Source organism: Triticum urartu, chromosome 1A (genome assembly GCF_056163025.1).
Source record: "Triticum urartu cultivar PI428250 chromosome 1A, HENAU_Tu73, whole genome shotgun sequence".
Classification (NCBI taxonomy): domain Eukaryota; kingdom Viridiplantae; phylum Streptophyta; class Magnoliopsida; order Poales; family Poaceae; genus Triticum; species Triticum urartu.
The window spans coordinates 249,448,680-249,592,858 of record NC_141873.1 but is presented as its reverse complement, the minus strand read 5'-3'; the positions used below and the strand labels follow the sequence as shown (position 1 = coordinate 249,592,858).

The window sequence follows — 144,179 nt, the reverse complement described above, 5'->3', positions numbered from 1 at the left end:
CTAGTTCAATCTCGTTACCGGCAAGTCTCTTTACTTGTTCCGTAATGCATCATCCCGCAACTAACTCATTAGTCACAATGCTTGCAAGGCTTATAGTGATGTGCATTACTGGGAGGGCCCAGAGATACCTCTCTGACAATCGTAGTGACACATCCTAATCTCGATCTATGCCAACTCAACAAGTACCATCGGAGACACCTGTAGAGCACCTTTATAATCACCCAGTTATGCTGTGACATTTGGTAGCACACAAAGTGTTCCTCCGGTATTCGGGAGTTGCATAATCTCATAGTCGTAGGAACATGTATAAGTCATGAAGAAAGCAATAGCAACAAACTAAACGATCATCGTGCTAAGCTAACGGATGGGTCAAGTCAATCACATCATTCTATAATGATGTGATCCCGTTAATCAAATGACAACTCATGTCTATGGTTTAGGAAACATAACCATCATTGATTCAACGATCTAGTCAAGTCGAGGCAAACTAGTGACACTCTGTTTGTCTATGTATTCATACATGTACTAAGTTTCCGGTTAACACAATTCTAGCATGAATAATAAACATTTATCATGATATAAGGAAATATAAATAACAACTTTATTATTGCCTCTAGGGCATATTTCCTTCAATGTTTGCCTATAAGATGCCTATGCATAGGAAGTATGTTATACTTAGATGTGTTTTTCACATGCTATATGATGCTCTCTTTGTGTTTCAATTGCTATGTTTCATGTGAGCATCATTAAAATTATCAATGCCTAGCTAGGGGCGTTAAACGATAGCGCTTGTTGGGAGGCAACCCAATTTTATTTTTGTTTCTTGTTTTTTGTTCCTGTTTAGTAATAAATAATTCATCTAGCTTCTGTTTATATGTGTTTTTATGTTTTTAATTAGTGTTTGTGCCAAGTAGAACCTTTGGGAAGACTTGGGGGAAGTCTTTGCGATCTTGCTGTAAAAAACAGAAACTTTAGCGCTCACGAAATTTGCTTCCGTTTTTTACTGGAGAGTGCGATTAGATTGATTCTTTATGAAGATGATTAATAGACAAATTACTAAAGTCCAGCAATTTATTTCATAATTTTTGGGGTTACATAAGTATTCGAAACCTACATATTACTACAGATTGTTCTGTTTTTGACAGATTCTGTTTGTCATGTGTTGTTTGCTTATTTTGATGAATCTATGGCTAGTATCGGGGGGTATGAACCATAGAGAAGTTGGAATACACTAGGTTTAACACCAATATAAATAAATAATGAGTTCATTACAGTACCTTGAAGCGGTGATTTGTTTTCTTATATTGACGGAGCTCATGAGATTTTATGTTGAGTTTTGTGTTGTGAAGTTTTCAAGTTTTGGGTAAAGATTTGATGGATTTTGGAATAAGGAGTGGCAAGAGCCTAAGATTGGGGATTCCCAGGGCACTCCAGGGTAAAATTAAAGGACAACCAAAAGCCTAAGCTTGGGGATGCCCCGGAAGGCATCCCCTCTTTCGTCTCCGTCCATCGGTAACTTTACTTGAGGCTATATATTTATTCACCACATCATATGTGTTTTGCTTGGAGCATCTTGTATGATTTGAGTCTTTGCTTTTTAGTTTACCACAATCATACTTTTTGTACACACCTTTTGGAGAGACACACATAAATCGGAATTTATTAGAATACTCTATGTGCTTCACTTATATCTTTTGAGCTAGATAATTTTGCTCTAGTGCTTCACTTATATCTTTAAGAGCACGGTGGTGGTTTTATTTTATAGAAATTATTGATCTCTCATGCTTAACTTATATTATTTTGAGAGTATTTAGAACAGCATGGTAATTTTCTTTTGCTATAAAATTAGTCCTAATATGATAGGCATCCAAGATGGGTATAATAAAACTTTCATAAAAAGTGCATTGAATACTATGAGAAGTTTGATACTAGATGATTGTTTTGAGATATGAAGATGGTGATATTAGAGTCATGTGAGTTGAGTAGTTGTGAATTTGAGAAATACTTGTTCTAAAGTTTGTGATTCCCCTAGCATGCACGTATGGTGAACCGTTATGTGATGAAGTCGGAGCATGATTTATTTATTGATTGTCCTCCTTATGAGTGGCGGTCGGGTACGAGCGATGGTATTTTCCTACCAATCTATCCCCCTAGGATCATGCACATAGTAATTTGTTTCGATAACTAATAGATTCTTGCAATAAGTATGTGAGTTCTTTATGACTAATGTTGAGTCCATGGATTACACGCACCCTCACCCTTCCACCATTGCTAGCCTCTCTAGTACCGCGCAACTTTCACCGGTACCATACACCCACCATATACCTTCCTCAAAACTGCCACCATACCTACCTATTATGGCATTTTCGTAGCCATTCCGAGATATATTGCCATGCAACTTTCCACTGTTTCATTTATTATGACACGCTTCATCATTGTCATATTGCTTTGCATGATCATGTAGTTGACATCGTATTTGTGGAAAATCCACCTTTATAATTCTTTCATACATGTCACTCTTGATTCATTGCATATCCCGGTACACCGCCGAAGGCATTCACATAGAGTCATATGTTGATCTAGTATCGAGTTGTAATTTTTGAGTTGTAAGTAAATAGAAGTGTGATGATCATCATCATTAGAGCATTGTCCCAAGTGAGGAAAGGATGATGGAGACTATGATTCCCCCACAAGTCGTGATGAGACTCCGGATGAAAAAAAGAAGAGAAAAGAGGCCAAAAAAAGGAGGAAAAGGCCCAAATGAAAAAAGAGAGAAAAAGAGAGAAGGGACAATGTTACTATCCTTTTACCACACTTGTGCTTCAAAGTAGCACCATGATCTTCATGATAGAGAGTCTCTTATGTTATCACTTTCATATACTAGTGGGAATTTTACGTTATTGAACTTGGCTTGTATATTCCAATGACGGGCTTCCTCAAAATGCCCTAGGTCTTCGTGAGCAAGCGAGTTGGATGCACACCCACTTAGTTTCTTTTGTTGATCTTTCATACACTTATACCTCTAGTTCATCCGTTGCATGGCAATCCCTACTCACTCACATTGATATCTATTGATGGGCATCTCCATAGCCTGTTGATATGCCTAGTTGATGTGAGACTATCTTCTCCTTTTTGTCTTCTCCACAACCACCATTCTATTCCACCCATAGTGATATATCCATGGCTCACGCTCATATATTGCGTGAACATTGAAAAAGTTTGAGAACATCAAAAGTATGAAACAATTGCTTGGCTTGTCAACGGGGTTGTGCATGATTTTAATATTTTGTGTGGTGAAGATAGAGCATAGCCAGACTATATGATTTTGTAGGGATAACTTTCTTTGGCCATGTTATTTTGAGAAGACATGATTGCTTTGTTAGTATGCTTGAAGTATTATTATTTTTATGTCAATATTAAAATTTTGTCTTCAATCTTTCGGATTTGAACATTCATGCCACAATAAAGAAAATTACATTGAGAATTATGCTAGGTAGCATTCCACATCAAAAATTCTGTTTTTATCATTTACCTACTCGAGGACGAGCAGGAATTAAGCTTGGGGATGCTTGATACGTCTCCAACGTATCTATATTTTTTGATTGTTGCATGCTATTATATTATCTATTTTGGATGTTTAATGGGCTTTTGATATACCTTTTTATATTATTTTTGGGACTAACCTACTAACCAAAGGCCCAGTGCAAATTGCTGTTTTTTTGCCTATTTCAGTGTTTCACAGAAAAGGAATATCAAATGGAAAGAAACCTTTGGGAGAGTTATTTTCGGAACAAATGTGATCCAGGAGACTTGGAGTGGACGTCAAGAAAGAAGCGAGGAGGCCACGAGGCAAGAGGGCGCGCCTGCCACCCTCGTGGGCCCCTCGCAGCTCCACCGACCTACTTCTTCCTCCTATATATATCCATATACCCTGAAAAAATCCAGGAGCACCATGAAACCCTATTTCCACTGCCGCAACCTTCTATACGCATGAGATCCCATCTTGGGGCCTTTTCCGGCGCTCCGCCGGAGGGGGAATCGATCACGGAGGGCTTCTACATCAACACCATAGCTTATTCGATGATGTGTGAGTAGTTTACCACAGACCTTCGGGTCCATAGTTATTAGCTAGATGGCTTCTTCTCTCTCTTTGGATCTCAATACAAAGTTCTCCTCGATTCTCTTGGAGATCTATTCGATGTAATTCTTTTTTCGGTGTGTTTGTCGAGATCCGATGAATTGTGGGTTTATGATCAAGATTATCTATGAACAATATTTGATTCTTCTCTGAATTATTTTATGCATGATTTAATATCTTTGCAACTCTCTCTGAATTATCTGTTTGGTTTGGCGTACTAGATTGATATTTCTTGCAATGGAGAAGTGCTTAGCTTTGGGTTCAATCTTCCGGTGTCCTTTCCTAGTGATAGCAGGGGAATCAAGGCACGTATTGTATTGTTGTCATCGAGGATAAAAAGATGGGGTTTATATCATATTTCTTGAGTTTATCCCTCTACATCATGTCATCTTGCCTAATGCATTACTCTATTCTTATGAACTTAATGCTCTAGATGCATGCTGGATAGCGGTCGATGTGCGGAGTAATAGTAGTAGAAGCAGAATCGTTTCGGTCTACTTTTCGCGTACATGATGCCTATATACATGATCGTGCCTAGATATTCTTATAACTATGCGCTTTTCTATCAATTACTCGACAGTAATTTGTTCACCCACTGTAGAATTTGCTATCTTGAGAGAAGCCACTAGTGAAACCTATGGCCCCCGAGTCTATCTTCCATCATATTATTTTCCAATCAACTTGCTATTTCTACCATTGTTTATTTTGCAATCTTTATTTTCCAATCTATACAACAAAAATACCAAAAATATTTATCTTATTATCTCTATCAGATCTCACTTTCATAAGTGACCGTGAAGGGATTGACAACCCCTTTATTGCATTGGTTGCGAGGTTCTTGTTTGTTTGTGCAGGTACGATGGACTTGCGTGTAATCTCCTACTGGATTGATACCTTGTTCTCAAAAGCTGAGGGAAATACTTACGCTACTTTGCTGCATCACCCTTTCCTCTTCAAGGGAAAACGAACGCATGCTCAAGAGGTAGCACACCTCCATGATGCCCAAAGGCCGCGAGAGTCACCGCCACCACACGTGACGGCAGACACAGCCAGGACCGAGCACCACCATATCCAATCTGGGGTCAAGAGCCTTAGGCCGCAGCGGCTGTCTAGGCTGCACCACTAGATGGGGACAGGCCCTCCAACCTGCCGCAAAGCGAGCCGCCGCCAGAGCTTCGAAGCGCCGCGCCACAAAGCCCACCGGTAGTTACTAAGCCACCATGAGGAAGAAGGGAAGCCGTGCAGGGGAGAAGCCCCGCCACCGCAGGCACTGCCTGGGCTTTGCCCAGCGGTGGCTCTCGACGGCGGCGAGGGCGAGGGGAGGGTGGAGGAAGGCCGGCGGCGGGGACGGCTAGGGTTCCTCCGTGTCGCCTTAAAGAGGGACGCAGGGGACGGGTCTAAGGAAAGACTTACCTAGTTTTTTAGTTTATAGGAGATGGTGTCCTCCTAATTTGGGGTAAGTTGAATTTGGCTAATCCAAGCCCACAAACTGCTAAATTTGCCCAATTTAGTCATGTTGTGGTGCATCCTTCGGATCCAGTTTTCCACATTCAGCTCAACATGCCCCGTCCTATGTTTCTTAGATGATCTTACATGGCATCAGAGTTAGTGCCTTAAAGATACCCTTGCCACTCCAATTGTCCTGCCTGAAGAGCGTTACGGGGCCAGAGTAAATGTCTTTGCAACACTGACTTGTTTATGGAGTTAAAGTTTAGAGGAAGGGGGACTATCTAAAAAGTCTACATACAGAAACGAACTGGCGGTCGCTCGTACGCCTGCACACAACGTGTTAGGGTTTCTCGAGCCCCCTGCCGGCGCAGCCGCCGGTCTACCTTGTCTCCCATGGTCTTAGGGTTGCGGAGGCGCAGTGGATCCCGACCCTTGCCGGTGGGAGGGCCTCCTTTTTTATGTTTTTGTGTTTTGTTAGGGTTTGTGTCCTGCTTAGAGATGCGAGGCAGCAGTGACTCTCTGTAGGTGGAATAAGGTCTTCCCCGCCTAGCCCCAGTTATGATGGTGTTTCTAGCATTGTCAGAGGGCGTGTGAAGATTTACTTTGAACTTTGACATTTTGCCACTCATTACAATGTAATTGATCTGGTGCCACTTCTTAATTTCCACTTTGATCTTTTGCTACACTAGTACAACGAGGTGCTAAACAAACGGTTTTTAACCCCTTTCCGCGACGGCATTTGGAATCGTCGCCAAGTGAGTGTGGGCGATAGGGGGTCCTTCCCACGACCCAGAAACCGTCGGGGATATGCCCTCCTGGCACACATGCTCGGCAAAATGAGGTCGTGTGTGATCGGTGAGTAGTCAAATACAGAAATACGTACAGTAGTGCTCAAAAATACAATTATACACGCACAATCATTTCCGATCGTAAGTACACCCCACACAGTCAACCAGCGCTAAACGTTTCCGTTCGTATATACATCCCACACAGTCGCTCCAAGGAAAATGTTTCTGTTCGCAAGTACATCACACACAATTTTCCCGGTTAAATCGTTTGTGATAGTGTTTCCATTGCACACGGTATTAACAATTTTATCGTTTGTGTCAGTGTCAAAACCGGCAGATCTCAGGTAGGGGGTCCTGAACTGTGCGTCTAAGGCGGATGGTAACGGGAGGCAGGGGACACGATGTTTATCCGAGTTCGGGCCCTCTTGATGGAGGTAATACCCTACGTCCTGCTTGATTGTTCTTGATGATATGAGTATTACAAGAGTTGATCTACCACGAGATCGTAGAGGCTAAACCCTAGAAGCTAGCCTATGGTATGATTGTTGTTGTCCTACGGACCAAACCCTCCGGTTTATATAGATACCAGAGGGGGATAGGGTTACACAGAGTTGGTTACAAGGGAGGAGATCCACATATCCGTATTGCCAAGCTTGCCTTCCACGCCAAGGAAAGTCCCATCCGGACACAGGACAAAGTCTTCAATCTTGTATCTTCATAGTCCAACAGTCCGGCCAAAGGATATAGTCCGGCTGTCCGGAGACCCCCTAATCCAGGACTCCCTCAGTAGCCCCTGAACCAGGCTTCAATGACGATGAGTCCGGCGTGCAGATTTGTCTTCCGCATTGCAAGGCGGGTTCCTCCTCCGAATACTCCATAGAAGATTGTGAACACAAGTATAGTGTCCGGCTCTGCAAAACAAGTTCCACATACCACCGTAGAGAGAATAATATTTCCACAAATCTAATATGCTGACACGTTTTGACAGCATGACATCATGTCATGGCTCGGCCATTATTTGAACCATTTTTCTCAACCAGCACCGCACATATCGCGAGGCGGTTTTCTTGACACGTCTTGTCAAAGCAGAGATCGTGTCCCCTTATTACGGGATTCTCATCAATACAGACGTGGGTAACCCAACCGCGCCATCAATTACGGCGCTTGGGGAATAAGCGATTTTACCAGGCAAGTGGGGAGGTGCATCGCCTCTTCCGCCCTTATAAAGGGACAAGGATTCACCCTTTTTACCCATGCCTTCTTCCTCCTTGCTTACCCATTCTCGCACACTCGAGCTCCAGCGCCCAAGTTCGCGTCTTTCTTCTCAAACCACTCCAAGCATGTCCGGAGCGGAAGGCAAGTGGATGGTCTCCTCCGTCATGGAGGAGAACATCACAAAGTTACGGGAAGCCGAATATCTGGCCGCGGATATCGCGCACCGGCTGCCAGATGCAAGGCAAATCATCCCTACGCCCGAAACCCATGAGAGGGTAGTTTTTCTTACCCACTCTGTCCGCGGACTGGGATTTCCCCTCCACCCGTTTGTCCGCGGGCTCATGTTCTACTACGGGCTGGATTTTCATGATCTGGCCCCCAATTTAATCCTCAACATCTCGGCATTTATCGTCGTGTGCGAGGCCTTCCTCCGCATCATGCCCCATTTCGGCATGTGGCTGAAGACCTTCAATGTTAAACCGAAGGTGGTGGTCGGCCAGCAAGCAGAGTGTGGAGGCGCCATGGTGAGAAAAATGCCTAACGTCACCTGGCTCGAAGGCTCCTATGTGGAGACTATAAAGGGGTGGCAATCGGGGTGGTTCTACATCACCGAGCCACGCGACACCAACTGGGTGGCGGCCCCCAAATTTCAATCCGGAATCCCCACGCGGCTCACTTCATGGAAAGAGAAGGGCCTGTCCTGGGGTTCCCCGGTAGAGCTGACCGAACTCCAGACCTACATCAGGAACATGGTGAGCAAGAAAATCAAGCTCGTTAATGTGGTCCAGGTCATGCTCTTCCGCCGGATTCTCCCGTGTCAACGACGGGCATTCAATTTGTGGGAGTTCGACCCGGCCAAGCACCAGACGCTGCGAGAGCTCTATGACACGACGCACAAGGACATCTGGAGGGTGCTGTTCAAGGGCGCCAAGGTACCTCCTTCCCTCACCGAAGACCGCGGACTCAGCGCAAAGCGCCATGCCAATCTGGTAAGTTTTTATATCTCACAGGGTATTTATTTGTCCCAGTTAAATCATGTGCGGGATCTAAGCTTCCATGTCATTAACAGGACTGGATAAAGACAGCGGAGCAGCTCGATTGCCCAGCCCCCCTGCATGAAGATCCTGCAGATGCTCTCCTAACGGAGATGCTGGCTCCGGCACCTTATGAGGTGCGGGTGAAGAAGACCAAGAAGTAGGCCACAGGGACCCGAGAGGGTCTTCGGTGCAAGGTTGTATCGGACTCATCGTCTGATGACTCCCACGCGCACTCCTCCCACGAAAACGAGGAGGAAAGTTCTCCCCCCAGCCGGGGGAGACAAGAAAAGGAAGGCCGACCCAATCGGGGAGGCTGAAGGGTCCAACAAGGGAAGAACCCTCCCTCCGGACTGCTCCACGACGGCTGCCTACAGCAGCGACGAGTGGTTACCCAGGGAGAAGCCCCTGGCGAAGTCTTAAGTATCCGGACACCATAGTAATTCATGGTATGTTTTATTGCACTATTTCTCATTACGCCACATATGATTATGCAGTCCGTCCCGAGCCCATCTCGACGTATCTACGTCGGACGGCTCATTAGACTCGTCGGATATGAATAGCGATTCACCTCCGGCCGCCTCCACCCCTTTCCCTACGGACAACGTCGAGGTGTTTTCCCGAAAGGCACTGAGCCGAGGGGAGGTAGTCCTGGGGGCGCGTCGAGGCGACCTTCCGGACCCTAGGCGCAAAGGGAGCAAGACTCCCGCGGGCTCCAAGTTCAGCCCCCAGCCGAATACTGCCCCGGAACCTTCGATGGTTCCGGACTCCGACAGGTGATCCCCCATTAAGGTGGGCAAGACGCCCGTGCCGGTGTCCTCTGTCCATCCAGAGGCACCGGACAACTTGCTGGAAGCGCTTCGGGGCGCTTCCATCGACGAAGAGCACCGCACTATCATGAGTGCAGTGATCGAGAAAGTTCAGTCCGCCAAAAACGGACTGACCAAAGCTTGCGCTAGCCTCCTAACAGGCTTTGAGGTAAGCAATCAAAATATAAGAAAATATTACCGCATAGACAGTAGCCCTGATGCTCTGTTCGGCGTTCGTGAAAAAAGGCCGAATAGAGGATCAAATAATGACTCAGGAGTCTAATCTGAATATGTCTATGTGCATATGCAGGCTTCCCTGCTAGCCGCTGCCGCACATACTGCGGAGGTCGCTGCACTGAAGCAGGACCATGAGCGGTCCGAGGACGAGCTCGGCCTTACCAAGAGGCAGCTCGAGGAGAGCAAAGGTAAGCAATACCTTGTCTATATATTTAAAAAGAATTCGGGTGTAAAGTAATAGGATCATCATGAATTTGCCAGGGGCCACGACCGAAGTGGCGACCTTGAAGAAGGCGCTGTCCGAGGCCGAAGACAAAGCGGCCAAGGAGCGCATTGAGCAGGAAAAGCAAGAAGCCCGAGTAGGCGAGGTGTAGCAAGAGCTCAAGGCTCTCGCCAAAAAACACGAGTCCTTGGAGCTTGACTCTAAGACGCGAGAGTCCGAGCTTGCGAAGGCGCTCGAAAGTGCCTGGAGCGCCAAGGCTGAAGCCCACAAGGCCCTCCAGGAGATTGATGCGGTGAAGAGGATAGCAGCGGGTAAGGCATTCATTATGCAAAACAAGCATGTCAAGGAAACTTTCCTTTTACTTACCCAAGTTCGGAGCTCTCCAGGAGCGTTTGCAGATCTTCCCCGCAGTGTACTGGATGCCGCGGAGTTTTACCGAGCTGAGGAGGGGAGCTCGATGGAAAAGTTGTTCTGGTCTCAGTATACTGGGACCGAACACCCAATGCCCTTGAGTGGCCAGCTGAAGCAATTAGTCGAGCTTCACAAGGCGGCCGAACAAGCCATGAAGGGCCTTATAGTCCGGATGTGGCCTGGCAAGCCCCTGCCCGATAGCTACTTCGGTCCGGTGAGGCGACTTGTGGATGCCTGCCCACGGCTTGAAGTCATAAAGTGGTCCGTCTGCATCGAGGGTGCGCGCAGGGCTTTTGCCCGGGCGAAGGTGCACTGGGCGAAGCTAGACGCCGTGAAGCTGGTGAAGAAGGGGCCGCCGGAGGGCAAGGAGCATCGCTGCCCCGAAATGTATTATGACAGTGTCCTGAAGGGTTCCCGCCTTGTGGCGGATGAATGTGCCAGAGATGTAATTTTTGAATGAACATGATCATGTGATCCTGTAATGTGAAACGAGTTCATTTGCGCTATGCAACGCTTTTTTAATTTAAAATATTACCTTCTGTGCGGCCGTTTACAAAATCTGAGAGTTGGCCAGTCGTCGGCTTCTGCCCCCATGTAACTAGTACTGGGGTGTTCGGGATAAATCTGAGCACTCTTTATCCCAATTTTGGGTCCTTCGAGGGAGGTGTTCAGCACAACGAACCAGGCAATCATATTATAAGGCTTTATCACTCTCACTTAGCCATAGAAGTATATAATATTAAATTTTGGCAAAGCCCCTAGTATTGGGAAGGCTGAATTTGGGGTGCTATACACGCCTAAGTCGAGCAAGGCCGACTCCTCGCCCGAAGCGGAAAAAGTCTTTAAGGACTTGAGACCTCTCGAACAGCGACCAGCTCTCGCCTTATCATGACAGTTAGTTTTCAGCTTTCTCTACTGAGGTGCTCGTCTGGAAGAACCGGGACACAATCGCAGTAGTTCTCCCAGCGCTACCTTAGCCGATATAGCAGAACATAAGGTACCAAAGCATGGGAGCCGGGCAAACCCAACTATTGACCCAAGACATGATTCGGAGCTAATGCATATAATGCTATAAGTTCGGGGTGCCGCACTGTCAAAAGTGTTCAGACTTCTCACACCGTATTATGGGGTAAACGAAAGCCCCTGGCGTACTGACTGTACCAAAATGTACGGGTGCAAGTTGTTGTAAATGAACATATAAGAAAAAAGGATGAATAATGCAATAATAGACTAATTCTATGCATTGTTATTTAAATAGTACGTCGAAGCGTACTGATACAAGTAGTGCAATATGTAAAAAATAGGACTATTTGATATGTCCTATCCAAGGGCAAGCTGCGTACGGATAGTAAAAAGCGGGTATATCGATTATTACTAGAGACCACCTGGGGTTTCCCGTGTACATCTTAGCTTCTTGCCTCCTTGGTTGTTCCTTCCCGTAATGTGTCCGACAATCGTACTGCCGGAAAGCGCTTCCTGAGAGTAAGGTCCTGAAAGAGAAAAAATGATAAAGGTATACAGCCCCTAGCGCGGTTAAGCCGCATTGCGGGACGTGCCCTGATCGTGCCCCCGCCTATGTCCATGGTATTTTCAGTGTGTAATTATGTACGCGCGGCACGGATTTTGTCGCTTGACTAGGACTGGGACAGGGGCCGAATTGCCAGGCGAGCTCTGAACATGCCAGGCGATCCTGTTGCAGTTTACTCTGGACTCGCTTGAAGGTGTCCGGGGGCTGTATCACCGAATTAGTGGTTTGCCTTAAAAGGCTGCTTTGTGCTTCTGCTGCGAGGGCCGCAGTGTGCTCTTCTGTGCGGAGCGAGCGTTCTGTGTTACCATTGACTGTTATGACCCCCCCAGGTCCTGGCATCTTGAGCTTGAGGTATGCGTAATGCGGTACCACATTGAATTTTGCAAATGCGGTTCGCCCGAGCAGTGCGTGATAGCCACTGCGAAACGGGACGATATCGAAGATTAGCTCCTTGCTTTGGAAGTTGTCCAGAGATCCGAAGACCACTTCCAGTGTGATTGAGCCCGTGCAATGGGCCTCTACACCTGGGATGACACCCTTAAAGGCGGTTTTGGAGGGTTTGATCCTCGAGGGATCTATACCCATTTTGCGCACTGTATCCTGATAGAGCAGGTTCAGGCTGCTGCCCCATCCATAAGGACTCGAGTGAGGTGAAATCCGTCGATGATGGGGTCTAGGACTAGTGCGGCGGATCCGCCATGGCGGATACTAGTGGGGTGGTCCCTGCGATCGAAGGTGATCGGACAAGCGGGCCATGGGTTGAACTTTGTGGCGACGGGCTCCATCACGTTGACGTCCCTTAGTGCACGCTTTCGTTCCCTCTTGGGAATGTGGGTTGCGTATATCATGTTCACCATCTTCACTTGTGGGGGGAACCTCTTCTGTCCTCCCGTGTTCGGCGGCCGGGGCTCCTCATCATCATCACTATGCAGCCCCTTGTCCTTGTTTTCGGCATTTAACTTGCCGGCCTGCTTGAACACCCAGCATTCTCTGTTGGTGTGATTGGCTGGCTTATCGGGGGTGCCGTGGATTTGGCATGAGCGATCAAGTATGTGATCCAAACTGGATGGGCTCGGAGTACTTCTTTTGAATGGATTTTTCTGCTGACTGGATCTAGAGCCTCTGAATCCGGCATTGAATGTCGTATCATCAGTGTTATCACCGTTGTTGTGGCGCTTTTGTCTGTTGCGATGTGGTCTGCCATTGGCATCTTTGGTATCCGGAGTGCCCGGATTCCTTGATGTGTTGTTACTGCGAGCCAGCCAGCTATCCTCGCCCGCGGAGAAGCGGGTCATGAGTGTCGTGAGGGCTGCCATAGACTTTGGCTTCTCCTGGCCAAGGTGTCAGGCAAGCCACTCGTCACGGATGTTATGCTTGAATGCCGCTAAGGCCTCTGCATCCAGACAGTCGACAATTTGATTTTTCTTAGTTAGGAACCGTGTCCACAATTGCCTGGCCGATTCCCCTGGCTGCTGAGTTATATAGCTCAAGTCATCAGCATCCGGTGGTCGCATATAAGTGCCCTGGAAGTTTTCAAGGAATGCGTCTTCCAAATCCCCCCAACTGCCGATGGAGTCTGCTGGCAAGCTATTCAGCCAATGCTGAGATGGTCCTTTGAGTTTTAGTGGGAGGTACTTGATGGCATGTAGATCATCACCGCGAGCCATGTGGATGTGAAGGAGGAAATCCTCAATCCATACAGCGGGATCTGTTGTACCATCATACGATTTGATATTTACGGGTTTAAAACCCTCTGGGAATTCGTGATCCATAACTTCATCAGTGAAGCATAGGAGGTGTGCGGCGCCTCTGTGCCGGGCTATATCACGACGCAGTTCATATGAGTCTTGTCTGCTGTATTCGGCCCGGACGGATTTACTTTTAGTGTATCCGGCGCGACGGTCATCGTCCCGCGTTGGGCGCGCCCCCGTGACCCATATATTGACCTTGCATGTTTTGCCCTGCTGTCCAATATGTCTCGCAGGTCCCGTGTGTTGCCCCGGGCCTTGGTATTTTTGATTGAGTGGCGGCGGGGTGCAGGCTGAACTTCAGGCTGAAACGCTTCTCTGGCTCGGCCACGCGGTGGCTGGTCAGCCGCATCGTACTCTGGTGATGGAGGTTTCAATGCTTCCTCCTCGAAGTGAGGTAGCAACCTGCGTTTTGGGTAACTCTTGGAGGGGCGTTCGAGTTCGTATTCCTCGGCCGCAAGGACTTCGGTCCGTCTGTCTGCTAGCAAGTCTTGATCAGCTTGAAGCTGTTGTTGCTTTTTCTTCAGGCTATTTGATGTGGCCATAAGCCGGCGCTTGAAGCACTCCTGCTCGACGGGATCCTCAGGCACGATAAATTCTTCGTCGCTGAGGCTCACCTCGTCTTCGGAGAGAGGCATGTAATTGTCCTCCTTCGATTCTCCATCTGCCGCTTACTCTGGAGGGCTAGCTTGTTCACCCTCCCGCTCTACATCGTGTTGGAGGGGATTGTGGTTGTCTTCGGCACTATCCGGAGTGTTATTGTCTCTTGTGCCGGTATCACTACTTTTGCTGTGGCGGGACTTAGAGCGGCGTCGCTGATGTTGGCACTTGGGTTGCTTTTTGCAGGGGTCATCCTCCGCTGTATCGTCGCCATTGCCTTCTTTGGGGGTGTCCACCATGTATATGTCATATGATGAGGTGGTGGTCCAGCGCCCTGTGGGCGGTGGTTCCTATTCGTCTCCTGCATCATCGTCCATACTATCGATGTCTTCGGAGTCGAAGTCGAGCATATCGGTTAAACCGTCGACAGTGGCTACTAAGTGGGTGGTGGGTGGGCAGCGAATTTCTTCGTCCTCCGCATCCCATTCTAGCCGGACATAGTTCGGCCAAGGTTCTCCTGACAGGGAGAGAGACCTTAATGAGTTTAGAAAATTGCCGAAAGGCGAGTGCTGAAAGATATCCGCGGAGGTGAACTCCATGATCAGTGCCCAGTCGGATTCGATAGGCACGGATGCAGGCGACTCGGAGTCCGTGGCCGGAGACGAATCCAGTGGTTCGTGACACGGCTCTCGTAAGGGGTGAAGTCAGTATCCGGCTCCATCACCACTGAGAGTGCGGCCTCCATGGCGGGGTCTATCCCTCCATCCTCGGATGGCGCGATTTGCTCCGGATTGAAGGCCGGAGTATTTGCAAATGCGATCTCCTGAACACTGTCCGACGGCGGAGTTACGTCATGCCCGTTGTGATTGTGCGGCGCACCTGACATGGGCTTGAATCCGTCGGAGATCGATTCTCCGCGGATGTCGGTAGTGTAGTTTAAGTTTCCAAACCTGACCTGATGGCCAGGGGCGTAGCTCTTGATCTGCTCCAGATGGCCAAGCGAATTGGCCCGTAGTGCAAAGCCGCCGAATACGAAGATCTGTCCGGGCAGGAAAACCTCACCCTGGACCGCATCGTTACCGATGATCGAAGGGGCCATTGAGCCTTATGGTGAGGGCACAGTGGAACTCTCAATGAAAGCACCAATGTCGGTGTCAAAACCGGCAGATCTCTGGTAGGGGGTCCCGAACTATGCGTCTAAGGCGGATGGTAACAGGAGGCAGGGGACACGATGTTTACCCAGGTTCAGGCCCTCTTGATGGAGGTAATACCCTACGTCCTGCTTGATTGTTCCTGATGATATGAGTATTACAAGAGTTGATCTACCACGAGATCGTAGAGGCCAAACCCTAGAAGCTAGCCTATGGTATGATTGTTGTTGTCCTGTGGACCAAACCCTCTGGTTTATATAGACACCGGAGGGGGCTAGGATTACACAGAGTCGGTTACAAGGGAGGAGATCCACATATCCGTATTGCCAAGCTTGTCTTCCACGCCAAGGAAAGTCCCATCCAGACACGGGACGAAGTCTTCAATCTTGTATCTTCATAGTCCAATAGTCCGGCCAAAGGATATAGTCCGGCTGTTCGGAGACCCCCTAATCCAAGACTCCCTCAGTTTGCGTTATTGAATTCAGCACACACACGGTGCCTAGAAGAAACTGTGTGTCAAGGGCTGTCCATCACACATAGTTTTTATGTGGTAAACATTTGCGCCAGGTGGCCTAACACAAAAAGTTTTCAAGAGGATGTCGTGTATGATTGTTCATTAATCTAACATGGTTTATTCCTAGAAACTGTGTGCGTTATTGAATGCATCACACACGGTGTTTTCTCAATAACCATTTGCAATAGAAAAACCCATTTAGCAGGCTAATTATCCTATTGTTCATAATCCATTTATTAATCTAATTGACATTTCATATTAAGCACACAATATATTTCATTTTCATAACTGAAATACATCAGATTACAACATCATATAGCTTCAGCACTTAGTTACCCCATTATACAACTACACTAGGACCAAGTTTCACATGCAACATCTATAACCTTTCGAAATTAGCATCATAGACGGTACATAGACAGATGTATCTCATCTAGAAAACTGCTGAAGCAGAAGGAGAATATTTAGCCCTCATTGATGTTGAAGGTCTTTGTAACTTTAGGCCAGTGTCTGTGGATGATTGACCGTCCATCCTTCTGTGACGCCCCGAGACCGATGCGCCAGGTGTCTTCCAGTTATTTGCTCTTGTTGCCATGTCATTCGCTTGCGTGTTGCATCTTGTCATGTCATCATGTGCATTGCATCCTCATGTTTTTAAAACTTGCATCCGTCCGGGTTCCTCCCGTTCCGTCCGTTGTCCGTTCTGAGCCCAGAAACACTCGCACGCGCCCGCGACACATCCGAAATAGTAATTTTTTTAAGTGACCGGAAAATGTTCTCGGAATGGGATGAGATTTGGCGTGCGGTCTTGTTATGTTGTAGGTAGACCGTCTACCAAGTTTCATCGCATTCGTAATCCGTTTGAGGCCCCAACGGATAACTATAGCGGCAGTATAGTCGGTCTAACGTCGGACGTTTTCGGTCTCCAGAAACAGTCGTCGGGTCTCTCTATTCTCTTCTCTCAGCCCAAGGCTTTCCGCACAACCAATTACCACTCACTGTCAGGCCCAACTTAACCTCTCTCATCAGCCCGTGGCCCTCCTCGCGCGCGCGTCTGAAAGCTGTCCCGGACCCAACCAGGACAGTCGTCACTGTTGGATCCAGATCATCCCCAAACATCCCAAAAACATCTCCATTTTCTTGTTTATACTCACCTAGTCTATTTTTCTCAACCGCCCGATTTTGATCGGAGGATCCGAACCAACCAACGGAGCAACTCCTCCGCGGAGGCAGCATCTGCTGCGACCTCAAATCCAGCGGCAACAGTACATGAACTTCCTCCCAATTTTGCCTTCTTCAATCTTGCCTTTTTCTGACCTTCTTGCTTCGTGCAGATGAACTTCGTGCCCTCTGCAAGACATGGATTGCCATCGAATTCCTCTCATACCTCCACGACGAATTGTTCTCAAGGTGGCCTATCAGCTGCTGGAAAAAGGTTGGCCGACCTTCTAGCCAGGGTATGGTTGAACTTCTTCCTTCCTTCGGTTTGTTATTTGCTTACAGCTATGTGAAGTTTAGGTGGTGTGTGAGCATCAGTCCAGGCTACAAAAGCTTTTCTAAAATCTGCCTGCCTGCTTACAACCATGTGAACTTCTGGTAGTGTATGAGCCTCAGTCCAAGCTACAAAACAGCATTGTAAAATCTGCCTGCCTGCTTACAGGCATGTGAAGTTCAGGTAGTATGTGAGCCTCAGTCCAGGCTACAAACACTATAAAATCTGCCTGCATTCACATTCACATGTGCAAAAGCCATGTGAAGTTCAACTAGTAAGTGTGCTAGAGTTCAGGTTGGTATGTGTCTAGTTCTGTGCAAAAAATAAATAAAAGGAAAATAGAACATGCATGTGATATGACATGAAGGTCAGGTTGGTATGCACTAGCAGTCCAACCATTCAAAAACTCATGAAGGTTCAGGTTTTTAACTATAGACAGTATTTCCCCTTTGCAAAACAAGTTCAGGTTGTGGAGAGTGCTCAGTTCAGGTACATATAAGTAATCAAATATTGTAGAATTAAAAAACATGATGTGAAGTTCATTCTGTGAAGGGTGCTCAGTTTAGGTACAAAGGCATTGGCAGGTGCTCAACTCAGTGCATAGTGTGATGGCTCTCACCACTTTTATATGAGAAGTTCAGGCTGTGAATAATGCTAAGTTTAGTTACAAAGGTATAGGCAGATATAACTTGTGTGCTAATAGACATTTTTTCTTTTATGTCAGCAAGACGAGAGACGCATGAAGAAGCTTAGAAGTTCCCAGCAGTAAGTACACAATCCAAAGCCTGTATGCGTTGCACCACCCCCTCAATGGGTCACACCTCAAACGCACCAACAGCATTACCAACCTGCTCCAGACCAAAAATGGATGACACCCGAAACACACGGATACTTCCAAGATGCTCGGTCACAGCCCTATCCGCACAGGTTTGCGCCTCCACCTAATTGGGTGACGCCGGAAATCCCCCGCGGATTCTTTGTATCCACCAGCAGACTCCCAAGCACGCCGATGGAGGAGGGGGTTATCTCAAGTCCTGCATGTAACTCTGGAGGTTATCCTGGTGTGCCTCATCAATGCCAAAGCGAAGCAACTAAACCGGATCCTAGGACAAATCCAGCAGCAACACACGCACGGAGGAGAGTGATCTGCACACTACCACCGTTTGATCCTGCTGTTGTTGCTACAAGTCAGAATTCTACGGGGCATAAGGTAGATGGATTGCTTCACAAAACAAAAGACCAAACCAAGACCAGGATAGCAATACCTCCACAACCACCTCAAGCAAAAAGGACGCAAACAAGAGAGAGGCCATCTTCAGCCCTCCTTCCTCCTCGTGATCCATTGCTGCATCCTGCTATGATTACTCTGCCATGCCCCATCCCAGAGGGACAGCAGCCGACACCGGCGGAGTTGTGATCATACATGCACCTAAGTGAAACAAAAAATATTTATATACGCATCTTGTATTATCTGCACATTTTCTGCTCCCTCCAGGATAACAAGTTCATAAACTGCATTTTAAGGTGTTGTTTGGATTATTATTTTTTCTTTTTCTGCAGACGCCAGATCTACCGGATTATCTAATACCAAGACTAAAGATGCGATACAAAGATGTAGAGAAAGCAAGGGAATTTTATAACAGATACGCCAGACACGCTGGTTTTGGACTCAGGAAGACGGGTGGAAATGACAACCACAAGTATTTTGTTTGCGCCTTCCAAGGGATACACACATCTTCTGTTTCAGAGGCCAACAGGAAGCGAAACAAAACATCGCAAAGGACGGGCTGCAATGCAATAATGAGGGTGAAGGTGCAGGAGGATGGCACATGCGTGGCAGTGGACATTGAGTACAATCATAATCACGAGCTCATGCAAACTGATGACATGTTGGTATTTTTGCAGTCACACAAGAATTATGACCCCACTATTTTGGAGTATGTAAAGCTCCTACAGTACCATGATGTCAAGCACACAACAATCATGTCCATGCTATCTGAAAATGAAGATGGAAGCTACTTCCTAAGCATGACCGGACGAGACCTGCTAAACCAGTAAGTATTCAAACACCCACATACTGCAATATAAAATAGCATCCTAGCTCACAACGCTTTGCTAGCAAAAAATAAACAAATGCATGTTTGCATGTGATTTGCAGGAAAGCCATGAATGCAAGGAAAGATGATTTGGATGATGTATTGAAACTTGTTTCATTCTTCAAAGACATGAAGGCAATAAATGATGAGTTTTTCTATGACATCCAAGTGGACAAGGACAAGTCAATTAAAAAAATTTCTGGTCCAATGCAAGCTGCCGAGGAGCCTATCAAGACTTCGGCGATTGCGTAACATTGGACACGACTTACAAGACCAACAGATTTCATATGCCCCTGGGAGTGTTTGTTGGAACAAACCATCACTTGCAGTCAACGATATTTGTTGTTGCCCTGATAAGAGACGAAGATGCAAAGTCATTCAAGTGGCTGTTCGATACATTTCTATGGTGCATGAACAACAAGCACCCAACTTGCATTCTAACAGGTGAGTTCAAAAAAAACTCCTCAAGTTTCATCATCTTTTCAGTCTATGGGTCTGTGTTGGTTGGGTACATTGGTTTTGTCTGAAAATAATGTAAAGAATGCAGTTCAACCACTATAAGCACAGAAGTCCAACTAGCAGTACAAGAAAGCAAAATTATCTGTCACATGTTTAGAAAAAAATTAGTTATGAATGTGAAGTTCAAATACATGAATCATAGAAGTTCAAGGACAAATATGTAAGATAAATATATGTAGCATGTTCAGAAAAATATAGTTATTTACGTGAAGTTCAAGCACTGCCACCGCAGAAGTTCAACAACAATGCTTTAAGAAAAATTTTGATTGCGACAATACTAGTTTGTCCTACTACTAACTATGAAGTTCAAGCACTGATACCAAAGAAGTTCAGCAACGCTGCTGTAAAGAAAAAAATACATGTGACATTCTTAGATACCATACTGCCAAGATGTGTAGTTCAAGTATTTGTACAACATAAGTTCACCATCAGTACAAAAAAAGAATCAAGTTTCATTTTTTTAATTCATGCAGACCAATGCCCATCGATGGCGAAAGCTATACCACAATCATTTCAAACACCGTCCACAAGCTATGCCGTTGGCACATCATGAAGAAGTACAGGGAAAACCCCGCGTTGGTGTACAAAAAGTATAAAACATTCAAAGAGGAGTTCACAGCTATATTAAACTGGCCGCTGATGCCAACGGAGTTTGAAGATGCCTGGGCTAAACTCATGCACAACTACAACCTGGAGAACGACCAGATGATGATGCAGCTCTGGAGTGATAGGAAGATGTGGATTTCAGCATATTACAAGAACATTTTCTATGCTAGAATGACTTCCACACAACGAAGCGAGAGCATGAACCACGTGCTAAAGAAAGGGTTTGTCAAGGGGACCCAGAACCTACACAAGTTTGATAGGCGGGTCAATGCTTGCATACAAACTCGGATGCAGAAGGAGAACGAGCAAACAATGACCAGCATGGTATGATGACAAGTACAAAACACCCCCATCATGTTCTGTTTTACCTTCAACATGTGCACTTTGAATTTTAAAAAATGAAACCCATGACTCTGCACACAGAAGAAGGGGGAGGGAGGCGGAAGCGAGAGCACACAGAAGAAACAGGCAGGCCTCGACAGATCTGGCGAAACTAGAAGCAAGCATTAGGAGGGGGGCAGCACTTGTACCTCTCTAGACGACTCCCGCACGCACGAATCCGCGTCCGTTCTTCCACTCCCCATGACGCCACGCGCACCTTGCAACCGCGCAGGTAGTTGCGGCACTCGCTTCAGAGCAGAAGAGAGCGGGATGGGCGAGAGAGAGCGGGGCGTGGGGGAGAAATAGGAGCGGGGGCGTGCACCGGTTACTCCAGCACGAGGGCAGGGGACAGGGGCAGAGAAATTGGGGGGAGTTGGATGAGAGGAAGGCAGCGGAGCGACGGAGAGGGGTGAGAGAGCGAGCGACAAGGAGAGAGGAGTTTTCTGACAGGTGGTCGCGAGGGAGATGGTCACTTAATGCCTCTCTGTCGTGGGACTTGCAGCGCCACTGAATTTACACTTTTACCCCCCAACAGCTAAAATAGTAAATACATGTGTAGATAAATAAATGCACCATTTGAATGCATCTATTATAATGAGATAAGATCACAAAACAGCACAACTGATATCCTCAAAACCAAAAATAGATGGCAAATACAGTACTAAAGGAAGAAACATACATACATAAATATGCCCCTAAAAAAACAAGAGAAAAGAAGTTCAAAAAATAAAGAATAGAAGTTCAAGTACCCTAATAAAAGAAGTAAAGGAATAAGAATAAATAAACCATAAAGAAACAAAAAGAAGAAGTTCAACTACAAAATCAGATGAAGTTCACCCTAAACCCTAATAACCCTAAGATAGATAGTGGGGTCACGGATGTGACGGACTCGCCTCCGCATGCGACGACGTGGCACACCGCGTCGTCGCCTGCTCTGGCTCGTTCCTGTCTCGGCCTCGCAGGGGGAGGGGAGGGGGGTCCCTCCCCCCTCCCCCCCTGCTCGGCCTCGCGCTACCGCATTGTTGCGCGCTAGGATTTGACAGGACGCAATGCGGTTATTCTGTTTCCACCCCCACCGCACGCACCCTAAACCCTAAAAACCCTCAGATAGATAGTGGGGTCACGGATGTGACGGACTCGCCTCCGCATGCGACGACGCGGCACGCCGCGTCGTCGCCTGCTCCGGCTCGTTCCTGTCTCGGCCTCGCAGGGGGAGGGGAGGGGGGTCCCGACCCCCCTCCCCCCTGCTCGGCCTCGCGCTACCGCATTGCTGCGCACTAGGATTTGACAGGACCCAATGCGGTTATTCTATTTCCAACCCCACCGCACGCACCATAAACCCTAAAAACCCTAAGATAGATAGTGGGGTCACGGATGTGACGGACTCGCCTCCGCATGCGACGACGCAGCACGCCGCGTCGCCGCCTGCTCCGGCTCGTTCCTGTCTCGGCCTCGCAGGACGCAATGCGGTTATTCTGTTTCCACCCCCACTGCACGCACCCTAAACCCTAAAAACCCTAAGATAGATAGTGGGGTCATGGATGTGATGGACTCGCCTCCGCATGCGACGACATGGCACGCCGCGTCGTCGCCTGCTCCGGCTCGTTCCTGTCTCGGCCTCGCAGGGGGAGGGGAGGGGGTCCCGACCCCCCTCCCCCCCGGCTCGGCCTCGCGCTACCGCATTGCTGCACGCTAGGATTTGACAGGACGCAATGCGGTTATTCTGTTTCCACCCCCACCGCACACACCCTAAACCCTAAAAACCCGAAGATAGATAGTGGGTTCACGGATGTGACAGACTCGCCTCTGCATGCGACGAAGCGGCACGCCGCGTCGTCGCCTGCTCCGGCTCGTTCCTGTCTCGGCCCATACTTGGGCTAATCCCATGATTTCTCATGAGACAAAAGTCTAAAAAGAACATCTGGAGAATTAAAAATTACAAAGAAAAACAAACAAACAAAATATAGAGCATCATGCACCTTCGCCTTCCAATGTGGAGTGCAAATATCCAAAACCAGAAGTTCAACCATTAATAAAAAAGAAGTCCAGATCCTACTGAAGATAGTGCTTGTGATCCAGCTCCACACTTACACACTAGTTACAAAAAATTGCAGAAGAAATCTACTAAGGGTTTTTGATTTCTGGAGTGTAATTTGTCCTGGAATATCAATGTCAAAAAGATGAACCTGCATTCAAGAAAATTTTTGCTGTGACATAAAAAACCAAGAGAGAAGCACCTGAGGAATAATAATGTTTAGTGTTGAAGAAAAAAAATGCACAAGGCATAAGTTAACTAATAAAATGTTCTAAATAAAGGTAAGTTCAAGTTGTAAAAACACAGAAGTTCGGCGTTTGGAAAAACATCAAATGAACATGTAGAAAAGACAAATTACACAGAAGCAAAAATCTTGTAAGTTCACGTTAAACACAAACTGAAGTTCTACCACTGTTTGAAGTATGCAAACGTGTTACAAAAAAATAAGTAAGGTATGCATGCATATTTGGGAATAATCCCATAGTTGCCACGGAACAAACTAAAACGCAAATTAGAAAATTGAAAATTACAAAAAAAACAAAAAAAAATAGAGCGTGATGTTGCACCACCTTGCAATGTGGAAATCAGGAAGTTCAATCACTGGTAGCATAGAAGTCCAATTACTACCACAGAATGTGGATGATCCAAAAAACTAGCCCCGAAGATAGAATAAATATAAAAAGGATGATTTGTGTATCTATGGACCACCTCCACATTTACGTATATGAGTACTCTGAAAAACAAAAAGAACGTACACAAAATTTTTATAACAACACCAATCGAACAGATCGTATTGCAGCATCAACCAAAAAACATGCATTAAAACGAGGGAAGTTCAAGCACAAAAGGTGCAGAAGTCCAACTCTGTAACACAGACAGTAGAATCACTGAAAAAACACATTATCGAATTTGCTTTTCAGATTTAATCACTTGGGTGACTACACCTTCTCAGGTCGTGACCTCGAACGATATCCTAGTGCGCCCTGACATCAAAACGATAAATCAACCAAGCTGCCTCATTGAAGAACCGAAAACCAGCACGGGCAGACACGAGATCCAATCGCCCGATTTCAGCGGTGTATTCGCCTTCCTAATGGAATTAACAACGCATGAACGGTCCAATCTCACTACCGCAATCAAATCTTCCCTCTATACTCAAATAAAGATAACAAATCTACAGAAGCGGCGAAACCACTCCCGCGGACGAAGAACACAGAGCCTCAAATCAAATTCGTTGAAATTAACAACAAATTGCCCACGAAACTCGTACTTAAACCAAATTACCATCATGTTAGAGGTTCCAGAACATCCACTGAATGCATTAAACTTATAAACATACACGAGTTCATCCGCCCTGAGAGTGAATCCGCCAAAATGCAAAATTACGAATCAAAACGAGCATTTAGATGCAGGTATGAGTATCTGGATTACAGCCACATCCCACACAACACTACCGACCAGAATAATTCGTGGGGGAAGCCACGGTTGCGAAGATAGCCCGAAGTTCGGGTTCGTACAGAGGGAAGTTCAGGTGCGTTACTCAGGCAGTTCAGGTTGTGATCAGAATAGTGTTTATGTGTGTGTGTGTAGGGCTGGACTATTCTGTTACTAGTAACAAAATATTATTCTATTACCCCTCGGCCCTATATAGCGCGCACGACACAGCTACAGCTTCCTGAATCCAGCCCACCAGCTAGATCCCGCACAACACACTAACCCCCTCCCCCCCAAACCACACACTTCCCGATCCCATCTTGCCGCCGCCCCATGCCTCGCCGCCGTGCGCCACCACCTCTTGCTCCACCGCCGCGCGCCACCACCCCTTCAGTTACCGCCGCGCGCCAGCATCCCTCGCCCCACCGCTGTGCGCCACCACCCCTCGCCCTGCGGCCACGCGCCACCACCCTTCGCCCCGCCGTCGGGAGCCACCACCCCTCGCCCCATCGCCGCACGCCGGTAGCCCCCTTCCCATGGAGAACTATACCTCAACCACCGACGACCTCCACATGACGATTCCCGGCGGCGAGATCTTCTACGAGGTAGGAGGCAGAGGGCGCAGCGGTCACGTCCGCGCTAGGGATCCAGAGGACACGCACGACGCGTGACGCAAGATGGTGGTAATGGGTGGTGGTACACCTGTGCGCCGCCCCATCCATGGCTGACCGCCGATCGAAGCTGCCCCCTGCTTCCTCCCATGTGGCCTTCTTCCTCTGTCCACTACTGGCTCATCGGCAGTTCTTTTTCGCCAACACCTGAAGGTCGTGTTTCGTCATCTCATCCCCACATCTCCCGTATGTTCAATTGCTGCTCGCTTGACAGTTCATACACAAAAAATTGAGTGGAGGTCTCTAGATATTCTCCTGATATATGTCTAAACAGGACCAAAATTTACATGTTTTATGCTTGTGTGTATGTGGTTGAACTATTTACCTTTTGAGCTAAGTTCAAACTATCTATGTTTGAAGGTCCAGTCAAATTCATTTTCGTAGCTATGAGGTTGAGCCAATTTTCTCGGCTACTGAAACCGATCATTTGATAGGGAATTCAAAAGAAACGACATATATGAGCATACGTGAAGTTCAGAAGTTCTGGTTTCAGGGAAGTAGACATCCTGCAGTTTTTGGGAATTAGTAGTTCACCTTTCCTAAGTGTAGCAAGTTCTCTAGTTGCAAAAAATAATTCACTTTGCAAAAACTCTGGAGGTCAACTATTTCTTTTGTTTGTTGTAGATGGAGATGTGTGTATGTACACATGTGTTCTGGAGATGGGAGAACTTATCTGGTGGTGTGTGCGGCTGCTGCATCCTCTTCCGGCCGCTCTAATTCACACCCTCAGTAAAACTTCTGTATGCCCTCGTGTTCACAAATGTTTTAGTACTTTTTTCCATAAAAATCTTGTAGTACTATGTAAAGCAAGCGTGTCCAACACATAGTTTAGGTGTCGCAGTAGTACTCACCGTTGATGGTGGCCTTCTTTTGTGCCGCTATTACTTTGCCACCTAGGGTAGTACTGCTACTACTTATCATGTTGATAAAACCTCACTAACAGTACATCTATTTGATTAACGATTCTGTAGGGAGAAAAAGTTCACCAATATACAAACTCTAAGCTCAATATAGCAAACTTTTTGTTTAGTAGTTGGTACTGCTCAAGTTTATATCTAAGTTCAAAAATGTTAGCACATACCCAGTTTCATATGTGTTATAGAAGAACAAACACTGTGTGTGTTGTGATTCATATATATAATTAAGTATCTTCGCCACAGCTATTGGTTTCGATGTGTCAAAAGATTAGCATTTTCTGCTAATCATGGACATGTGGACTATATATTACAATATGAACAACAGATTCATATATATAATTAAGTATCTTCGCCACAACCATGGACATGTGGACTATAAACATTTGATATAGTTCACCTTCAATAACTTTGTAAGTACAGATATATCACCCAGATGTAATATGTGACTATTTATTGCAATATGAGGAATGGATGTGTATATTGTAGTCTTTACATGCACAGTTGAGATGTGTTCAGTCCAACCCCACGGCATTAGGGAGGTCGAGTTCGTCGCGAGCAGCAGTACATGGTTGTTGGCTTACTCCAGCAGCCAGCCCAGCCTTCCCTCCCGCTCATCAATCCAACTTCTTGCTCCGACGCCGGTCACTCAAAGAGCCGCGTGTAGGCCACCCGTGTTTCACCTCCTGATCCAGCTCAACTTTCTCCCTTCTTCAGCATTTTTGGTATGAATTTGATGAATCTTCTTGATACTCTGTTTTTACTCATTTAGAGCTAGTTTTGTTCCTGCATATATGTATCACTTAGTTTTTAGATGGCTTAATTTAGAGAGCTTCCAACTCTGAAACTTGCCATGCATATTTGGGGATGGAATGTAAAATGGATGATCCAGTGATGGATTGATGTGCAGGTTCTTTGTGTACTTAATTTTGACAGAATTATTGTAGTACTTTGTAGTGGTATTAAATTGGGAACCTATGGTGCTTCAGTTAGAAGATCGTTGATGCTAGCTTCTTCGAGTTTGTCTGCTATTTCAACTTTTGTTTTAACCTACATGTTTTTTTGTTTACAGATTGTCGCATGATACTTGTATTGGGTGCTAGAGTTCATGTATTACTGCCAGGTAAGTTCAAAACATAAACCGTAGCTAGTTCAAATATAAACTCCCATGAGGATTTTGGTCAAGCTTCTAGTGTGGTTCACCATTGAAGGTGTGATGCAGGAATTCAGTACTACTTCTTATAGCATTTTTATTTGTGGCCAGGAAAAAGTCAAGATGTTCGCACAACAGAAATCTAGATGTTTGGAATCGCGAGAACCGTAAGTTCAAAAAATTGAAAAACATTTAAATAAATTCCTCCTATAGTATATTATTACCTCTGTTTGCAAATTGTTGACGTGGTTTTAGTTCAGTACATCATAACTAAAAGTCTTTTCAGAAACTCAATTCTCCTGTGTATATGTTGTGGATTGTTCAAGCTCTTCCATTCGCTCTATTCTATGGTTGGCTCACTAGTCTGCAACTCTACAATTGATTTTTTTGCCCATTGTCGTGCCTTCTAGGTGTTTTTTTAAAATGCATAAGCCGTTTGTTATGAGTCCATGGCAGTCATGCAGCCTGGGATTGGGATATACAAGATGGAAGCTACTACTATTGCTAGCTTTGGAGTTCACATGCTACAGCACATGGATCCATGGACAAAGAGTTAATATGAGAGAGAGATGGGTTTGTTTCAGTTTGAACATTTGCTGCCCTAGTCATTTGTTTGTTGCTAAAATGTCGGAGTCGTACTTCTCATTCTTGCATGAATTTTTTCTATACCATCGTCTTTATTTCTAAATGTCAGTCACTTTTTTTTGCCGTCACGTGTTTGCTTAAATGCCTAAACAAAGATCTATTTTAGTTCAGTTCAAATTCTAGTTTTAGTTCAGTGCAAATCTTATTTTAAGTTCAGTACAATTTCTTATTTTATTATGAGCAATCCTTCAAATGTCTTGCCTTATATTACTGCTATGTCAGTACATAGAACAAAAAAATTACATCAAATTGACAATGTTTAATCTCTTCTATGTTAGTATAGGCTACATGTATACAACATTTAATCTGTAGTAGTAGTAGCAGTCTTGCTATGTAAGGGAGTAGCCGAACTCCAGTAATTTGTGAGAATATCACTTTGGATACATGAGTGCAGGATTAATACATTATTGATTATTGCGGGTAGATCAGATCTTAGAAGCCACTTGCAGCCGCACTTGCCGGCACCCACAACGTGCCACCCCACCGGCCCCCAAGGCGCGCCGTCCCATGGTCCACTGGGCGCGGCGTCCTCCCGAGCTCCGCCTTGCACAGCTGCTCCTGCTCTGCCTTCCAGGTGACCAATGTGTCTGCCTCCGTGCGTCGCGTGGATGAGCGTGTTATGGAACCAAACGATCTACCCAATCTGAACAATAGGGAAGGTGCATCATGTACACTATGGTGCATCAAGTTCCGCATCAATCTGAACAGTAGGGAGCGTGTTATGTCATTCATGTATGAAAATGTGCGGTGTATATGTCATTCTTGTACATGTATTATATATGGAAAATTTTCTGTCTGATGATATAATTGCTACTTCTTGAAAGAAGGTATACATGACAGTTTGATGTGCGTGCAAGAATGAACCAAATGGTTTGAATTACAAACATTGATCAGTACAAATTAACAACAATGATCAGTTTGAAATAAAAGAAATGGTCAATTTGAATTAAAAACCATGATTAGTTCGAATTAAAAATGAATGATCATTTTAAATTATAGAGAATAATTAGTTCAAATAAAAACAATGACCAGTTCGAATTAAAAAACATTTTGAATTAAAAACAATGATATATTCAAATTAAAAACAAGAAAAATTGGTTTCAAAAAATAGAAACATAGAAGTCTGAATTAAAAAAATGATCAGTTCTGTGTTTTGAAAAGATTTTAATGCAAAATCCCAGTAAGTTAAAAATAAAAAAAGATTCCATTTGAAGCGTTTGAAAAGTTTGGAAAAAGATTTTTGCTCAATTCCAGCAAACGTTCAAACTCTTTAGGTGGAACAGTTCGAAGGTTCAGAAAAAATGGTGTTAAAAATTTAACTCCACGAAAAACTTATTGTTTATTAAAAATGTTGCCCTCTCACACACCTACCCCACGGCCACAGCCACACAAAAAAGTTGAAAATTAGGGAAACAAATTATAACACTTTTTTTCTATTTAGAACAATGTGCTGCCGGATTATATTTGAAAAAAAACACAAAAAAGGGATATTTTTTGAGATAAAAAAGGGATAAATAACGTGCACAGTACGAGTTGAGCTTCACTAATTAGAAAAGGCCCAAACTGCCAGAAAAACTATAATAAAGAAAGCAACATGGTCAGTTCCTTGGTGCAGCCTTCCTGTGTCCAAATTTGCAGTCTAACCAGATTTACAGAAAACTGTATCTATTCACTTACAGGTGACGTTCACTTCTAATGAAAGCTAAAGTTTCTTCAAAAATCACAAGCGACCACGTACGCGATGATTGATTCTGTTTGTTCCAGCCGTGAAATAGCTCAGAACATTGCACATGGACGTTATACATGCTCTACATATGCGATTTCAAACATCGATCCTCAATGACCCAAACAGGCTAGTGAGCCACGGCGTCCTCGAATGTCGCCGCCTCAGCGCAAAGGCCGTTCACCTATGCCACCCCAGGCAGTTCACCATGGTCACCAGAGTATGTTCAACTCTGCAGCGCTCGAGCCGTTCACCCCCAACAACCCCACGCCGCAGCGCTCAAGCAGTTCAAAGATTTGTCGTACCACAAGTTCAGAAGTGTGGCTTCGGGAAAGAGAAGTGTGGGTTTCTAGCAGTAATTTTGGCAGAAGCTGTGTGTGATTCGTAGAGCTTTATATAAAAAATGAGCAATTGTAGTCCTATAAGCGGATGCACATGACTAGTATTGACTATTGAGGCATGACATAAGTAGGCACGAAATATGGTTAGGTTCATTTTACAGAAAAAGCAATTCGTAACACAGTCTAACTTTCACGCTAGAAGAAGGCAGTACAGTTTAGCAGAGTGTTGTGTTGACTGACAGTATCCATGTAGCAGTGCTGAAAAAAGCAGAGGAGAGGAATGGTAGCTTACAGAGGTAGGCGACGCGGGGGTTGGCCGCCTCGACCTTGTTGGCGACACGGACGATGGGCGCGATCTCCACGAGTGATGACGGCACCACCTCACTATCGAAGATGGGCTCGCCGAGGTTGGCGGCGGTCTGCGTCCTCAGAATTCGGCGAGGCCCCGACGGCTGCATCGGGCCGGCCAGGGAGAGCGTCCGCGACAGGGACGTCATCGCGATCAGTCTCTCTTCCCGTCACTGCCCTAACCTGAACGGGCGCGCGCGCACACACACAGAGATGCGGAGCTGAGCATATAGTACATCGAGATAACTCCAGAAGGTTCTAGAAGGCGGGGCATTACCTTGCTCCTCTGGCCAACCGATTCCGCCAACAAAATTCGGGCATAAGAGGAACTGGATTCCCCAAACAAATCCACCAATCACCTGGAAACAAACAGAGCTCCGGGCCTAGCCCGTCTGTGAGATTCTCGGAATTCCAGAAAAAATAGTGTGCTCCACGGCGCGTGCTACTCTCAATGACCTAGAAAGAGACGAGAAGCTCAGCAGGGGAGCTGTAGAACCTCCTCGAAGCTTCTAGAAAAGTAGCAAGAGGCGAGGCGGAGGTCGCCGGAGCGAGCTATTACACCGAGCGCATGTGGCTGGAAAAGCCAAACCCGACAGCCCGCCCCCTCGGCCACCGCGACGTCCTTTCGTGCCGGCGCATGAAAGTGGAGTGCCGGAACTGGTAGAGGCCTCCGTGGAAGCTACGTGCGGGGAGGTGGGGCGGCGCGGCTAGTCACAAACGAGGTGGTCGGCGGGAGGCGGAGGAGGGGGGATATATTTTTCTATTAGGTGAAAGCATCAGTTCAACCATCTCGAATTCATCAGTACAACTTCCTGAAACCATCAGTTCAAGTAGGGTAACAGAATAATATTCTGTTACGTGTAACAGAATAGCCCAGATGTATATATATATACATATATATATATACCCCTTGCCCATTTTAGACCAAACCCTAAATCCTAGAACTTTTGTTCCCCCTAGCCGCCGCCACCTATAGTCCCTTCCTCCTCGGATCAGCCGCCGACTCCACCCGGTCACCATCTCCCTCGGGATCCCTTCCGATCTAATCCACCTTGTTTTTCTGCAGCCAACCAACAGCAGCACTCGATCCCCCTCCTGCTCTGCCAAGCGCACACGATCCAAGGAGAGGAAATCCTCCTCGCGAGCCCGAAGAGGAGTTTTCCTCTGGAGATCCTCCTGTATGCTCCCTCTGCTCGGCCCCGTCGTCATTTCACCGCCACCGACAAGCTCCGGCGAGCAGCAGGCCAACCACACCTCCTTCCCCGTGCCCTTCCCTCCTATCTCCTCGCTGAATGGAGCCTTCGAAGCCGTAGCTCCCCACCGCAGAGTCCCTCATCGCCAGCCACCAAAGGTCTGCCTGCTAGCCAACGGAGGACCTCCTCACGCTCTCTGCTCCTTTGTGCCCAAGCAGCCTTGCTGCAACCTCACCCTGGCCCCCTCCTCGACTTCGCCTGACCGGTCACCGCTGGCGAATAGCTCCAGCAGATGGCCGCAGCCCCGCCTTGAGGAGCATCACCCTCGCCGGAGTTCACCCGCCGGACCAGCAGCGCCGCCCCGGCGCACCTCGACATCGAGCACAAGCAGGACCGGCCTCATCCCACTCCACTCCTCCTCTCGTTTCCCTTCCCCGCCTTCTTCTCTCTCTCGGGTCTCTCACTGCCGCCTCGTCTCGCAAGTTCGTCGTCACCGTCTTCAGCAAGAACAGGACCCACAACACCATCCATGGCTGTCGCCGAGAGCCGTTGCCGTCGCACCTCCGACTGGATCTGGACGCCTCGTCGTCTTCTGCTCGCTTCTGCCTTCCCTCGTCGCTCCATCGTTCCCCTGCCTCGCAGGAGCCAAGCTGCCGCTGCAGCCAAGCACTGCTCCGCACCCCGCTGCATCCTTCTGTCGGGAGCAGACAGAGGAAGCCGCCCCGCCGCGTTGACCGCCAAGTCCCACGTCGCCCCGCATGCTCTTTCTCGCTGCCGCCAGCATCGTCTCACCTCCTGCCAGCCTCTCCGACGCCACCCCGGAGCCATGCCATCCCGCCGCGCCGGAGATCCCTGACGCCGCTGCTCCGCTCTACTTCTTCTCGAGCAGAGGAGCGCTCCCGCAAACCGCTACCTCGCCCGCTCGTCCAAACGTGCGTTGACTTCCAGCGTCGATCGCATGAAGCCCAGCTCCAGGCCGCCTGCCTCCTGCGTGCATGGGCCACAAGCAGGCCGGCCCAGCGTGCCCTTGCCGGCCTCCCTCTCCACCAAACCGGGCCAAGGCCCAGATCTGCCGCGCCCCTGTAGGCCCAATGTGAGCAGCCCAGTCCGCCCCCAGTTTCAGCCCGTTATGTTTTTTTCTTGCCACGGCGATTTTTCTATTTAATCCAGAGAGTGCATTTTTGCAGAAAACCCCTTCTAGTTCATGCATTTGATTACTCCACAATCGTGCATCGGAATTAAACAAACTTAATATGTAAAGTGCTTAGAATTTTGTGTAGTTTAATAATATCCAACTTTGAACCATGTTTAAAATGTTTAAGATGTTGTTTGTTTAAATTTGCCATATTGCCATGCTAAAATGATTTATTTCATAACTAAATAACCGTAGCTCCAAACTTAACAAACTGTATATGTAAATGGGGTAGAAAAATGCATAGTTTAACTTGGTGCCTTTACTTTGCATGTTTAACAACTCTAAAATATGGTTTAGGGAAGAACAGTACCAAATCCATAAATTGCACATGAGGATTTTTCCGGACTTGTTGCTTGTTGTTCCGGCCTCATTTAAACTTGCCTAGATAGGTAGTTTTATTATGCTTCACCTCTTGCCATGTTAATAACATTTAATATTGTTGGGTACATAAACGAGAGTGAACTAAATGTTTGAATGTGGTGTTTTCTTCAATATGCAACTCGTTGCATATTGAGCTCCACTTAATTTGTAGGATTGTTTGTGCTTATTGCCATGCCATGACTCTTTAAACCGGACATGAATCATACTTGTTTGTGCATCATGCCATGATTATGTGATGGTTGATTACCATGTTGTTTGCTTCTTTCCGGTGTTGCTTCTTCGGGTTAGTTCCGATAACGTCACATTTGTGAGGATTCATTCGACTACGTCCGTTTGTCTTCTTCATGGACTCGTTCTTCTTCCTTGCGGGATCTCAGGCAAGATGACCATACCCTCGAAATCACTTCTATCTTTGCTTGCTAGTTGTTCGTTCTATCGCTATGTCGCGCTACCTACCACTTGTTATATCATGCCTCCCATATTGCCATGTCAATCCTCTAAACCACCTTTCCTAGCAAACCGTTGTTTGGCTATGTTACCGCTTTGCTCAGCCCCTCTTATAGCGTTGTTAGTTGCAGGTGAAGATGAAGTTTGTTCCATGTTGGAACATGGATATGTTGGGATATCACAATATCTCTTATTTAATTAATGCATCTATATACTTGGTAAAGGGTGGAAGGCTCGGCCTTATGCCTGGTGTTTTGTTCCACTCTTGCCGCCCTAGTTTCCGTCATACCGGTGTTATGTTCCTTGATTTTGCGTTCCTTACGCGGTTGGGTGTTATGGGAACCCCTTGATAGTTCACTTTGAATAAAACTCCTCCAGCAAGGCCCAACCTTGGTTTTACATTTGCCTAACAACCTATTACCTTTCCCTTGGGTCGGCCAACCCGAGGGTCATCTTTATTTTAACCCCCCCCCCCCGGGGGCCAATGCTTCTCTAAGTGTTGGTCCGAACCGAGCTGCCTGCGGGGCCACCTCGGGGAAACTTGAGGTTTGGTTTTACTCGTAGCTAGTCTCATCCGGTGTTGCCCTAAGAACGAGATACGTGCGACTCCTATCGGGATTGTCGGCACATCAGGTGGCTTTGCTGGTCTTGTTTTACCATTGTCGAAATGTCTTGTAACCGGGATTCTAAGATTGATCGGGTCTTTCCGGGAGAAGGAATATCCTTCGTTGACCATGAGAGCTTGTGATGGGCTAAGTTGGGACACCCCTGCAGGGTTTGAACTTTCGAAAGCCGTGCCCATGGTTATGTGGCAGATGGGAATTTGTTAATGTCCGGTTGTAGAGAACTTGACACTCGACTGAATTAAAATGCATCAACCGCGTGTGTAGCCGTGATGGTCTCTTTTCGGCGGAGTCCGGGAAGTGAACACGGTTCTTGTGTATGTTTGAACATAAGTAGCTTCAGGATCACTTCTTGATCACTTCTAGTTTCACGACCCTTGCATTGCTTCTCTTCTCGCTCTTATTTGCGTATGTTAGCCACCATATATACTTAGTGCTTGATGCAGATCCAGCTCACTACCCTTCCCTATCCATAAGCTTAAATAGTCTTGATCTCGCGAGTGTGAGATTGCTGAGTCCTCGTGACTCACAGATACTTCCAAACAGTTGCAGGTGGCGACGATACCAGTGCAGGTGACGCAACCCAGCTCAAGTGGGAGCTCGATGAAGATCTTGATCGTTGTTTTGTTTTGTTTCCTTTTAATCAGTAGTGGAGCCCAGTTGGGACGATCAGGGATCTAGCATTTCGGGTTGTCTTCTTTTATTTTGGTTCCGTAGTCGGACCTTAATTGTATTTTGGATGATGTATGTTTAACTTGTATTTGTGTGAAGTGGCGATTGTAAGCCAACTCTTTATCCCTTTCTTATTCAATACATGGGATTGTGTGAAGATTACCCCTCTTGCGACAAACCTACCATGCGGCTATGTCTCTAAGTCGTGCCCTGACACGTGGGAGATATAGCCGCATCGTGGGTGTTACAAGTAAAAATATAACCCAGGATAACCTCAACGAAGAGATTGATGGTTTGAAAAGATGTCTTGAGCGAAGAGAAAATTATGGATTTAGATATGTCACTCTTGAAACTTGTGAATCATGAAACACGAAGGGAAATTATCAACAATGACATAACACCACCTCAAATGATAATGTAGAAAGAATTGCACTTCAGAATGGAAGATGAAGAATACTTGAACTCCTCAAAACAAGACATGTGTTGAACACCATCATTATTTTGGAGTATAGCTTAGCAGAACATAACTTTGAGAGAAATCTTGAAAAACAATTGAAGAATGAAAAGAATCCTCAATGGACCACCATGTTGAGCCTTCGTGAGAACTCCGGTAACAAAAGAATGATCAAGTGAAAGGAAAGTTGAAAAGAACTCCGGGAGAAGCCTTGCAATGATTTAGATGGAGCTTCGCGACGAGATAAAGTGGAAACTTGGAACTCTGGAAGAAAAGATAAAGCATCTCGAACCGAGAATGTGATATGATGAACCACTCCGGAAAGAAGAAATTAGATCACTTGGATGAAACAATAAAAAGAATTACGTTATGCGTATCCTTCACCAATTAAATTGATGACGAGCAAACGGATTTGCCATACTACTTATTCTCGTAGAAAGGATTAAGATAGGTATAGCGCCAACTTGGGAAGGTCTTCTGCGAACCACCGGTAGGATTGGGAAGAACGAATGAATTGATATGATAACGAAGGAAGAGAGGACTTGAACGAACCACCGTAAGAATTAAAAATGAACGTAGCACAGGCACAATTCACCGGGAAGAATTGGAAAACGAATGAAGATACTTGAAGGAATTTAGATACATGAGAACGAATAGATCACGATCTGATTAGAGAATATTTTAATGATGCTCCGGTATGATTTGGAGAACGAGAGCTGAAGGCTAGAATGAATAATTCTGAGATGATGGGCTCCGGAGAATCAAACTGAAAAGACTCCTGAATTGCTCTGGATGGTTGAAAAGAATATTTCGCAATCGAAAACAATTATGAGAGGATGGCAACAAGCTAGAACCATGAATCTTGAAGAGAATGGAGCAAGATTGAGAGAAAAACTCTTCTTCGGTCTTCAAATGCAGAGAATGATGACGAGAAACACCACCATGAATTGTTGATGCACTCCGGAAGAAGATTGGAAAGGCTGAGCCAACGATGAAAAGAATTTGAAAGATCTTAGAGAAAGACATTTGACTGATGACAAATCATTCTTAAGTCAAACTTTGAAATGAATTTAAGAGTAACTCCGGAAAAAAATTAGAAGAGTTAGGTAAGATCCTAGGGAAAAAACCTGTGGATTAGGGCCCACTCAAAAGTAACACCTTTGGAATGCTTTTGAAGAGAGATTGCACCGGTTGAATTAAATAGCTTGTATGAGATAACATCCTCGAAATAGCTTGAACAAATTAGGAGTGAAAACATGAATCTTCTGAGATAACTTCAGCACTCCAGAACAAATGAATAGCGAGAAGTGAAAGATTAAGAGGTGCACCGGCATGAGAAAGCATTTGAAATGAGGAAAAGATATGATCGACAAATCTTGAATTGAATCCATCAGAGAAGAAATAGAATGAAGAATAATAAACTCGAAGTTTCGTTAGTATCTTCCTGAGAATCACCGGATAAGAACATTGACGAAACTGAATGGAGAGACTTCCCATCAATAAAAGGATACTTGATTAAGAAATCTGAATCCTTGAAGAAAAGGGTGGGAGGGTGGGAAAACAAAGACAACTTGGGACGGATGACACAAACACCGTTGATAAAACTAAGATTGGATCTTGCGAATGTTGAAATGATCGGATCCACTTGAAGAGAAACACGCCGGTTGAAAAGGATTGACATGAAAATCTCGATTATCATGAAGGATTAGTATTCACATAGAAATTTGAAAACACCACTTAGGAAAAGGTATGGATTCAACACTTGACTTCGAAGCAACTCGAATACCACAACTCAAAACAAAACAAAGGATTGGCTTGCAGAATAAGCCGGAAACAAACATATGATAGATCCCATATCGTATCATGTGTCTGTTGGAAAGATATTCTAGGAGCTACTTGAATTCCCACTTATAAACTCCTAAAACTTTCTGGTTATGCAATCGGGTGTTGGGGATATAGGGGAAGCATAATATCTCACCCAAAACTAGCAAATCCTACGTCCAGCTGTATCCATCCTTCAACACATAACCAAGAAACCTTCGGAAATCGTTTACCTCAACCTTCGAAAAGCATCTGTTATACGAGTTATGGCAATACTCCCGAACTCCCGCCCCAGTACTCGATGGCGTCGAGGTTATCTCACCAACAACTGCATAAAAGAGATTTTTGATGTCGGCGAAACTCAGGTATACCAGAACTGCAACGATAAAATTGTGATGACAACACCTCGAAGCTCAACTCCCCGGGACACTGCCACAACCCCTAAATGTCAGGAGGCACCAACAACAATGTTCTCATCACAAAACCATCGGAACGATTCCAAGATACCCGCGTGATCCTAAAAAAATTCATGAAATTTGAGGAGAGAAGAGCCAAAACTTCTACGTCAGGAGGCCTCACCGGAGTGACGAAGGGACTAGGGAGTAAAAGAATCCTACTCTCCGATATATATAATCCTAAGACTCAAAACATCTTGTTCTAGACTCAACAACGTCAGCGATTCGATCAAGCAGGGGGCTCCTAAGTTGGGGATGGCTCTGATACCAACTTGTAACGCCCACGATGCGGCTATATCTCCCACGTGTCGGGGCATGACTTAGAGGCATAGCCACATGGTAGGTTTGTCGCAAGAGGGGTAATCTTCACACAATCCCATGTACTGAATAAGAAAGGGATAAAGAGTTGCCTTGCAATCGCCACTTCACACAAATACAAGTTAAACATACATCATCAAAAATACAATTAAGGACCGACTACGGAACCAAAATAAAAGAAGACAACCCCAAATGCTAGATCCCTGATCATCCCAACTGGGCTCCACTACTGATCAAAAGGAAACAAAACAACGATCAAGATCTTCATCGAGCTCCCACTTGAGCTGGGTTGCGTCACCTGCACTGGTATCGTCGCCACCTGCAACTGTTTGGAAGTATCTGTGAGTCACGAGGACTCAGCAATCTCACACTCGCGAGATCAAGACTATTTAAGCTTATGGATAGGGAAGGGTAGTGAGCTGGATCTGCATCAAGCACTAAGTATATATGGTGGCTAACATACGCAAATAAGAGCGAGAAGAGAAGCAATGCAAGGGTCATGAAACTAGAAGTGATCAAGAAGTGATCCTGAAGCTACTTACGTTCAAACATACACAAGAACCGTGTTCACTTCCCGGACTCCGCCGAAAAGAGACTATCACGGCTACACACGCGGTTGATGCATTTTAATTCAGTCGAGTGTCAAGTTCTCTACAACCAGACATTAACAAATTCCCATCTGCCACATAACCGCGGGCACGGCTTTTGAAAGTTCAAACCCTGCAGGGGTGTCCCAACTTAGCCCATCACAAGCTCTCATGGTCAACGAAGGATATTCCCTCTCCCGGAAAGACCCGATCAATCTCGGAATCCCGGTTACAAGACATTTCGACAATGGTGAAACAAGACCAACAAAGCCACCTGATGTGCCGACAATCCCGATAGGAGTCGCACGTATCTCGTTCTTAGGGCAACACTGGATGAGACTAGCTACGAGTAAAACCAAACCTCAAGTTTCCCCAAGGTGGCCCCGCAGGCAGCTCGGTTCGGACCAACACTTAGAGAAGCATTGGCCCGGGGGGTTAAAATAAAGATGACCCTCGGGTTGGCCGACCCAAGGGAAAGGTAATAGGTTGTTAGGCAAATGTAAAACCAAGGTTGGGCCTTGCTGGAGGAGTTTTATTCAAAGCGAACTGTCAAGGGGTTCCCATAACACCCAACCGCGTAAGGAACGCAAAATCAAGGAACATAACACCGGTATGATGGAAACTTGGGCGGCAAGAGTGGACCAAACACCAGGCATAAGGCCGAGCCTTCCACCCTTTACCAAGTATATAGATGCATTAATTAAATAAGAGATATTGTGATATCCCAACATATCCATGTTCCAACATGGAACAAACTTCATCTTCACCTGCAACTAACAACGCTATAAGAGGGGCTGAGCAAAGCGGTAACATAGCCAAACAACGGTTTGCTAGGAAAGGTGGGTTAGAGGCTTGACATGGCAATACGGGAGGCATGATATAACAAGTGGTAGGTAGCATGACATAGCGATAGAACAAACAACTAGCAAGCAAAGATAGAAGTGATTTCGAGGGTATGGTCATCTTGCCTGAGATCCCGCAAGGAAGAAGAACGAGTCCATGAAGAAGACAAACGGATGTAGTCGAACGAATCCTCACAAATGCGACGTTATCGGAACTAACCCGAAGAGCAACACCAGAAAGAAGCAAACAACATGGTAATCGACCATCACATAATCATGGCATGATGCACAAAAAAGTATGATTCATGTCCGGTTTAAAGAGGCATGGCATGGCAATAAGCACAAAGAATCCTACAAATTAAGTGGAGCTCAATATGCAACGAGTTGCATATTGAAGAAAACACCACATTCAAACATTTAGTTCACTCTCGTTTATGTACCCAACAATATTAAATGTTATTAACATGGCAAGAGGCGCATAATAAAACTACCTATCTAGGCAAGTTTAAATGAGGCCGGAACAACAAGCAACAAGTCTGGAAAAATCCTCATGTGCAATTTATGGATTTGGTACTGTTCTGCCCTAAACCATATTTTAGAGTTGTTAAACATGCAAAGTAAAGTCACCAAGTTAAACTATGCATTTTTCTACCCCAATTACATATAAAGTTTGTTAAGTTTGGAGCTACGGTTATTTAGTTATGAAATAAATCATTTTAGCATGGCAATATGGCAAATTTAAACAAACAACATCATAAACATTTTAAACATGGTTAAAGTTGGATATTATTAAACCACACAAAATTCTAAGCACTTTACATATTAAGTTTGTTTAATTTCGATGCACGGTTGTGGAGTAATCAAATGCATGAACTAGAAGGGGTTTTCTACAAAACTGCACTGACAGTGTCCTGGACTAGGGGGTACTCACCACGTCATCTCCCGATCTGTTAGATTGGGCCGAGGACTCCCATGGTCGTATACTCATGGGCCAGTTCGGACAACTATCGCATACAAGGAAGATTCCACAAGACTTGGCGATCAAGACAAGGACTCCTCCCCACCGGCGTATTCGGCTAGGACTCTTGACTCTTGTTATCCTAGGCCTCTGGTGCATTATATAAACCGAGGTCAGGCTAGTTGATAGATGATATACAACAACAATCATACCATAGACTAGCTTCTAGGGTTTAGCCTCTCTGATCTCGTGGTAGATCTACTCTTGTACTACCCATATCATCAATATTAATCAAGCAGGATGTAGGGTTTTACCTCCATCAAGAGGGCCCGAACCTGGGTAAAACATCGTGTTCCTTGCCTCCTGTTACCATCCGCCTTAGACGCACAGTTCGGGACCCCCTATCCGAGATCCACCGGTTTTGACACCGACATTGGTGCTTTCATTGAGAATTCCGCTGTGTGTTCGGCAAAAGGTTGATGGCTCGCTTGCAGACCAACCGCGACTTCGGCATCTGCGTCACCAGCTCGACTGGTCACCTTGGTTTGACCAAGGACTGCGCCCTACCTCCGATCGTCATGTTCGGATGAGGTCCTTTATAAACATCAACTCCGATCTCTATCAAGATCATGGAGGAATCATCCAGGGAGCCCGGGGGCTCAACGTCAACATTGCCCTCGGGCGACCGTGTTGTTTTTCTGGACAGCAAACTTGTCTCCGCCGCCACCGCCTCCTCAAGTGTCTTTTTAACGATTGCTTCGGCGAAATTGTGTAGAATTGTGTCTACAACAACCCTGGAAAATTTCGTTGAGTTCCGATGAAGGAATCTCTGGCAATCCACGATATACCGGAGCCCTGTCAAATCTGGACGGGAATCTGGCCGAGTTTAGGGCGTGGTGTCCAGCTTCTAGCTCGGACGTCCTTTGGAAGATCCAACCGTTGATCGGCTGCGAAATTCCTATATCTACCACCTCTCAAACTTTCAGCTTGATCCGACCGTCCAAACTCCGGGAACCTTCCGATTAGTGCATCACTTTTCGGATCTGTTTTCTGTGCGAAAACGAATCCGACCGGAGTTCGTCTTTTTTATGAACGGGATTTCAGACATCCCTTTTGAAGGAAGTTTTGTATGGGGTATTGTGTTTTGTTCCCAAACACATCCCACTAACTTTAAGATCTTTTGAACATGATCTTCAACATCATGCTGGTGTCAAACCAGTCCGGCAATATTGCTCCACGACTGCCGACCTGTGCTAGACACGTCGTCACTTTGTTGAGCTGAGCTCAGCTTCTTTGGATCATCATCTCGGCAAGCCGAACAAGAGTCCGGCATCGCGAAGGATAAATCGTCACCAACATCGTCGCCCCATGGATTACACGGAGCGGGCATACCGGCATCGCCGCACGGTCGCTTCATCAAGCCGGCATCGATCACGTCACGACCTACATCGGCAGGGCCACACTATTGCTTCCTCAAGCTGGTGTCCACCACGCCGACCTACTTTGACTCATCGGCTGACATCAAGGCTTCGACATCTTGGCTGGACCGGGGGCTTCGCCATCTCTTCATCAACCTACTCCGGACACTTCGGCGTCACTAGCCGAGCAGCTCCATCACGTTAGCTGGACCGAGGGCTTCGCCTCGGCGAGCCAACCTTTGCCAGCATTGCCATGCCATCGTTTTAGCTCCCATCGGGCAATGGGTGTGCGGATCGAGTCCCAATTTTGGGAATCACCTTTCTTCGGATCACTACAACAAATAAACCAGGTGCTATTAATCCTAGTATTTTTTTGATTGTTTGGGTTCATTCTTCACAAGGAATTATTACACTGGTTTGTCCATCAGATGTACATAGGTCTATCAAATGGTGGCCGCATTAACAACAGTCGCATGGTGGTTCATTCAGTTTCCGTACATAGTCCGGCGAACGCCGCATCCGGAACTTGGACCGACCTGTGAATTCAGGCTTTGCCGCGCCTTTACCGCACCACGCCGACGCCCTACATCGACATTGACTTCGGCGCCAGGCCATATTTCTTTTATTACTCACTTTGCATAAATTATTTATTATGCAACGATTTTTTTAATTATCATTATTACTATTATCTTCGGTTTGCACTATTTCTTGTGCACATGAAAATGATCCCTGGACTTCGGCGTCACTCTGCCGGTCTGCATTGACCGTGCTATGTCACCACTTTGTCGTGTCGAGCTCTCTGCTCCGCTACCTCAGGACCGGCTTGGGGGATGGAACCTTGTCCCGCATCAAGCTCGGACCGCATCATCAATACTGAACACATTAACCAGCTAAGTCGCTTTCATGCTCAAAGCTTTAATTTCTAACTTGTGTTCGGTTCGACCAAGCATTATACTTTTTTGGAAAAAAGTTGCTTGTAAAAAATTTCCTTGTCCAAACTTAGTTTGTGACGCATAAATTCAAATACCCAATTCATTTGGGGGCTTCCTTCATGAAGCTTTTCCTCTTGCATATGATTATACTTGTACGGCTTCGTTCCTTGTTCGTGTATTACGCCACAATATGCACCATATTGACTTAAGCGATTTGCAAGCTGGGTTGCCTCGCTCCTGTGTTTACCCCTATGTTCCCGATTGTTCGGCTAGGGAGTAAAGGGAGCACCTCTGCGATTGTCACGATCGGGTCATCCAAGCCGGACCTCAGATTGGGTGAAGCCGAAAGCTAGCGCTCTTGTAGTTTTCAATGATGGTCGGCACACAACGGAACTCATGAGTACAAAAAATCTATTGCACAAGTCTCATAATAACAATGAGCACCGAAGAAAGGTATCGGTGGGGGAACTATTTTCTTCGAAGATGCTTCTTACACTTCGCAGTAATATACCATAAGTTCCCTGAGCGCGCTTTGTCTGTTACAGCCTTATGGCCTGATTGCCTGGTTATTGGAAACACCATCGATATTATCGACAGATGGAGTACATAACACTTTTCGGTCCTTGACCGAAGAGGGAGAAGCCGACGGTCGGTTAAGACGCGTTTAAAGTTCGGTTGAACATAGATATGATATAAGTACTTCGGTACATGCAATCATTCTTTTACCCAAGTCACTTGGGGGCTCTTAAGTTTATTTGAGACATTTTATAATAAGTCTTCTTCTTCTTAGTCGTTGCAAAGTTTTTATTATTATTATTATTGTTGTTTTTATTGTCATTATTTATCATTCCTTTTTTCGACACAAGTATGTGGTCACTAGCTGAGGAGCCTAATTTCTCTCTCGAAACCGCTAGAGTTTAGTTTGCTAAACTGGCCTAATGAGAAGTACTCCGCCTTCGGGATAGGAGGTTGAAGCCGTAGGCTGACCCGCTTGAAGTCTTGAGATAGGATGTGTCATGTTAAAGCACGGCAGAAGCACTTTTTTTTCAAGTCCAATTTTCGGATTGGCACCGAACACTTGATCTAGTTCGGACATTAAACTTTTGAATAAGTTTTTTTTGGCTTTTCGAGCCTATGGCACTTTTAAACTATTTGCGCTTTTCCAGCATTAGTCTCTCAGTGCAACGCCGGACACCTTTAGGGATTCGGCAAAAGCATTCTCGGATATTGCTATATATGCATCGGTTTCGAATTGTGTCTTCGTCAATAGTTGGGTTGCCCGGCTCCTGTGCTTTCCTCCTACGTTCCACTTTTGTTCGGCTAGGTGTGCAAAGGGAGAACCACTGTGATTGTGCTTCTAGCTCGCATGATCAAGCACCTCAGTGGAGAAAGCCGAAAATTGACTGTCACAATAGGCGTAAACTGGTCAGCGATCCGATGACTATGTTAAATGACGGGCCATTTGTTGGGTTTCGTAGTAATTTAAAAAAAATTCCTACGCACACGCAAGATCATGGTGATGCATAGCAACAAGAGGGGGAGAGTGTGATCTACGTACCCTTGTAGATCGACAACGGAAGCGTTAACTTGGTTGATGTAGTCGTACGTCTCCACGGCCCGACCGATCAAGCACCGAAACTACGGCACCTCCGAGTTCTAGCACACGTTCAGCTCGATGACGATCCCCGGACTCCGATCCAGCAAAGTGTCGGGGAAGAGTTCCGTCAGCACGACGGCGTGGTGACGATCTTGATGTACTACCGTCGCAGGGCTTCGCCTAAGCACCGCTACAATATTATCGAGGACTATGGTGGAAGGGGGCACCGCACACGGCTAAGAATATGATCACGTGGATCAACTTGTGTCCATGGGGTGCCTCTTGCCTCCGTATATAAAGGATCCAAGGGGGGAGGCCGGCCGGCCTCTATGGCGCGCCAAGGAGGAGTCTTCCTCCTAGTAGGAGTAGGACTCCTACTAGGAGGGGGAAAGAAGTGGGGAGGGAGAAGGAAAGGGGGGCGCCGCCCCCCTCTCCTAGTCCAATTCGGACCAGGGGGGAGGAGGCGCGCGGCCCACCTTTGGCTGCCCCTCTCTCTCCACTAAGGCCCATATGGCCCATTACTTCTCCCGGGGAGGTTCCGGTAACCCTCCGGCTCTCCGGTTTTCTCCGAAATCACCCGGAACACTTCCGGTGTCCGAATATAGCCATCCAATATATCAATCTTTATGTCTCGACCATTTCGAGACTCCTCGTCATGTCCGTGATCACATCCGGGACTCAGAACTAACTTCGGTACATCAAAACTCATAAACTCATAATATAACTGTCATCGAAACCTTAAGCGTGCGGACCCTACGGGTTCGAGACTAATGTAGACATGACCGAGACACGTCTCCAGTCAATAACCAATAGCGGAACCTGGATGCTCATATTGGCTCCTACATATTCTACGAAGATCTTTATCGGTCAGACCACATAACAACATACGTTGTTCCCTTTGTCATCGGTATGTTACTTGCCCGAGATTCGATCGTCGGTATCTCAATACCTAGTTCAATCTCGTTACCGGCAAGTCTCTTTACTCATTCCGTAATACATCATCTCGCAACTAACTCATTAGTTGCAATGCTTGCAAGGCTTATGTGATGTGCATTACCGAGAGGGCCCAGAGATACCTCTCTGACAATCGGAGTGACAAATCCTAATCTCGAAATACGCCAACCCAACATGTACCTTTGGAGACACCTGTAGAGTACCTTTATAATCACCCATTTACGTTGTGACGTTTGGTAGCACACAAAGTGTTCCTCCGGCAAACGGGAGTTGCATAATCTCATAGTCATAGGAACATGTATAAGTCATGAAGAAAGCAATAGCAACATACTAAACGATCGGGTGCTAAGCTAATGGAATGGGTCATGTCAATCAGATCATTCAACTAATGATGTGATCCCGTTAATCAAATAACAACTCTTTTGTTTATGGTTAGGAAACATAACCATCTTCGATTAACGAGCTAGTCAAGTAGAGGCATACTAGTGACACTCTGTTTGTCTATGTATTCACACATGTATTATGTTTCCGGTTAATACAATTCTAGCATGAATAATAAACATTTATCATGATATAAGGAAATAAATAATAACTTTATTATTGCCTCTAGGGCATATTTCCTTCAGTCTCCCACTTGCACTAGAGTCAATAATCTAGATCACATCGCCATGTGATTTAACATCAATAGTTCACATCATCATGTGATTAACACCCATAGTTCACATCATCATGTGACCAACACTCAAAGGGTTTACTAGAGTCAATAATCTAGTTCACATCTCTATGTGATTAACACCCAAAGAGTACTAAGATGTGATCATGTTTTGCTTGTGAGAGAAGTTTAGTCAATGGGTCTGCCACATTCAGATCAGTATGTATTTTGCAAATTTCTATGTCAACAATGCTCTGCACAGAGCTACTCTAGCTAATTGCTCCCACTTTCAATATGTATCCAGATTGAGACTTAGAGTCATCTGGATTAGTGTCAAAACTTGCATCGACGTAACTCTTTACGACGAACCTTTTTGTCACCTCCATAATCGAGAAACATATCCTTATTCCACTAAGGATAATTTTGACCGTTGTCCAGTGATCTACTCCTAGATCACTATTGTACTCCCTTGCTAAACACAGTGTAGGGTATACAATAGATCTGGTACACAACATGGCATACTTTATAGAACCTATGGCTGAGGCATAGGGAATGACTTTCATTCTCTTTCTATCTTCTGCTGTGGTTGGGCTTTGAGTCTTACTCAATTTCACACCTTGTAACACAGGCAAGAACTCTTTCTTTGACTGTTCGATTTTGAACTACTTCAAAATCTTGTCAAGGTATGTACTCATTGAAAAAACTTATCAAGCGTCTTGATCTATCTCTATAGATCTTGATGCTCAATATGTAAGTAGCTTCACCGAGGTCTTTCTTTGAAAAAAATCCTTTCAAACACTCCTTTATGCTTTGCAGAATAATTCTACATTATTTCCGATCAACAATATGTCATTCACATATACTTATCAGAAATGTTGTAGTGCTCCCACTCACTTTCTTGTAAATACAGGCTTCATCGCAAGTCTGTATAAAACTATATGCTTTGATCAACTTATCAAAGCGTATATTCCAACTCCGAGATGCTTGCACCAGTCCATAGATGGATCGCTGGAGCTTGCATATTTTGTTAGCACCTTTAGGATTGACAAAACCTTCTGGTTGTATCATATACAACTCTTCTTTAATAAATCTATTATGGAATGCAGTTTTGTTTATCCATTTGCCAGATTTCATAAAATGTGGCAATTGCTAACATGATTCAGACAGACTTAAGCATAGATACGAGTGAGAAACTCTCATCATGGTCAACACCTTGAACTTGTCGAAAACTTTTGTGACAATTCTAGCTTTGTAGATAGTAACACTACTATCAGTGTCCGTCTTCCTCTTGAAGATCCATTTATTATCAATGGCTTGCCGATCATCGGGCAAGTCAACCAAAGTCCACACTTTGTTCTCATACATGGATCCCATCTCAGATTTCATGGCCTCAAACCATTTCGCGGAATCTGGGCTCATCATCGCTTCCTCATAGTTCGCAAGTTCGTCATGGTCTAGTAACATGACTTCCAGAACAGGATTACCGTACCACTCTGGTGCGGATCTCACTCTGGTTTACCTACGAGATTCGGTAGTAACTTGATCTGAAGTTTCATGATCAATATCATTAGCTTCCTCACTAATTGGTGTAGGTGTCACAGAAACTGGTTTCTGTGATGTACTACTTTCCAATAAGGGAGTAGGTACAGTTACCTCGTCAAGTTCTACTTTCCTCCCACTCACTTCTTTCGAGAGAAACTCCTTCTCCAGAAAGTTTCTGAATTTAGCAACAAAAGTCTTACCTTCGGATCTATGATAGAAGGTGTATCCAATAGTTTCCTTTGGATATCCTATGAAGACATATTTCTCCGATTTGGGTTCGAGCTTATCAGGTTGAAGCTTTTTCACATAAGCATCGCAGCCCCAAACTTTCAGAAACGACAACTTTAGTTTCTTGTTAAACCACAGTTCATATAGTGTCGTCTCAATGGATTTAGATGGTGCCCTATTTAACGTGAATGCAGTTGTCTCTAATGCATAACCCCAAAACGATAGTGGTAAATCGCTAAGAAGCATCATAGATTGTACTATATCCAATAAAGTACGTTTATGACGTTCGGACACACCATTATGCTGTGGTGTTCCAGGTGGCATGAATTTGTGAAACTATTCCACATTGTTTTAATTGAAGACCAAACTCATAACTCAAATATTTGTCTCCGCGATCAGATCGTAGAAACCTTATTTTCTTGTCACGATGATTTTCCACTTCACTCTGAAATTCTTTGAACTTTTCAAATGTTTCAGACTTATGTTTCATCAAGTAGATATACCCATATCTGCTCAAATCATCTGTGAAGGTCAGAAAATAATGATACCCTCCGCGAGCCTTAACACTCATCGGATCACATACATCAGTATGTATTTATTTCCAATAAGTCAGTTGCTCGCTCCATAGTTCTGGAGAACGGCGTTTTAGTCATCTTGCCCATGAGGCATGGTTCGCAAGCATCAAGTGATTCATAATCAAGTGATTCCAAAAACCCATCAGCATGGAGTTTCTTCATGCGCTTTACACCAATATGACCTAAATGGCAGTGCCACAAATAAGTTGCACTATCATTATTAACTTTGCATCTTTTGGTTTCAATATTATGATTATGTGTATCACTACGATCGAGATCCAACGAACTATTTTCGTTGGGTGTGTAACCATATAAGGTCTTATTCATGTAAACAGAACAACAATTTATTCTCTTACTTAAATGAATAACCGTATTACAATAAACATGATCTAATCATATTCATGCTCAACGCAAACACCAAATAACACTTATTCAGGTTCAACACTAATCCCGAAAGTATAGGGAGTGTGTGATGATGATCATATCAATCTTGGAACCACTTCCAACACACATCGTCACTTCACCCTTAACTAGTCTCTGTTTATTCTGCAACTCCCGTTTTGAGTTACTAATCTTAGCAACTGAACTAGTATCAAATACTGAGGGGTTGCTATAAACACTAGTAAAGTACACATCAATAACATGTATATCAAATATACTTATGTTCACTTTGCCATCCTTCTTATCTTCCAATCACTTGGGGTAGTTCCGCTTCCAGTGACCAATCCCTTTGCAGTAGAAACACTTAGTCTCAGGCTTAGGACCAGACTTGGGCTTCTTCACTTGACAGCAACTTGCTTGCTGTTCTTCTTGAAGTTCCCCTTCTTCCCTCTGCCCTTTTCTTGAAACTAGTGGTCTTGTCTACCATCAACACTTGATGTTTTTCTCGATTTCTACCTTCGTCAATTTCCGCATTACGAAGAGCTTGGGAATCGTTTTTGTTATCCCTAGCATATCATAGTTCATCACGAAGTTCTACTAACTTGGTGATGGTGACTAGAGAATTTTGTCAATCACTATCTTATCTGGAAGATTAACTCCCACTTGATTCAAGCGATTGTAGTACCCAGACAATCTGAGCACATGCTCACTATTTGAGCGATTCTCCTCTCCATCTTTTAGCTATAGAACTTGTTGGAGACTTCATATCTCTCAACTCGGGTATTTGCTTGAAATATTAACTTCAACTCCTGGAACATCTCATATGCTCCATGACGTTCAAAACGTCTTTGAAGTCCCGATTCTAAGCCATTAAGCATGGTGCACTAAACTGTCAAGTAGTCATCATATTGAGCTAGCCAAACGTTCATAACGTCTGCATCTGCTCCTGCAATAGGTCCGTCACCTAGCGGTGCATCAAGGACATAACTCTACTGTGCAGCAATGAGGATAAACCTCAGATCACGGATCCAATCCGCATCATTGCTACTAACATCTTTCAACACAATTTTCTCTAGGAACATATCAAAATAAACACAGGGAAGCAACAACGCGAGCTATTGATCTATAACATAATTTGCAAAATACTACCAGGACTAAGTTCATGATAAATTTAAGTTCAATTAATCATATTACTTCAGAACTCCCACTTAGATAGACATCCCTCTAATCCTCTAAGTGATTACATGATCCAAATCAACTAAACCATGTCCGATCATCACGTGAGATGGAGTAGTTTCATTGGTGAACATCGCTATGTTGATCATATCTGCTATATGATTCACGCTCGACCTTTCGGTCTCCGTGTTCCGAGGCCATATCTGTATATGCTTGGCTCGTCAAGTATAACCTGAGTATTCTGCGTGTGCAACTGTTTTGCACCCGTTGTATTTGAACGTAGAGCCTATCACACCTGATCATCACGTGGTGTCTCAGCATGAAGAACTTTCGCAACGGTGCATACTCAGGGAGAACACTTCTTGATAATTAGTGAGAGATCATCTTAAAATGCTACCGTCAATCAAAGCAACATAAGATGCATAAAAGATAAACATCACATGCAATCAATATAAGTGATATGATATGGCCATCATCATCTTGTGCTTGTGATCTCCATCTTCGAAGCACCGTCATGATCACCATCATCACCGGCGCGACACCTTGATCTCCATCGTAGCATCGTTGTCGTCTCGCCAATATTATGCTTCCATGACTATCGCTACCGCATAGTGATAAAGTAAAGCATTACAGTGCGATTGCATTGCATACAATAAAGCGACAACCATATGGCTCTTGCCAGTTGCCGATAACTCGGTTACAAAACATGATCATCTCATACAATGAAATTTAGTATCATGTTTTGACCATATCACATCACAACATGCCCTGCAAAAACAAGTTAGATGTCCTCTACTTTGTTGTTGCAAGTTTTACGTGGCTGCTACGGTCTTAAGCAAGAACCAATCTTACCTACGCATCAAAACCACAACGATAGTTTGTCAAGTTGGTGCTGTTTTAACCTTCGCAAGGACCGGGCGTAGCCACACTCGGTTCAACTAAAGTTGGAGAAACTGTCACCCGCTAGCCACCTTTGTGCAAAACACGTCGGGAGAACCGGTCTCGCGTAAGCGTACGCGTAATGTCGGTCCGGGCCGCTTCGTCCAACAATACCGCCGAACCAAAGTATGACATGCTGGTAAGCAGTATGACTTATATCGCCCACAACTCACTTGTGTTCTACTCGTGCATATAACATCAACACATAAAACCTAGGCTCGGATGCCACTGTTGGGTTTTGTAGTAATTTCAAAAAATTTCCTACGCACACGCAAGATCATGGTGATGCATAGCAACGAGAGGGGGAGAGTGTGATATAGGTACCCTTGTAGATCGACAACGGAAGCGTTAACTTGGTTGATGTAGTCGTACGTCTCCACGGCCCGACCGATCAAGCACCGAAACTACGGCACCTCCGAGTTCTAGCACACGTTCAGCTCGATGACGATCCCCGGACTCCGATCCAGCAAAGTGTCGGGGAAGAGTTCCGTCAGCACGACGGCGTGGTGACGATCTTGATGTACTACCGTCGCAGGGCTTCGCCTAAGCACCGCTACAATATTATCGAGGACTATGGTGGAAGGGGGCACCGCACACGGCTAAGAATATGATCACGTGGATCAACTTGTGTCCATGGGGTGCCTCTTGCCTCCGTATATAAAGGATCCAAGGGGGGAGGCCGGCCGGCCTCTATGGCGCGCCAAGGAGGAGTCCTCCTCCTAGTAGGAGTAGGACTCCTACTAGGAGGGGGAAAGAAGTGGGGAGGGAGAAGGAAAGGGGGGCGCCGCCCCCCCCCCTCTCCTAGTCCAATTCGTACCAGGGGGGAGGAGGCGCGCGGCCCACCTTTGGCTGCCCCTCTCTCTCTCCACTAAGGCCCATATGGCCCATTACTTCTCCCGGGGGGTTCCGGTAACCCTCCGGCTCTCCGGTTTTCTCCGAAATCACCCGGAACACTTCCGGTGTCCGAATATAGCCGTCCAATATATCAATCTTTATGTCTCGACCATTTCGAGACTCCTCGTCATGTCCGTGATCACATCCGGGACTCCGAACTAACTTCGGTACATCAAAACTCATAAACTCATAATATAACTGTCATCGAAACCTTAAGCGTGCGGACCCTACGGGTTCGAGAATAATGTAGACATGACTGAGACACGTCTCCGGTCAATAACCAATAGCGGAACCTGGATGCTCATATTGGCTCCTACATATTCTACGAAGATCTTTATCGGTCAGACCGCATAACAACATACGTTGTTCCCTTTGTCATCGGTATGTTACTTGCCCGAGATTCGATCGTCGGTATCTCAATACCTAGTTCAATCTCGTTACCGGCAAGTCTCTTTACTCGTTCCGTAATACATCATCTCGCAACTAACTCATTAGTTGCAATGCTTGCAAGGCTTATGTGATGTGCATTACCGAGAGGGCCCAGAGATACCTCTCCGACAATCGGAGTGACAAATCCTAATCTCGAAATACGCCAACCCAACATGTACCTTTGGAGACACCTGTAGAGTACCTTTATAATCACCCATTTACATTGTGACGTTTGGTAGCACAAAAAGTGTTCCTCCGGCAAACGGGAGTTGCATAATCTCATAGTCATAGGAACATGTATAAGTCATGAAGAAAGCAATAGAAACATACTAAACGATCGGGTGCTAAGCTAATGGAATGGGTCATGTAAATCAGATCATTCAACTAATGATGTGATCCCGTTAATCAAATAACAACTCTTTTGTTTATGGTTAGGAAACATAACCATCTTCGATTAACGAGCTAGTCAAGTAGAGGCATACTAGTGACACTCTGTTTCTCTATGTATTCACACATGTATTATGTTTCCCGTTAATACAATTCTAGCATGAATAATAAACATTTATCATGATATAAGGAAATAAATAATAACTTTATTATTGCCTCTAGGGCATATTTCCTTCACCATTCATAACATGGGCCGAAGTGTTTACGGCCTTACCTCGACTGTCGCCGAACACTACCGGGGGCTAGTAACTGGCCTCCCAAACAAAATCCTCAATATTTTGCTCTTACATTAGAGCTGAGGTTTCATGATCATGCTTAGCATGACAACCCACTATTTTCTTTGGAAGACATTTCTTATGTTAAACAAGTAATATAACATATCTCTCCGCGTACCTTTGTTTATAAAACCGTATGACCAGATTGCCTTGTTTGTCGTAAATCTTTGCCCTCATAAAGGCTTTATAAAGTAAGACAAACACTCCTCGGCTACTGGCCGAGGAGGTGGAAGCTGATGGTCGGTCAACAAAGTTTTGTACAATACGGATCCGGGCATTAAATGACGTAAAGTACTTGGATACATAGAGTCATTACACATAATTTGTGATTTTACTATGGATATTGATCCTTAATTCGGCCACCCGTGCCCTCATTAAGGCTCGGGGGCTAATGGGCTTCAGGCTCATTATTTATATTAAACGCGTCGATCCCCTGATCTGGTTTTACCACCCGACCAGTGTCTCGGGGGCTACTGCATTGGCAATCCAGTGCAGAAAATTTAAGTGTAATACAGTTTCCGAGGAGATTTTGATCCTCAGGTTGGTTGGCCGCACCCAACCTGAGTCTCGAGGACTGAGCACGCCGTTTTTTGTATCCCGAAGTATTCTGCCAAGCTAGGACTTGATCCTCAGGCCGATTTTGCAAAATCAACCTGAGTCTCAGCGGCTACGGGGATCAGCGGTCTTACGTCATTCTTCAGGTGCATCTCGGGTGTTAGACCGATACACACCTTGAGGGCTACTGGCTATATATCTCGGCAGAGAATAAATTGCACCGATCAAAAATATTGACAAAAATCGGCCCACATTCGGGGTGGTGCACCACCTCGGAAGCAGTCCGGCATAAAGCTCGGGCGCTAGTGGCTGGCTCCATAGAGGGCATTTCCGGCATTAAGCTCGGCTAAACTCCTTCAAACTTCTTTGAACCAAGGTGATTTACGACACCTCGGATACAGTCTGGCGTTGGAGCTCGGATACAGTCCGGCGTTGGAGCTCGGATACAGTCTGACGTTGGAGCTCGGATACATAGTCCGGCTGTGACGCCCCGAGACCGATGTGTCAGGTGTCTTCCAGTTATTCGCCGTCGTTGCCATGTCATTTGCTTGCGTGTTGCATCTTGTCATGTCATCATGTGCATTGCATCATCGCGTTTTCGAAACTTGCATCCGTCTCGGTCTCCTCGTTCCTTCAGTTGTCCGTTCTGAGCCTAGACATGCTTGCACGCGCCCGAGGCATGTCCGAAATAGTATTTTATAAGTGGCCAGAAAATGTTCTCGGAATGGGATGAGAGTTGGCGTGCGGTCTTGTTATAGTGTAGATAGACCGCCTGTCAAGTTTCATCGCATTCAGAGTTCGTTTGATAGCCCAACTGTTAACTATAGCGACAATATAGTCGGTCAAAACGTCGGACGTTTTCGGTCTCCGGAAACAGTCGCCGGGTCTCTCTCTTCTCTTCTCTCAGCCCAAGGCTTTCTGCACAGTCCACTACTCACCGTCAGACCCTACCTAACCTTTCTCGTCAGCCTGTGGCCCTCCTCGCGCGCATCCGAAAGTTGTCCCAGACCCGACCCGGACAGTCGTCACCGTTGGATCCGGATCATCACCAAACATCTACAAAACATCATCGTTTTCTTCTTTGACTCTCCTAACCTAATTTTCTCGGCCGTCCGATTTCAATCGTAGGGACAATATAGCCCTACCCTAATCCCTACCTTTTAAAACAGTCTCACCCACATGGTACTTATAGCAGATGAATCCCTACCCTTTTTGGCAAACCCTAGACCATTTCCCTCTGTTTCAGTGCGCCGCCGCCACTCCGTTTTCCTCGGGATCCCTCCCGATCCAGCCGACCCTGTCAAACTCCATCGTTTCCAGCGAGGGCCAACCATCTCCTCCCCATGATCCAACAAATCCCCAACCTCGCAAGCCCCTCGATCCTCTCCCAAGTAGGTGCTCGCCCGGAGTCCCGCGCCCGCGTCCGGCAGAGGTCCGAGTTGCCAGACCAGCAGATGAGCTCCATTCCCCATCGCGCCTTTCTCCTCTCCTCTTCCTTCCTTCCTCCTCCCTCTCTCTCTCATGCCCGATCCTTCCTTCTTTGTCTCAGGTACCCCGGAGCCGCCATGGAAGCCCCTACCACTGGACCTGGCCCTGCTTCGTCGGAGAGATCCTCACCGTCGCCGCGCCCGTTCCTGACCTCGACGACCACCTGCAGCCTCGTCGGGTTCATCCCTTCAAGTCCCGCCGCCTTGCTTCGTCCTCTCCGTCCTCCCACCGTGGAGCAGCACCGAGCTCGAGAGGAGCCCCGTTCGCACCAGATCCGCCGCGCCCGCAGGTCCCCTACCTCTGCATCGCGCCTCTGGTCGGCCTTCCGCTCGTCGCCATGACCGCACAGTTCAAGCTTCGCCGCCCGTTGCCATTCATCGCGTCGTCGTTGACCCTTGTCTGCATCGCCTTGGCCCCTGGCGCTGCATCCTCTGTTTCCTTCGAGAGAGCGAAGACCTCGCCCGCGTTGACTTCGCCTGGACCCGGCCTCGCCTCGATCTGGAGTCGCCTCGATCTGGAGTGGCCCATCGACCTCCAGCTCCACCGAACTAGGCCACACCGCTGCAGGCCCAGCAACCGGCCTCCTTCCTCTCCAGCTGGGCCAAAGCCCATGGTGAGGCCACCCCGCCGAAGCCCCTCTGTTTTTTTCTGTTATTGGGCCAACAGATTCGTCCCGAGATGCCTTTTTTTCCTACTGAGAATTTTAGCTAATTTCCAAAAAACTGCTGTTTTATAGAAAACCCCTTGTAGATCATGCATATAATAACTTAATAATCGTGCATCGGTTTAAAACAAACTTAATATGAAAGTTGTTTAGAACCAGCAACCGGCCTCCTTCCTCTCCAGCTGGGCCAAAGCCCATGGTGAGGCCACCCCGCCGAAGCCCCTCTGTTTTTTTCTGTTATTGGGCCAACAGATTCGTCCCGAGATGCCTTTTTTTCCTACTGAGAATTTTAGCTAATTTCCAAAAAACTGCTGTTTTACAGAAAACCCCTTGTAGATCATGCATATAATAACTTAATAATCGTGCATCGGTTTAAAACAAACTTAATATGAAAGTTGTTTAGAATTTTGTCTAGTTTAATAAAATGCAACTTTAATCTATGTTTAAAATGTCTAAAATGCTGTTTGTTTAAATGTGCTCCTATGCCATGCTAAAATGCTTTAATTCATAACTAAATAACCGTAACTCCGAATTAAATAATCTTTATATGTAAATGGGGTAGAATTTTGCCTAGTTTATCATGGTGGCCTTAATTTGCATGTTTAACAACTCTAAAATATGGTTTATGGCAGAACAGCACCAAATCTAAAATATGCATATGGGGAATTACCAGAATTTGTTGTTTGTTGTTCCGGCCTCATTTAAACTTGCCTAGATAGGTAGTTTTCATTTTCTTCACCTCTTGCCATGTTAATCAACATTTAATATTGTTGGGTACATAAACGAGATCGAACTAAATAACTTGTTGTGGTGTTTCGTCACTATGCAACTCGTTGCATATTGAGCTCCACTTAACTTGTAGTTTTGCTTGTGCACTTTGCCATGCCATGAATCATTAAAGCGGACATGCATCTAACTTGGTTGTGCATCATGCCATGTTCATGTGTTGGTTGTTTACTATGTTGTGTGCTTCTTTCCGGTGTTGGCTTCTTCGGGTTGGTTCCGATAACATCGCGTTTGTGAGGAACCGTTCGACTACGTCAGTTTGTCTTCTTCATGGACTCGTTCTTCTTCCTTGCGGGATCTTAGGCAAGATGATCATACCCTCGAAATCACTTCTATCTTTGCTTGCTAGTTGCTCGCTCTTTTGCTATGACTATGCTGCGATACCTACCACTTGCTTATCATGCCTCCCATATTGTTGAACCAAGCCTCTAACCCACCTTGTCCTAGCAAACCGTTGTTTGGCTATGTTACCGCTTTGCTCAGCCCCTCTTATAGCGTTGTTAGTTGCAGGTGAAGATTGAAGTTTGTTCCTTGTTGGGACATGGAGATGTTGTTCCTTGTTGGAACATGTTTACTTGTTGGGATATCACAATATATCTTATTTAATTAATGCATCTATATACTTGGTAAAGGGTGGAAGGCTCGGCCTTATGCCTGGTGTTTTGTTCCACTTTTGCCGCCCTAGTTTCCGTCATATAGGTGTTATGTTCCTGGATTTTGCGTTCCTTACGCGGTTGGGTTATAATGGGAACCCCATGACAATTCGCCTTGAATAAAACTCCTCCAGCAATGCCCAACCTTGGTTTTACCATTTGCCACCTAGCCTTTTCTTTCCCTTGGGTTCTGCAGACTCAAGGGTCATCATTATTTTAACCCCCCTGGGCCAGTGCTCCTCTGAGTGTTGGTCCAAACTGTCAGCCGCCGGTGGCCACCAGGGGCAACTCTGGGCTGGCCTATTGGAAGTTTGGACAATATGAGTGTGCCCTGAGAACGAGATATGTGCAGCTCCTATCGGGATTTGTCGGCACATTCGGGTGGTGTTGCTGGATCTGTTTTACCCTGTCGAAATGTCTTGTAACCGGGATTCCGAGTCTGATCGGGTCTTCTCGCTAGAAGGTATATCCTTCATTGACCGTGAGAGCTTGTCATGGGCTAAGTTGGGACTCCCCTGCAGGGATTTGAACTTTCGAAAGCCGTGCCCGCGGTTATGGGTAGATGGGAATTTGTTAATGTCTGGTTGTAGAAAACCTGAAGTTGACCTTAAATAAAAAACATCAACCGCGTGTGTAACCATGATGGTCTCTTCTCGGCGGAGTCCGGGAAGTGAAGACGGTGTTGGAGTTATGCTTGACGTAGGTTGTTCTAGGATCACTTCTTGATCATAGTTGTTCGGCCGTGCTTTTGCCTTCTCTTCTCGCTCTCTTTTGCGAATATGTTAGCCACCATATATGCTAGTCGCTTGCTGCAGCTCCACCTCATACCTTTACCTTACCTATAAGCTTAAATAGTCTTGATCGCAAGGGTGTGAGATTGCTGAGTCCCCATGACTCACAGATACTTCCAAAAACCAGCTTGCAGGTGCCGTTGAACCGTGTAGATGACGCAACCGAGCTCAAGGAGGAGCTCAATGAAGATCTTGTCCTTTGTGTTGTTTCTTTCTAGTTGATCAGTAGTGGAGCCCGGTTGGGGTTGATCGGGGATCTGTGTAGCATTTGGGGTAGTCTTCTTTTATTTTGGCTCCGTAGTCGGGCCCTGATTGTATTTGGATGATGTAATACTTTATTCATGTATTGTGTGAAGTGGCGATTGTAAGCCAACTATGTATCTCTTTCCCTTATGTGTTACATGGGTTGTGTGAAGATTACCTCACTTGCGACATTGCTTTCAATGTGGTTATGCCTCTAAGTCGTGCTTCGACACGTGGGAGATATAGCCGCATCGAGGGCGTTATACCGGCGTTGGAGCTCGGATACATTCTGGCGTTAGAGCTGGGAAGTGGTCCGGCGTTGGTGCTCGGCTGCAAAAGATACCTCGAATGCAGTCCGGCGTTGGAGCTCGGACGCAAGAGGACGCTGCCGCCCAGGACCAACTTCAAACCCGAGGTGTGGCATAAAAATAACAAGGCATTGATAAAGGCGGAAAACTTAAAGGGGCTCCTCGGATACCCGACGTGTGAACTCATCGAATGCATTTCGGCGATCCTCAAGATCGAAGATGAGAAGATTTGTTGAACCAGTTTTCAAGACCGATGACCGAAGATGAAGAACGGTTCGGAAGAATCGAGGAGCGTCCCTAACTTGAAGACCGGTGCAGGGGGCTACTGACAGTGTCCTGGACTAGGGGGTACTCACCACGTCATCTCCTGATCTGTTAGATTGGGCCGAGGACCCCCATGGCCGTATACTCATGGGCCAGTTCGGACAGCTGCCGCATACAAGGAAGATTCCACAAGACTTGGCGACCAAGACAAGGACTCCTCCCCACCGGCGTATTCGGCTAGGACTCTTGTTATCCTAGGCCTCTGGTGCATTATATAAACCGAGGCCAGGCTAGTTGATAGATGATATACAACAACAATCATACCATAGACTAGCTTCTAGGGTTTAGCCTCTCTGATCTTGTGGTAGATCTACTCTTGTACTACCCATATCATCAATATTAATCAAGAAGGACGTAGGGTTTTACCTCCATCAAGAGGGCCCGAACCTGGGTAAAACATCGTGTTCCCTGCCTCCTGTTACCATCCGCCTTAGACGCACAGTTCAGGACCCCCTACCCGAGATCCGCTGGTTTTGACACCGACATGCACTCTCTGGATTGAATAGAAAAATCATCCTGGCAAGAAAAAAACATAACGGGCTGAAACTGGGGGCGGACTGGGCTGCTCACATTGGACCTACAGGGGCGCAGCAGATCTGGGCCTCGGCCCGGCTTGGTGGAGAGGGAGGCCGGCAAGGGCACGCTGGGCCGGCCTGCTTGTGGCCCACGCGCACAGGAGGCAGGCGGCCTGGAGCTGGGCTTCGCGCGATCAACGCTGGAAGTCAACGCACGATTGGACGAGCGGGTGAGGCAGCGGTTTGCAGGCGCGCTCCTCTGCTCGAGAAGAAGTAGAGCGGAGCAGCGGCGTCAGGGATCTCCGGCGCGGCGGGATGTCACGGCTCCGGCGTGGCATCGGAGAGGCTGGCAGGAGGCGGGACGATGCTGGCGGCAGCGAGAAAGAGCAGGCGGGGCGGCGTGGGAATTGGTGGTCAATGCGGTGGGGCGGCTTCCTCTGTGTGCTCCCGGCAGAAGGATCCAGCGCGGCACGGAGCAGTGCTTGGCTGCAGCGGCAGCTTGGCTCCTGCGAGGCAGGGGAACGATGGAGCGACGAGGGAAGGCAGAAGCGAGCAGAAGACGGCAAGGCGTCCAGATCCGGTCGGAGGTGCGGCGGCAACGGCTCTCGGCGGCGGCCATGGATGGTGTTGTGGGCCCTGTTCTTGCCGAAGACGGCGAAGACGAACCTGCGAGATGAGGCGGCAGTGAGAGACCCGAGAGAGAGAAGAAGGCGGGGAAGGGAAACGAGAGGAGGAGTGGAGCGGGACGAGGCCGGTCCTGCTTGTGCTCGACGTCGAGGTGCGCCGGGGCGGTGCTGCTGGTCCGGCGGCTGGACTCCAGCGAGGGTGATGCTCTTTAAGGCGGGGCTGCGGCCATCTGCTGGAGCTATTCGCCAGCGGCGACCGGTCAGGCGAAGTCGAGGAGGAGGCCAGGGTGAGGTTGCAGCAAGGCTGCTCGGGCACGAAGGAGCAGAGAGCGTGAGGAGGTCCTCCGTTGGCTAGCGGGCAGACCTTTGGTGGCCGGCGACGAGGGACTCTGCAGTGGGGAGCTGCGGCTTCGAAGCCTCCATTCAGCGAGGATATAGGAGGGAAAGGCACGGGGAAGGAGGCGTGGTTGGCCCGCTGCTTGCCGGAGCTTGTCGGTGGCGGCGAAACAATGACGGGGCCGAGCAGAGGGAGCGTACAGGAGGATCTCCAGAGGAAAACTCATCTTCGGGCACGTGAGGAGGATTTCTTCTCCTTGGATCGTGTGCGCTAGGTAGAGCAGGAGGGGGGATCGAGTGCTGATGTTGGTTGGCTGTAGAAAAACAAGGTGGATTAGATCGGAAGGGATCCTGAGGGAGATGGAGACCGGGTGGAGGAGGCGGCTGATCCGAGGAGGAAGGAGACTTAGGTGGCGGCAGCTAGGGGAACAAAAGTCCTAGGATTTAGGGTTTGGTCTAAAATGGGCAAGGGGTATATCTATATATATATAGACGAGGGGAGTTTAAGGTAGATTCGGACCCTCCGATCGAAATTGGGCGGTTGAGAAAAATAGACTAGGTGAGTACAAACAAGAAAACGAAGATGTTTTCAGGATGTTTGGGGATGATCCGAATCCAACGGTGACGACTGTCCGGGTCAGGTCCAGGACAACTTTCGGACGCACACGCGAGGAGGGTCGCGGGCTGACGAGAGAGGTTAAGTTGGGCCTGACGGTGAGTGGTAGTGGGCTGTGGAGAAAGCCTTGGGCTGAGAGAAGAGAAGAGAGAGACCCGACGATTGTTTCCGGAGACCGAAAACGTCCGACGTTAGACCGGCTATACTGCCACTATAGTTATCCGTTGGGGCCTCAAACGGACTCCGAATGCGATGAAACTTGGCAGACGGTCTACCTACAACATAACAAGACCGCACACCAAATCTCATCCCATTCCGAGAACATTTTCCGGGCACTTAAAAAATACTTTTTCGAACATGCCGCGGGCGCGGGCAAGTGTGTCTGGGCTCAGAACGGACAACGGACGGAACTGGAGGAACCCGGATGGATGCAAGTTTTAAAAACATGAGGATACAATGCACATGATGACATGACAAGATGCAACACGCAAGCGAATGACATGGCAACAAGAGCGAATAACTGGAAGACACCTGGCGCATCGGTCTCGGGGCGTCACACCTTCGTCCTCTTCAGGAACACTTCAATATTGAACCATGGGTGTTGTATGAATACCTTCCTCGCCTCCTAGCCATACAGGTGGTTTGAGAGGTAATCATCAGTGAACTGCTTTGGAAAGGCCTGAAAACAAGGATGTGCATAAATATCTTCTCTATATTGGAAATGGGGCAAAGGAATAAAAAAGGCAAGGTATAATAGTTAGTACCATCCTGTAGGGAACTGATGTCTTCTTCATTGTGCAGACAAAGATCTTGTTGTTTTTTGTCGCTAATTTCTTTATCCTAACGATCTTCCTGAGTTTCTTGACTTGACTGGTATTCATGGACAACTCATTTCCCCATATGCAAAAAGGGTCGAACAGTGGGTCAAAACCTCTGATAGCAGGACCTACATGTGCAAGGCCAAGTTGTTAAAAACCTAAATATTAGAATGGTTCCTGCAATTGCACAATAATGTGCTATTAGACAACGGACCATGCACATGCTAACCTTGATTGTAAACCTCAGTGCTTCCTATTGTTTCCTGCAACACATATAAGGTAGTTAGTCATCAGGTTAAGTAAGGGTTCGCATGCTATCAGTAAAATATGTTGATGAAAAATAAGCACATTGCAGATTCATCAGATTAATTCAAGCCACATGGAAAACCCATTTATCCAAAGCAAGCATGATTAAGAACTAGGAAATATAGCACTTGTATATGTTTCTCATGTATTAAGTGCAGCCAAATTTGATTTATTCCTCACATGCACAACAATACAAAATTCTACCAACGACAATTGAACATCGCGGTGTAGAATTGAACCAAGCAATTAGCTAAACACCACAACAAATGAACCAAACATTAAATGAGCACCACATTGCACAATATAACATACTCCTAATAGAAGATCAGACAGTTAACCAAACCAAGCATGCTTAACAACTTGGAAATATAGCAATTGTATTTTTTGTCATGTATTTATTACAGCCAAATTCAATTTATTCCTCACATGGTATACAATAATAGAATGCACCCACAACTATTGAACATCGCATTGCAGAATTGAACCAAACAAAACAGTTAACTAAACACCACAACAAATGAACCAAACGTTAACTGAGCACCACATTGAACAATATAACATACTCCTAATGGAAGATCAGACGGTTAACCAAACCAAGCCTGCTTAACAACATGGAAATATAACAATTGTATTTGTTTCTCATGTATTTAGTACAGCCAAATTCGATATATTTCTCACATGGTATACAATAACAGAATGCACCCACAACAATTGAACATCGCATTGCAGAATTGAACCAAACAGCCAACCATGTCGCTCGTTGGCACGCGAGGCGTCGACGGTGGCCTCGACGGTGAGGTGCTCCTCCAAGATCTGGGGGTCGACACGAATGGCAGCCATCGCGACCTCATCCGCGCATGCGGCCGTGATTTGCTTCTCCGCTGCCAAATGGTTCTTGGGATCCTGGCTATACTGCGTGCACCATGGCCTAGGGTGGCGCTTATTTGCTGGAGGGGTCAGTGATTTGGGTGGAAGGTGTCACGCCGGTGGTCGGGGCATGTGGGATGTGGAAGGAGAAGGAGGATGGGGGTCGGGTGTGGATTACCTGAAGGAAATATGCCCTAGAGGCAATAATAAAGTTATTATTTATTTCCTTATAATCATGATAAATGTTTATTATTCATACTAGAATTGTATTAACCGGAAACATAATACATGTGTGAATACATAGACAAACAAAGTGTCACTAGTATGCCTCTACTTGACTAGCTCGTTAATCAAAGATGGTTATGTTTCCTAACCATGAACAAGTGGTTGTTATTTGATTAACGGGATCACATCATTAAGTGAATGATCTGATTGACATGACCCATTCCATTAGCTTAGCACCCGATCGTTTAGTATGTTGCTATTGCTTTCTTCATGACTTATACATGTTCCTATGACTATGAGATTATGCAACTCTCGTTTGCCGGAGGAACACTTTGTGTGCTACCAAACGTCACAACGTAACTGGGTGATTATAAAGGAGCTCTATAGGTGTCTCCAAAGGTAAATGTTGGGTTGGCGTATTTCGAGATTAGGATTTGTCACTCCGATTGTCGGAGAGGTATCTCTGGGCCCTCTCGGTAATGCACATCACTTAAGCCTTGCAAGCATTGCAACTAATGAGTTAGTTGCGGGATGATGTATTACAGAACGAGTAAAGAGACTTGCCGGTAACGAGATTGAACTAGGTATTTGGAATACCGACGATCGAATCTCGGGCAAGTAACATACCGATGACAAAGGGAACAACGTATGTTGTTATGCGGTCTGACCGATAAAGATCTTCGTAGAATATGTAGGAGCCAATATGGGCATCCAGGTCCCGCTATTGGTTATTGACCGGAGACATGTCTCGGTCATGTCTACATTGTTCTCGAACCCGTAGGTCCGCACGCTTAAGGTTACGATGACAGTTATATTATGAGTTTATGCATTTTGATGTAACGAAGGTTGTTCGGAGTCCCGGATGTGATCACGGACATGACGAGGAGTCTCGAAATGGTCGAGACATAAAGATTGATATATTGGAAGCCTATGTTTGGATATCGGAAGTGTTCCGGGTGAAATCGGGATTTTACCGGAGTACCGGGAGGTTACCGGAACCCCCCGGGAGCTATATGGGCCTTAATGGGCCATAGTGGAAGAAGAGGAGAGGCAGCCAGGGCTTGGGCCGTGCGCCCCTCCCCCCTAGTCCGAATAGGACAAGGAGAGAGGGGGCCGGTGCCCTCCTCCTTCTCTCTCTCTCTCTCTCTCTCTCTCTCTCTCTCTCTTTTCCACCTCATGAATCCTATTCCAACAAGGATTGGGGGAGAAGTCCTACTCCTGGAGGGAGTAGGACTCCTCCTGGCACGCCATATGTGGCCAGCCGGCCTCCCCCTCTTGGTACTTTATATACGGAGGCAGGGGCACCCCAGAGAGACACAAGTTGATCCACGTGATCTTATTCTTAGCCGTGTGCGGCGCCCCCAGCCACCATAATCCTCGATAATATATCGAAGCGGTGCTTAGGTGAAGCCCTGCAGTAGTAGTACATCAAGATCATCACCACGCCGTCGTGCTGACGGAACTCTTCCCCGACACTTTGCTGGATCGTAGTCCGGGGATCGTCATCGAGCTGAACGTGTGCTAAAACTCAGAGGTGTCGTAGTTTCGGTGCTTGATCGGTCGGGCCGTGAAGACGTACGACTACATCAACCAAACGCTTCCGTTGTCGATCTACAAAGGGTACGTAGATCACACTCCCCTCTCGTTGCTATGCATCACCATGATCTTGCGTGTGCGTAGGAAATTTTTTGAAATTACTACGTTCCCCAACAGTGGCATCCGAGCCTAGGTTTTATATGTTGATGTTATATGCACGAGTAGAACACAAGTGAGTTGTGGGCGATATAAGTCATACTGCTTACCAGCATGTCATACTTTGGTTCGGCGGTATTGTTGGATGAAGCGGCCCAGACCGACATTACGCGTACGCTTACGCGAGACCGGTTCTCCCGACGTGCTTTGCACAGAGGTGGCTTGTGGGTGACAGTTTCTCCAACTTTAGTTGAACCAAGTGTGCCTACGCCCGGTCCTTGCGAAGGTTAAAACAGCACCAACTTGACAAACTATCGTTGTGGTTTTGATGCCTAGGTAAGATTAGTTCTTGCTTAAGCCCGTAGCAGCCACGTAAAACTTGCAACAACAAAGTAGAGGACGTCTAACTTGTTTTTGCAGGGCATGTTGTGATGTGATATGGTCAAGACATGATGCTGAATTTTATTGTATGAGATGATCATGTTTTGTAACCGAGTTATCGGCAACTAGCAGGAGCCATATGGTTGTCGCTTTATTGTATGCAATGCAATCGCGATGTAATGCTTTACTTTATCACTAAACGGTAGCGATAGTCATGGAAGCACAAGCTTGGCGAGACGACAACGACGCTACGATGGAGATCAAGGTGTCACGCCTGTGACGATGGTGATCACGACGGTGCTTCGGAGATGGAGATCACAAGCACAAGATGATGATGGCCATATCATATCACTTATATTGATTGCATGTGATGTTTATCTTTTATGCATCTTATCTTGCTTTGATTGACGGTAACATTTTAAGATGATCTCTCACTAATTATCAAGAAGTGTTCTCCCTGAGTATGCACCGTTGCGAAAGTTCTTCGTGCTGAGACACCACGTGATGATCGGGTGTGATAGGTTCTACGTTCAAATACAACGGGTGCAAAACAGTTGCACACGCGGAATACTCAGGTTATACTTGACGAGCCAAGCATATACAGATATGGCCTCAGAACATGGATATCGAAAGGTCGAGCGTGAATCATATCGTAGATATGATCAACATAATGATGTTCACCAATGAAACTACTCCATCTCACGTGATGATCGGACATGGTTTAGTTGATTTGGATCACGTAATCACTTAGAGGATTAGGGGGATGTCTATCTAAGTGGGAGTTCTTTAAGTAAATTAACTGAACTTAAATTTATCATGAAACTTAGTACCTGATAAGTATCTTGCTTGTTTATGCTTGTTTGTAGATAGATGGCTCGTGCTGTTGTTCCGTTGAATTTTAATGCGTTCCTTGAGAAAGCAAAGTTGAAAGATGATGGTAGCAATTACACGGACTGGGTCCGTAACTTGAGGATTATCCTCATTGCTGCACAGAAGAATTACGTCCTGGAAGCACCGCTGGGTGCCAGGCCTGCTGCAGGAGCAACGCCGGATGTTATGAACGTCTGGCAGAGCAAAGCTGATGACTACTCAATAGTTCAGTGTGCCATGCTTTACGGCTTAGAATCGGGACTTCAACGACGTTTTGAACGTCATGGAGCATATGAGATGTTCCGGGAGTTGAAGTTAATATTTCAAGAAATGCCCGGATTGAGTGATATGAAGTCTCCAATAAGTTCTATAGCTGCAAGATGGAGGAGAACAGTTCTGTCAGTGAGCATATACTCAAAATGTCTGGGTATAATAATCACTTGATTCAATTGGGAGTTAATCTTCCAGATGATTGCGTCATTGACAGAATTCTCCAATCACTGCCACCAAGCTACAAGAGCTTCGTGATGAACTATAATATGCAAGGGATGAACAAGACTATTCCCGAGCTCTTCACAATGCTAAAAGCTGCGGAGGTAGAAATCAAGAAGGAGCATCAAGTGTTGATGGTCAACAAGACCACTAGTTTCAAGAAAAGGGCAAAGGGAAGAAGAAGGGGAACTTCAAAAAGAACAGCAAGCAAGTTGCTACTCAAGAGAAGAAACCCAAACCTGGACCTAAGCCTGAAACTGAGTGCTTTTACTGCAAGCAGACTGGTCACTGGAAGCGGAACTGCCCCAAGTATTTGGCGGATAAGAAGGATGGCAAGGTGAACAAAGGTATATGTGATATACATGTTATTGATGTGTACCTTACTAATGCTCGCAGTAGCACCTGGGTATTTGATACTGGTTCTGTTGCTAATATTTGCAACTCGAAACAGGGACTACGGATTAAGCTAAGATTGGCTAAGGACGAGGTGACGATGCGCGTGGGAAACGGTTCCAAAGTCGATGTGATCGCAGTCGGCACGCTACCTCTACATCTACCTTCAGGATTAATATTAGACCTAAATAATTGTTATTTGGTGCCATCGTTAAGCATGAACATTATATCTGGATCTTGTTTGATGCGAGACGGTTATTCATTTAAATCAGAGAATAATGGTTGTTCTATTTATATGAGTAATATCTTTTATGGTCATGCACCCTTGAAGAGTGGTCTATTTTTATTAAATCTCGATAGTAGTAACACACATATTCATAGTGTTGAAGCCAAAAGATGCAGAGTTGATAATGATAGTGCAACTTATTTGTGGCACTGCCGTTTAGGTCATATCGGTGTAAAGCGCATGAAGAAACTCCATACTGATGGACTTTTGGAATCACTTGATTATGAATCACTTGGTACTTGCGAACCATGCCTCATGGGCAAGATGACTAAAACACCGTTCTCCGGTACTATGGAGAGAGCAACAAATTTGTTGGAAATCATACATACAGATGTATGTGGCCCGATGAATATTGAGGCTCGTGGTGGATATCTTTATTTTCTCACCTTCACAGATGACTTAAGCAGATATGGGTATATCTACTTAATGAAACATAAGTCTGAAACATTTGAAAAGTTCAAAGAATTTCAGAGTGAAGTTGAAAATCATCGTAACAAGAAAATAAAATTTCTACGATTTGATCGTGGAGGAGAATATTTGAGTTACGAGTTTGGTGTACATTTGAAACAATGTGGAATAGTTTCGCAACTCACGCCACCCGGAACACCACAGCGTAATGGCGTGTCCGAATGTCGTAATCATACTTTACTAGATATGGTGCGATCTATATGTCTCTTACTGATTTACCGCTATCGTTTTGGGGATACGCTCTAGAGACGGCCGCATTCACGTTAAATAGGGCACCATCAAAATCCGTTGAGACGACACCTTATGAACTGTGGTTTGGCAAGAAACCAAAGTTGTCGTTTCTGAAAGTTTGGGGCTGCGATGCTTATGTAAAAAAGCTTCAACCTGATAAGCTCGAACCCAAATCGGAGAAATGTGTCTTCATAGGATATCCAAAGGAGACTATTGGATACACCTTCTATCACAGATCCGAAGGCAAGACTTTTGTCGCTAAATTCAGAAACTTTCTGGAGAAGGAGTTTCTATCGAAAGAAGTGAGTGGGAGGAAAGTAGAACTTGACGAGGTAACTGTACCTGCTCCCTTATTGGAAAGTAGTGCATCACAGAAAACTGTTTCAGTGACACCTACACCAGTTAGTGAGGAAGCTAATGATAATGATCGTGAAACTTCAGAACAAGATACTACTGAACCTCGTAGATCAACCAGAGTAAGATCCGCGCCAGAGTGGTACGGTAATCCTGTTCTGGAAGTCATGCTACTAGATCATGATGAACCTACGAACTATGAAGAAGCGATGGTGAGCCCAGATTCCGCAAAGTGGCTTGAAGCCATGAAATCTGAGATGGGATCCATGTATGAGAACAAAGTATGGACTTTGGTTGACTTGCCCGATGATCGGCAAGCAATTGAGAATAAATGGATCTTCAAGAAGAAGACTGACGCCGACGATAATATTACTGTCTACAAAGCTCGACTTGTCGCAAAAGGTTTTTGGCAAGTTCAAGGGATTGACTACGATGAGACCTTCTCACCCGTAGCGATGCTTAAGTCTGTCCGAATCATGTTAGCAATTGCCGCATTTTATGATTATGAAATTTGGCAGATGGATGTCAAAACTGCATTCCTGAATGGATTTCTGGAAGAAGAGTTGTATATGATGCAACCAGAAGGTTTTGTCGATCCAAAGGGAGCTAACAAAGTGTGCAAGCTCCAGCGATCCATTTATGGACTGGTGCAAGCCTCTCGGAGTTGGAATAAACGTTTTGATAGTGTGATCAAAGCATTTGGTTTTATACAAACTTTTGGAGAAGCCTGTATTTACAAGAAAGTGAGTGGGAGCTCTGTAGCATTTCTAATATTATATGTGGATGACATATTGCTAATTGGAAATGATGTAGAATTTCTGGATAGCATAAAGAGATACTTGAATAAGAGTTTTTCAATGAAAGACCTCGGTGAAGCTGCTTACATATTAGGTATTAAGATCTATAGAGATAGATCAAGACGCTTAATTGGACTTTCACAAACCACATACCTTGACAAAGTTTTGAAAAAGTTCAAAATGGATCAAGCAAAGAAAGGGTTCTTGCTTGTGTTACAAGGTGTGCAGTTGAGTAAGACTCAATGCCCGACCACTGCAGAAGATAGAGAGAATATGAAAGATGTTCCCTATGCATCAGCCATAGGATCTATCATGTATGCAATGCTGTGTACCAGACATGATGTGTGCCTTGCTATAAGTCTAGCAATGAGGTACCAAAGTAATCCAGGAGTGGATCACTGGACAGCGGTCAAGAACATCCTGAAATACCTGAAAAGGACTAAGGATATGTTTCTCATATATGGAGGTGACAAAGAGCTCATCGTAAAAGGTTACGTTGATGCAAGCTTTGACACTGATCCGGATGATTCTAAATCGTAAACCGGATACGTGTTTACATTAAACGGTGGAGCTGTCAGTTGGTGCAGTTCTAAACAAAGCATTGTAGCGGGATCTACATGTGAAGCGGAGTACATAGCTGCTTCGGAAGCGGCAAATGAAGGAGTCTGGATGAAGGAGTTCATATTCGATCTAGGTGTCATACGTAGTGCATCGGGTCCAATGAAAATCTTTTGTGACAATACTGGTGCAATTGCCTTGGCAAAGGAATCCAGATTTCACAAGAGAACCAAGCACATCAAGAGACGCTTCAATTCCATCCGGGATCTAGTCCAGGTGGGAGACATAGAGATTTGCAAGATACATACGGATCTGAATATTGTAGACCCATTGACTAAGCCTCTTCCACGAGCAAAACATGATCAGCACCAAGGCTCCATGGGTGTTAGAATCATTACTGTGTAATCTAGATTATTGACTCTAGTGCAAGTGGGAGACTGAAGGAAATATGCCCTAGAGGCAATAATAAAGTTATTATTTATTTCCTTATAATCATGATAAATGTTTATTATTCATGCTAGAATTGTATTAACCGGAAACATAATACATGTGTGAATACATAGACAAACAAAGTGTCACTAGTATGCCTCTACTTGACTAGCTCGTTAATCAAAGATGGTTATGTTTCCTAACCATGAACAAGTGGTTGTTATTTGATTAACGGGATCACATCATTAAGTGAATGATCTGATTGACATGACCCATTCCATTAGCTTAGCACCCGATCGTTTAGTATGTTGCTATTGCTTTCTTCATGACTATACATGTTCCTATGACTATGAGATTATGCAACTCCCATTTGCCGGAGGAACACTTTGTGTGCTACCAAACGTCACAACGTAACTGGGTGATTATAAAGGAGCTCTACAGGTGTCTCCAAAGGTAAAGGTTGGGTTGGCGTATTTCGAGATTAGGATTTGTCACTCCGATTGTCGGAGAGGTATCTCTGGGCCCTCTCGGTAATGCACATCACTTAAGCCTTGCAAGCATTGCAACTAATGAGTTAGTTGCGGGATGATGTATTACAGAACGAGTAAAGAGACTTGCCGGTAACGAGATTGAACTAGGTATTTGGAATGCCGACGATCGAATCTCGGGCAAGTAACATACCGATGACAAAGGGAACAACGTATGTTGTTATGCGGTCTGACCGATAAAGATCTTCGTAGAATATGTAGGATCCAATATGGGCATCCAGGTCCCGCTATTGGTTATTGACCGGAGACATGTCTCGGTCATGTCTACATTGTTCTCGAACCCGTAGGGTCCGCACGCTTAAGGTTACGATGACAGTTATATTATGAGTTTATGCATTTTGATGTACCGAAGGTTGTTCGGAGTCCCGGATGTGATCACGGACATGACGAGGAGTCTCGAAATGGCCGAGACATAAAGATTGATATATTGGAAGCCTATGTTTGGATATCGGAAGTGTTCTGGTGAAATCGGGATTTTACCGGAGTACCGGGAGGTTACCGGAACCCCCCGGGAGCTATATGGGCCTTAATGGGCCATAGTGGAAGAAGAGGAGAGGCAGCCAGGGCTTGGGCCGCGCGCCCCTCCCCCCTAGTCCGAATAGGACAAGGAGAGAGGGGGCCGGCGCCCTCCTCCTTCTCTCTCTCTCTCTTTTCCACCTCATGAATCCTATTCCAACAAGGATTGGGGGAGAAGTCCTACTCCCGGAGGGAGTAGGACTCCTCCTGGCGCGCCATATGTGGCCGGCCGGCCTTCCCTTCTTGGTCCTTTATATACGGAGGCAGGGGCACCCCAGAGAGACACAAGTTGATCCACGTGATCTTATTCTTAGCCGTGTGCGGCGCCCCCAGCCACCATAATCCTCGATAATATTGTAGCGGTGCTTAGGCGAAGCCCTGCAGCAGTAGTACATCAAGATCGTCACCACGCCGTCGTGCTGACGGAACTCTTCCCCGACACTTTGCTGGATCGGAGTCCGGGGATCGTCATCGAGCTGAACGTGTGCTAAAACTCGGAGGTGCCGTAGTTTCGGTGCTTGATTGGTCGGGCCGTGAAGACGTATGACTACATCAACCAAACGCTTCCGTTGTCGATCTACAAAGGGTACGTAGATCACACTCCCCTCTCGTTGCTATGCATCACCATGATCTTGCGTGTGCGTAGGAAATTTTTTGAAATTACTACGTTCCCCAACATTACCTACCTGGATAGGCGAGGCCGAGCAGCGTGGAGGAGGGTCGCCGATGAGGAGGCGGCGCTGCAAACAAGGAGTTAAGGTTTCAACTTGGAAAGGAAGGCGGAAACAGGGGAAATGTGGATTTTGGTAAGGGCGAGGGGCAGGGAGGTAGATATTTCCGCGGAAGCCGAAAATTTGGAATCGCTTCAGCGAAAAAACTAGCGCGCAAGGTGTCATCAGACACGGTTCCTTATTCAGAACTGTGTACGATATGTGAACATCACAAACGATTCAAATAGCTTAACCCGTGTGTGTTGAGTTTGAACGTCAAAAATTTTGGTTTTAATTTCCCTGGTTATAGTAGTCATCCACGTCACTGCATAATTTGGGTACACAAAGGAGACTAACTTCTTAATCGAGCAAGTTCAACAATTAAACAGAACTAGCTGACCTAAACATTACTCTAACAAATTAAAGACCGGCGCTCTTAATTAAACAAAACAAAGAGTACTACTACGGCTGGTGCTCGTTGATCTCCGCCGCTGCCTCCATGTCCAGCTCGCGTCTGACGGTCTCCTGGGGAAGGGGCTCCATGGCATCAATTGCACCATACTCGACAAGCATCTCGCCATCCGCATCCGCCATATCTTTGAAATAGGCCGCCATGAGCTGGGTGTGGGAGGCCGCTATCTGGGCTCTAGCGATCTCCGTCGTGGCAAGGTATGCCGCGCAGGAACGGGCGGCTTCTCGAACTCTCTCGGCGATTTCCAACTCTTCGGTCGTGGGTTGTCGACCGTTGTCGGAGAAGCTTTGTTCGATTTGTGCGGTGACCGCCACGAGCTGGGCGTGGACGGCCTCGACATGGTAGTGGGCGGCCTTCATCAGGGCTAAGGCCGCCGCTGCAGAACGGACAGCTGTTGTGCCACTCTTGCCAGTTGCTATCCCCGAGGCAGATGTTTCTGCCGCCGCCTAAGAAGCAACAGCGGCCATTTGGGCTGCCTTGGTCGCCCGGACGCAGACTGTGGTCGCCCCCACGAAGCTTCTTAGAATGCGCCTGGCGGCTGCGGTTGCGCTCTCGTCGGAGTGGACCGCCAAAGTTGCCCTCACGACGTGGGTCTCGTCCCCATCTTTCACCGATGACGAATGAATAGTGAAATGATATTTGGGGAGTGAGCTAGTGTGCTTGAAACGTCGGCTGTGGACTGTAGCCGACGCACCTTCTCTCGTAAGCCATAGGCGTAGTATACACCCACGGTGCTCCAAGATATTTTGTGTTGCGTCTCACACGGTTGGTGATAATAAACTGTGTGTGATCTACTTGATTTATTGTCTTGATCTGAATTGCGTAATGGGGTCACAACTACAAAGGATGGTGTTTGAATTGCTAGAACTTTTATCTGTAGTGAACATGCAACTATAGGTGTGTCGTAAAAAAATTGGAATTATTCAGCATTCGTTTGGACATTTTTATACATTAACTTGGCTTTGTAGGCATTCAGGTGCATAATTCTAATTTGAACTACATGCAAATGCTCCAGTGCATATAAACGGGTTGAAAAATCAAATCTGTGTCCTTGGTTGCATGCTTAGGTCCCATGCAAGAAATAGGAATGAATGTCACACACCCTGCCACCGTCACTCGGCCGCAAACATTGAGATACCTGGTTTTTAAATTCTAGTAAATTCAAAACTCGTTTGAAATTCATGAAACTTGGCATGCTATCATGGAGCGGCATCAACATGTTGTGGTAAAAAATTTGTCCCATTTGGGGCAGGTTTGGGTATAAGCTTCTCATAAACCAGAGCTTCTCATAACAACCGTGATGGTTTCGGTAGGGAACGTGCCACCTTTTGGGACGAAACGATATCCGTTGCCTCTTATTGCTTTCAAAAAATTCAAGTGTCAACATAGAACAACAATATTGTTGTGTTTAATTTTAGAATTTTTCGGGGTTCATTTGGACATTTTTATACATTAACTGGGTTTCCCAGGCATTTTATGTGCATAATTCAAATTTGAACTACATGCAAATTCTCCAGTGCATATAAACTGGTTGAAGTATCAAATCGGTGTCCTTGGTTGTATGCTTAGGTCCCATGCAAGAAATTAGAATGAATTTCAAACACCCTGCCACCGTCACTCGGCCGCAAACATTGAGATACCTGGTTTTTAAATTCTAGTATATCCAAAACTCGTCTGAAATTCATGAAACTTGGCATGCTATCATGGAGCGGCATCAACATGCCATGGTAAAAAAAATGTCCCATTTGGGGCAAGTTTGGGTATAAGCTTCTCACAAACCAGAGCTTCTCACAATAAGCGTGATGGTTTCGGTAGGGAACGTGCCACCTTTGTGGACGAAATGATATCCATTGCCTCTTATTGATTTCAAGAAAATTCAAGTGTCAAAATAGAACAACATGAGTGGTGTGTTTAATTTTGGAATTTTTCGGGGTTCGTTTGGATATTTTTATACATTAACTGGGTTTCTCAGGCATTTTATGTGCATAATTCAAATTTGAACTACATGCACATTCTCCAGTGCATATAAACTGGTTGAAAAATCAAATATGTGTCCTTGGTTGCATGCTTAGGTCCCATGCAAGAAATGGGAATGAATTTCAAACACCCTGCCACCGTCACTCGGCCGCAAACATTGTGATATCTGGTTTTTAAATTCTAGTAAATCCAAAAATCATATGAAATTCATGGAACTTGGCATGCTATCATGGAGCGGCATCAACATGCCGTGATAAAATTTTTGTCCCATTCGGGGCAGGTTTGAGTATAAACTTCTCATAAATCAGAGCTTCTCACAACAAGCGTGATGGTTTCGATAGGGAACGTGCCACCTTTGGGGACGAAACGATATCTGTTTCCTCTTATTGCTTTCAAAAAAATCCGAGTGTCAACATACAACAACAGGAGTGTTGTGTTTAATTTTGGAATTTTTCGTGGTTCATTTGGACATTTTTATACATTAACTGGGTTTCCCATGCATTTTATGTGCATAATTCAAATTTGAACTACATGCACATTCTCCAGTGCATATAAACTGGTTGAAAAATCAAATATGTGTCCTTGGTTGCATGCTTAGGTCCCATGCAAGAAATGGGAATGAATTTCAAACACCCTACCACCATCACTCGGCCGCAAACATTGAGATACCTGGCTTTTAAATTCTAGTAAATCCAAAGGTGGTCTAAAATTCATGAAACTTGGCATGCTATCATGGAGCAGCATCAACATGCCGTGATAAAAAATTTGTCCCATTTAGGGCAGATTTGGGTATAAGCTTCTCATAGACCAGAGCTTCTCACAACAAGCGTGATGGTTTCGGTAGGGAACGTGTCACCTTCGGGGATGAAACAATATCCGTTGCCTCTTATTGCTTTCAAAAAAAATCGAGTGTCAACATAGAACAACGGGAGTGTTGTGTTCAATTTTGGAATTTTTTGGGGTTCGTTTGGACATTTTTATACATTAACTGGGTTTTCCACGCATTTTATGCGCATAATTCAAATTTGAACTACATGCACATTTCCCAAGTGCATATAAACTGGTTGAAAAAACAAATATGTGTCCTTGGTTGCATGCTTAGGTCCCATGCAAGAAATGGGAATGGATTTCAAACACCCTGCCACCGTCACTCGGTCGCAAACATTGAGATACCTGACTTTTAAATTCTAGTAAATCCAAAATTCGTATGAAATTCATGACACTTGGAATGATATGATGGAGCAGCATCAACATACCGTGGTAAAAATTTTGTTCCATTTGGGGCAGGTTTGGGTATAAACTTCTCACAAACATTAGCTTCTCACAACAAGCGTGATGGTTTCGGTAGGGAACGTGCCACCTTTGAGGATGAAACGATATCCGTTGCCTCTTATTGCTTTCAAAAATTTTCTAGTGTCAACATAGAACAACAGGAGTGTTGTGTTTACTTTTGGAATTTTTCGGGGTTTGTTTGGACATTTTTATACATTTACTGGATTTTCTAGGCATTTCATGTGCATAATTCAAATTTGAACTACATGCACAAGCTCTAGTGCATATAAATTGGTTGAAAAATCAAATATGTGTCCTTCGGGGCATGCTTAGGTCCCATGCAAGAAATGGAAATGAATTTCAAACACCGGGACACTATTGATTGCCAAAAAACGTTGAGATACTTTGTTTTTAGATTCTAGTAAATCCAAAACTCATCTGAAATTCATGATACTTGGCATGCTATAATGGAATGGCACCCGACATGCTGTGGTATTTTTCGTGTCCATTTTAAGAGAAGGCGCACTCGAATAACAGCCAACAAAGGCATTTTGAAACAAATAGTGTTTGTTTTGTTAACCACTGTAACATCTCTAACGTTTTGTATAATTTGAATTGTGTGTGTTCTGTTAACCATTCACGTGACGCCATGCCTCACTCTTTTAATGGCTAGGAGGTGCCGTCGGACAGGTGCTTGAGTGCTTGACTAAATGGAAGGCATGTGAGCTGTACTCCAATGCGGAGGCTCACCGAGAACCGTGCAAGCTATACGCCGCGTAGACTCACCGGGAAGCGGGCCCTTTGACTTTCATGGCCACCTGCCTTGCTCGCATCCTCTACATTAATGGCGCCCAAGCCATTGTTTAATATTATTTTTAAATATAAAACGCTAATCGCAAACGGTAGCTTCCCCAGGAAGCCAAGAGAAAATGTGTCGAGTAGGATTTATGCAGCTCTTGATCGCAAACGTTTTAGATAGAACACCCATATGCAAAATGAGAGCTATGGTCTTTCCCCTTAAGTCGAGGGAAAACCCACAGCGCAGGATTTGTGCATCCCTTCAACGCAAACGGTTGTTTTGGATGACCCGTGTGCAACCACGTACAAACAATTTGGTAAGATTTGCATCTGTCATATTGGGTATGTTGCCAATTGTCAAACTGGAAAGATTTACATTTGTTGAGTAACGTTACCATTTGTCAATCCTTGTAACACTGCGATTTGTCAAAATATGCAGCTAGAAATCACTAGCACTATCTAATTTTTGCAACTAAAATTCAGTAATTAAGCATAGATTTTATTTATAGATTAAGCATTCGTTCTTAATTTATAAAAATAATTCAAATCGACAGCTAAACCGGTGAAACTTTTCCCCAATTATTGCCAACCACGTACTGAAATAGCTAGTTCAACTAGATATACTAGCTAATTTTAAGTATGTTGTATAGTTCGACCACACGTTTATAATCAGATGAACTGAACAAAATAGCCCCTAAATACTAATACTACCACGAAGGGGCTTTGTGCTATTTCTGGCAGTCTCTCCTCTGCCGAGCGCGCTCAGTAAGATGCAGTTACGTGCGGCACAATGGAGTTACACGCTGCAAATTAGAACTGCCATCAGGGCTTGCCGATATTCCTGGCCGTTCGGCTTCCCCTTTAATTCCCGCGGCCATTATAACCTTAGTCTCTTCAACCTTTCGATCGCGCCCCACAACACAACAAGCACACCCATGACGACACATAGAGAGGGGATGTCCAGCGGCACTCCAATGGAGTTCGGCGAGGATAGAGTGGAGACCCACGCGAGGGAGACAGATCTCTCGGTGGTGTACACCATCGACCCAGCCGTGGTGGACGACTACATCAACAACGTTGAGCAGTTGCTTGCTCGCTACAAGTACAAGGTGGTCGGCATCGACCTCCACTACACCGCCGGTCGTCCCGACATAGATTAGAAGGTTGTCGTCGCCTAATTGTGCGTGCGCCATCATGTCCTCATCTACCACTACTGCATGGCCACAGGGCCTTGCAACCGTTTCAATAGGTTTTTCAACAGCACCGACTACAAGTTCACAATGGTGGAAACCACCGATGATGTAAACGCGCTCAGTGTTACGGGCTTGGCCTGCAAGAACCTTGTCGAAATCCGTGACCACTATAGGGTCTGAGGCAGCACGAAGGACTCCCTGGTCGAACTCGCCTCGGCCATCATCGACCCCTACTACGAAAAGATGAAGCAGGATGCCCAGAGAACAAGTCCTCTGGCATAGGGCCTGGATGACGCAACTAGATGAACCTCACCTCAGGTTCGCGGCCAAGAGCGTGTACACATGCTACGAGATGCACAGGCGGATCGTTGACATGAGGAAGTGCCTCGTTACCCAAATCGGCAAGCCCGGATCGAGCCACAAGCAGAGCAAGCGTCACAAGAAGTAGATGATGATCAGATGATCGTTTATGCTAGTTAATCATGCATGTAATATATAGTTTACTTTATTGCTGTATGGAAATGTCATGTGTGTAGTAGCCACCTATGTAATTATGCATGTAATAGTTTACTTTGATGTGTGCAAATGCCATGGTTGTAGTAGCCACCTATGTAAATGGATGTTTAATTTGGTTATGCAAGCATGTCCTTATAAGTGTGTGTGTGTGTGTGTGTGTTGTTGTTGTTGTTGTTGTTGTTGTTCTGTATACAATCCCATCACACAACACACACGTCTTATTAGCAGCAACTGTCTGTGTTATTATCGGTCTTCACACACATTTCTAATTACAGACCTGTTTGCCGCGTATCACCACATCTTGTTAAGTTGAACTGTTTCTGTTCTCATGTCTCAACGCAAACAGGTCATCCGAGTGAACCGCATGTCGTATATCACACACACCTTCATCTGGCTGACCGTTTCTTTTATGTTGCCTAATCACAAACAATTCATCCGAGTGAACCATATGCTGTATATCGCACACACCTCCATTTAGCTGCCCATTTCTTTTGTTCCTCCTCATCGCAAACAGTTAACTGAACTGAACTGTATGCCCTGCATCGCACACGCAACTAAAATCTGAACCGTGTTTGATGGCTCCGCCATCGCAAATGGTTTGCACCTTTTTTGACGGTTTTTTACACCATCGTTTGTGATTATGGCATCGCACACAGTTTCGTCGAAGGGTCTCTGATCATAGTGTCGTGTTAGCAGCATCCTGCAGTAGTGCCACTTTCTAATACAAAAATAATCTTTGCAAATAATGCACAGAATAAGTGCACAAAGCATAGGCCAATTATACCCTTTTACCTGTTTGACTAAAACATAGCACAAGCTCCTTCCAAATCGGCATGAATCCTAGCTCATAACACGGCCGCCGCCCCAGCTGTCCCGCCACCGCCGCCGTCGCCCCTACTGCTCTCCGGTGGCCCCTGCTAGCCCGCCGCCGTATCCCCTGCTGCTCCCTGGAGGCCTTTGCTGCTCCCGGCGTCTCGCGCTCACCTTGAGGTGGACCAACACAACGCAGCAGCACATAGCAGCGACGGCGGCAGCACACAACAGCAGCTTCACAAAGCATCATGGTCACAACCCAGCCAACAACAGAGCACGTGCACTGGTAGGAGCAGCCGCTCGAGTCACCGCCGCTCCTCATGCTGGTACGTCAAGCTCGGCCTCGACCGCTCCCCTCCTCGCCTAGATGCGAGTAAATTGCATGAAACCACTACTTTGAAGGCTAGGTTTGCAGAAAACACTACGTTACATTTTTTGCAAAAAACACCGTGTCTACCGTAATCATTTTGCAAAAACCACTGATCGGCGGATTAGAACGCTTTAAGTACGTTTATGACATGTGGGTTCTGATTTTGCTGACATGGCATAACGGCTCGGCCGAGACGGCGTTAGATCAAGAATTTGACTAGATTTACAAACTAGTCCCTGCAATTTTACATGAAAGCGCCTCAATCAAAATCAGAAAAGCAATCAGCTCCATGGGCTACCAAGCACGACGAGGGCATAACAGTCGATCCGATTCAGCTGCATCCGCAGCGTCTCCATGCAGCCCAACCCGGCCAACATGTATGCCTGCTGCCTTCAGGCGCGCGTTGACATCACCCAGGGCGTCCCGCGTAACGCCGCCGCCGGCTGCTGCCCCGACTGCTTCTCCTACCTCCAGCCGCAGCGCTCCTGGCTCCGTGCCGGCCCGGAGTCCCCCGAGCACCCGCTCGCTCGCCTACGGATCTCGCTCTCCGGCGTCGAGTTCGTCTTCTCCGAGCCCCACTCCAAGCGCCTCCGCCTCAAGCTCCGCCTCCGCAGCGAGGTCCTCAACGACATCGTCCTCGAGCAGACCCACCCCGTCGAGTTCGCCGTCCACGACCGCTTCTGTGACTCGTGCGCCCGCGCCCAGCCAAGCCCGACCAGTGGGCCGCCCTCGTCCAGTTCCGCCAGCACGTTCCACACCGCCGCACCTTCCTCGCAGCTCCTCTTCAAGCATGGCCAAACTGCGCTCGCCATCCGCGTCGCCTCGGCTCCCGGCGGCCTCAACTTCTTCTTCGGCTCACGCTCGCACGCCGCACGCCTCGTCGTCTTCTTGGTACAGTCGAGCGTGCGTTCCACCATGAGAAACGGGATCGAGAAAGGGAGTAATTTCGGGTGAGAGGAAGAGAAGAATCGAAGAAGAAGATCCAGCTAACAAGTGGGCCCGTCTCTGGCGTGACGCCGTCTCGGCCGAGCTGTTATGCCACGTCAGCAAAATCAGGACCCACCTATCATAAACATACTTAAAGCGTTCTAATCCGCCGATCAGTGGTTTTTGCAAAATGATTACAGTAGATATGGTGTTTTTTGCAAAGAAAAATGTAACGTAGTGTTTTTTGCAAATCTAGCCTTCAAAATGGTGGTTGCGTGCAATTTACTCCCTGAATGCCGATGGGTTACAGCCCGGACATGCCCGCCGCGCCTGGCCATTGTGTCCGTGCAGGTGTAGCAACTCGTCCGCCATGCCGATGCCCACCGCGCAGGTGTAGCAGCTCGTTGTGGACGTGCCCGCCGTGCCTGGTCGTTGGGTCCGCCATGCGCAGCGCCATCTCACCGGCCGCAGTAGCTCGGCTACAGGTCGAGCTTGGTCATTGCGGCCACCGCGCGCAGCTCCAGCGATGAACCCCGCCGCCACCGCTACCCCGCCACTCCTGCTGCTTCCCATAGGCGGAGTCCCCGCACGCCACCCCGCTGCTCCTGGCCGGTGCCCCTTTCTTCCCCCCAACACCGCTGTCTGCTGCTCACGACCGTCGTCGCTCCGCACTAGCACGGGCCCCCGACCAGCCCAGGCAATAGTCTGCTACGCACCCGGTGGCAGCGTGAGCCACGTCCAGTACGCGCGTTGGGCAGGCAGCGCGCGGCGGCGAAGGATCAGGAGAGGCGCACCCGCGGATCCAGTGTGGTGCCTCATGGTAGAGGTGCAAGCGTGAGTCGTCGTCGAGGAGCCGCCGCCATCTCCTGCCATCTCTGCGGGCGAAAGAAGGGGATGAGAATGACGACCGAGAACTTCTCTCCCGTCCTGGTCAATCGAACGGCAAGGGTATTTTGGACTTTTCCTATGGGGCCCAACCGACAGATAGCAAATTATCAAAGTTCCAAGTAAAGGGTGGCACCAGAAAAATATCAAAGTCCAAAGTAAGTTGTGGCAAATAATCACAAATCCCCCTTTTTATGTTTTTTGAGTTTTGTTAGGATTTGTGTCCTGCTTAGAGATGCGAGGCGGCGGCAACTCTCTGTAGGTGGAATAAGGTCTTTCCTGCCTAGCCCTAGTTCTGATGGTGTTTCTAGCATCGTCAGGGGGCGTATGAAGGTTTATCTCCGGCGGATCTCATGGAATTCGTTCGGCGTTTGTCTTCGGTGGATCTACGTGGATCCGGTTTTCGTTCGTCTGTCTACAGGTTGGATCCTTCCAATCTACGCTTCTCTTCATCGGCGACGATTGTTGTTCTGATGCGTTGGTCCCATCGGGTCTTAGCACGACAACTTCTCGACTGTTTACTACAACAAGGTTTGCTCGTCTTCGACGAGGGAGGGTGATGACGGCGGCGCGCCTTCAGCTAGCTCCAGTGCTTATAGTCATCACTAGGTGGTTTACGAACCTGAATGTATTTTTTATTTCTGTGTTTTTTATACTACCTTAAGGGTCGAAGAATAGATTGGAAGTTTCTCTTGCAAAAGGAAAGTTTAGAGGAAGGGCTAGAAAGTTATGGATATGTTGAGAATGTGCTATAAATAAATCTCAAATGTAAATATTACGTACATTTTCCAATAATTTTAAGCCTAATAGGGTGCAGTCAACCAACAATTAAAATCGGATGCTCATTTTATTCCATATGATTTCTCTAAAAAATCGATATACGCAAACCAAGAAGCTGTGGGTAACTAGTAAGTGGTGGCATCAGTCAACAGGGCCTGCGACTGTGTCTCATACTTGAATCCTTGGTTCCGGGAATGGTCTGCAGCCCAGACAAAGATGCCGTAGAGCTTGCCCTGCCCCTGCAGAGTCCGGCAAGCACTGAGCGCGGTGTCGACCGGCACCGAGGTGTTCGTCGCCGCCGTGGTGAAGCTGGCCAGGATGTTGGCTCCAGGGTAGTTGGCGATCTGCTCGTCGAAGAGGCTGACGTACTTCGCCGCGGTGGTGCTTGCGCCGTAGGCGTAGAACTGGAAGTTGACGTAGTCTATGGCGGCCCCGTGCGCCGCCCACAGCGTCCTGTAGTAGCGCTGCACGTCGGCGTTGCCGTACGGCGCGATGGACGCGAACCTGATGATGCCGCTGCTCTTGAGCGCCGCCACGAGACGGCCGGCGCACTCGGCGAAGGTGCCCGGGTCCACCTGGAACTGCTCGTAGTCGATGTCGATGCCGTCCAGGTCGTACCGCTGGATGATGCCGGTCAGCGAGTCGACGGCGTTGCGGACCCAGGAGTCAACGCCGGAGGTGACGTTGAAGAACACGGGCCTGCCGTTGACCGTGGCGCCGCCGAGGCTGACGGCCACGCGCACGTTGGGGTTCCGCCGCTTGACCTCGGCGACCGCGGCGGGGGTGAGCACCGTGTCCTGCCAGAAGACGTTGAACCGGCCGTTGGTCGGGGACGGTGGCTCCGTCGCGGTGGTGTAGTCGATGACGAACGCGAGGATGAAGTCGAACCGGGCGCGCGGGTCGACCGGCACGTCCGCGAACCTGACGCCGTTGTAGAGGGCGCCGATGTAGTCACGGAAGAGGTTGGAGTTGGAGCTTCCTGCCGCGGTGGCCATTGCTGCTGGGGCGTGTAGATGGAGGGCGAGGAAGGCGGGGAGAAGAGTCGCTGCGATGAGCTTTGTGGAGCCCATTGGTGGCTTTTGTTACTCCTGCTTTTGTTCGGGGGAGCGATTGGTTTTTGCACAGCTTGGATGGTTCAGCCGCAGTATTTATAAATGCTAGTGCGTTTTGCGGCTAACGATCAAAACAAGCGATCGAATGGACTTGTTCTGCAGGTGATCAAAGTCATCTGCTTACTTTTCAACAGAAAATCTCCTCCTCAATCGCTGACTCTTGACATTGCAGATACATTCACACGGAATAATGCATATGGAGAATTCATAATGTAACAGATTAATTAAGCGAACTGTCTTCACTCTTCAGGAATATACGATGCTTTGTAATCCCTCTGTTCACTGTTCAAAAACGTCCTACATTAGTGAACAGAGGGTGTAGTAGTTAATAAGCAACTTTGACCACCAATTTTCAAACCACATAATATTTTATGTTCAGTATAATAAATGTTGTTTCATCTGGAAAATAATAATAATGTTGTTTTAGGGTGTTGAGATGGATATAGTTACTCCCTCTGTACCATAATTCTTGTCGTGGTTTTAGTTCAGAGGGGGTACTTTTATGTGAATATGTTGACATGGAATTCTAGGATACTATGAAAATACTAACATTTATATTTTACCAATCCAAATAATATATTTAAAGCTTATGGCATTCAAGATATATATTTATGTTTATCTTCGTCTTCATCTTCAAACTCGCCGGCAGGGAAAACTTGGAAAGGTCGGACTTGGTACTACCAAGATTTTAATTATAAGGTGGGAAGTCCACGGAAATGACTTCTATGTTCCAACATTACTGCCACAATGGCTGTGGGAATTCTTCCAGAAGATAGTACATGCCCTGGATGGCAGGACGGTAGGATTAGGCACACGATCCAAGAAGTCAACTGTTGCATTGCTATGTGATTGAGTTTACCAGCTACCAGCTACAGTACAAGATTGTAATTTTCATAGCTGTGACTGTAGCGACGTGGAAATAATGGTTACTAATAGAGAAATGTCTAACAGCTCTGGGTGCCCCTACACTCTCATGATCAGTAAATTCATAAAAAATTAAAAGAAAATAAAAAAAGCTGAAACTTTTAGGGATCAAAGACTATCAAAGGTTTGATGTTCCTGCAAAGTTTCAGCAACAAATAACCTTCGTGGAGCCCTCTCCAAAAAAACAAAATCACTGCTCAAAAATGCACATAAAGTTTGAACAATGATTTTGATTTTTTATTTGAGTGCTCTTTGAATGTTATTTTTAGCTAAAACTTTGCAAGATCATCAAAAGTTACATGATGTTCGATGTCCCAAAGTTTCAGATTTTTTTTTGTTTTGTTTTGAATTTTTTTTGAATTTACTGTTCATAGAGGGTGTAGGGGCACCCGGGGGCTGAAAATCATGTCTCTTACTAATAGTATCGCTAGCTTTTTACCTAAAAGGAGAAATGTATGTGTGGAAGATTGAGGAATTTTGAGTGTTTGGAGTTTTGACTTCGAGCATGTGTAGCAGTAAAAAATTCTCCTTACAAGATCCAAGATCCCAATTTGATAATGTTGGTATACCTATGACTTAAAGTGATTTATTTATCATAAAAGGCTAGAAAATTAATCCTTACTTAGATTTTGAGGGCTGAAAATCACTTTCTGGCGTAACATCCGGGCCCAGCTTGGATCGGTTCACTTAGAATACCTAAGTTGGGGAAGCATGACGAAATGATTTGAGAAATATGATTTTAGGAATAGCTTTAAAAAAATGGTAGACTTACACGTGATATTTACGGACTTAACAGGACTAACCCCCCTACTACCCTCACTACCCCCCCCCCCCCCCCCTCCGAGCTTCAGTGTGGGCCTCGCTTCCCCCTAATTACGAATCAAAACAGCCCACATCAGCCTGTATGTCACCTCCCGAAAAAGTTGTGCGTAGTTGTAGCATTGCTCCTTTAGAAATAGAAGATCACAACAGTGTTATAAGATCAAGAGCCTTTAGAAATAGAAATAGAAATAGAAATATATATATATATATATATATATATATATACCTCATTATTATTTTTAATATACTTATGGGAGTACGTACTCTTGCTCCTCATATACCATATAGATGAATCTTTTATACCTTATTATTATTTTTAATACACTTCATTGATAATTACTAGATACCCTAAAATGGATTTCATGAAAAAAAAATCATGTGTGCCTCGTATTTTCAAAGGTTTATGTATATACTAATTTGTTTGTACGTGAAAAAGGTATATTACAAAAAGTACGTCGCAAATGATATTTTTTTAACAAAACTCGTATTGAGATATCTTAGAATATTTAATGAAGTATATTGAGAATGATAAGGGGGTATAGTCAATGCATATACGAGGTATATTGAATATGGGAGCACATACTCTCAGGAGTACAGAAAATGAGTCCTATATATATGTATGTGTGTGTGTGTGTTTTTTTTCTTGTTATACATTCAAGGATCTTTCTCAATAAAAAAAGAGTTGCACCTTCCGCAGAATCCAAGGTAAGTGTGAGTTCCAGAGAAATGTGGATAATGTATTAAAACGACCAGACTGCTTTTCTGTCCTAGTAGAACTGGATTTCACACTTTTCATACAGCAAAATAAAATACAAAGGGACAATTTGAGATTACATTTGCATTCGAGAAATGAAGGGCAGCAAGTGTACAAACATATATGCTACCTATGTAGGCCCGATCCCCCCAAGAGCTTATGGACAAGAATAATAATTACAAATCTGCATATATTCTCGAGATCTCTACTCTACCAATGTGATAACCTTGTTATATACAAATTCCGCAGCAGTTGAATCTTGAATATTCAAGAGAACAAACCCTTGTTCTTTAGTTCGCGAGATGCTAAGAACCTTCATAATCCACATATCCAGGTTAAGTGAAATGAAAGCAGAAGAAAAATTGACAAAAACCTAATTATGTGCATACTTACGTCTATCTTAGCTTCAACAGACTAAGCAGAGCAACAAACCGGAAGAGTACACCATTAAGCATCATAATGCCGATGCAGATTGCAAAATAATTGATATTATAACCACCTTTTAGCAGTGCTCCACATCGAGTAATCAGCCATACACCAGAATACCTGAAGGGTAATACCGTAAGAATATGTGTTAGGATAAAGGGTAAAAGGCTTTAAGTTTGATTGTTATACTAACAGAAGAAACATTTGTACTGGACTTATAAAAGTTGGGGACCTGGTTACCTAAAATTTCTACAGGGCAACTGAACGAGGAACTGCTGATATTTAGTAATTTACTCTAGAGACTTTAGTACCAAATAAAAATAAAAATACATATGCACTAAGAGGATTAGTTACAATTTTCAGTATATGCCGGGGTGATCATTGCCTGCAACAACTTGCATGTGAAAATATTATAGATATGAATGAACAATTAGCTCAATATGCTTTTCTAGGAGTTAATGTTGCCTAGCCTGTGCTGCAGACAAGCTTAATTGAATGACAAGAACTCATCTTTTACTATTCATCGAGTGTCGATTTGCTGGTTAAGGAAATGGGAAATACTAACAACATTGAGGGAGAAACTACTAACTCTTTTGCTCCAGCAATAATGAAAGCTTCTAGTGTCCACTTGGGATAGCAGAATTGTTTAATAAATTGTGGAAATTTTGGGTCAGTGCCCACCAGGACCAGTACCACAGGTAGCAATGCAGAACACTGCAAGAGCAAAGTTCATTAAGCTAAATCACCTCCTGTAATTTGGATTTTCCATAGAATGGTAAAGTATTTGATAATTGCCTACTTACCAACTGAGCTAACCCCAGCTCAAACCAAATTGCAAGAGTATAACCTATGCCAGTTACACAGTAAACTAACGCAAGCAAGACCAAATAATTATCTCCAAGTGTAGACCGTGGATTGTTGAAGAAATAAAATGTTGAGAGGAAGACAATTGGTTTAACCACGGTGTTGAAATGATCAATAGTGTCTCTTGCAAGGAAGTAAGCTACAGAGCTCATGCCAGATTCTCTCTCCCTCCAGTATTGCAATCTTTCTGGTGAAAATGATCGCAGTGCTGCAAGCTGGCACAACAGTGCTGTGCACAAAGCAAATTAAAGTCAGGAAGAATGCTATTGTAAGTAACATATATTGCAGGTAAAGATGCCACATGAAGTGATAAATCAATTTTTTATTTTTATTTGACAAAAAATATTGTAAATTATACAAGCTTATACTCCCTCCGTTCCTAAATACTTGTCTTTCTAGGCATTTCAACAAGTGACTACATACGAAGCAAAATGAATGAATCTACACTCTAAAATATGTCTACATACATCCGTATGTAGTAGTCATTTGAAATGTCTAGAAAGACAAATATTTAGGAACGGAGGGAGTAGATATGATAGAGGAGCCCTCCTCACCCCTAGCCCCTCCCCCCCCCCCCCCCCACCCCTGACGCCCATGGCCTCCCCCTGCGGCAGCTCCGGCGACCTCGACCTCGGCTCCGCCAGCTCGCGCCGCTGGATGGACTCCGACGGCGAGTCCCCCGCGAGATCCTACAGCGAGGTTGCTCGGACGCCTCCGCCTGCCCCGGGCCTTGCCCTCGCCGCCTCCCTCCCCCCGGCTGCAACCGGCCCTGCCGCGCCGCCCCCACGCGCTCCAGCCGCCACCCGCCTCGGACCCCGCAGCGAGGTCCACCGCGTCCATGGAGGTCCGGAGGTCGACGCAGACGGCTTCCAAGCCCCCCGCCACAGGAACCGGCACCGGGGCGCGCGCCGCGATGCCACCCCACCGGCCCAGCGGCGCCACCGCCACAGCCCATCCCCGGAGGAGGCTGCTGGCCTCTGCTTCCGTTGCCTGGACCCCGACCACCCCGTGCGCGAGTGCACCAACGACGTCCGCTGTCTCCGCTGCCTCTACCCCGGGCACGGCTCGCGGAACTGCTGGAAATTCCAGCGCGGCGTCCTCCGTGCCCCCCCCCAACCACCGTCGCCGCCGCTGCGCCGACCGCTGTCACCCGGGAGACGCCACGCCCCCGCATCGCAGCCCCGCCCGCGGCGCCGCCCCAGCCCACGCCGCCCCCGCTCATCGACCCGGTGCGCGTCATCATTTTGCGCTCCATGGAGATGGACGAGGCCGAGACGGTGTTGCGCCGTGGGATGGTCGTCTCCATCACCGGAGATAGACCAGCGTTCGCCGCCGCGACGTTGAGCGCGTCATGTACTCATCCTTCGACCTCCTCCCCGGCGACTTCACCATCCACGCGCATCGCCTCGAGGACTTCCTCCTCATCTTCGCCACCAGAGAGCTCATGGACCGCCTCGCCGGCGACCACTTCATCAACGGCCCCGGGTTCACTCTGGCGCTCCGCCCGTGGAACAAGCTCGCCCATGCCCAGCTCGGCTCCCTGGACTGCAGCGTCGAGCTCGAGCTCCGCGGCATCCCGGCGCAGACATGGCATCTATCCACCGCCGAGCATCTCCTCGGCACCAGCTGCTGGATTGAGCGGCTCCACCGGAGCACGCGCTCTCGCGCCGACCTTGCCACCATCCGCCTCACCGCGCACACCCGCGACCCCGCGAGCATCCGCCAGGCGGCCATCCTGGAGATCGTCGAACCCGTCCCCTCCCGCAACCGCGCCCACGGCCGCACCCTCCCGCCTGCCGTGCGCACCCTCATCTACCCGGTTTCCATCATGCTCGCCTCGGCCACGCCCCGCCGGACCGCGCAGCCTCCCGCTCGTAATGGCCCCGGCCCGAGCGATGACGACGCACCAGACGGCAATGACGGAGACGTTGGTCGCGAGCATGCCGCGGGACGCAACCGCAGCCGCCGCCTCGGGCGTAAGCGCCGCCGCTCTTCCGGTGCCCCTGACGGCCGCGAGGACGGCATGGCTGTCGACTCCGCGTGCTGTCACGTGTCCAGCCACCATGGCCGTGCTGGTGGCGTTGCCGTCAACGCCGGGTGGTGCCAACCTCGCCGTCGTACGGCCGGGGTGGCGTTGCCCCCGAGGCGCACGCGCATGATGGACCCTGGCCTGCTGCTGGGGGACCCACGGGCTCTCGTCGCTTTTCCAAAAGGGGAAAGCGTCGGGGAAAGAAAAGGCTGGCGGCCTGTGACAATGCTACCCCACCCCCCTACGCCACCATCGTCCTCCTGCCCCGAAACCCGCACCCCACCACCCACCAGCTCGACAGCTGGCCGGCGACCATTGGCTCTGCCCTCCCCCAACCCTGCCCCAACCAGCCCGCCCATGTTGCCTTCCTCACATGGGGCGGGCCACACGATGACGGCACCGGGCGAGGCAAACCACGACATGCATGGGGATCAGGATGGCCCTGTGGACGGCCAATCGCTGGCTAGCGAGGTACCGGACTCCCAGCCTTCGACGCCTGCAGCTGGTCCGCTGTCGGGGCAAAGCAGCGCTCTGTCGCTGTCCCCCCTGGCGCTGCTGCGCTCGTTGCTGACTGGTCCACGGACCGAATCCCCGTGGTGGCGACCCCCGAGTCAACAGCTGGACCGGTCCTGGAGCCCCGGGAGGCTTCCGCAGGGGCCCCACCATGCATGGACGCGCCCCTTGCCCCAGCCGCGGCCGCTCAGCTGCTAAGATGCAACGCCCGCCCGAGGCCCAGCATGAGGCCCATCATGGCACGGGGCATGCGGCGGCCCGTCATGGGGACATGCAGGCGACGGCCCAACATGGAGACATGCATGCGACGCATTCTGTCGAGCCCAATGCCACGTCGTCGTGCCCGCCCGCGCGCTTCGCATCCCCCCCCCAATCACCCTACGCCGCTCCCACCCACGCGTGCCAGCGCCTACTTCCTGGACTCTGGGAGATTTCCTCGCCGCCGCCACCAAGCAGATCGATGTCGCCCTCCCACCCCCCGGCAGACGCCCGCGACGCGTACCTCCCAACTTCACCCCGCGACAAGGGCGCTCGACCGCCTCCTCGTCTTGCAAGTCCGCAGCCCCGCCGACGGCTGAGCGGCGCTCGCAGATCCACATGCTGCGAATCCTGGGCATCGTTGGGGTCGACCAAAGGATCACGTCGGCCGAGATGAAGGCGTATGAAGGCCTCTTCGCAACGCCCATCCCTCTGCCCATCCTCTCGGCCATCGCCGCGCTGGTCGATCGCGAGCTACCCGCGGATCCCATGATCGCGCCGATCACCACGGTGGTCGCCGGCAGCCCGATTGAGGCATGACCGCGCCCCCGCACCCCACCGTCGACCTCTTTTCCATGGATTACGAGCCCAAGATCCTGATCTGGAATGTGTGCGGCCTCAATGCGCGTGCCCGCCGCACCGCCATTCACTCACTTGTTGTAAGCGCTAATGCGTCCATCGTTTGCCTCCGAGAAACAAAGATGGCTTTGGTTTGCGCGTCGACTGTCCTTGAAGCGCTTGGCTCGGAATTCGATGACTATGTTTACCTCCCTGCGGACGCCACCCGTGGTGGTATTTTGCTTGCCTGGAAAAGCATGGAGGTGGCCATCTCGGACCCTGAGTTCACGTCAAACACCTTGACTGCTAGGGTGTCTGCCCCCTCTGGCGCGCGCACGCTGTGGTGGATTGCCGTGGTCTATGGGCCGCAGCTGGACGCCAACAAGATCGCCTTCTTACAGGAGCTACAAGACGTCCGGGCGGCTTGCGACGGCCCCTGGATGCTATGCGGTGATTTCAACCTCATATACCGCGACGAAGACAAGAACAACGGCAACCTCAATCGCCGCATGATGGGTCGTTTCCGGCGTGCTATCAACGACCTCGCGCTCAAAGAGGTCTACCTCAACATTCGGCGCTACACGTGGTCCAACAAGCAATCCCCCAAACCGTCGTGCACCTCAACCGCGTCCTCTGCACCCCCGATTGGGAGGACCCGCATGGGGAATGACATCTTCGATGCCTCGCCTCCGTCGTTTCCGATCACAGCCCCTTGCCGCTTGATTGCAAACCGGTGCCGCCAGGACATCGAAGATTCCATTTCGAGGAATTCTGGACACGGTTGGATGGATTCCACGACATTGTGGCGGGCGCCTGGCACTCCATCCACGATGACGACCCATTCCGGCGACTCATGCGGCACATGAAAATCACCGCGCGCAAGCTTAGTAGCTAGAGCACGCGAATTGTTGGCAACGTTCGCCTCAAGCTTGCGATCTCCAGGGAGCTCCTTCTCAGGCTGGACACGGCGCAGGAGAGCCGATCTCTGTCCCCGCACGAAGACTGGCTTCGGCGGCAGATCAAGGCCTCCTACCTTGGCCTCACCTCTCCTGAGCGCACCATTGCTCGACAGCGCGCCCGCATCTTGACTCTCAAGGACGGCGACGCCAGCACATCATTCATCCACCAGCAATGCACGTATCGGCGGCAGAAGAATCGGATACACGGCCTCACGATGGACGGCGCTTCGATCTCCGCCCCCTGCGACATGGCAGTCGCGGCTTACACGCACTTCGACGCCCTGCTCGGCCGTGAGACGCCCCGCGATTGCAGCCTCAGCCCCACCGAGCTGATCACGTCCACAAACCTCGACGACCTCAACGCCCCCATTGACGCCGAGGAAATTTGGCAGGCGGTGAAGCACCTCCCTGCTCGAAAAGCTCCCGGCTCGGACGGCTACACCGTCGAGTTCTTGCGCGTGCCCATTGTCCGGAAAGATTTTGTCGACGTTTTCCAGCGGCTGTACGAGATGCGCGGTCGAGGCTTCTACTCCCTCAACTAGGCACTGCTCACCCTGCTCCCAAAGCGCGCGGACCCTCGCGGCCTTGGTGACTTTAGGCCCATAAGCCTAATTCGCCTTGTCGCCAAAATCTTCACCAAGGTCCTTTCGCTCCGCCTCGCGCCGAAGCTCTGCAGCCTCGTCAGCACTTGCCAGAACGCATTCATCCCCAGCCACAGCTTGCACGACAACTTCATCCTCGTGTGCCAGTCCGCGCGCCTCCTGCACTAGCTCGGCGCCCCCCGCGCCCTCCTGAAGCTGGACCTGGCTCGTGCCTTCGACACCATCAGCTGGCCGTTTCTTTTCGAGGTCCTCCGGCAGTACGGCTTCGACTCCCGCTTCCTGGAATGGCTCGCCATCTTTCTCTCCTCAGCCAGCACGAAGGTGCTCATCAACGGAGACCCCGGCCCCACCATCTGGCACAGGTGTGGCCTCTGCCAGGACGACCCCGTGTCTCCGCAGCTCTTCATCCTTGCCTTCGACGTTGGGTCACCTCCTCCGCCGCGCCACGGAGCTGGGCGTCCTACAGCAGCTGCACCCCTGGTGCCCGGTCCCCTCGGTCTCCCTCTACGCCGACGACGTGATCCTCTTCAGCCATCCCACCATCGGCGACATCACTGCCGTCAAGAGCATCCTGCTGCTCTTCGGCCGAGCTTCAGGCCTCCTGGTCAACTACTCCAAAAGCTCCGCCACCTTGATCCGATGCACTGCTGATGACGCCGCGCCCGCTGTCAACCTACCGGGCTGCCCCCTCGCCGAGTTCCCAATCACCTATCCGGGCATCCCCCTGACTCTACATCGCCCCACGGCTGCACAGCTACAGCCCGTCGTCGACAAAACGGCCGGCATGCTACCCACCTGGAAGGCGCATCTTATGAACAAGGCCGGCCGCCTCGCGTTCGTCAAGGCCATCCTCAGCGCAATCCCGATCCACCAGCTCCTCGCCCTCGCGCCCCCCAAGAAGACCATCAGGGCACTCGAGAAAATCCAGCGAGGCTTCCTGTGGGCTGGACGCGCGGAGGCAAATGGAGGCCACTGCCATGTCAATTGGCAACGTGTCGCTAGGCCGCTCTCGCTCGGTGGCCTAGGCGTGCGCGACCTCGGCCGGACCAGCCTCGCGCTCCGCATCCGCTGGTTGTGGTTCAGCCGCACGGACAGAACCAGAGCATGGGCTGGCCTCGACAGTTCACCGCCGAGGAGCGTGCATTCTTCTTCGCATCCACCACCATGCAAATCGGGAATGGCACGGAGGCCCTCTTCTGGGAAGATCGATGGATTGACGGGCGCTCCGTTAGCGAGATCGCGCTGCTCCTTTACGCTTGCATCCCCAAGCGTCGCCGCAAGCTCAGGACCATCGCCGATGGACTTCAGGCCAACCAATGGGCACGGGACATACACGGCACGATCGGCATACATGAGATCGGGCAATACCTACAGCTCTGGCAGGCAATCAGCCACGACCCTCTCCGCCGAGCCAGACCGCCTCTCCTAGAGGTGGAACCCCGCGGCGTCTACTCTGCCAAATCAGCCTACCTCGCCACCTTCAATGGTTCCACGGGCTGCGACGCATGGAAGCTCACCTCGAAGCACTGGGCACCCCCGCGCGTCCGATTCTTCCACTGGCTCGCCCACCTGGACCGATGTTGGACAACCGATCGCCTCGCCCGCCGTGGCCTGCAACACCCCGCACGATGCCTCCTCTGCGACCAGGCCCCCGAGACCATGCACCACCTCACCCTTGCCTGCCCCTTCGCCAGGAAGATCTGGCACCAGGTCTGCACTGGCTCAAACTCCCCTGTGCCCCGCCCGACAGCAGACTTCCCTCAACGACTGGTGGCGCACAGCGCAACAGGACACCCCAAAGCCCATGCGCAAGGGCCTCGCCTCCGCGACCCTCCTCGTCCCATGGATGATATGGAAGCATTGTAACGACTGCGTCTTCAACAGAGGCCGGCCCTCGACGACCGACCTGCTCACGAAGATCAAAGACGAGGCCGCCCTTTGTGCCAGAGCCGGCGCCCTAGGGCTTCGTGCCATTTTACCGCAAACATGGGACGTGCACTGATATGCCTCCAGGCACTGTAATTCCCTCCTAGGAGGATTGTAACCACAATGAAATGCAAGCTCTTCTTGCGTTTTCTCGAAAAAAAATGTTATGTATGGCCAGGTCAGGTGTTACAAATGTCTCTCGCCAATTATGCAGTCCGGTGTACCTAGTGTGTGTGGAGTGGTTCTCAATATTTTTGCAATCTAAGATGCTTTACAGGAACAGAATATTTCTTCTTCTGTTTTATTTTTTTGCTACTTTATGGTTTAGGACATTTATAAAAATAACACATGGTGCCAACTTACAGACTGCAATTATGGTATACCCATAAGAAGCTGCACCGAGTGTATCATCGTTTACTTTTGTGATGGTTCCAATGCATATGCCAGCAATACACAATATCAGGTAATCAACAGCCTGTTGCGTAGCTTCACGTAGACGTTGCTTAGCTACCCTGAAAACATAATTTGGCTATGGAGTTACAAAATGATTCACCAAACTCAAAGCAAGTTAGAGAAATGAAGGAGATCGGATTACCTCCCTAAATAGTATCTGTATTGTGCAAGTACACCGGGTGTTTTCCTATTCAGTAAATCATTTCTTTGGCTGACATTTTGGTGCACAGAATGTTTACTCTCTGTCTGTTCTACAGAAGATAGTTCTCTAGTAATGGACCCTACAGTATATAACTCGTGCATCATATTGATCTCCTCAAGGTCCTTCCGCATATCTTCTGGAACATCATATCCATTATGCAGAATCCAGAGAAGTGGCAAATGTTTAGGAGTGGCATGTCCGCTCATTTTTGTCTTTGCTATTCCCTCTAAGATGTCAATATAATAGTCTGGAGGATTCTCGCGGTCAGGAACCTTGATCCCCAGGCCTGAGAAATAATTTTCAACTTCACTTATAGGCCCATGGTAAGCAATAAGGCCGCCTCTTGCCAAAAGAACAAAGTCATCAAACATACTGAACAAAGTATAGCTGCGTAAAATGTTAATACATATTAGATCCAAATTCATCTTAATGAAGTACTCCCTCCGTTCCAAAATAAGGGTCTCAACTTTGTACTAGAGCTAGTACAAAGTTGTACTAAGCTTGAGACACTTATTTTGGGATAGAGGGAGTAGAAAAGAATGTGTAGAGAAGATTATTTTAGTCACACAGGGATAAATGACTTCCTGACTAGTCATATTTATACGACTCACTGTATAAAGTTGGGCATTACTACTACTCATGTCGATGAATTTGTTTTACCAAATTTTGGAACGCCAACTGATAGGTAGACCTAGTGTATTGGCCAGCTGATCAATTAATGTTACAATAAATTGCAAGAGCACTTTTCATATGAGCTATGTCTTTTCAACTCAAGATTAGAAAAGGATTCTTTCTGGAAGAAATAAAGGAATGATTAATTCAAAGTTTACAAGGAAACCTTGGTTGGTGAATCACTGCGCAAACATTCACGCCTTGGGATGCCTCATGACGAAGAGCTCTTAGAAGTTGTTGGGAGGAAGCACTATCTAAGCCTGTTGTTGGCTCGTCTAATATCAGAAGAGATGGTTCCATAACCATTTCAATCCCAACATTCACACGCTTCCTTTGTCCGCCAGAAATACCCCGCTTTTCCACTGTCCCAACAAGGGAATTTCTGATTTCTTGGAGCCCTAGTGACCCTATAACCCGTTCTAGAATGAGAACCTTATCAGCTTTTGACATGCTTTTGCTTAACCTGTTTCACAAAAGAATAGTGATTGTTAGAGGAAAATGATTGCCTTATGAAAGTACAATAAGGATATCATCAAAAGAGTTGCTGAAATTAATTAGGAGATATCACTTCTTTTAGATGCCTAGCAAAGAATATGCATCAACTATTAGGAGCCATCTAGGCACAGAACTTATGCCATACAAGAGATGATTAATTTATGTATGTGAAGGGGGGAATATGAATAAATAAGTAAATAAATGATATAACACTTTAATAATCAAACTAAACTATATCTGAAAAATTAAACATCGTTTTCAATGAATTTCGTGAAGAAACTGTAAAGAATAATATTGTCGAATTCTGCAGCGAATTGAAGTCTTGCAATGCTATGTCACTGATCCTAATAAAATTGTGCATTGAAAATTTTAGTGTAAGGCCAAAAGAATACTTTGGGAACACAAATGAATTGCGCTTTGTTATGTATCCAGTACCTGCAGCGTCCACTAAACCACAGATTTTCCTCAACCGTCAGGTTTCCATGTACGATATCATCTTGTGGAACAAAACCAATTATCTTCTTATATGACTGCATCGATCCGGATTTTCCATTTACAAGGACCAATCCATCCTTCTTATAGCCTGATGTTTTGCCTAACACAGCGTTGAGAAATGTGGTCTTTCCTGCTCCAGAAGGACCCATAATAGCCGTTATCCTACCTGGTGAAAGTTTTCCAGTAACGCATTGTAGAAGTTTCTTTTTCCCAATGGATAATGTCAGACCTTTGAAGGCCACCTCAAGCATTGGCCTCTGTGGTCTGTTTTCAGCAGCTCGAGACACTATTCCAGCGAGTGTTAATTTGTCTTTGTCTAGCTGCAGAGCTCTTTCCCTGTCAATCTGACTATATGCACGTCTGAACCTTTCAGTGCGAACATTTAGCTTTCTGCGATTTTTTGATCTCTTACCATTACCTTTATCAGCATGTAGTATCCCATCAGATGATGTAGCTAATTCCTCAGGTGCATCAGAAGACTCATACATTTCCATCTCATGCCTTAGTACAAGTTCTTTTGCTAATTTCCATCTTTTCCGTGCTGTTGCCGATTCTTGCGCAATCTTTGCTGCCTTTTTACGAGACTTCGATAAAATTTTAGCTCGAACTGCAATGAATTGATCAGAGCAATTGTACACCAGTAGTAAAATGACAATTAAGACAACCTGCATAAACAAGATCACGAGCGAATCGTTTACTAAATACTAGCATTAAAGAACGAGAACAAGATCGTTGGCTCTAAGTAAATAGGTATTGGTAACAATTTAGATGCTCCTGTTTATGTTGTGTGGGTTTCTACGAAAATCACTTGAGAGAGAAACTAGGATGCCTTACAGTCACAACTTATGCAGAAATTTACAGCATATAAACTTGCATTGGCGATAACAATCATATATATTAACAAAATAACTGGATCGTATTTACACAAAAGGAAATAAGACTTGCATTGGCAATGCATTAACATTGCATGTAATTCTAGGACTTATCAAATTGTTGTCTTGTTACAAATTCTAACAAGACAACAATTTGATAAATCAAAAGGTATAAGTTAGCACTATGTTTGTCGAGAAAATGTTTAGTGAAATGTATGAGTCGAAATGAGTGTCGTGGCCCAGAAAGTTGGCAAATTGCACTACTCACAATCAGTATGCCACCAAACAAAGCGATTTCTTCTTTTTCTGAATTCTCCTTACACCCGCCTTTCCATCTACACTCTGCAAAATTACATTAGATAAGTGATACAAAGGGTAGATCATAGCAATTGTAAACTTGCACGACTTGTTTGAATCAAGTGCTCTAGGCTATCTAGCTTTTAATTAAAAAGGTATGTCAAGCAACCGAAGGGGGTGAAAATTTATCTTTAGCAGACAAATGGAAGCGTTAAAATCATGTTTGGAGCTCTTCCATTTTGTCAAGCTCCAAACATGATTTTAACTCTAGAAGGAAGTGGGTGCAAACTAGTCGTTAGGATTCCAGGAAATGTTAAAATCATGTTTGGAGCTTGACAAATCATATACAGTATATTTGAACAAGACGCTTCTCAATAAGTAGAAGCACAGGTTATTCAATAAGTAGTAATTCTAACTCATGCTTCTCAATGGATGAAATTCAGAAGAAAAACAAACAAGATGCTTACTATTTTCACCAGTGGCACCTTTCCTGCAATAGGACCTGAAAAATACAAAGTTTGGTATTAGTTATCACTATAAACATAACAACGTACCACAGAAAGAGAAGGCTAATACACTACCCCTTGCTGCAGTTAAGTTTTTGGGTAGTGGTTGGGCAATGGTGCCCTGGAGGGCAGAAGACATCATTGGTAGTAATCACATCAGCCCAAGTATCTGCACTGCCGCATGTCTGGTTTGATCCGGGAGTTATTTGGTAAGAATACCTAATATTTTTTGTCACAGAGAAACAATATGTGCTATGAAATTCGTATGAAGAATGTCGCATGGTAAATAAGGAATCTTCAGTGTACATTACTCTTACGGGTCACAAAGGTTGGTAGTTTTATTCAGTGTCCCAAGAGGACAATAAGCACCCAAAGGACAAGCTGGACAAAAGAAGAATGGATTTAGAGCAAGTAAACATAACATTGAGAATACAGAATACCAACAAAAAAAGAAGTGGAGGAAGAAACTCTAAAATGATTGATGTATTGGGACTTGAGGAATATAGTGTGTGTGCGGGAAGGAATATAATGCTGTTGATTGCATGCATCATTAAGTTAGTGTCTAGGGGGTAATTTGTTTGGAAAGAAACACTTACGCATCATGCAAGTCAGTCCACGAGGGCAGAAGAAACCTGGACAGCATGGCCTGCAATTCTCTGCTCTGGACGGAACCGGGTTTTCAAATGAGTTGTTTGCGAATGAGTTCGTGTCCTGGGTTGAGCAAGCCCAGCCAGATTGGCACCCAGGTGCCCATGAGAACTGATTGCAATTCCTACTAATCCTTACACTGCTCTTGCTTCCCAAGCTGCTGAGATATAACTCTATTTCAGCTTTCCTGCACATCATCGCAACCAATCTCCCTGCATACACAACACATTTATTTTATTCTGGAAATATTTATGGGACACATTTTCTTTCATCAACAGAACTAAAGGCATGTACTTCAATTCTAGCTCCGGTCAAAGCAATGTGATATCTTCTTTGGATGATGTTAGTATTACCTCTTGGAAGGTACTCGTATACTGGTTGTAACAACATCTTATATTATGGGACGGGAGGAGTTGTACTCTTATGCTTTGTTTGAATGTATGTATTCAGCCCAACGAGTTGAATTGAGCTGCAATACCAAATCAACCAAGGTATTGAAATAGAATGCAATTCAAGATTTTCTGTTTGGATAATTTGAAATCTAAAGAGAGCAACCAATTATAGTCCCTTTCTGTTTGGAAGTATTGAATTGCAGAGTTTGACCGAGTCATCCCCGTCTCCTCTTTCTCGCGTACACAGCCTGCCTGGCCTCCGCCCCCTTAGCGACCGGCGTGCTCAGCCGCGACGATGCCGCCGGCTGCTGCTGCGCTGCGCGGCGCTCCTTCCAGAACGCTTCTGCTCGCCGCTGCCCTTCCAGAACGGCTTCTGCTCCGCCCGCGCGCAGTCCTTGTCCAGCTACAGCTGCGGCACGTGCGCCTGCGCCCCGGTCTCTTCTGCCCCGCACCGGAGCAGCAGCAGCATGCTCGAGGACCTGCTCGTGGCCGCCAACGGTACTGCAGGAGCTCGAAGTTGCGGATCTGGAGGGCTCGCGCGCGTGGGTGGGGGTGGGGGGAGACGCGGTCGCCGTCATCGAGGCCACCCCCTCTCTTCTCCTCCCTATGCGGGAGTGCCCTCCATGGTCGAGCTCCTGGCCACCTTATTTCTTTTCGAGAGAAGCGAACCTAAAGTTTTACGCGACCAGCGATTTCAGCAGAGCAACTAGCTACTCCCTCCGTAAATTAATATACGAGAAAGCTAAAATCCAGTCGGCAGGATTTCTGCAACGGATCCAAACACATTGGATCTCGTCCGTTCTAGATCCTACGGTCGTGCGCGACCCCATGTTTTCTTCTTCTCTCCCGCAGTTTTTGCGCTCGCTCCCGATGATTTCATTCACCGCGGTCGCTCCCGATGATTTTCGCTTCGACTTTTTGAGATCGTGAATGAGATAGGCGGGGTTTGTTTCCTAATTTTTTGGCGAAGGAAGGTTAAATCAGATTTCTTTTTTCTCGTATATGGGCAGCGAATTTTTGGGCGGAGGTTGATCCTCGTACGTGGGCAGCAGCGATTTTTTGGCGGAGGTTGATCTCTTGTTTTTAAATGCAAAAATAAGAGCTACTTGGGAATCGATCACCCATTGTCTTGGTAAAGAAATTTGGCAACTAACCAACTGACCTAGTGCTTGTTTTGTGGTAACTATAGGATAATCACACCCCGCACGGAGAGGTGTGGTTAGGGCTGTGGTGAAGGCGCACAATGTGGCCATGGCATGTATCCAAGAAACCAAATTATCTGTGGTGGACAGTAGGATGGTGCAAGAGTGTTGTGGGGCTGAGTTTGACAAGTTTACCTTCTCTCCCGCGGACGGGACGCGAGGTGGAATTTTACTCGCATGGGTTGGGGCGAAGTTCAATCTCCCTAATGTGGATGCTCGTAATTCCTTTATTGTGGCGCATGGGAACACGACGGATGGAGCCCCTTTTGGTTTGGTGACGGTGTACGGACCACAACAAGAAGCAGAGAAGATGGTTTTCCTGGCTGATCTGAAGGCAACGGTGCAAGCCTTTCCAGTGGGCACGCCAATGTTCCTCGGAGGAGATTTCAATCTGATAGCACAGGCGACGGACAAAAACAACAATAACATCAACCGCAGATGTTTGTCGGCCTTCAGGGGCTTCATCAACAAGCTACAGCTAAAGGAATTATACATGCACAGCCGTCGGTACACTTGGAGTAACGAGCAAGAGAGGGCCACTTTGGTGAAGTTGGATCGTGTTCTGTTTAATGACGCATGGGACGCTAGTTTCCCTGGATGCCTGCTGCAAGCCCTCTTGAGCGAGATGTCAGATCATTGCCCGTTGCTTCTCACATGTGACACTTCCTTTCGGCCGGCGAGGCAGTTTCGTTTCGAGAATTTTTGGCTCAAGATGGAAGGGTTTGATGAATTGGTAAACAGGGTGTGGCGGCTTCCAACGACTAATGAAGAACCTATTGCCTGCCTTGCGGAGAAGCTGAAGCATATTGCCAGAGAGTTGAAGAGCTGGGGGGCCAAGATGGTGAACAACATTGCGCTAAGATCGGCGATAGTGAGTGAAATTGTGGCCAAGCTGGATAAGGCGATGGAAAGGAGGGATCTTACAGTTGAAGAAAGACAGTTCAGGGCGGCTCTGAAGGTGCAGCGACTTGGCCTTGCCGCACTGGAGCGGACGATCTGGAGGCAAAGGGCGCGCATTCAATGGATCAAGGAGGGAGATGCTAGCACCCGCTTCTTTCACTCCAAGGCATCGGCGAGAAGACGACGGAAGTATATCCACAGAATTCTGTTCGATGGCAAAGTTTGCACTGAGCAGCCGGACAAACTGGAAGCTATGCACAATTTTTTTGAATCCTTGATCGGTGCAAAAGGAGAGAGAACGACCTGCCTCAATTTCGAGGAGCTGGAGATCCAGCTGGTGGATCTTACGAAGTTGGAAATGCCGTTCACGATGGAGGAAGCTACAGCTGCAGTAAATGAGATGAATGGGGAGAAGGCGCCAGGGCCGGATGGGTTCACCAGACTGTTTTACAAGCACTGTTGGGGGATCATCAGTGAAGACATCATGAAGGCGCTGCAAGCATTATACAGAATGAATTTCTCCAAATTTCACCTGCTCAACGACGCCAATCTAATCCTGCTGCCCAAGAGAGAAGACGCCGCGACACCGAGAGACTTCCGCCCCATCAGCCTGATTTCCAGTTTTGCGAAGCTCTTCACCAAAATACTGGCTATGCGGATGAGGGATCGAATGAAAGAGATCGTACAGCCGTGCCAAAATGCATTCATCCGTGGGCGAACTATCCACGACAACTACACATATGTTAGTGGTTTGGCAAAGGCGTTCAGACAGGCGAAGACCCCAGCGCTTATGATAAAGCTCGACATTGAGAAAGCTTTCGACACAATCTCGTGGGAATTCCTTTTGCATGTTCTGGAAGCAAAGGGTTTCGGGGGTAGGTTCAGAGATTGGATTGCCGGCCTACTATCTTCCTCTTCGTCAAGGGTCATGGTGAATGGAGGGCTATCGGAGAAAATTTTGCACCAAAGAGGGCTGCGGCAAGGGGACCCCCTCTCGCCGCTGTTATTCGTGATCGCCATGGATTGCTTGGCAGCCCTATTCAATTCGGCAGCGAAGGCTGGAGTTCTTCAGGAGATTGGCGCTCAAAGGATGCCATTCAGGACGTCTTTATATGCGGATGATGCAGTGTTGTTCATAAATCCTTGTGCTCAAGAGATAATGGCAGTGGCCGATCTGCTCAAGGCCTTTGGGGGCGCTACAGGTCTGATGACAAATTTTACAAAGAGCTCTATCACTCCCATTTTGTGTAGTGGGGTAACACTGCCGGCAGTCATCCACTCGCTCGGATGCGAGATCAAGGCTTTCCCCTGCACCTACCTCGGTATGCCACTGTCCGACTCAAAGCTTCGCAAGGTGGACTACCAACCAGCGCTTGACAAACTTTGCAACAAGATGAAGGGTTGGATCCGGATACACTTTTCCATGGATGGTCGAATTCTGCTGGTGAAGCATGTGCTCTCTGCGATGGTGGTTTTTCAGATGATGGTCGTTCAAATGCCGGTGTGATTGCAGAAGAAGATTGATAAGCTCAGGAGAGGCTTTCTCTGGGAAGGAAAAGAATTTGCAGTGGGCGGCAAATGTCTGGTGAGCTGGTGCATAATTTGCAGACCAATGATCTTCGGAGGGCTGGGGATGACGGACTTGGCTGCGCAGAGCACAACGCCGAGGCTGAGATGGTTGTGGATGTCCTGGACGGACCCAAGCAAGGCCTGGTTGGGGCTGCCTCTGCCCACCGATGCTAGAGTTCAGGAGCTGTTCATGGCTTCAGTTCAGTTCCATCTTGGGGATGGACAACGAATTTGCTTCTGGACGGAGCCATGGATGCATGGAATAAGTTTCTGTCATAGCTACCCAGCGTTGTTCAGTGTCTGCACCCGGAAACGGCTCACGGTGGCTCAAGCGCTTACCGGCGATCGTTGGACGCGTCACCTAAGGGAGAATCTGACGCCGCAGGCTGTCCATGAGTTCACCGCCTTGTGGGTTCAGCTACAGGGCGTGGCACTAGGCCAGCATCCGGACGCAGTTTCCTGGCGGTGGACGGCAAACGGCGAGTTCTCCGCTCAGTCGGCCTATGCTATTCAGTTTGAAGGATCGATGCGGACGAGTTACAAATAGCTGATCTGGAAGTCAGAGGCACCACTGAAATGCAAGGTGTTCTCATGGATGGCCGTGCTTGGCAAAATCCTGACCGGGGACAATCTGGAGAAGCGAAACTGGCCTCACAACCCGAGGTGTTGCCTCTTTAATGCCCAGTGAGAGACGCCCGCTCATCTCCTTGCTAGCTGCCCATTCACGATTAGCTTGTGGGAAAAGATTATGCAAAGGTGCAATCTGCCTTTGGCCCTCGTGCCATCGCCAGGCTCCGAGAACATTTGGGACTGGTGGTACCAATCAAGACAGCAGGTGCCGGTGATCCACAAGGCAGCTTGGAGCTCACTTGTGCAGCTCACGTGGTGGACTGTGTGGAAGGAGAGGAACGCACGCATATTTGAGCAAAAGAACTCGATAGAGGAGCAAGTGCTTGATCGGATAAAGAATGATATCATCGATTGGACTTTGGCAGGCAAGCACAAGGTAGCATGGATGATTCACAGGCCACGGGAACCAGATTAATACACTTCATCGTTGGTAGGCTAGTCTTGGTGCTTTCATCTGTCGGTCGCTAGATACTAGCTTTGTATCCTGGGCATATCCAAATGCCCCTGTAATAACTCTATCCTAATTTCAATGAAATGCTGCATCATGCAGTCTTTTCGTAAAAAAATAATAATCATACTATTTTAACTTGGTTCATCTCTGCTATAATAGCCAACCTTCGTTCAACAAAAAATTTATCACGTCGTTTCTCTGACTTTTCGATGTTGGTAATTTTGTAGTTAAGTAGTAGCTCGCGGAATAGTTATCGAGTTCCTAAAGGTACAATTATCTTCATGGTTATAGTTACCAAACTGTTCATGTTCAAGTTATCTAGCTGCTCATCTTGTGGTTACCAGACTTGTGTGCAGATAACATGGTAATATACGCACCATAGAGATGATAACTCACATACAAAACACCGCGGTAACTATTTGACCCACGAAAAAAGTTGTTAAAAACATACTCATAGTAAATTCTCTGTAAATTGCATGGTAATACACGCACATCAGAGTTGATAACTTACTTAGCCCAAACGTGATAACTTTTAACCAGGAAAGAAAAGTTTGAAACACCCCCGGTGACTCATATGTAAATAACATGATGGTATACACATAGTAGAGCTGATAACTCACTTACAAACAACACGAAAAGATGTTAAAACATACCATCGACAAACTTGTGTGTAAATAGCTTGATAATATAGACTCACGGATCTGATAACTTAAGTACAAACACCACGATAACTTTGATCCGTGAAAAAAGTTGTTGAAAACATATGACCGATAATTTTTGTCTAAATAGCATGATAATATAGACTCTCGGGCCTGATAATTTAGGTACAAACACCATGATAATTTTGAATCTGGGAAAAAGATATTAAAAACATATCACTGATAATTATTTGCGTAAATAGCATGATAATATAGTCTTTCGAACCTGAAAACTTAGGTACAAACACCACGATAACTTTGCCCCATGAAAAAAGTTGTTGAAAACATACCACCGGTAACTTCTATGTAAATAGCATGGTAATATACGCTCCAGACCTAATAACATGGTAAATAAACAAGCGATTCGGGTGACAAAACATTTTGAAATTTCAAAACAAAAAGAACCCGCGATGACATTAGCTTTTCTGCACTTTAGTGCATTTGCATGTGGGGAGAAAGTTGAAAGAAGTCATTTTTATGCCCGAAATTTGCCTATGTAAACATCATGGTAACTAATGTAACATATATGTGATAACTGGCATACCCTATGCGTGGTAACTTTACGTAAAAAAAGTCGTCGGAACATATCAACATGGGATCTAGTTTCGAAGTTCTCGCCGCGACGATTCTTTTATGTGAAAACAATTTTTCAATCGGAGCGATGGTTTGGCCTACGAAACATTTTGAATTTTTTGAATCACGAGGGAATCTATAGTGATGTCATCAATTTCGTCTCACATGCATGCATGTAATTAAGCTCTCTAAAAAATGCCATGTATGTACATGATGGAGAAAAAAATCACTAATTATCACATGCATATGGAAAAATGGACTGCATGCAATCGCGAGGTAGAACGGACTGCATGTGGATCGTCCGGATCTATTGCTAAAATCAGGACATCTGGAAGATAGCACTGTCCATTAATATAATAGCATTTAGATCGCTACTATAGTAATCTAAACGTTCTTATATTTCTTTACAGAGGGAGTAGTAGTTAACTAGGGCTCCTTGGAAGCCTCGCAACGACCATTTAACGCGCTTTCACCCATTCATTACGTGTCGCGCTCTAGGCGCTTCTTTTGAATTTTGTTTTTTTATTTTTCGCACGCGTTTTCGCCTTTTAAACGGTTTTTCGGGGTTTTTCGACATTTTGTTTTTTCATCGATTTCCCATAGCTTTTCGATAAAAAAATAGATTTTTTTCACAAAAAAACGTGTTTTTTCCTTTCTTGAGCGTTATGTTTTTGCTTCCGCGACAGATACGGTTGTGCTTTAGCGAGAGTCATGGTCATGTCTCTTGGAAACGAAAAAAACGCATTTTCTATTTTTTTTTCTTTCACGAGAGTCACGGTTTGTGCTTTCGCGAGAGTCACGGCCGTGCCTCTCGAAAACGGGAAAAAACGTGTTATCTATTTTTTTTCCTTTCGCGAGTCACGGTTTTGCTTTCGCGAGAGGCACGCTTGTGCCTTTGCGAGAGTCACGGCCGTGTGTCCTTGGAAACGGAAAAAAATCGTTTTCTTTTTTTTTTCCTTCTGCGAGAGTCACGGTATTGCTTCCGCGAGAGGCACGGTTGTGATTTCGTGACACGCACGGGCGTGCCTCTTTCGGAAAGAGAAAACACCGGTGCTCCCGGTTCGGTTTTTTCGTCCGTTTTTTTGTTCGGTTTTTTCGTAAAATAAAGTTCGTCAAAACCTATCAACATGAAATCTAGTTTTGAAGATCTCAACGCGAGGAATCCAACGGCGAAAACGGTTCAAGATTTGGACGCACGGTTTGAGAGATAAAACATTTTGAATAAACATATCTACGAAAAATGGGAAAACTTTCAGGTTGCGACAAGTGGCGCGCTGCATGGGCGCCACTTGTCGCAACCAGGGGAATTGGAGTGATCTTTGCAACGAGTACTCCTCAACTAGTGATTTCGCGATTTCAGAGCAATAGATCGACAACTCGGTAAAGGTAGCCAAATGGGTCGGTCCTGGCGTGCTGGCTGATAGCCCACGTGTCTGGCCCGTGGTGGACCTGGCCTGAAACATTTATACTCGGGCTGTGCCGGCATGTGGCCCGCCTAGGGCCGTGCCTGGGCCAGGGAGCGCGGTACGAGTGCCGGCCTGACACGGCATGTGTCTTAGGCGTGTCTGGTTGGGTTGTGTCATGCCAGCCCATTTAGGACAGGTCGGACCGTGTCGTGCCGACCCATCTGGCCAGTTCTCCTCGGTATCAAGGGACTCGAAATTAAGTCAAGTTTCCAGCACTCAATACCATGACCATCCAAATGGATGTATTGGGTGCTAGCGAAATTCATGTTGAATACATACATGTGTAGTGAGTTGAGTTGGTGTCAATGATTTCCCACAGGCCGAAGAATTAGTTAATGGATGTTTATACATAATGTTTGATAACTTCCCAACACCTCTTGAAAAAAATCAATGGTGAAGCTGTTAGGTCTGGATGCCTTCCCCGAAGGAAGATCAAACAAACACCACTAATTTGATCTCGCCATCTCGGCATGACTTGTCCAGAGAAGAGAGGTCAAGTCTAGGGATATTCGGCAGGTCCGACTTAGAGAACTCGATAGCATTCTCAAGTTCCTAATGGTGGACGAAAAGTGCTTGTGAAGCTCAAGGTGTTTGCCAGCCTAGGTGGTGAACTGCCCATTGTCAGTTTGCAACAGTGGGATGAAGTTGCAACAACGGGGGCCATTAGTCTTGATGTGGAACAATTTGGAGTTTGCATCTCGCATGCGCAGCCACATCACCCACGAAGTTGGTGAATTCAGATGCTTCAAATAGAAGCCACACAAAGGAGCTTATGCTTAACATGTTGTCTGAGGCCGATATCAGCAATGGTTAGAGCTCGGTGGTTTTGGGGTTGAGCATAACAAGCATTGAAGGAAGAGCCGCCCCCGGTCTGTGGAGTAGAAAGTATGACCGATCTCGATTTTCTCAATTGACACAAAGACGTCCATGCAACTGTTGTTCAAAGAGCTCCATGATGTTAAGAGCCGCACATAACACATTGACCAGCCTCCGATTGATCCCGTATTGCTCTTATCCTTGGCCATGTACAAAGGTTGAACATGCACATGGGAAGCCATGTTGACAACAGGGAAGGACAGATAGCCTTGAGTTGTTGATAAAGGCAAGTTTATTAGTGTCTCCCTGAGGCCCATACACAACAGTGACACACCAGGAGGCAAGAGAGGCGCGCATATGGATAGTTGTCGGTGTCAAAACCGACTGATCTCGGATAGGCGGTCTCGAACTATGCGTCTGAGGATTGAAGGTAACATGAGACGGGGGACACGATGTTTACCCAAGTTTGGGCCCTCTTAATGGAGGTAATCCCCTAGTTCCTGCTTGATTGAGTTTAATGAGTATAGGGGTTACAAGAGTTGATCTACCTCAAGATCGTAATGGCTAAACCCTAGATGTCTAGCATGTATGATTTGTGATTGCCTCTACGGACTAAACCCTCCGGTTTATATAGACACCAGAGGGGGGCTAGGGTTGTACAAAGTCGGTTTATAGAGAAAGGAAACTACACGTCTGGCCACCAAGCTTGCCGTCCACGCAACGGAGAGTCTCATCCGGACACGGGGGGAAGTCTTCTATCTTGTATCTTCTCAGCCCATCAGTCCGGCCCAAATCACATAGCCCGGACGCCCGAGGACCCCCTTATCCAGGACTCCCTCAGTAGCCCCTGAACTTGCCTTCAATGACGACGTAGTATCCGACTTTATGTCTTCGGCTTTGCAAGGTGAGTTCTCCATTACACTTCAGATTTGATGATAATTCGGCTCCACATTAAATATTGATTCTTTGTTGCCGTCGCCTCGGCTTCCACGTGTCGGGTGAATGCGAACGGCCTAGGTGCTTCTTTTACAAATAACCCCTCGACCACGCACGGAAGTGATACGTCTCCAACGTATCTATAATTTTTTATTGTTCCATGCTATTATATTATCAACCTTGGATGTTTTATATGCATTTATATGCTATTTTATATGATTTTTGGGACTAACCTATTAACCTAGAGCCCAGTGCCAGTTGCTGTTTTTTCCTTGTTTTTGAGTATCGCAGAAAAGGAAAACCAAACGGAGTCCAATTGACCTGAAATTTCACGGAGATCATTTTTGGACCAGAAGAAGCCCACGGAGTACCAGAGATGGGCCAGAAGAGTCCCGAGGCTACCACGAGGGTGGGGGCGCGCCCTACCCCCTGGGCGTGCCCCCCTACCTCGTGTCCGCCTCGGAGACCCCCTGACTTGTTCCCGACGCCAAAACCTCTTATATATATCCAAACTTCCAGAGCATAACCTAGATCAGGAGTTCCGCTACCGCAAGCCTCAGTAGCCACCGAAAACCAATCTAGACCCGTTCCGGCACCCTACCAGAGGGGGGAATCCCTCTCTGGTGGCCATCTTCATCATCCCGACGCTCTCATGACGAGGAGGGAGTAGTTCACCCTCGGGGCTAAGGGTATGTACCAGTAGCTATGTGTTTGATCTCTCTCTCTCTCTCTCATGTTCTTGATTCGGAACGATCTTGATGTATCGCGAGCTTTGCTATTATAGTTGGATCTTATGATGTTTCTCCCCCTCTACTCTCTTGTAATGGATTGAGTTTTTCCCTTTGAAGTTATCTTATCGGATTGAGTCTTTAAGGATTTGAGAACACTTGATGTATGTCTTGCATGTGCTTATCTGTGGTGACAATGGGATATCACGTGATCCACTTGATGTGTGTTTTGGTGATCAACTTGCGAGTTCCGTGACCTCATGAACTTATGCATAGGGGTTGGCACACGTTTTCGTCTTGACTCTCTGGTAGAAACTTTGGGGCACTCTTTGAAGTTCTTTGTGTTGGTTGAATAGATGAATATGAGATTGTGTGATGCATATACTATAATCATACCCACGGATACTTGAGGTGACATTGGAGTATCTAGGTGACATTAGGGTTTTGGTTGATTTGTGTCTTAAGGTTTTATTCTAGTACGAACTCTATGATAGATCGAAGGGAAAGAATAGTTTTGTGTTATTTTACTACGAACTCTTGAATAGATCGGTCAGAAAGAATAACTTTGAGCTGGTTTCGTACCCTACAATAATTTCTTCGTTTGTTCTCCGCTATTAGTGACTTTGGAGTGACTCTTTGTTGCATGTTGAGGGATAGTTATATGATCCAATTATGTTATTATTGTTGAGAGAACTTGCACTAGTGAAAGTATGAACCCTAGACCTTGTTTCAACGCATTGCAATACCGTTTTCGCTCACTTTTATCATTAGTTACCTTGTTGTTTTATATTTTCAGATTACAAAACCTATATCTATCATCCATATTGCACTTGCATCACCATCTCTTCGTCGAACTAGTACACCTATACAATTTACCATTGTATTGGGTGTGTTGGGGACACAAGAGACTCTTTGTTATTTGGTTGCAGAGTTGTTTGAGAGAGACCATCTTCATCCTACGCCTCCCACGGATTGATAAACCTTAGGTCATCCACTTGAGGGAAATTTGCTACTGTCCTACAAACCTCTGCACTTGGAGGCCCAACAACGTCTACAAGAAGAAGGTTGTGTAGTAGACATCAGGAAGTCGTCTATTTAAGGAGATTAGATCTTAGATGCCATTCCACACCACGCAGAAATCCTTAGAACTCGCCATAGGAAATTGTCCAAACATGGCCGGCGCTCCTAGCTCTTCCTCACGCCCCCTCGGCCCTCAAAAAGGCGACTGGGAAAACTGCTCAGTATCCCGCGCCCATCTGAATAAACTTCAGACGCAGGGATATCTTCCTCCAGCGGATCTAGTCTCCGTTCGGGCTGGATTAACTTCCATCAATGGCGAAGCCCTGGCGGAGAATCCCCCCAATCCTTCTAAAAAGGAGCGGGTGTGCTTCGTTTCCTTCCTTTTGAGAGTCGTAGGATTTCCTATCCATCCTTTCCTCAGAGGTCTCCTGGAGTATTACGGCCTCCAACTGCACAATCTGACGCCGGGCTCCATCCTGCACACCGCGGGCTTCGTTGCTCTTTGCGAGTTGTTCCTAGGCTGTGATGCTCATTTCGAGCTATGGCAAAAAAAATTTGCCTCGTCCCCCGCTCCCAAAAGGGATCTATATTTGAGGTGGGCGGCGCTGAAGTATGGCGCATAGCCGGGACAGGATACCTGTGCGGCACTCCGAAGAAGGCATCCGAAGAGTGGCCCTCGGAATGGTTTTATATCAAAGACGTCGTTCTTCCGGACCCAATCCGGCGCGGTCTTCCTGAATTCTCCAGTGCTCCTTTAAAGAAGCGCGTCAGTCGGCGTCCCCGAAGCCTAGAGGAAGGAGACAGTGCGGAGGTCGAGAGGCTGGCAAGCAAGATCAGAGTACTTGCCAACTCTGGTCTGTCTATAATCGAGGTAATGGCGATTTCAATGACGTGATGCGTTCAGCCGCTCCAATCTAGAGGTTTCCCTATGTGGAATTACAACGGGGAGGACAATGTGTCTTGTTGTCTACGCAAGGGTCCAGACAATTTTGCCACCCTGGCCACCATCCTAGCTGACATTTACAAAGGGGAGAAAGGAAGACTTCACTCGCTTGAAATGTCGGGAAGGTTTTTCCATGTATAACCCCATCGACTGGGTGAGTTTTTTAATTATTGGCCTTACTCAACCATTTTCCAGAGTTATGCTAGTCGAATTTAATCCGGCTACTTTTAATAGGAACGGAGAAAGGTCGTTGAGGGGGTCTGCAGCCCCGCTCTGCAGCCAAAGGACCATGTTCGAGACCTGGATCCCAGATATGAAGAAGATCCGGATATATTCATAGAACTTAAGGAGGGGGTCTTCTATCAGGCGAGCTACGACGGCACGGAAGTGGCCATTATAGCCGATTACCCCGGTCTTCTCCCCTCTTCCCAGGTAAGTACCCAAGAAAGGTCTCCTCCAAAAGAGTTTTCCCATCGCGCCTCACCCACCGCACTGTCTCATGCTCCGAAGGGGCGGCGCTCGTCTCACCGAGCTGTATCAAAGGCGTCCTCTAAGAAGGCGACGCCCGAGCAAGGCGAGTCTTTGAAAAGAAGGGCAAGCGGTGGTACTACCGAGCCCCCGCCTTCACCAAAGAGGTATAGTTTTTAACATGCACTTGGTGGATAGACCGAATTGTGATGTTTTCCACCAGGCCATCTTTCAGGAAGAGCATACGCCAGACTATATCCAGGGACCTCGCCGGCCATGCATCGACCAATCCGGCCCTGGACCCTGTCATAAGGACTAGGGTTGATACGGACAAAATGACGGACTGTCACCTCCAAGAGGATTCAGATAATGTATCCATCACCAATTCCGAAGTGGAGAGCGCGATGAATCATCGGCGACGGAAAGAGGCCATGCGCGACCCAAGTTTCATCGAAGAGGCGTTCAATGCCTCAGCTCTGCGGACATATATCTGGGCTGCTCGGGATGGACTTGCCGGAGCCACTCACCAGCTTTCAAAGGATATGCGGGTAAGAACTTTGTGTAGATTCAATAATCATGTGTCAGTAGCCCCCGAGACTTGAAGAAGTTGGCCCAACTGATTTGAGGGTCGTTATATCATCAGGTACTCACGAAGAAAAATAACATGCTATCCAAGGAGCTTGAAGAATGTCGGACCAAGCTAACTGTTGTCACTGCCGAACTGGAAAATTTGAAGAAATCCAAGAAGGCACCAGATGGTAAGCACAACAGTGTCCAGAAAATACGATTCTGCGCCAACAATGATTGTTAAATATGCATTGGTTTGTTTACAACTGCAGGATCGGTCGATCAATTGAAGGAGATGTTGAAGGCTGCTCAGGCGGATAAACAACACACCGAAGGGCAAGAAGCCGCTGGTCAACGTGTATTAACACGGATCATTAATGTAAGGAACAAGCTACATGATGCCACCATCAAGCAAGCCGAAGAGCTAAAGGACATACGAACCCAACTGTCGGATGCCTTGAAGGAGAATAGAAAGCTGAAAGGCGGCATATTCAGTATGTCCCTTAACCTAACTTTGATGGAGTTCTCTGATGGAAAGGTCTTACGAGATTTGTTCCTGTAGGTCTGTTAACTGGGCGGCCCGACGAAGAAGTGTCCGGATTTCAAGGCGACTTGCTGCAAGAGCTGTCCAAAGTGCACGAGCGAGCTCGGAAAGCAATGAGGAACATGGCTAAGGCTTTATGGCCCTCCGATTCTCCTCCAGGAATGATGGAGGAGCTCGCAAATTTATTCAAGGGAGCTAATCTTCGCTTTGAACTACGGAAGGCTTCAGCATGTCGAGAAGGTGCACGAGAAGCCTGGGCCATGGTGAAAACGTGGTATACCGGACTTGATCCGAATCATATGGCCCGGGTCGGACCTCGAGGACCAGACGGACAAGAAATTCTGGTTAGCTTTGTGTACGACCAAGTAAAGACAGCCGCCAAACTTTCACAACAGGACTGTAAACTAGATAGCCTGATAGATGGTATAGATAAAGAGTAGGCGTTTGATTCCATGCAACAATGTACTTTATCACCAAACTTATCTCCGTCCGAACTAGAAAAGATTGTCATGGCAAACCTTCCGCTTCTACCTCCGAAACCCAAGGGTTGGAGTGCTTCCGAATACTATATCTGTGGGAAACACCAAGTATGTTCGGAAACCAAGCAATCCGATCACAGTGCTTGAACAGACAAACTGTATTCGGGGAGTTATGTTATATTACTTTTAAATGTAAGAAACATCTTCCAGAGAGAATAGTTCCATTAAGGGTTCCTCTCCCTGGGTCAGCATGTACTATTTACGCATGCCTAAGCCGTGATGCGAAAGTATCACATGAGTTTTTGTATTTTGAGAGTTTATATTGCAACGAAGGCAGTTCGTCGTTTGTTCACCGACCAATTATTCCCTTAAGAACGCTAGCTTTCGGCTTCACCCATCTGAGGTACATGTCCGGATGACCCGGTTGTAACAGTCGCAGAGGTGCTCCCTTTATGCCCTAGCCGAACAAGCGGGAACGTAGGGCATAAGCACAGGAGCCACGCAACCCAGCTTGGCAAAAACTTAAGTCATAGAGGTGCATATAATGGCGAAGACAGGACGTATATGAGAAAACAACACACACACATATATATATGGTGAGCTTTATGCTAAAAATAATAATAAGCTTCTATTGAGTGAAGCCCCCAGGTATGGTGGGGTGTGTACATTTAAGGATGTATACCCCTCAGGTGTGTGGCTTACCCAAACACATGCTAGAAATCGTAAAAACATAACAAAAAAGAATAAAGAAAAAATTGAAAAGGAGAAGAAAGGGACGCACAAAGGTGTATGTCCGGACTTAGGCTTAGAATCTTCGGAGCCGAGCACCGTTCCATGGGTTCGGCTCTAAGCGATTATCCGATGCATTGCGAAGGCGATAGGCTCCCCCAATGAGAACTTCATCTATAATGAAGGGACCCTCCCATTTGTGCTTTAGCGAGAGTCATGGCCGTGCCTCCTGGAAACGAAAAAAACGCATTTTCTGTTGTTTTTTTTCGCGAGAGGCACGGTTTTGCTTCCTGGAGAGGCAGGGTTGTGCTTTCGCGAGAGTCACGGCCGTGCCTCTCGGAAACGGAAAAAAAACTGTTATATGTTTTTCCCTTTCGCGAGAATCACGGTTTTGCTTCCGCGAGAGGCACGGTTGTGCTTTCGCGAGAGTCACGGCCGTGTGTTCTCGGAAATGGAAAAAAGGTGTTTTTTTTCTTCTGCGAGAGTCACGGTTTTGCTTCCGCGAGAGGCACGGTTGTGATTTCGTGAGAGGCACGGGTGTGCATCTTTCGGAAAGGGAAAACCCGTGCTCCCGGTTCGTTTTTTTCGTCCGGTTTTTTTTGTGAAAAAAGGTTCGTCAGAACCTATCAACATGAGATCTAGTTTTGAAGATCTTGACGCGGTGAATCCAACGGTGAAAATAGTTCAAGATTTGGACGCACGGTTTGAGAGATAAAACGTTTTGAATAAACAGATCTACAAAAAAAGGGAAACTTCCAGGTTGCGACAAGTGGTGCGGTGCATGTGTGCCACTTGTCGCAACCAGGGGAATTGGAGTGATCTTTGCAACGAGTACTCCTCAGCTAGTGATTTCGCGATTTCAGAGCAATAGGTCGACAACTCGGTAAAGGAAGCCAAATGGGCTGGTCCTGGCGTGCTGGTCGATAGCCCACGTGCCTGGCCCGTGGAGGACCTGGCCTGAAACATTTATACTCGGGTTGTGCCGGCATGTGGCCTGCCTAGGGCCGTGCCAGGGCCAGGGAGCGTGGCACGAGTGTCGGCCCGACACGGACTGTGTCTGGTTGGGTCGTGTCATGCCAGCCCATTTAGGGCAGGTCGGACCGTGTCGTGCCGACCCATCTAGCGAGTTCTCCTCGGTATCAAGGGACTCGAAATTAAGTCAAGTTTCCAACACTCAATACCATGACCATCCAAATGGATGTATTGGGTGCTAGTGAAATTCATATTGAATACATACATGTGTAGTGAGTTGAGTTGGTGTCAATGATTACCCAGAGGCTGGAGAATTAGTTAATGGCCGTTTATACATAATGTTTGATCACTTCCCAACACTCTTGGAAAAATCAATGGTGAAGCCGTCAGGTCTGGACGCCTTCCCCGAAGGAAGATCAAGAAACACCACCAATTTGATCTCGCCATCTCGGCATGACTTGTCCAGAGAAGAGAGGTCAAGTCTAGGAATATTCGGCAGGTCCGAGTTAGAGAACTCGATAGCATTCTCGAGTTCCTAATGGTGGACGAAAAGTGCTTGTGAAGCTCAAGGTGTTTGACAGCCTAGGTGGTGAACTGCCCATTGTCAGTTTGCAACACTGGGATGAAGTTGCAACAACGGGGGCCATTAGTCTTGATGTGGAACAATTTGGAGTTTGCATCTCGCGCGTGCACCCACATCACCCACGAAGTTGGTGAATTCAGATGCTTCGAATAGAAGCCACACAAAGGAGCTTATGCTTAACATGTTGTCTGAGGCCGATATCAGCAATGGTTAGAGCTTAGTGGTTTTGGGGTTGAGCATAACAAGCATTGAAGGAAGAGCCGCCCTTGGTCTGTGAAGTAGAAAATATGACCGATCTCGATCTTCTCAATTGACACGAACTAACACACGTGAATTGACGTCCATGCAACTGCTGGTCAAAGAGCTCCATGATGTTAAGAGCCGCACATAACACATTGACCAGCCTCCGATTGATCTCATATTGCTCTTATCCTTGGCCTTGTACAAAGGTTGAACATGCACAGGGGAAGCCATGTTGGCAACAGGGAAGGACAGATAGCCTTGAGTTGTTGATAGAGGCAAGTTTATTAGTGTCTCCCTGAGGCCCATACACAACAGTGACACACCAGGAGGCAAGAGAGGCGCGCATACGGATAGTTGTCACTGTCAAAACCGGCTAATCTCGGGTAGGGGGTCCCGAACTGTGCGTCTGAGGATCGAAGGTAACAGGAGACGAGGGACACGATGTTTACCCAGGTTCGGGCCCTCTTAATGGAGGTAATACCCTACTTCCTGCTTGATTAACTTTAATGAGTATAGGGGTTACAAGAGTTGATCTACCTCGAGATCATAATGGCTAAACCCTAGATGTCTAGCCTGTATGATTTGTGATTGCCTCTACGGACTAAACCCTCCGGTTTATATAGACACTGGTGGGGGGCTAGTGTTGTACAGAGTCGGTTTACAGAGACAAGAAACTACACGTCTGGCCGCCAAGCTTGCCATCTACGCAACAGAGAGTCTCATCCGGACACGGGGGAAAGTCTTCTATCTTGTATCTTCTCGGCCCATCAGTCCGGCCCAAATCACATAGCCCGGACGCCCAAGGACCGCCTTATCCAGGACTCCCTCAATAGTCGCCGAGACCATGTTCATGGCCAGAGAGGTGGTCTGGTTGTTGAAGAGATCAGAGTTCAAGGCCACTATAGTACCACATCTAGTCTCGTCCAATAGCGGGCAACAAAAGGTATCGGCGAACAGAAGGCCAAGAAGCTCAAGAATGAGGGCGCGACCAACAATAGAGAGCTTCATCTCTTGAAGATAGACAGTTGAATTACAATTTTGTAGAACAAGATCATGGACAATTAGGCGACACTAAAGGTTGTTGAGTCCCTGTATGTTCCAATTGAAAATGAATAGTGGCCTTAACTCATTTGGAACTAGAAGAGCTCATTCAAAATATAATGGGCAATGGACATGGAGGTGGTCTAACTCACGAAATTGAAGAAAAGGAAAATTGACAGTAGGGCATAAATTGCAAGATACAAATATATGAGCCCTAGGGGTAACGATAGGGGTCCTCCACAGGTTCTTACAAGTGGAAACCATGGGGTGGTGATTTACATAAAGAGCGGAGTGCTGGAGGACCCGGCATCACTTGGCGGCGGTGTCTTGGTGCACAACTGGCAGCCCGTGGCTAACATGGTCAGGAGTGCGAGCTTGGCCTTGAATATTTGGCATAAGCCAAGGAGTGCCTTGACGGCAACAATCTCGTTCGTGGTCATTGGCTCCTTGAAGAGATCAAGTACATGTTAGAGCGGGGCCTTGTCCAAGGTAGTGTCGACGTCATCGTCAACAATCCCCATTTTCTTACGAAGGACCCCTTTGTCCCTTTCAATGGTGCCTAGCATGAATGTAGATTTGCTGGCAAGGCGATGACTGGTACTGTGAGGTGGTGCCATGGGATGGTGATGACTGGGATGGTGATGACTGGCACCTCGCAAGGAAGCAGTGGCTGGATCTTGGAGGTGATTGCCACATCAAAAGCCATGGGGTCAGTGAGAATAATGGAAGCAGAAACAACTAGTATTGCATCGATGTCGACAAGAACCAAGATGGTCCCAAAGAGATCGGCGCCCAAGTCCTGAATGGGTCGTTCGAGACGGGGCCCAAGAGGATAGAATCACCCTCCATGCTGGTAGTGGGGGATCTTTTCGGGCCCGCATTAGTTTAAGTCATGTGATTTAGCATGAAAACATCAGTGCCCACTAGCTGAACAACCAGATCCTGCACCCCATCTCCTTAAACATGGTCAACATGAACTAGTGACGTACTACTGACAGAGGCAATATGGAATCAAAGGCTTTGAAAGACACTTGGTCGGTATCCGGACTCAGGGGAGGTAGAGCATGTGTCTGCACTAGCGCAGTGGCAACTACAATCTGAATGACCAATACTGGCAGTACTAGTGGCATGGTGACATTGGTGTGGATCGTCATGGCACCGTTACCCTCGGTTGGCGTGGTGACAAGGTCTCCATTGCATGGAGAGGCAAGGTCACCATTAGGGATTTGCTAGTCGAAGGAGGCGTGTCATCCACGTCTTGGTGGCGATGGTTGTCGGAGGAGAAGCCACTGCATGCCCTGAGCGAGATAGAGGAAGTGTTGTAGCCGTGAATGGCATGATCATGGGATTTGCTAGTCCCGCCTTGGCTCCTAGGATCGCCTGACAAGAGTTCATGGCCACTAGGGCTGGGCCTTTTGTGCGCATGTCGGCTATCCACTGGTCGCCACCCATACTCGAAGGCAAATGACCACCCAAAAGAAAGCTTCCAAGAGTAGTTGTCATCGGGGCCATTTGATGGGATGTCGTTTTGGTTGGAGTCACTGCTTCCTCTAGAGAAGTCGTCGTGGCGCATCGAGTAGTCCCATAGCTTGCATAGGTGTATAAGGATTGAATAGGACAGAAGGTTGGTCGGTCCCTCAACCACTAGCAGGGAATCGTGGATGCCGAGGTCTAGGAAGTCCATGGGCGGCAACATGGTGCGAGGGCGCTCCTCTAGAGCGAGAGAGCCGTTGCGGGCATTCATCTCCGGGCCAGCCAACCAAACCCAAAGGCCACCGTATCCAGTTGACGATCGTGCTTGGGCACCCCTTTGAGGCAGATGCGGGCACGAAAAGGCAATGACATGAGCTCGACCCTGACGAGGCGAGAGTACGGATGAAAGGTGAGGGAGGCATAGTTGCCCTACAACGCGTGGGGCATGTAAATGTTGTTGTTGTGGACGACCGGGTCATTGAACATTACGAAGAAGTCTCTCCATGCAAGAGCATGGTGATGAAGAAGGTTCCCGGAGTGAGGTCAAAACTTTTTACCACTTCCGCAACCACCTGACTCACACGGAGGTGGCCGGTTGCCAATGGTGATTAGCATGATGTCATAGTCCTTGTGGTACCACTCAGCCGACATCATGCCCAAGGTGAAGGCCGTGATCCCAGTGAAAAAATCCGGGTGGTTGCATGCGTTGTCGGGGACTAGATCCAACTCCATGTAGGTGAAAGGTGAAGGCACTAGTCCAAGAATGGATGGCATGGTTGAAATGATGGTGTGGGAGGGATGGGGTGGTCGTATGTTGGCTTAGTGGAAGGGTGAGGCAGGAGGCGACCGGTTGCCAGAGTGGGACTAGGTGGTCCGGAGAGGCGTGTGGAGGCGGGCATGCATGTGGAGTTGGGATGATCCAAGGGAAAGACCAGGCGATGGACATGTTGGTATGTTGGAGCACCGTTGATCTTTGTGGTCGGGCTGCCCATAGAGGAGTTTGGTGGGAGTCCTTGATGCAGTGGAGCGAGGTTAGGCAGTTGAAGTATCTTCATGCAATGCCAACTAGGCGAACTGGTGAGTTGACGCACTATTAAATGAGGAAAGATAGGAAGGCGGTAACATATTATGTTACCATCACATAGTGCTTTCCAAGGCACAATGAGTATACACACTAATAAATGCAACCATCTATGATACTACCTCTAAGTTATTTTGCACTATGAAGGTGGTAATATAGACAGGTGGCATATGCATGACACTACTCTAAGTTACTCCCCGCTATGACTAGCCTAAGAGGGCGATGAATGACATGGGGAGGGGGCATGGATCTGGGCGTTTCATGAATGCTCTGACGACCCTGTTGATTGCGGCTATTCATGATACACTACTCGTCCAGAAGGCATGTGCTTTACTCCCTTTGCCATCGAGCTTTTTTCCTTTGGGTAGACTAGTTATTGGAGGGTCCTGGGTCGTTGCCTGCATGCGGGTCACCCCCTTGAATCATTCTCAAAGAGGAGGCCATGGTGGGACGAGCAAGACCAACATGAAGGAGTAAATGGCCTTTCCTCCGTCGGTTGTTGCGGCGGGCGGCGTAGATAGCAAGGCATCCTTGAGGGTTGCCCTGGTGGCGGTGACATGGATGGTGAGGAGAGCGGGTTGCAGGATAGATCAAGCCCATGTGGATGAGGTCTCGACAAGTGGGCGGCGGCAGCCGGAGTAGTCCATTGTCGATGAGGCTGGATGGTTGGGGCTCGATGGAGGTGGGTGAGCGGGGTTGTCCACCAAAAGTCATTTTTTTGGCAACCCGATGAGTAATTTCTACCTTCAGAAGTGACGAACATTATATAGAGTGCAGGGCAGCCATGAGGTGTATTGGTGCGCTAGGCGAATACAAAAATGTGTTATACAAGTCATTAAAATTCTGAAATTAATTTATGGCATAGAGATAACTATGTCATAAAATCTTAGATTTAAATTCTGTTCACAACCAAACCATGAATATATTGTAGCAAATTCAAATCTGGGCGGCTCGTTATCTAGGTGGACGAGTTGTCTGTTTTTTTTCTTATTAAGCTGCGTGCCGTTGCTATTCGGAAACAAATTGTCTTTTTTTCTTAAATTGTGTTTTCAATTCGGACCTGAAAATTTGTGACGTCATACATATATGATGAATGACGAAAAAGCAAATATTTTCAAAATAATATAAAATGTTGAAATAGAGATGTAGGTAGACCCGGCCATGGGCAGCCCGGGCCGGTCGACCTGACACGACCCGACCCAAAAAAGCCTGACCCGGCCCGGTCCGACCTTGTCCATGGGCCGGGCTCGGGCCTAGATTTCAAGCCCGATGGCCGGGCCAGGCCGGGCCCAGGCCCGTCATATTCGCGTGTTAACAAAGAGACCCGGTCCGAGGCCCCGCAGGCTTTTAGCTTGATGGGTCGGGCTCGGGCCCGATGACCGGGCCAGGCTGGGCTCGGTCCTGGGTTTTTTTGCATCGGGCTTTGGTAGGCCCGGCCCGAAGCCCAACCCGACAAATGGCCAGGTATAGATGTAGGACATGTTTGATTTTACCCTAGCCTTGCCCTACCAAAGATTGGTCTGCCAAATTTTTGGTGAAGCTTATGCATGCCCGTGAATTAGGTAACATTGACTAGATAAGTTAACTAGAATAAATAAAGAAGCATTGGCATGCCAAAATATTAGAAGCCATCCAAACATAGACCAAGATTTTAGGAGTAAATAGCGTAAAACTACTATAATTCGGGTTAGAGTTTCAGAAAACCACTAGATTTTTTCCCACCGAGAACTACCAAGCTTGGGGTCGGTTGTTTTGAAAAACTCAACTCGCCGAGTTCTTATCGATTGATCACGATTATGGCAGTTGGGGCCCACACGTAAGTTAACCGTTTGTTTGACCGTTAACTTACATGTGGGTCCCACATGTAAGCTTTCTCTTCCTCTCTCTTTCTTCTTCCTCTCTTCCTGATCTCTCTGTCTCTTCTCTTCTCTCCTCCCGTGATCTCTCTAGAGCTAGCGGCCCTCTCCCCTCCCGAGCTTACATGTGGAAGAAGAAAGAGAGGAGGAAGAGGAAGCTTACATGTGGGGCCCACATGTAAGTTAACGATCAAACAAACGGTTATCTTAGGTGTGGGCTCCAACTGTCATAATCGTTGGCTGTGTGCATTCTTGATGTTTTTGGACATCTTGTTGTTGCAGAGCCTGAGTGTAATTGATATCTTAGCGATATTAATATATTTCTTTTTATCAAAAAACTGTCATAATTATGATCAATTGATAAGCACTCAGCAAAAAAAAATTTGGAACAACCCGCGCCAAACTTGAAAAAATTCCAGTAGTTTTCTGGAATCGTAACCCAAATTGTAGTGATTTTATACTATTTACTCAGATTTTGGCCATGACCAAAAATTGGTAGTGTGGGTGTTGACCACGGGCCAAACAGAGCTTTGCATTAGTATACACGTGAAGGTGCTCCGGTATGCCCCCAGAAATCCCCGAGCTATTGTGTACGGGAAGTTAAGCAAAAGATTTAAATATCATGAAGATACACGTGCTACAGCGAAGTTCTTCGGTTTTAGGTTGAACTGCTAATCACCAATATTTTTGTGCAGGAGCGGACAACTGAAGAATAAAGACCAAACTGGGCCTGACCGTTGACCTAGCTAGAAGGAGACTCGTGCTATCTTACTCTAAGTGGCCGATCGACTTAGCTTGAATGTTGTTTGTACCTTGGGTTTGCTCATTGCACTCCGAGATGAAGCTCGGATCGGAGGTGAGGTCGAACGTCTGGTCGAAATCATTGTTCCTACGAATAAAAATTCCTCGTTTCTCTCAGCTCACGACCAACAGACCAATATGCACACCAAGCAGCGAAATAAACAGCAAGGGGAGGTAAACTTGGGCCGGTTCCGCAGCGCAGGGCGAGAAGACGTACACGCTGGACATGCAGAAGCCGTACTTGCTCTGCACCTCGTCGGCGAGCTCGCGGCTGACGGTGTTCATCCTGGCCATGAGCGCCGCCGTGGCGGCGGACGAGGCCGACGGCGGCAGAGCGCGGTCGCGCACGCCGGGGCCGGGGTTGTCATCGCCCTGCTGGCATCGCCCGCCCGCTGGGAGCAGCGCGAGGACTAGGGGGAGGAGCAGCACGGCGGCGAGGGGCGCTGGCAGCATGGTGTCGAGCTGAGCAGGTAGGTAGGGGGAAAGAAGGAGCTTGACACGGTGGAATCTGTGTATTGTGTAGCCGCCGGGAGGGTATTACGTGGAAGACCGGGCTTTCGCTGGGCGACATGGTCCGAGTCTCGACAAGAACGCGCGCGCGTGTCTGGTGGGAAGTTCCTGTCATTGATTACACGTCGCGGTTGACCCGGCCAAGGGCAAAGATAATAAAGAGTGGGTCAGCCACTCTTGTTCTATCTCATTTGTTCATAATGGAACCTGGGAGCGGATTCTGTTCCACGAGAAAAAGGTCGAAGGAATTTAAGTACTACTCACATTAATAGAATGTTCGTGCGTTTCTATAGGCTATAATGCATATAAATGAGTTATTTTCCCTCTCATATATATTAGGCATCGAATTAGCGTTCAACGTGTTTCCCAAAATTCAAACAAATGGACAGTCGGGGCTCAATCAAATCCAACCCACATGTGAGGGAAAAATGTGCTTGTCCAGACTATCTGACATGTTATCTCCAACACACGGCCTCAACACAAAAACCGACCCACAAGAAGCCTTCTTCTTTAAAACTGGATGACATCCACCTCATCATCATCATGACGCCCTCTCTCCTTCACACCGTACTTCCCCACGAACCATCAAGGATGAGCCCCCCTCCCCCCGCTAATCATCCCAATCTCTACCCTACTCCCTTTTCTCTGTGTTTGTGCCGATCCGTCACCACCATTAAAAAGGTCGATTGGTCAAGCATGGGACGCAAATGGTGTGGCGGTAGCGTAACCATCAGAGGAATGATGAGGGGAGTTTAGTACATAACATAGATAGGAGAGGACAGGAGCAGCATGTACTGGTGAATCAAACAGGAATAAAAACATTTCAATAAAACCAATGCGTGCAAGGTTGGAAGGTGGAGTTGAAATGAACGAAAAAGTATCACCCAAATGCAACTTGCTGTCGGATCACGGGTTCCGACAAAACCCTTAAGGTTCGAACACTGGGGTGCGCGCGAAGATCTCCCCCTCCCCTCTACCGATCCACGTCCTAACTTAGCTTAGATCTCACGAACTAACTCGACGAACTCGCAACACAAAGGACACAAGATTTATACTGGTTCGGGCCATCGTTGTGGTGTAATACCCTACTTCAGTGTGGTGGTGGTGGTGGATTGCCTCTTGGGCTGAGGGCGAACAGTACAAGGGGAAGAACAGCCTCCTGAGGTTGAGGTGTTCTTGTGCTTGGTGCACTTGTGTGGTTGGGGATGATCTTGATGATTCGTCCTTGCCTATGGTGGTGGCTAGTCCTATTTATAGAGGCCCTGGTCCTCTTCCCAAATGTTGAGCGGGAAGGGAGCCAACAACGACCAATTTGAAAGGGGACAACTAGTACAAGCTATCCTGACAAAAGGTGGTCTTCGCCTGCCAAAGATTCTGGTGGTGACGCCGTCCTGGACTCCATGGTGACCTCCATCTTGCCGTCCTTCTGGTCTTGGTCTCGTTGCACCAATATGGAAACCTTTGCTTGATGCCTCGGTACTCCGCGCCCGCGCTTGCCCCCTTAGCACCAAAGAGAAAACAAGGATGCTGCGCGCGCTGGCGCCCACCTGGCGCCCGCCTAGTCTCGATCGCCATGGCTCACGTCACAAGAACCTCGCGAGGTTTGCCTGATATTGAACTCTCCGTCCCTCACGAGCCGGCATGGCGAGGCCGCTCCTGAGGAGGTCTTGTGTTGTCCGCCTCGCGAGGCTTGGCCCCTTGCGAGGGTCTTGATTTCTTGTTGATGAAGATGGGCCGTACAGGCCTGCTAGCAAAGCCACGCCGTGGGCCGTAGATAGGCAAGTCTGAGGACCCCCGTTCCCAGAACGCCGACAGTAGACCCCGGGCCCAAGGCGCGCTCGGGCTTGGCTTCGAGGCGAAGCCAAGGGTCAAGTGCGGAGCGCCGCGGGCCCCAATAGCCTGCGGCCTCGGTCGACATGTGGCGGTTGATTGGACGTGGGCGTCTCCGCTTCCCCACACTGTCTCAGTAACTGCCCGACTGTCAAAAGGCTGGCGTAGACAATGTTCGCCTTCATTGTTTTCTTTCGCCTTGCTTAGATCCCCTTTCTTGCTCCCCGCTTTCGAAATTTTCAGATCCGCTCCCATCCTTTCCTGCATCAGCGATCGATGGCGCCCCGGAGGGTTAATGATGAGGACATCAATACCATTGTTACACCCACAACCCCTGCTGCTATACATAATGGACCAATTACTAGAGCTCGCGCACGCCAATTGAATTATCAGGTACTTTCGTTTCTTGGTAACGATTCTAATGTTCATGAGAATATGATGCTGCCTAAATTGGATAAATTTGTTTTGCTTACAAATGAAGGGCCTAGCTTGGACAAGAAAGATGAACCTTGGAGCAAGTTCAAGCATGGAGATAATGGCATGCGCAAGGGGATCAAGAACGGAGTTACAAGTGATGATTTCAGGACTTTGAAGCCACCATAAGGAGTGCATGAAGCCTTGGACGAAATATACAAGATGCCACTTCATAAATTTCGTTCAGAGACTATTTTAGGTGCTGCGTCACCTTATTATTGGGCCAGGCCCATGTATTTTCGAAATACTTAAGTATAGGCTGTTTTTAGAGTTCGTGTGTGTGGGGAAACAAGAGTTAGGGTTGATTTCGGACCCCTCCTCCAAGGGCCACGAAATCCCCCCCTCTTCCTCCATATATACAGCCCTTAGGGCGTCGTTTAGACTTTGGATTTTGTTTAGATTAAAAGTTTGCCATAGCTGCAACTTCGCGTTACTTCGTTTGTGTCCAGCGACCAGACCAAGACGTCACAGAACCCCACCTTGATCAATAAAGTTTTCATCTTATATTCGCAATATCCAGATTGCAATCTCAGTTTCTTGCTTGTTCTTCGGTTGTTCGCAGGAAACAGGCCCTCGTGGTCAGGTTGATCGTGCTCCGACGTGGTCAATAACCCCTCGGAGTTGGTTTAGCAATTGCTAAGGCGCGACGTCCTCGCACGTTCGTAGTCGGATGGTCAAAGTCGACTTCCTCTAAAACAATAGCCACCATCTCATCGAAAGACGGGACACCTTTGCCTCTATGAAGTGGTATCAGATTTCCAGGTTGCTCGGTGAGATTTTACAGTTTTTCGTAGTTTAGGTCGAGTCTATTCTTCATATCTATAGTCTACGAAAAAGCCAAAAAAAATTAGGGTTAGGTCATCATATCCGAACCAATCTGAGCCTTTGCATAATCTTTTTAGAGTTTTGCTTTGTTGAATTTGCGGTTGCATCGTCGTGTCGAGTTGCAGGTCTTAGTGTCTAGTCCCTTAGAGTTTCGAGTTCTGTTCACAGGTTGTCACGCCGCCGCCGCACCATCGTCATCATCATTACCATATACCACCACCCCACCATATACATCGCCGCTGCCATATACAACCACCAATCCGAGTCCACATATACCATCGTCATATACCACCACCAATCCGAGTCCAGATATACCATCGCCAGATACAACCACCAGTCCGAGTTCCACCAGATTCATCTCCGCCACTAGTCCTAGTCCGAGTCTAGTATTTGTTGCTTTGTTTTCGAGTTCCAGATCATGCGATACTTCGAGTCGTGACCAAGTCGGACTCCCCAACTTCCGTGCTATCCGCAGTAGAAAAATAGTTCCAAACTCAAAAAAACTAAGTCTGGAAAATTCTGGCTAGGCAGTTTTTAGACCATCTGTAGACTTTTTCGAAAAAAAATTGTTGCGGAGCAAAAAAAAAGGAAAAAAAGTACAAAAAAAGTGAAAAAAGGATTTTTTTTCCAGAGCGTGCTCCTCCCTTGTTTACGTGTCGCACCGTGATTTTGTTCGTGTTCTAGGCTCGCGTCTCTAGTACGGTCTAGCCTAGGACCAGCACAGTACCGTCGTTGAGCATTTATTCAACTTTGCATCTCCGAATTGATTATTGCTGACATTTTTGCTACCATATCATAAGCCTTCCCAGCTCCACATACATCTACATCGTGCGTTTGACACCACCTGGCAATCGCTCTATCCAATCTTTGAGAGTTTTGACTACGACAGTTGCCGATCACCACCTACTGCTGGGTAAGAACTGGTAAGAATTTGAGATTCGCTTGCCGGATTTGTGATACACCAGCACCATCACCACCACCACCGCTTCCTAGTAGTCTGTAGGATCATATTCTTGTGTGTTTCTATTGCTGCTAACCATGGCAGGATCACAAGCCGATGAGACAGATTGGGAGAACATGATGAACAAAGAGCTACATGATAAATTTCAGCAAATGATGAGTGGACAGGTGCAAGATGTGCTAAAAAGATTTGAAGAGGCCATGGAGAAGATAGATGGCATGGAGAAGACATTCGAAACAAAGCTCGATAACAAGTTTAATGAATTTCTCGCGCGTCTTCCACCACCACCACCGGCTGCACCTAACGCACCTCTACAACAACAACAACAACAACAACAACATCGCCTTCCAAATCAAGTGGGATGGGCGCTGTGCATTCCCCTTGAGCCTGGTCAAAATTCTGGTGCCGCTGTTGATGCTTCTGTAGCTCCTGCTGCTACTGCAGAGGTGGAGGACCATTACAAGGATGAGGTTGATCAAAATCAGTACTACGTGCAACCACCAGCACCACCGCCGCCAGGTCGTCCTCATGCATATCATCGCAATGGTAGGGCTTCACAACCACCTCAGGTACGTGATCATGACCATCTCCCTAAACTGAAATTGAACAATCCACCATTTGAGGGTAGATATGTTCCTGATATATATCTTACTTGGGAGTTAGAAACTGAACAACAATTTACATGTTTACAATATCCTGAGGAGGGACGTGTTCCTGCTGCTGTTTGTGCTTTCACTAGCTTTGCATGTGTTTGGTGGTCTGAAAATTGTAGTTATATCCTATTCCAGCTACTTGGGCTGCTTTGAAAACTGCTATGCGTACTCGTTGGGTTCCACCATACTATCAACGTGAATTACTTCAAAAAGTGCAACGCTTAAGACAAGGAAAAAACTTTGTAGAAGAATATTATCAGGAATTATAAACTGGCATGATTAGATGTGGTATTGTTGAGGAGAATGAAGCTATGCTTGCATGTTTTATGGGTGGATTAAATAGAGAGATTCAAACCATTCTAGAGTATAAGGAGTATACTAATATCACTCCTTTATTCCATCTTGCTTGTAAAGCTGAACGTGAAGTGCAGGATCGACGGGCATTGGCGTGAACTAACTTTTCTGCAGGTCAATCTTCATCATGGACACCACGTGCATCCTCTATTTCCACTGCACCAGCACCTCCATCAGGTGCCACCTCCAGCCGTGATACAAGAAAGCAAGCACAATCACCACTATCTGCCAAGAGCACACCTGCTGGGCCTGCACAGAGTTCTTCTTCTTCCATGGCATCAACAGGGCACACAAGTGATACTATTTGTCGTCGTTGTAAAGGAAGAGGACATTTTGCGAGAGAATGCAAATCTCAGCGTGTGATGATTGTTACTGAGGATGGTGGGTATGAGTCCGCTAGTGACTATGATGAGGAGACTTTGGCTCTTATTACACATGAAGAACACGGTGAAGAGGATTCTGATCATGAGACGCAATACATGGCTGCTGAAGATGCTGACAGGTATGAATGTTTAGTTGCTCAATGTGTTTTGAGTGTGCAGTACACAAGCTGAGCAAAATCAGAGGCATAATTTGTTCCATACAAAGGGAGTTGTGAAGGAACGTTCTGTTCGCATCATCATAGATGGAGGGAGCTGCGATAACTTGGCTAGCATGGAGATGGTGGAGAAGCTATCTCTCACCACAAGACCACATCTACATCCTTACTACATCCAATGGTTCAACAACAGCAGCAAGGTTAAGGTAACACGTACTGTTTGTGTGCATTTTAGTATCTCTACATATGCTGATTATGTTGATTGTGATGTGGTACCTATGCAAGCATGTTCCTTATTACTTGGTAGACCATGGCAATTTGATAAAAATTCTGTACACCATGGTAGAAACAATCAATATACTCTTGTTCATAAGGATAAAAATATTACTTTGCTTCCTATGACTCCTGATTCCATTTTGAAAGATGATATTAATAGAGATAATAAAGCAAAACAGGAGAAAAATAAGAGTGAAAATCAGATTGTGGCAAAAGAATTTGAGCAACAAATGAAGCCTAATAATAAACCATCTAGTGTTGTTTCTGAAATTAAATTGAAAAGTGCATGTTTACTTGCCACCAAATCTGATATTGATGATCTAGATTTTAGCAAATCTGTTTGCTATGCTTTTTTGTGCAAAGAGGCATTATTTTTATTCGAGGACGTGCCTTCCTCTTTGCCTCCTGCTGTCACTAACATTTTGCAGGAGTTCGCTGAAGTCTTTCCACAAGACGTGCCACCGGGATTACCACCTACTAGAGAAATTGAGCATCAAATTGACTTAATTCCCGGTGCATCGTTACCCAACCGTGCACCATACCGTACCAATCCAGAGGAGACGAAGGAGATTATGCGTCAAGTACAAGAACTGCTCGACAAAGGTTATATACGCGAATCCCTTAGTCCTTGTGTTGTTCCTATCATTTTAGTGCCGAAAAAGGATGGTACATCGCGTATGTGCGTTGATTGTAGAGGCATTAATAATATTACTATTCGTTATCGTCATCCTATTCCTAGGCTAGATGATCTGCTTGATGAATTGAGTGGCTCTACAATATTCTCCAAAGTTGATTTGCGTAGTGGATACCATCAAATTCGTATGAAATTGGGAGATGAATGGAAAACAACATTTAAAACTAAGTTTGGATTATATGAGTGGTTAGTCATGCCTTTTGGGTTAACTAATGCACCTAGTACTTTCATGAGATTAATGAACGAAGTTTTACGTGCTTTCATTGGACGATTTGTGGTAGTTTACTTTGATGACATATTGATTTATAGCAAATCTTTGGAGGAACATTTGGAACATTTACGTGCTGTTTTTATTGCTCTACATGATGCACGTTTGTTTGGTAACCTTGGAAAGTGCACCTTTTGCACCGACCGAGTATCTTTTCTTGGCTATGTTGTTACTCCACAGGGAATTGAAGTTGATAAAGCCAAGATTGAAGCTATTGAGAGTTGGCCGCAGTCCAAAACGGTCACACAAGTGAGGAGTTTCCTTGGCCTCGCTGGATTCTATAGGCGTTTTGTGAGAGATTTCAGTACCATTGTTGCACCTCTCAACGAGCTTGCAAAGAAGGATGTGCCTTTTGTTTGGGGTACTGCACAGGAAGAAACCTTCACGATATTGAAAGATAAGTTGACACATGCTCCTTTACTCCAACTTCCTGATTTTAATAAGACTTTTGAGCTTGAATGTGATGCTGGTGGAATTGGATTAGGAGGTGTGTTATTACAAGATGGCAAACCTGTTGCATACTTTTCTGCAAAATTGAGTGGGCCTAGTCTGAACTATTCTACTTATGATAAAGAATTATATGCTCTTGTTCGGACCTTAGAAACATGGCAGCATTATTTATGGCCCAAGGAATTTGTTATACATTCTGATCATGAATCTTTGAAACACATTAAAAGTCAAGCAAAACTGAACCGTAGACATGCTAAATGGGTTGAATTCATTGAGACTTTCCCTTATGTCATTAAACACAAGAAGGGTAAAGAAAATGTTATTGCTGATGCATTGTCTCGTCGTTATATTATGCTTTCACAACTTGACTTTGAAATATTTGGTTTGGAGACCATCAAAGATCAATATGTGCATGATGGTGAATTTAAAGATGTATTGCAGAATTGTAAGGAAGAGAGAACTTGGAACAAGTTCGTTCTTAACGATGGATTTTTGTTTCGTGCTAACAAGCTATGCATTCCAGCTAGCTTCGTTCGTCTTTTGTTGTTGCAGGAGGCGCATGGAGGAGGATTAATGGGACACTTTGGCGTGAAGAAGACGGAGATATACTTGCTACACATTTCTTTTGGCCAAAGATGAGACGGGATGTTGAGCGTTTTGTTGCTCGCTGCACTACATGTCAAAAAGCTAAGCCACGACTCAATCCTCATGGTTTATATATGCCTTTGCCTGTACCTAGTGTTCCTTGGGAGGATATATCTATGGACTTTGTTTTAGGTTTACCTCGAACAAAGAAGGGGAGGGATAGCTGAAAGCACAAGTGCTCCCTAGGTGGTTTTGATAATTGATGACAACATATCTCTTGTTGGACTAACATTTCTATCTAGCATGTTTCAGATAAGTTCAACAATGGAGTGGCATAGACTAAAGGTTGTGGGAACTCCTTCAAGATGCTAAGGACAAAGGATTGGCTAAAGCTTCAAGCTCAAGACTCTTCATTTTACATTTTAGTGATCCAAGATCACATTGAGTCCATAGGAAAAGCCAATACTATCAAGGAGGGATGAGGTGTTGCTTAATGAGCCTCTTGCTTCATGTGCTTAATGATATGCTCCAAAATCCTCAGCTACTTTCCCACTTCCACAAATGACCTAAACCCTAAGCCAAACTCGGTCCTACCGATTCTTTCTATCCGGCGCCACCGAGTTTCACTTGTCATAAGCCACTGCCAAACCCTAGCAATTCGGTTCTACCGATAGGGATCTCGGTCTCACCGAGATGGGATTGCAAACTCTCTGTTTCCCTTTCGTAACTTTTCGGTCTCACCGAAAGAGCGAATCGGTCCCACCGAGATTGCAGTGTAAACTCTATGTTTCCTTTTTTGTAACTTTTCGGTCTCACCGAAAGAGCAAATCGGTCCCACCGAGTTTACCTGACCAACTCTCTGGTTAGCTTATTACCAAACTCGGTCTCACCGAGTTTGTGTAATCGGTCTCACCGAGATTACATTATGCCCAAACCCTAACCATATCGGTCCTACCGAGTTGCATGTCAGTCCCATCAAAAATCTCTAACGGTCACTAGGTTTACCTTTTCGGTCCGACCGAGTTTGTTGATTCGGTCCCACCGAGATTGGAAAACTGTGTGTAACGGTTGGATTTTGTGTGGAGGCTATATATACCCCTCCACCTCCTCTTCATTCGTGGAGAGAGCCATTAGAACACATACACAATTCCAACTCATATGTTCTGAGAGAGAACTACCTACTCATGTGTTGAGACCAAGATATTCCATTCCTACCATATGAATCTTGATCTCTAGCCTTCCCCAAGTTGCTTTCCACTCAAATCTTCTTTCCACAAAATCCAAATCCTATGAGAGAGAGTTGAGTGTTGGGGAGACTATCATTTGAAGCACAAGAGCAAGGAGTTCATTACCTACACACCATTTGTTACTTCTTGGAGAGTGGTGTCTCCTAGATTGGCTAGGTGTTACTTGGGAGCCTCCGACAAGATTGTGGAGTTGAACCAAGGAGTTTGTAAGGGCAAGGAGATCGCCTACTTCGTGAAGATCTACCGCTAGTGAGGCAAGTCCTTCGTGGGCGATGGCCATGGTGGGATAGACAAGGTTGCTTCTTCGTGGACCCTTCGTGGGTGGTTGCTTCTTCGTGGACCCTTCGTGGGTGGAGCCCTCTGTGGACTCGCGCAACCATTACCCTTCGTGGGTGGAGCCCTCCGTGGACTCGCGCAACCGTTACCCTTCGTGGGTTGAAGTCTCCATCAACGTGGATGTAGGATAGCACCACCTATCCGAACCACGGGAAAAACATCCGTGTCTCCAATTGCGTTTGAATTCTCCAAACCCTTCCCCTTTCATTCTTGCAAGTTGCATGCTTTACATTCCGCTGCTCGTATACTCTTTGCATGCTTGCTTGATATGTATTGTGTATGTTGAAATTGTGCCTAAAACTCCACTCAAACCAAAAAGGCCTAAAAATTGCAACTTTAGCACTAAGTGTCTAATCACCCCCCCTCTAGACACATCTACTTCTAGATCCTACAAGTGGTATCAGAGCTTTGGTCTCCATTGCCTTGGTTTAATCACCATTGGAGGAACATGGATGTGTCTACCTTAGGGAGTCTTAGACATAGAGTGCCTATTCTTGATGGAGAGTATTTTCATGAGTGGAAAAATGAGATGCTTGTAATTTTCAATCATTATCATTTGAACAAGTATATTGCTAGCCCTTGTGCACCTCATATTGGTCCTTTGCATCCTACCCTAGATGAAGATATTGACATGATTCGCAATCTTAGAACTATTGAGCTCATCATTAGAGGATTGCCCAAAAATTTGATTGCTAGTTTGCCTACTCTTAATTGTGCCTATACTATATGGAAATTTCTTGAGGAACGATTTCCCGATCATTCCTTGAAAACTTTGGGTGAAATTCTCCATAAATCTATTGCCTTGAGTAAGATGAGCTCTAGTGATCCTAGTTTTGGTAATTGTCTATTTGAACTTACCAATCTTAAGCATGCTAAAGGAGATGTTGGAATCATTAGTGATATCATATTCGAAGCTATAGGAATTCATAAAAGTGACCACTTTGATGATCATTTATCTAATGAATTACCCTCTCTAGGAAATGATGAGTCACAAGATCATGATGAACATGGATACTATGATGATGATGATAGTGACTTCGATCTTGATGATGCAATGAGACATTTTGGTCTTATGGCAAATCTTCGGGGATATGAATCAGGAGGAAAGAAATGGGTTCTTGATAGTGGATGTACTGATCATATGACCGGAGATGAAGAGATGTTCTGTGAGCTTGCTGAAAATGACGGTCCTCGAAAATATGTCACCTTTGGTGATAATTCAAAGGGTAAAGTGATTGGCCTTGGTAAGGTGGCCATCTCACATGATAGTTCCATTCAAAATGTCATGCTCGTTGAATCTCTTGGCTACAACTTACTTTCAGTATCTAGACTTGCTGATTTCGGTTTGAATGTCCTATTTACTGAGGTAGATTGCCAAATATTTCGTCGAGACAATCATAAAATGGTCTTTACCGGTATGCGTAGAGGTGATCTTTACATTGTCGATTTCTCTAAAAAGGCACAACCTAAAACTTGCTTTTTTGCTAAATCCTCAAAAGGTTGGTTGTGGCATAGACGACTAGGTCACGTTGGCATGAGAAACCTTGACAAGCTTATTAAAGGAAATCATATCCTTAGAGTTAACGATGTCATATTTGATAAGGATAGACTTTGCAGTGCTTGTCAAGCAGGTAAACAGGTTGGAGGAAGACATCCCGTGAAGAACATCATGACCACAAGGAGGCCACTCGAGCTACTTCATATGGATCTTTTTGGTCCCAACGCCTACAAGAGTCTCGGTGGAAATTCTTTTGGTCTAGTTATAGTTGATGATTTTTCAAGATTTACGTGGGTGTTCTTTCTTAATGACAAGTCGCAGGTCCAGAAGATCTTCAGAAACTTCGCTAGGAAGGCCCAAAATCAGTTTGACGTGAAGATCAAGAAGGTTCGGAGTGACAACGGAATGGAGTTCAAGAACGCAAATGTGGACACCTTTCTTGACGAATAAGGGATTTCACACGAGTTCTCGGCTACATACACACCTCAACAAAATGGAGTTGTTGAGAGGAAGAACCGGACGCTCATCGAAATGGCAAGAACGATGCTTGATGAATAAAAGAAGCTGAAGCACTTTTGGGCAGAAGCGGTTGAGACAGCTTGTCACACAACAAATCGCTTATATCTTCACAAGCTACTCAGCAAGACGGCATACGAGCTTCTCACCGGTAACAAACCCCAAGTTGGATACTTTCGAGTATTTGGCTCAAAGTGCTACATTCTTGATAAGCATCGTCGTTCAAAGTTTGCTCCTAAATCTCATGAAGGTTTTCTACTTGGTTATGGCTCAAACTCTCACACTTACCGTGTCTACAACAATTTCACCCGAAAGGTTGAAGAGATGGTAGGTGTGAAGTTTGATGGTAGATGCTCATATACTCTTTGCATGCTTGCTTGATATGTATTGTGTATGTTGAAATTGTGCCTAAAACTCCACTCAAACCAAAAAGGCCTAAAAATTGCAACTATAGCACTAAGTGTCTAATCACCCCCCTCTAGACACATCTACTTCTAGATCCTACAATAGCATATTTGTTGTCGTGGATAGGTTCTTGAAAATGGCAAACTTTATACCATGTCATAAAAGCGATGATGTTGTTAATGTTGCTGATTTGTTCTTTCATGAAATTATTCGCTTGCATGGTGTGCCAAATACTATTGTTTCAGATCATGATACTAAATTTCTTTGCCACTTTTGGAGATGTTTATGGGCTAAGTTGGGGACTAAACTGCTTTTTAGTACTACTTGTCACCTCCAAAATGATGGACAAACTGAAGTAGTCAATAGAACATTGTGTACTATGCTTAGGGCTGTTATGAAGAATAACAAGAAAATGTGGGAAGAATGTTTGCCTCATATTGAATTTGCTTATAATCGTTCATTGCATTCTACTACTAAGATGTGCCCTTTTGAAATTGTGTATGGTTTCCTACCTCGTGCACCTATTGATTTGTTGCCTCTTCCATCTTCGGAGAAGGTTAATTTTGATGCTAAAGAACGTGCTGAATTGATTTTAAAAATGCATGAGTTAACTAAGGAAAACATTGAGCATATGAATGCTAAATATAAACTTGCTGGAGATAAGGGTAGAAAACATGTTGTGTTTGCACCTGGAGATCTTGTTTGGTTACATTTGCGTAAGGATAGATTTCCTAATTTGCGCAAATCAAAGCTAATGTCACATGCTGATGGTCCTTTTAAGGTGTTAGAGAAAATAAATGATAATGCATATAAACTTGAGCTGCCTGCAGATTTTGGGGTTAGTCCCACTTTTAACATTGCAGATTTGAAGCCTTATTTGGGTGAGGATGATGAACTTTCATCGAGGACGACTTCATTTCAAGAAGGGGAGAATGATTAGGACATCAATACCATTGTTACACCCACAGCCCCTGCTGCTATACATACTGGACCAATTACTAGAGCTCGTGCACGCCAATTGAATTATCAGGTACTTTCGTTTCTTGGTAACGATTCTAATGTTCATGAGAATATGATGCTGCCTAAATTGGATACATTTGTTTTGCTTACAAATGAAGGGCCTAGCTTGGACAAGAAAGATGAACCTTGGAGCAAGTTCAAGCATGGAGATGATGGCATGTGCAAGGGGATTAAGAACGGAGTTACAAGTGATGATTTCAGGACTTTGAAGCCGCCATAAGGAGTGCATGAAGCCTTGGACGAAATATACAAGATGCCACTTCAGAAATTTCGTCCAGAGGCTATTTTAGGTGCTGCGTCACCTTATTATTGGGCCAGGCTGTAACGCCCTCGATGCGGCTATATCTCCCACGTGCCGAAGCACGACTTAGAGGCATAACCGCATTGAAAGCAATGTCGCAAGTGAGGTAATCTTCACACAACCCATGTAATACATAAGGGAAAGAGATACATAGTTGGCTTACAATCGCCACTTCATACAATACAAGGATAAAGCATTACATCATCCAAATACAATCAAGGTCCGACTACGGAACCAAAATAAAAGAAGAACCCCAAATGCGACAAGGTCCCCGATCGACCCCAACTGGGCTCCACTACTGATCAACTGGAAGCGGATCAACATAAAAGACAAGATCTTCATCGAGCTCCTCCTTGAGCTTGGTAGCTGTTGGGGAACGTAGTAATTTCAAAAAATTTCCTACGCACACGCAAGATCATGGTGATGCATAGCAACGAGAGGGGAGAGTGTTGTCTACGTACCCACGCAGACCGACTGCGGAAGCATTGACGCAACATAGAGGAAGTAGTCGTACGTCTTGTCGATCCGACCGATCCAAGCACCGTTACTCCGGCACCTCCGAGTTCTTAGCACACGTACAGCTCGATGACGATCCCCAGGCTCCGATCCAGCAAAGCGTCGGGGAGGAGTTCCGTCAGCACGACGGCATGGTGACGATCTTGATGTTCTACCGTCGCAGGGCTTCGCCTAAGCACCGCTACAATATGATCGAGGTGGAATATGGTGGCAGGGGGCACCGCACACGGCTAAGGAACGATCTCAAGGATCAACTTGTGTGTCTATGGGGTGCCCCCTGCCCCCGTATATAAAGGAGTGGAGGAGGGGAGGGCCGGCCCTCTCTATGGCGCGCCCTAGGGGAGTCCTACTCCCACCGGGAGTAGGATTCCCCCTTTCCTAGTCCAACTAGGAGTCCTTCCATGTATTAGGAGTAGGAGTCAAGGCAAGGGAAAAGAGGAGAGAAGGAAGGAGGGGGCGCAGCCCTTCCCCCTAGTCCAATTCGGACTAGGCCTTGGGGGGGGCGCCCAACCTCTCCTATCTCTTTCCCCTAAAGCCCAATAAGGCCCATATACTCCCCGGCGAATTCCCGTAACTCTCCGGTACTCCGAAAAATACTCGGATCACTCGGAACCTTTCCGATGTCCGAATATAGTCGTCCAATATATCGATTTTTACGTCTCGACCATTTCGAGACTCCTCGTCATGTCCCCGATCTCATCTGGGACTCCGAACTCCTTCGGTACATCAAAACTCATAAACTCATAATATAACTGTCATCGAAACCTTAAGCGTGCGGACCCTACGGTTCGAGAACAATGTAGACATGACCGAGACACGTCTCCGGTCAATAACCAATAGCGGGACCTGGATGCCCATATTGGCTCCTACATATTCTACGAAGATCTTTATCGGTCAGACCGCATAACAACATACGTTGTTCCCTTTGTCATCGGTATGTTACTTGCCCGAGATTCGATCGTCGGTATCCAATACCTAGTTCAATCTCGTTACCGGCAAGTCTCTTTACTCGTTCCGTAATACATCATCTTGCAACTAACTCATTAGTTGTAATGCTTGCAAGGCTTATGTGATGTGCATTACCGAGAGGGCCCAGAGATACCTCTCCGACAATCGGAGTGACAAATCCTAATCTCGAAATACGCCAACCCAACATCTACCTTTGGAGACACCTGTAATGCTCCTTTATAATCACCCAGTTACGTTGTGACGTTTGGTAGCACCCAAAGTGTTCCTCTGGCAAACGGGAGTTGCATAATCTCATAGTCATAGGAACATGTATAAGTCATGAAGAAAGCAATAGCAACATATTAAACGATCGGGTGCTAAGCTAATGGAATGGGTCATGTCAATCAGATCATTCATCTAATGATGTGATCCCGTTAATCAAATAACAACTCTTTATCCATGGTTAGGAAACATAACCATCTTTGATTAACGAGCTAGTCAAGTAGAGGCATACTAGTGACACTCTGTTTGTCTATGTATTCACACATGTATTATGTTTCCGGTTAATACAATTCTAGCATGAATAATAAACATTTATCATGATATAAGGAAATAAATAATAACTTTATTATTGCCTCTAGGGCATATTTCCTTCAGTCTCCCACTTGCACTAGAGTCAATAATCTAGTTCACATCGCCATGTGATTTAACAGCAATAGTTCACATCACCATGTGATTAACACCCATAGTCCACATCGATATGTGACCAACACCCAAAGGGTTTACTAGAGTCAATAATCTAGTTCACATTGTTTATGTGATTAACACCCAAAGAGTACTAAGGTGTGATCATGTTTTGCTTGTGAGATAATATTAGTCAACGGGTCTGTCACATACAGATCCGTAAGTATTTTGCGAATTCTATGTCTACAATGCTCTGCATGGAGCTACTCTAGCTAATTGCTCCCACTTTCAATATGTATCTAGATCGAGACTTAGAGTCATCCAGATCTGTGTCAAAACTTGCATCGACGTAACTTTTTACGACGAACCTTTTTGTCACGTCCATAATCGAGAAACATATCCTTATTTTACTAAGGATAATTCTGACCGTTGTCCAGTGATCTACTCCTAGATCACTATCGTACTCCCTTGCTAAATCAGTGCAGGGTATACAATAGATCTGGTATACAGCATGACATACTTTATAGAACCTATGGCTAAGGCATAGGGAATGACTTTCATTCTCTTTCTATCTTCTGCCGTGGTCGGGCTTTGAGTCTTACTCAACTTCACACCTTGTAATACAGGCAAGAACTCTTTCTTTGACCGCTCTATTTTGAACTACTTCAAAATCTTGTCAAGGTATGTACTCATTGAAAAAACTTATCAAGCGTCTTGATCTATCTTTATAGATCTTGAAGCTCAATATGTAAGCAGCTTCACCGAAGTCTTTCTTTGAAAAAACTCCTTTCAAATACTCCTTTATGCTTTACAGAATAATTCTACATTATTTCCGATCAACAATATGTCAATCACATATACTTATCAGAAATGTTGTAGTGCTCCCACTCACTTTCTTGTAAATACAGGCTTCACCGCAAGTCTGCATAAAACTATATGCTTTGATCAACTCATCAAAGCGTATATTCCAACTCCGAGATGCTTGTACCAGTCCATAGATGGATTGCTGGAGCTTGCATATTTTGTTAACATCTTTAGGATCGACAAAACCTTCTAGTTGCATCGTATACAACTCTTCTTTAATAAATCCATTAAGGAATGCAGTTTTGTTTATCCATTTGCCAGATTTCATAAAATGTGGCAATTGCTAACATGATTCGAATAGACTTAAGCATAGATACGAGTGAGAAACTCTCATCGTAGTCAACACCTTGAACTTGTCGAAAATCTCTTGCGACAATTCTAGCTTTGTAGATAGTAACACTACTATCAGCGTCCGTCTTCCTCTTAAAGATCCATTTATTTTCTATGGCTTGCCGATCATCGGGCAAATCCATCAAAGTCCATACTTTGTTCTCATACATGGATCATATCTCAGATTTCATGGCCTCAAACCATTTTGCGGAATCTGGGCTCATCATCTTCCTCATAGTTCGCAAGTTCGTCATGGTCTAGTAACATGACTTCCAGAACAGGACTACCGTACCACTCTAGTGCGGATCTCACTCTGGTTTACCTACGAGATTCGGTAGTAACTTGATCTGAAGTTTCATGATCATCATCATTAGCTTCCTCACTAATTGGTGTAGGTGTCACAGAAACCGGTTTCTGTGATGTACTACTTTCCAATAAGGTAGGAGGTACAGTTACCTCATCAAGTTCTACTTTCCTCCCACTCACTTCTTTCAAGAAAAACTCCTTCTCCAGAAAGTTTCCGAATTTAGCAACAAAATTCTTGCCTTCGGATCTGTGATAGAAGGTGTACCCAACAATCTCCTTTGGGTATCCTATGAAGACATATTTCTCCGATTTGGGTTTGAGCTTATCAGGTTGAAACTTTTTCACATAAGCATTGCAACCTCAAACTTTAAGAAACGACAGCTTAGGTTTCTTGCTAAACCATGGTTCATACAGTGTCGTCCCAACGGATTTAGACGGTGCCCTATTTAACGTGAATGCAGCTGTCTCTAATGCATAACCCCAAAACGATAGTGGTAGATCGGTAAGATACATCATAGATTGCACTATATCCAATAAAGTACGGTTATGACGTTCGGACACACCATTACATTGTGGTGTTCCAGGTGGCATGAGTAGTGAAACTATTTCACATTGTTTTTAACTGAAGGCCAAACTCGTAACTCAAATACTCTTCTCTACCATCAGATCGTAGAAACTTTATTTTCTTGTTACGATGATTTTCCACTTCACTCTGAAATTCTTTGAACTTTTCAAATGTTTCAGACTTATGTTTCATCAATTAGATATACTCATATCTGCTCAAATCATCTGTGAAGATCAGAAAATAATGATACTTGTTGCGAGCCTCAATATTCATCGGACCACATACATCAGTATGTATGATTTCCAACAAATCTGTTGCTCGCTCCATTGTTCCGAAGAACAGAGTCTTAGTCATCTTGCCCATGAGGCATGGTTCGCAAGCATCAACTGATTCATAATCAAGTGATTCCAAAAGCCCATCAGCATGGAGTTTCTTCATGCGCTTTACACCAATATGACCTAAACAGCAGTGCCACAAATAAGTTGCACTATCATTATTAACTTTGCATCTTTTGGTTTCAATATTATGATTATGTGTATTACTATGATCGAGGTCCAACGAACTATTTTCATTGGGTGTGTAACCATATAAGGTTTTATTCATGTAAACAGAACAACAATTTATTCTCTTACTTAAATGAATAACCGTATTACAATAAATATGATCAAATCATATTCATGCTCAACGCAAACACCAAATAACACTTATTCAGGTTCAACACTAATCCCGAAAGTATAGGGAGTGTGCGATGATGATCATATCAATCTTGGAACCACTTCCAACACACATCGTCACTTCACCCTTAACTAGTCTCTGTTCATTCTGCAACTCCCGTTTCGAGTTACTAATCTTAGCAACTAAACTAGTATCGAATACTGAGGGGTTGCTATAAACACTAGTAAAGTACACATCAATAACATGTATATCAAATATACTTATGTTCACTTTGCCATCCTTCTTATCCGCCAATCACTTGGGGTAGTTCCGCTTCCAGTGACCAGTCCCTTTGCAGTCGAAGCACTCAGTCTCAGGCTTAGGACCAGACTTGGGCTTCTTCACTTGAGCAGCAACTTGCTTGCTGTTCTTCTTGAAGTTCCCCTTTCTTCCCTCTGCCCTTTTCTTGAAACTAGTGATCTTGTCAACCATCAACACTTGATGTTTTTCTTGATTTCTACCTTCATTGATTTCAGCATCACGAAGAGCTTGGGAGTTGTTTCCGTTATCCCTTGCATATTATAGTTCATCACGAAGTTCTACTAACTTGGTGATGGTGACTAGAGAATTCTGTAAATCACTATCTTATCTGGAAGATTAACTCCCACTTGATTCAAGCGATTGTAGTACCCAGACAATCTGAGCACATGCTCACTAGTTGAGCGATCCTCCTCCATCTTTTAGCTATAGAACTTGTTGGAGACTTCATATCTCTCAACTCGGGTATTTGCTTGAAATATTAACTTCAACTCCTGGAACATCTCATATGGTCCATGACGTTCAAAACGTCTTTGAAGTCCTGATTCTAAGCCGTTAAGCATGGTGCACTAAACTATCAAGTAGTCATCATATTGAGCTAGCCAAACGTTCATAACGTCTGCATCTGCTCCTGCAATAGGTCTGTCACCTAGCGGTGCATCAAGGACATAATTCCTCTGTGCAGCAATGAGGATAAACCTCAGATCACGGATCCAATCCGCATCATTGCTACTAACATCTTTCAACACAATTTTCTCTAAGAACATATCAAAATAAACACAGGGAAGCAACAACGCGAGCTATTGATCTACAACATAATTTGCAAAATACTACCAGGACTAAGTTCATGATAAATTTAAGTTCAATTGAATCATATTACTTAAGAGCTCCCACTTAGATAGACATCCCTCTAATCCTCTAAGTGATCACATGATCCAAATCAACTAAACCATGTCCGATCATCACGTGAGATGGAGTAGTTTCATTGGTGAACATCACTATGTTGATCATATCTACAATATGATTCACGCTCGACCTTTCGGTCTCCGTGTTCCGAGGCCATATCTGTATATGCTTGGCTCGTCAAGTATAACCTGAGTATTCCGCGTGTGCAACTGTTTTGCACCCGTTGTATTTGAACGTAGAGCCTATCACACCCGATCATCACGTGGTGTCTCAGCACGAAGAACTTTCGCAACAGTGCATACTCAGGGAGAACACTTCTTGATAATTTAGTGAGAGATCATCTTATAATGCTACCGTCAATCAAAGCAAGATAAGATGCATAAAAGATAAACATCACATGCAATCAATATAAGTGATATGATATGGCCATCATCATCTTGTGCTTGTGATCTCCATCTTCGAAGCACCGTCATGATCACCATCGTCACCGGCGCGACACCTTGATCTCCATCGTAGCATCGTTGTCGTCTCGCCAATCTTATGCTTCCACGACTATCGCTACCGCTTAGTGATAAAGTAAAGCATTACATCGCGATTGCATTGCATACAATAAAGCGACAACCATATGGCTCCTGCCAGTTGCCGATAACTCGGTTACAAAACATGATCATCTCATACAATAAAATTCAGCATCATGCCTTGACCATATCACATCACAACATGCCCTGCAAAAACAAGTTAGACGTCCTCTACTTTGTTGTTGCAAGTTTTACGTGGCTGCTACGGGCTTAAGCAAGAACCAATCTCACCTACGCATCAAAACCACAACGATAGTTTGTCAAATAGACTCCGTTTTAACCTTCGCAAGGACCGGGCGTAGCCACACTCGGTTCAACTAAAGTTGGAGAAACAGTCACCCGCAAGCCACCTCTGTGCAAAGCACGTCGGGAGAACCGGTCTCGCGTAAGCGTAAGCGTAATGTTGGTCCGGGCCGCTTCATCCAACAATACCACCGAACCAAAGAATGACATGCTGGTAGGCAGTATGACTTATATCGCCCACAACTCACTTGTGTTCTACTCGTGCATATAACATCAAACCATAAAACCTAGGCTCGGATGCCACTGTTGGGGAACGTAGTAATTTCAAAAAATTTCCTACGCACACGCAAGATCATGGTGATGCATAGCAACGAGAGGGGAGAGTGTTGTCTACGTACCCACGCAGACCGACTGCGGAAGCGTTGACGCAACGTAGAGGAAGTAGTCGTACGTCTTGTCGATCCGACCGATCCAAGCACCGTTACTCCGGCACCTCCGAGTTCTTAGAACACGTACAGCTCGATGACGATCCCCGGGCTCCGATCCAGCAAAGCGTCGGGGAGGAGTTCCGTCAGCACGACGGCATGGTGACGATCTTGATGTTCTACCGTCGCAGGGCTTCGCCTAAGCACCGCTACAATATGATCGAGGTGGAATATGGTGGCAGGGGGCACCGCACACGGCTAAGGAACGATCTCAAGGATCAACTTGTGTGTCTATGGGGTGCCCCCTGCCCCCGTATATAAAGGAGTGGAGGAGGGGAGGGCCGGCCCTCTCTATGGCGCGCCCTAGGGGAGTCCTACTCCCACCGGGAGTAGGATTCCCCCTTTCCTAGTCCAACTAGGAGTCCTTCCATGTATTAGGAGTAGGAGTCAAGGCAAGGGAAAAGAGGAGAGAAGGAAGGAGGGGGCGCAGCCCTTCCCCCTAGTCCAATTCGGACTAGGCCTTGGGGGGGGGGGGCGCCCAACCTCTCCTATCTCTTTCCCCTAAAGCCCAATAAGGCCCATATACTCCCCGGCGAATTCCCGTAACTCTCCGGTACTCCGAAAAATACTCGGATCACTCGGAACCTTTCCGATGTCCGAATATAGTCGTCCAATATATCAATTTTTACGTCTCGACCATTTCGAGACTCCTCGTCATGTCCCCGATCTCATCTGGGACTCCGAACTCCTTCGGTACATCAAAACTCATAAACTCATAATATAACTGTCATCGAAACCTTAAGCGTGCGGACCCTACGGTTCGAGAACAATGTAGACATGACCGAGACACGTCTCCGGTCAATAACCAATAGCGGGACCTGGATGCCCATATTGGCTCCTACATATTCTACGAAGATCTTTATCGGTCAGACCGCATAACAACATACGTTGTTCCCTTTGTCATCGGTATGTTACTTGCCCGAGATTTGATCGTCGGTATCCAATACCTAGTTCAATCTCGTTACCGGCAAGTCTCTTTACTCGTTCCGTAATACATCATCTTGCAACTAACTCATTAGTTGTAATGCTTGCAAGGCTTATGTGATGTGCATTACCGAGAGGGCCCAGAGATACCTCTCCGACAATCGGAGTGACAAATCCTAATCTCGAAATACGCCAACCCAACATCTACCTTTGGAGACACCTGTAATGCTCCTTTATAATCACCCAGTTACGTTGTGACGTTTGGTAGCACCCAAAGTGTTCCTCTGGCAAACGGGAGTTGCATAATCTCATAGTCATAGGAACATGTATAAGTCATGAAGAAAGCAATAGCAACATACTAAACGATCGGGTGCTAAGCTAATGGAATGGGTCATGTCAATCAGATCATTCATCTAATGATGTGATCCCGTTAATCAAATAACAACTCTTTATCCATGGTTAGGAAACATAACCATCTTTGATTAACGAGCTAGTCAAGTAGAGGCATACTAGTGACACTCTGTTTGTCTATGTATTCACACATGTATTATGTTTCCGGTTAATACAATTCTAGCATGAATAATAAACATTTATCATGATATAAGGAAATAAATAATAACTTTATTATTGCCTCTAGGGCATATTTCCTTCAGTAGCGTCACCTGCTCGGTAACATCGGCACCTGCAAACTGGTTTTGGAAGTATCTGTGAGCCACGGGGACTCAGCAATCTCGCACCCTCGCGATCAAGACTATTTAAGCTTATGGGTAAGGTAAAGGTATGAGGTGGAGCTGCAGCAAGCGACTAGCATATATGGTGGCTAACCTATTCGCAAAAGAGAGCGAGAAGAGAAGGCAAAGCACGATCGAGAAACCATGATCAAGAAGTGATCCTAGAACAACTTACGTCAAGCATTTCTCCAACACCGTGTTCGCTTCCCGGACTCCGCCGGAAAGAGACCATCACGGTTACACACGCGGTTGATGCATTTTAATTAAGGTCAACTTCAGGTTTTCTACAACCGGACGTTAACAAATTCCCATCTGCCCATAACCGTGGGCACGGCTTTCGAAAGTTCAAATCCCTGCAGGGGTGTCCCAACTTAGCCCATCACAAGCTCTCACGGTCAACG

The 144,179-nt window shown here is 46.4% G+C and overlaps 4 protein-coding genes and 1 pseudogene across 6 annotated transcripts; 3 read left to right on the top strand and 2 right to left on the bottom strand.

Moving 5' to 3' along the window:
* The first annotated feature begins 18,936 nt into the window (after nucleotides 1-18,936).
* LOC147990732 (protein FAR1-RELATED SEQUENCE 5-like) lies at nucleotides 18,937-20,888 on the top strand. Its single transcript, XM_087538372.1, has 3 exons — nucleotides 18,937-19,391; nucleotides 19,496-19,681; nucleotides 20,426-20,888. The coding sequence occupies exons 1-3, from the start codon at nucleotides 18,937-18,939 to the stop codon at nucleotides 20,886-20,888; spliced, it is 1,104 nt and encodes a 367-aa protein (XP_087394498.1).
* Nucleotides 20,889-79,199: 58,311 nt separating this feature from the next.
* On the top strand, nucleotides 79,200-79,799 carry LOC147990731 (uncharacterized). The gene has a single exon (XM_087538371.1). The coding sequence runs from the start codon at nucleotides 79,200-79,202 to the stop codon at nucleotides 79,797-79,799; it is 600 nt and encodes a 199-aa protein (XP_087394497.1).
* A 1,686-nt stretch (nucleotides 79,800-81,485) lies between these two features.
* Nucleotides 81,486-82,570, bottom strand: LOC125528653 (chitinase 2-like). Its single transcript, XM_048693125.2, has one exon. It carries the CDS (start codon nucleotides 82,505-82,507, stop codon nucleotides 81,563-81,565), a length of 945 nt encoding a protein of 314 aa, XP_048549082.1. The 5' UTR covers nucleotides 82,508-82,570; the 3' UTR covers nucleotides 81,486-81,562.
* Nucleotides 82,571-85,063: 2,493 nt separating this feature from the next.
* LOC125506089 (ABC transporter G family member 25) lies at nucleotides 85,064-121,517 on the bottom strand. 3 transcript variants are annotated; one of them, XM_048670967.2, is made up of 15 exons: nucleotides 121,203-121,517; nucleotides 120,997-121,073; nucleotides 97,773-98,036; nucleotides 97,494-97,557; nucleotides 97,252-97,395; nucleotides 97,138-97,172; nucleotides 96,642-96,715; nucleotides 95,442-96,166; nucleotides 94,678-94,974; nucleotides 93,780-94,226; nucleotides 93,548-93,696; nucleotides 86,279-86,568; nucleotides 86,065-86,189; nucleotides 85,443-85,595; nucleotides 85,064-85,362 (listed from the first exon to the last, which is right to left on the bottom strand). In XM_048670967.2, exons 1-14 carry the CDS (start codon nucleotides 121,436-121,438, stop codon nucleotides 85,445-85,447), a joined length of 3,078 nt encoding a protein of 1,025 aa, XP_048526924.2. In that variant the 5' UTR covers nucleotides 121,439-121,517; the 3' UTR covers nucleotides 85,064-85,362; nucleotides 85,443-85,444. The 3 variants fall into 3 exon arrangements, with proteins under 3 accessions (XP_048526924.2, XP_087374019.1, XP_048526931.2); XM_087517893.1 differs by lacking the exon at nucleotides 120,997-121,073 and having other exon boundaries at nucleotides 121,203-121,326; XM_048670974.2 differs by lacking the exons at nucleotides 120,997-121,073; nucleotides 121,203-121,517 and adding an exon at nucleotides 98,178-98,852.
* On the top strand, nucleotides 89,683-90,887 carry LOC147990730 (uncharacterized; annotated as a pseudogene).
* Nucleotides 121,518-144,179: the final 22,662 nt, after the last annotated feature.

Coding starts and splice junctions, on each gene's coding strand:
- LOC147990731 (XM_087538371.1), top strand. CDS start 79,200: ATGCAGCCCAACCCGGCCAACATGTATGCCTGCTGCCTTCAGGCGCGC.
- LOC125528653 (XM_048693125.2), bottom strand. CDS start 82,507: ATGGGCTCCACAAAGCTCATCGCAGCGACTCTTCTCCCCGCCTTCCTC.
- LOC147990732 (XM_087538372.1), top strand. CDS start 18,937: ATGCGATACAAAGATGTAGAGAAAGCAAGGGAATTTTATAACAGATAC. Junction 19,392..19,495: donor GGACGAGACCTGCTAAACCA/GTAAGTATTCAA, acceptor TGTGATTTGCAG/GAAAGCCATGAATGCAAGGA. Junction 19,682..20,425: donor ATCAAGACTTCGGCGATTGC/GTAACATTGGAC, acceptor TAATTCATGCAG/ACCAATGCCCATCGATGGCG.
- LOC125506089 (XM_048670967.2), bottom strand. CDS start 121,438: ATGCTGCCAGCGCCCCTCGCCGCCGTGCTGCTCCTCCCCCTAGTCCTC. Junction 97,558..97,772: donor TGGACTGACTTGCATGATGC/GTAAGTGTTTCT, acceptor TCTTTTGTCCAG/CTTGTCCTTTGGGTGCTTAT. Junction 86,569..93,547: donor GTATACCATAATTGCAGTCT/GTAAGTTGGCAC, acceptor CTTTGTGCACAG/CACTGTTGTGCCAGCTTGCA.